At 34.6% G+C, this 144179-nt stretch overlaps 5 protein-coding genes, 1 long non-coding RNA gene and 1 other non-coding gene across 22 annotated transcripts; 3 read left to right on the top strand and 4 right to left on the bottom strand.

The window, feature by feature from the left end:
• The first annotated feature begins 69054 nt into the window (after nucleotides 1-69054).
• On the top strand, nucleotides 69055-73015 carry LOC112743917 (AT-hook motif nuclear-localized protein 7). 3 transcript variants are annotated; one of them, XM_025793346.3, is made up of 7 exons: nucleotides 69059-69448; nucleotides 69528-69610; nucleotides 70473-70892; nucleotides 71189-71244; nucleotides 71396-71527; nucleotides 71754-71915; nucleotides 72337-73015. In XM_025793346.3, exons 3-7 carry the CDS (start codon nucleotides 70523-70525, stop codon nucleotides 72640-72642), a joined length of 1026 nt encoding a protein of 341 aa, XP_025649131.1. In that variant the 5' UTR covers nucleotides 69059-69448; nucleotides 69528-69610; nucleotides 70473-70522; the 3' UTR covers nucleotides 72643-73015. The 3 variants fall into 3 exon arrangements, with proteins under 3 accessions (XP_025649133.1, XP_025649131.1, XP_025649132.1); XM_025793347.3 differs by having other exon boundaries at nucleotides 69260-69448; nucleotides 69518-69610; XM_025793348.3 differs by lacking the exon at nucleotides 69528-69610 and having other exon boundaries at nucleotides 69055-69472.
• A 7438-nt stretch (nucleotides 73016-80453) lies between these two features.
• On the bottom strand, nucleotides 80454-83396 carry LOC112743916 (protein cornichon homolog 4). The gene is made up of 5 exons (XM_072214796.1): nucleotides 83216-83396; nucleotides 82166-82347; nucleotides 81070-81192; nucleotides 80898-80961; nucleotides 80454-80676 (listed from the first exon to the last, which is right to left on the bottom strand). Exons 1-4 carry the CDS (start codon nucleotides 83285-83287, stop codon nucleotides 80934-80936), a joined length of 405 nt encoding a protein of 134 aa, XP_072070897.1. The 5' UTR covers nucleotides 83288-83396; the 3' UTR covers nucleotides 80454-80676; nucleotides 80898-80933.
• Nucleotides 83397-85126: 1730 nt separating this feature from the next.
• On the bottom strand, nucleotides 85127-87774 carry LOC140178703 (uncharacterized). The gene is made up of 5 exons (XM_072215932.1): nucleotides 87599-87774; nucleotides 87373-87481; nucleotides 86830-87315; nucleotides 86149-86742; nucleotides 85127-85588 (listed from the first exon to the last, which is right to left on the bottom strand). The coding sequence occupies exons 1-5, from the start codon at nucleotides 87772-87774 to the stop codon at nucleotides 85127-85129; spliced, it is 1827 nt and encodes a 608-aa protein (XP_072072033.1).
• An 18730-nt stretch (nucleotides 87775-106504) lies between these two features.
• TRNAK-CUU (transfer RNA lysine (anticodon CUU)) lies at nucleotides 106505-106577 on the top strand. The gene has a single exon. It is a non-coding gene; the product is annotated as a tRNA-Lys (tRNA).
• Nucleotides 106578-106758: 181 nt separating this feature from the next.
• Nucleotides 106759-113062, bottom strand: LOC112743915 (uncharacterized). The gene is made up of 10 exons (XM_025793343.3): nucleotides 112645-113062; nucleotides 112090-112195; nucleotides 111133-111193; nucleotides 110737-111029; nucleotides 110145-110284; nucleotides 108733-108807; nucleotides 108419-108509; nucleotides 107814-108017; nucleotides 107683-107727; nucleotides 106759-107251 (listed from the first exon to the last, which is right to left on the bottom strand). The coding sequence occupies exons 1-10, from the start codon at nucleotides 112858-112860 to the stop codon at nucleotides 107172-107174; spliced, it is 1311 nt and encodes a 436-aa protein (XP_025649128.1). The 5' UTR covers nucleotides 112861-113062; the 3' UTR covers nucleotides 106759-107171.
• A 3425-nt stretch (nucleotides 113063-116487) lies between these two features.
• Nucleotides 116488-123701, bottom strand: LOC112743914 (uncharacterized). 12 transcript variants are annotated; one of them, XM_072214792.1, is made up of 12 exons: nucleotides 123226-123701; nucleotides 122375-122490; nucleotides 118877-121501; nucleotides 118683-118731; nucleotides 118515-118591; nucleotides 118395-118434; nucleotides 118193-118287; nucleotides 117939-118089; nucleotides 117407-117842; nucleotides 117247-117322; nucleotides 116935-117171; nucleotides 116490-116825 (listed from the first exon to the last, which is right to left on the bottom strand). In XM_072214792.1, the coding sequence occupies exon 3, from the start codon at nucleotides 120535-120537 to the stop codon at nucleotides 119275-119277; it is 1263 nt and encodes a 420-aa protein (XP_072070893.1). In that variant the 5' UTR covers nucleotides 120538-121501; nucleotides 122375-122490; nucleotides 123226-123701; the 3' UTR covers nucleotides 116490-116825; nucleotides 116935-117171; nucleotides 117247-117322; nucleotides 117407-117842; nucleotides 117939-118089; nucleotides 118193-118287; nucleotides 118395-118434; nucleotides 118515-118591; nucleotides 118683-118731; nucleotides 118877-119274. The 12 variants fall into 12 exon arrangements, 8 of the variants coding, with proteins under 8 accessions (XP_072070896.1, XP_072070894.1, XP_025649126.1 ...); XM_025793342.3 differs by having other exon boundaries at nucleotides 118925-121501; XR_011871217.1 differs by having other exon boundaries at nucleotides 116495-116825; nucleotides 121296-121501; nucleotides 123226-123695.
• Nucleotides 123702-129336: 5635 nt separating this feature from the next.
• LOC112743913 (uncharacterized) lies at nucleotides 129337-133157 on the top strand. 3 transcript variants are annotated; one of them, XR_011871218.1, is made up of 3 exons: nucleotides 129337-131882; nucleotides 131973-132069; nucleotides 132403-133157. It is a non-coding gene; the product is annotated as an uncharacterized lncRNA (long non-coding RNA). The 3 variants fall into 3 exon arrangements; XR_011871219.1 differs by having other exon boundaries at nucleotides 129337-132069; nucleotides 132403-132487; nucleotides 132665-133157; XR_003172504.3 differs by having other exon boundaries at nucleotides 129337-132069.
• Nucleotides 133158-144179: the final 11022 nt, after the last annotated feature.

The following is a 144179-nucleotide window of genomic DNA, read 5'->3' as shown; positions in this document are numbered from 1 at the left end:
TAAATCAGTTGCTAATGAATGAATTAACATATTTATTATAAATTATTCAAGTAATAATCTAAATTTTAAAATAATAAATAAAATAATTAACTACAATAAATTATAAATTTTGTGGTAAGAAAAAAACGTTTTGTTTTTAGAAGTTGGGAAGTTTTTGTATTAAAAACAAATTAGTTGAATTTTTTTATATCAAATTTTGTTTTATTTCAAATTTTATACAATCCTTTCGGTTTTTTTTAGTAAATAAAATTTTAAATTCTGTGATAAAACAAAAGTTATTTGACAGTGTTTGGGTTTTTTTTAGGGGGGATATGGCCTTTGATTGTAGATAATCTGATTCGAAAATTGACTCTTGATCAAAGAGATATTTATTTATTCTATGTTTGATTTTCTTATAGTGTGAAATAATACAATGTTTACTATAGTGTGAATACTAGTGAATGACCTGTGCGATGCACGGAAATCGTACTATATATATATATATAAGAAATTTGTAACTAGGTCTAGGAGTCTTGAAGGAAAGTTTAAACAAAACCACCAAAGAAAAAGCACATCGCGCACGAAAACAGAAAACAGAACAAGAGAAAAAGGGGGTAAGGAGCATAAACATAAAGAGTTGAGTGCCAAAATATCCCGAAACATATGCCCAAAAACCTGTTTCTATGCGTCGATCTCTAAGAGGGACAAACACAAGTTATATATATACATAGGAGAGTCTATAAAAAAATACATAACCAACAGTCCAACATATAACATCCCAAAGCTAAACTTCGCTTGCTAAGAAACTCCAGACACTCAGTGAGATGCCTCTCGACCTGCATCTGAAAAACGATAACATATGTATAGAATGAGAACTGGAGGTTCTCAGCATGGTAATGGTGCCAACGTACATAATATATACGGTCTCAGAAAAGTCAAAGGCAATCCTAGAACTTTGACCCTCAGATTTAAAACTTAGAGTCATAAATTAAACTAGAAATCAGATAAACTGTAAAATTTGAGAAACTAGTAATTAACCAATAAATTAATTATTAATTAAGCAATTAGAAAATGGAATTTTACACTTTAATAAGATAGAGCTAATTAAAATAAGAATTTTGATATTAATTTCAAAGAATTTGGCCCAAAATTAGACCGAACGGGCCGAACCGGACAAACTGAGCCCGTATTGGGTCCAAAGCCCAACCCAATCCCACTTAATTAAAGAGCTTTAGTCCTTCTCTCCCTTCCACCATGCCTTTCACGCTGGAACTTGGCAAGAAGGGGAAGAATACTTCCAAGAAAAACACAAACCCTTGTTTCAATTTCTAATTGCCATAATTTTTTATCCGGAACTCCGATTGTCGCACTGTTTATGGCCACGTGACCAGCGAGACGAGCTCTACAAAGTACAAACCCAGTTCTTAATTAGGTATGAAACTCACTTCTCAATTTCAGTTTTCTTCTCCCCAATTCTAAAATTCAATGTGAATGCATGTTGAATTTTGTATGATTTTGGTGTTTAGGTTTGAATTAGCTTGTGGGTTTTGTCGGGTTTGATTTTAAACCTCTAAACCTCTATTTTTACTCTTTTAACCCCTAGCCCTTAGTGGTATGCCTAGTGATGAGGTGAAATTAGGAAGGGATGGTAACTTGAAGGTGAAAGAAGGTTTGTAAAAGGTGAATTATGATAAAAGAAAGGGGTACTTGAATTGTTGAGATGATGAAAGTAATGAATTATGATCTAGGAGCGCGAAGATGGTGATGGTGTTATGAATTACAGCAAAATGATAATCATTGATTAATAATGAATGAAGGTAAAGGAATGATAATAACGAATTTGAGAAGTAATGGACATAATGATGATATTGATGTGTTGGATGTGGGGAAGGCAGTGGGGTGCTAATCCCTTGATTTTTTCTCCTGCATTCCTTGTGATTGTGTTTGGTGCAATGTGAGGAAGGTGGTAGGGCACTAATTCCCCTACGTATTTCCCTCACATTCTCTTTCTCTCTCTTTCTGCAAGGTGGTAGGCACTAATCCCCCGACCGGTATGGCACAGCCTCACTAGGGGAAGGTGGTAGGGCACTAATCCCCCGATTTTATGCCTCCTGGAGATGCGCAGTCGAGAGACAGTATCCGGGTTAGCTACCGGGTGTGTCGAGTTCTAGCAGTAAATCGACATGTGAGCTCACAGCCAGTAGGATAGACATACATCATATGCATATTGCTTGAATTGCTTGTTTGTGAATTAATTTAGAATGCCTAAGTGAATTTACCATATTAATTGTTATATTTGATATTTGCAGTACTTGTATTCTACTTGTGTTTGCTTTTCCTGCTTTGTTTGTCTGTGTTGTTCTGCTGGTGATTTTGGAGGATGGTAGAGGAAGGGAATAGTTGAGGGTTTTAGTGAGAATTTGGTTAAGTTTAAGGACCTTAGAAAACCACCCCTGTTTATGGTTTCCTTTTCATTTTTTAAGTCTTATAATCTAAGTGTCGGAGTTCTAGGATTGCCTCTGACTTTTCCAAGACCGTATATCTTATGTATGTGATACCTTTACTATACTAAGAACTTTCTGTTCTCATTCCATACGGATTTTTATGTTTTTCAGATGCAGGTTGAAAGGCCCCTTGCTATAACACCCCAATTCTCCACAGAGTTATTCACAGAAATTCTGTGATGAAAAATTCGATAAATATCTGAGAATCACCTCATTATAAAATAATAAGGCAGATTTAGACATTGATAAGTGAAAAGAATAGATATACTGACGAATGGATTTTTGACGGTTTAGAATTTCACAATAAATTCTCGTTGCTAGTATAGTTTCTAAACCAACAAAGAATCCTTTCATACAAAAATTTGGTTGTCACAAGTAACAAACCCCAATAAAAATAATAACCAAAGTATTAGATCTTGGGTCGTCTCTCAAGGAATTGCAGGGAGGTGTAGTTATTATTGGTTATGGAAAAGTATCTTTTTGGGGTTTTGAATAAGGAACAAGAAAAGTAAATTGCAAGAATTAAACTAATAGCTAATAAAGCTCTTAGCAGGGTATGAGAATTAGAAGTCCTATCCTAGCTATCCTTATCAATTGTGACATCAATTGTCCATTGCTCCCACTTAGTTAACCTCTAACTATGAAGGAAAGTCAAGTGGATGAATCAATTTGATTCCTTAAGTCCTAATCAACTCCTAAGGAAATACTAGCTTTAGAGGGATCCAAATCAACTAGCAACTTTCAATTATCAATCAATAAAGGAGTTTGATAACTCAACCATAGCCAAGAGGAGAAAAATCTACTCTAAAACCTAACCAAGTATTTTGTCAAACACTTAGAAGGCATAACATAAAAGCATAGAAAAGCAATAAGAGATAATAAAATGTAAACAACCAATTGAAAGCATCAATAACATAAATTGAAGAAAGCAATCATAAATATGAAATACCTCAAATTGCATTAAATAGAAAATCAAATCTAACATGAGAATTCATAAACTAAAGTGGATAAATAAATAAATCACCAAGAGAAACTAAAGTGCTAGAATAAATAAGAGTAGAAGAGAAATTAAATTAAAGTAAAGTAGAAATCTAAAATTGAAAATAGCTAAACCTAAGAATCCTAAAACCTAGAGAGAGGAGAGAGCCTCCCTCTCTAGAAAACTACATATAAAACATAAAATTATATGAATGAAAGTTCTCTGAATGAAAAATGAATGATTCCCCCACTCTGCAGCCTCTAATCTGTGTTTTCGGGCCTGAAATTGGGCCAAAAAGAAGCCCAGAAATCGCCCCTAGCGTCTTCTGCAATTTCTGCACGTGGCACATGTCACGCGTACGCGTCAGTCACACGTACGCGTCGATGGTCTTCTTCGCGTGTCACGCGTACGCGTCAGGTACGCGCATGCGTCGCTATGGAATGCGCCAAGTCACGCGCACGCATCGCTGTGAAAATCTCCAGATCGCGCGCACGCGTGAGGTACGCGCACGCGTCGATGCTCGCTGGTCATTTCCTTTGTTTCTTGTGTTCTTTCCGTTTTTGCAAGCTTCCTCTCTATCCTTTAAGCCATTCCTGCCCTATATAGCCTGAAAACACTTAACACACAGATCACGGCATCGAATGGTATAAAGGGGAATTAAAATACACAATTTAAAGGCTTAGGAAGCAAGTTTTCAACCATAGAACAAAATTGGGAAGGAATTGTAAAATCATGCAATTTGTATGAATAAGTGTGCAAAGACTTGATAAAAACCACTCAAATTAGCACAAGATAAACCATAAAATAGTGGTTTATCAATCTCCCCACACTTAAACATTAGCATGTCCTCATGCTAAGTTCAAGGAGACAAAAGGAATGAATGGGGGAAAGTAAGACTCATGCAATGCAACCTATGTATATGAATGCAACTGTATGCTAAGATGTTTCTATCTACTTGGTCAAAAGTAAACAAGTTCTTCAAGACAAACATAAATCATATTCCACTAATTCAAATCATACAATAAAAGACAAGTAAACTTGTAAGAAGACAGCTCATGAAAGCAAGGAACATAGAATCAAGCATTGAACCCTCACTGGTAGTGTATATGTACTCTAATCGCTCAAGTGTCTAGGGTCAATCCACTCTACTCTTCTTTATTCATGCTTTCTAAAACTTTGTTCTTCATCTAACCAATCAACAAATATTTAGTGTACAAATACAAATATCATGAGGTCTTTCAAGGTTGTAATGGGGCTAAGGTAAGGGTGAGGATATATGTATGGCCAAGTGAGCTATAATATGAATCTTTGACTAACCTAAGTTCTCACCTAACATACACACACTCTATATATATGAAATTATTCCTAGCTACCCATAATCTCACTTTTGTATATTTCACATACTCATGTATCAAAATTTTCTTTAATTTCACCACATATGCATTGATCTTTTATTAAACTTAACATTGGGGCAATTTTGTCTCCTATTTATTTATTTATTTATTGTAAATTTTTTTTTTGTAAAATTTTATTTGATGAACATGAAAGCAAACATAACATATCAATGCATATGGTTTTTCTGGTCTCACATGAGTATGCACCCAAATTCCCAATATTTTACACAACACATTTTCATCAACCTAAGTTCCCACAATTCCCCACACTTAGTTGACACACAATATCTATCTTAAGCTAACCAAAGATTCAAATGGAATAATTAATTATTTTTCTGCTTAAGGCTAGTGATGTGGTAATATAAGGAACAAATGGGGATTAAAAGGCTCAAAGTGACAAACAAGGGTAAATAAAATGGTAGGCTATTTGGGATAAGTGAGCTAATAACAAATGATGGCCTCAATCATCTGTATGCATGCATTGCACTAAACAATGGACATATAGAATGGAACAAACTATAGATTGCAATCATAGAGAAGAAAACACACAAGAATAAAAATCATGGTTAAATAATGTAACCATATAATTAAGCTCAAAATCTCATAGGTTGTGTGTTCTTAGCTCAAAAACCGTGTTCCAAATTAAAATCTTCAAACAAGTTTAACAAAAAAATTTTTAATTTAAATTAGTGAAATGCTATAAAAAGGGGTCTTGAAAAAGAACTTATCACTCCAACCAAGTAGTGGTAGAAGAACATGCACAAAATCAAACAAACATGCAATCAAACATGCAAATGCAACAACTAATTTAACAAGGAAAATTAAACATTGGTGTTGAAATAGGAAATAACTAACCCACGGAAGTCGGTATCGACCTCCCCACACTTAAAGATTGCACCGTTCTCGGTGCATGCTAAGATGTGCAAGTGGACGGGTGGCTCCAACTGACACTTTTTCTCCAAAGAATGTGCAGATGGACTTGTCTGTCGCCCCATTGAGAAGCTTTTCTTTTTCCCTTCTCGGTGGCCATCCTGAAAGAAGAGGAGAAAGAAGAAAAGTAACCCAGAAATAAAGATAAGAAAACAAGTACAGTATGGGTGGGTTAATGCCAAATAATGAGGGCCTCAGCTACATGGTAGCTACAACATGTAAGTGAGAAAATAGTAGAAGCAAATGCCTTATCAATAGTGCAAAAATTGTAACAACGGGGGAGAGAGTGTGGGTAATGCAAGATAGTATAAGTGCATATCAATGCAAATGGTAGGGGTGTGCATGGGCCGGGTGAAACCGGGTTTGATGTGACCCAGACCCGATCCGAAATATATACCGGGCCTATTTGTTAGACCCCAACCCGACCCTAGACCCGATGAAACCTATACACTTTCGGGCCACGATTATACCGGATAAAAACCGGGTGAAAACTGGGCCGTTAACATTATATTACCTTGATACCTTCTTGTAAGTTAGCATGTAAAAATATCCAAATTTCCAAGACTCCAATCATTATTTGACATGGTAAAATTCACTTAGAAAAATATAATAAGAACCAACTCTTCTCTAAAATTAAAGCATAACCATAATCAATACTAATATTGTCTAATAACACCAAATATTTAAATCAATACAAATAATACAAGATTATGCATTAGTCTAAAGTCTTATGCATTTTAAACATAAAATATTAACTTATAGTCTTATATATAATGACTAATAACACAAAATATTAAGGTTTACAACACTTAAATTTTACATAATAATAGCCATCATCCATCACTAATAACACAAAATATTAATTATGTATGATGACTGGGCCACCGGGCCGATTTCGGGTGACCCGAGCTATGGCCCGGACCCGACCCGAAATAATGGTCGGGTCTATTTTTGAGACCCATACCCGACCCTAGACCCGATGAAATCACACCAAATTAGCCCCTAAAGTGTTCAGGACCGGGCCGGGTCTTCGGGCCGGGCCGGGCCATGCACACCCCTAGCAAATGGAATGAAAGTATCATAAAAAGATTAACATTGACTTATGAATAATAATACCCAATCAGAATAAAACAAGTTATGAAGCACCAGAATAATGTAAGAGATATTCAACAGTTGAGTAAGAAAATTCAACACCGAAGAAAAAGTATCAAATTTAGAAAAGAAAATGAAAATATGCACAAAACGAAAAAAAGGCACGACGCGCGCGCGTGAAAACAGGCACAGCCATGCGACGCGTAAGCGTCTGGCATGCGTACGCGTGGGTGGTCTGAAAGCGAAAGGACGCGCATGTGTCAGGGACGCGTACGCATGGGTGATTTTGTGCCTCTAGCACAGTGCCAGCCCCAGACCATTACAACTCTCTATTCAGCACGCTATTTACGCCGATTGCCATATCCACGCGTGCACGTACTTGACGCGTACGCTTGGATTTCCCAAGTTGCAAGTGACGCGCACGCGTCCTAGACACGTACGCGTGGGTCGAATTGTGCCTCTAGCACACTCGCCGCACGATTCCATCACAACTTTCTGTTCGTTGGATGAGATAGCAAAATTTGGAATCGACGCCCACGCGTGGCCTGCGCGCACGCGTGGGTTGCCTCTTTTTTTTTTTTACTTTTTTTTATAAATGAGCTACCAAAACAATACTAAACATGATTAAGCAAATAAAACCATAATTTAAACTAAATAACCATAACGAAAAAAATTCAATTTATTACCAACGTAAACAAAAGAGAAATTAGAAAGAATATACCATGGTAGGGGTGTCTCCCACCTAGCATTTTTAGTTAAAGTCCTTAAGTTGGACATTTGGTGAGCTCCTTGTCATGGTGGCTTGTGCTTGAACTCATTCTGAAACTTCCACCAACGCTTGGACTTCCAATAAGCCTCAACATCTCCAAATAAATTCACCAAGCCTTGATGAAGTTTTTCACAAGTTTTGAGCTCCCAAAGTTGATCCTCATGTATTCCCGGATCCAAACCTTGTTTCTACACCCGTCTTTAAGTTGATCATCATGATTCCATCCGGGTGGTTTAGCCTTGGAATTCTCATTTAAGCACCCAAACATCCTCCTGGACCCAATCAATTGAGAATTGTACCAACCCTTACAATTAGGCCTTGAGCTTCCAACCATAACGAGCCTAGGATGGTGTTGCCAACCGCTAACCATCTCCCTTTTACTCTTAAAATCGTAGATAGCTCTAAGTTGTCCATCCGTTTCAAGCAGACCATATTCAAGTGGGAAGGTACAGTTTAAGGATAAGAATTTTACCCACTTGAATGTTGTGTTGGATGGTAATGGCTTGGGGGGAAGTATCTCTAGTGGCGGCCTTGCCAATGTATGCTTCACTCTCTTGGGCTCCTCTTTGATGATCTCCACCTCTGACACGCTTTTGCAACATTAACCTCTTCCTCTTCAACCATGATATGCCTTGGAGGTTGTACACCCTCCTCAACATCAAATTCAAATGTTTTGGAAGGAGGCTCTATGACTTGAGTTTCCCATGGAGGTTCCGCATCTACTAAGTCCTCAACCACTTCCTCTTCCTTGATAAGTTCGGTTTCCTCCACTTTCTCTAGTACAAAATCCAACTCCTCCTTGATAACTTTCACCTCTTGACAACTTTCTTCAATTCCCCCTAATTCTTCAACTACTCTTTCATCTTCAAGGGTCTCTCCTACCTCCACCTTTTGGGCCTCCTCTTGCTTCTCTTGAAGTAGGTATGCATGAAGCCGATCCATTACGTCCCTAAGATGATCCTTTCTCTCTTGTTCCATGTCAATAGCGTAATTGGGATCATGTTGCTCTTGGATTGATGGATATGGGTTAAAAGCAAGTGCACCAGAGCTTGAGGGTTGAGTATTGGGGATAAAGGATGGATCCATACGGGATATGAGAGCTTGGAGAGTAGAAGTAAGACCGGTGAAAGTGGAGATGAGTGTGGTTTGAAGCTCCTGTTGCCCTTGACGAATAACACTAAAGTTGTCATCTATGGGAGCTTGGGGTGGATAGGAGGGTTCATCTGTTGGGAGAAAAGTCTCATAATACGGAGGTGGTTCTTCTTGATAAGGGTATGGAGATGGTGTATATTGAGGTGGTGGTTCTAGGTATGGTTCATATGGTTCGTATGGTGGTTGGTGTGGTGGATAAGGGTTAGGGTCATATGGAGGTTGGTGCACGAATTATGAATCACACTTTTCACAACTCGTACCACTAACCAGCAAGTGCACTGGGTCGTCCAAGTAATACCTTACGTGAGTAAGGGTCGAATCCCACGGAGATTGTTGGTTTGAAGCAATTTATGGTTATCTTGTAAATCTTAGTCAGGAAGTCAATTATGTTTATCAGTTGAATTGCGAATAACCAAGAGAGCATAAATTAAAGGTTACTTGTTATGCAGTAATGGAGAATATGTTGGAGTTTTGGAGATGCTTTGTCTTCTGAATCTCTGCTTTCCTCTGTCTTCTAATTCACGCACGCACGTCCTCCTATGGCAAGCTGTATGTAGGGGGTCACCGTCGTCAATGGCTACACCCCATCCTCTCAGTGAAGAATATGCTCACATGCTCTGTCACAACACGGCTAATCATCTGTCGGTTCTCGATCATGCTGGAATAGGATTCACCCTCCTTTTGCGTCTGTCACTACGCCCAGCACTTGCGAGTTTGAAGCTCGTCACAGTCATTCAATCCCTAAATCCTACTCGGAATACCACAAACAAGGTTTAGACTTTCCGGATTCTCATGAATGCCGCCATCAGTTCTAGCTTATACCACGGAGATTCTGATTAAGGAATCTGAGAGATACTCATTCAATCGGGTATAGAACGGAGGTGGTTGTCAGGCACACGTTCATGGGTTGAGGAAGGTGATGGATGTCACGGATCATCACCTTCATCACAGTTAAGCGCGAATGAACATCTTAGATAGGAACAAGCGTGTTTGCATGGAAAACAGAAATACTTGCATTAATTCATCGAGACACAGTAGAGCTCCTCACCCCCAACAATGGAGTTTAGAGACTCATGCCGTCAAAGAGTACAAGGTTTTGATCTAAAATGTCATAAGATGCAAAATAAGTCTCTAAAAGTTGTTTAAATACTAAACTAGTAGCCTAGGTTTACAACAAATGAGTAAACTATGATGGATGATGCAGAGATCCACTTCTGGGGCCCACTTGGTGTGTGCTGGGGCTGAGGTTTAAGCAATCCACGTGCAGAGGCCATTTGTGGAGTTGAACGCCAGTTTTTGTGCCAGTTTGGGCGTTCAACTCCAGCTTTTGATCCTTTTCTGGCGCTGGACGCCAGAATTGGGCAGAGAACTGGCGTTGAATGCCAGTTTACGTCGTCTATCCTTATGCAAAGTATGGACTATTATATATTGCTGGAAAGCCCTGGATGTCTAATTTCCAACGCAATTGGAAGCACGCCATTTCAAGTTCTGTAGCTCCAGAAAATCCACTTTGAATACAGGGAGGTCAGAATCCAACAGCATCAGCAGTCCTTTTTCAGCCTGAATCAGATTTTTGCTCAGCTCCTTCAATTTCAGCCAGAAAAATACCTGAAATTACAGAAAAACACACAACTCATAGTAAAGTCCAGAAATATGAATTTTTCCTAAAAACTAATGAAAATAGACTAAAAACTAACTAAAACATACTCAAAACTATATGAAATTAACCCCAAAAAGCGTATAAAATATCCGCTCATCACAACACCAAACTTAAACTGTTGCTTGTCCTCAAGCAACTAGACAAATAAAATAGAAGACTAATAGGTTATGAAGCAATAATATCTCAGAGTTTTTGATTGAAGCTCAGATTCTAATTAGATGAGCGGGACTAGTAGCTTTTTGCTTCTGAACAGTTTTGACATCTCACTTTATCCATTGAAGCTCAGAGTGATTGGCATCTATAGGAACTTAGAATTCAGATAGTGTTATTGATTCTCTTAGTTCAGTGTGATGATTCTTGAACACAGCTTCTTTATGAGTCTTGGCCGTGGCCCTAAGCACTTTGTTTTCCAGTATTACCACCGGATACATAAATGCCACAGACACATAATTGGGTGAACCTTTCAGATTGTGACTCAGCTTTGCTAAAGTCCCCAATTAGAGGTGTCCAGGGTTCTTAAGCACACTCTTCTTTTTGCCTTGGACCTTGACTTTAACCGCTCAGTCTCAAGTTTTCACTTGACACCTTCACGCCACAAGCACATGGTTAGGGACAGCTTGGTTTAGCCGCTTAGACCACGATTTTAGTCCTTTAGGCCCTCCTATCCACTGATGCTCAAAGCCTTGGGATCCTTTTCATTTGCCCTTGCCTTTTGGTTTTAAGGGTTATTGGCTTTTTCTGCTTGCTTTTTCTCTCTTTTTTTTTTCTGCAAGCTTTGTTCTTTGCTGCTTTTTCTTTCTTCAAGAATCATTTTTATGATTCTTCAGATTATCAATAACATGTCTCATGTTCATCATTCTTTCAAGAGCCAACATATTTAACAGTCTTAAACAACAAATTCAAAAGACATATGCACCGTTCAAGCATTCATTCAGAAGACAGAAAGCATTGCCACCACATTTAACTAATTAGAATTTCTCTTATTAAAACTAGAAATTTTATTGCCTCTTATTCAAAAGATCTACTACTTTATTCATGTTTGCTGATGATGAGAAAAATAAACTATAGCTTAATTGGAGATAAAATCAAAATAGATACTAATTACTATTATATGACTCCTAAGGTAAACTTCTATAAGGACACTGTCACAGAGTTAAGGCAGAAATTGGAAATTAACAACCTTTATTCTGGGGGAACGGGGGTTCCTCTAATCCTTGGGGTGCTTGGTCCTACAAGAGAAGACTTTTGGCGCTTCAATTCCCTTAAGTCACGCCTTTGCTCCTCTTGTTCTTTAAACATATAGGTCAGCATTTGACTGTGTTCCTTCTGTTCTTTTATTATTTGCTCCATAGCTTCCCGTATCTTGGTAACAGACGTCTCAAGATACTCCCAGTATTCAGATTGAGGGATCTCTGGGAGGAATTCCTGTGCTCTCTTCTTGATGGGATCATCCTGTGCTTGTTGTTTTTCCATTGATACTTTGGTGATTGGCTTCTCAATTGAGATATACTCAGTTATTCCCATCCTCACTCCAGCGTCCTTGCAGAGCAGAGAAATCACGCTTGGATAAGCCAACCTGGCCTCTTTAGAATTTTTGTTAGCAATTTTGTAGAGTTCAGCTGAAATCAACTGATGAACCTCCACTTCCTTTCCCATCATGATGCAATGGATCATCACTGCTCTTTTAACTGTGACTTCAGAACGGTTGCTAGTAGGCAACAGAGAATGCCCAATGAAGTCTAGCCATCCTCTGGCGACTGGTTTGAGATCCTCTCTCTTGAGTTGATTTGGGACACCCTTTGTGTTGGTGGTCCACCTGGCTCCAGGGATACATATGTCCTCTAGAATCTTATCCAGGTCAATGTCTGCTCTCATCATCCTCCTGTTGAAGGAGTTTGGATCGTCCTTTAGCTGGGGTAGCTTTAAGATCTCTCTGATCTTGTCAGGGGTGGTATGAACAATCTTTCCTCTGACCATGGTCCGAAATTCATAGAAGGCAGTTCCAGATAGTTTTTGCTTGTCAGTCTGTGGTGCACAAAATTGTGAATCACACTTTTCACAACTCGTACCACTAACCAGCAAGTGCACTGGGTCGTCCAAGTAATACCTTACGTGAGTAAGGGTCGAATCCCATGGAGATTGTTGGTTTGAAGCAATCTATGGTTATCTTGTAAATCTTAGTCAGGAAGTCAATTATGTTTATCAATTGAATTGTGAGTAACTAGTAGAGCATAAATTAAAAGTTACTTGTTGTGCAGTATGGAGAATATGTTGGAGTTTTGGAGATGCTTTGTCTTCTGAATCTCTGCTTTCCTCTGTCTTCTTGTTCACGCACGCACGTCCCCCTATGGCAAGCTGTGTGTTGGTGGATCACCGTTGTCAATGGCTACCTTCCATCCTTCCAGTGAAAACTACGCTCACGTGCTCTGTCACAGCACGGCTAATCACCGGTTGGTTCTCGATCCGGTTGGAATAGGATTTACTATCCTTTTGCATCTGTCACTAACGCCCAGCCTTCAGGAGTTTGAAGCTCGTCACAGTCATTCAATCCTTGAATCCTACTCGGAATACCACAGACAAGGTTTAGACTTTCCGGATTCTCATGAATGCTGCCATCAGTTCTAGCTTATACCACGGAGATTCTGATTAAAGAATCTAAGAGATACTCATTCAATCGGATATAGAACGGAGGTGGTTGTCAGGCACACGTTCATGGTTTGAGGAAGGTGATGAATGTCACTGATCATCACCTTCATCACAGTTAAGCGCGAATGAACATCTTAGATAGGAACAAGCGTGTTTGAATAGAAAATAGAAATACTTGCATTAATTCATCGAGACACAGCAGAGCTCCTCACCCCCAACAATGGGGTTTAGAGACTCATGCCGTCAGAGAATACAAAGTTTAGATCTGAAATGTCATGAGATCCAAAATAAGTCTCTAAAAGTTGTTTAAATACTAAACTAGTAGCCTAGGTTTACAAAAATTGGATAAACTATGATGGATGATGCAGAGATCCACTTCTGGGGCCCACTTGGTGTGTGCTAGGGCCCACTTGGTGTGTGCTGGGGCTGAGACTTAAGCAATTCACGTGCAGAGGCCATTTGTGGAGTTGAACGCCAGTTTTTATGCCAGTTTGGGCGTTCAACTCCAGCTTTTGATCCTTTTCTGGCGCTGGACGCCAGAATTGGGCAGAGGACTGGCGTTGAACGCCAATTTACGTCGTCTATTCTTGTGCAAAGTATAGACTATTATATATTTCTGGAAAGCCCTGGATGTCTACTTTCCAACGCAATTGGAAGCACGCCATTTCGAGTTCTTTAGCTCCAGAAAATCCACTTTGAGTGCAAGGAGGTCAGAATCCAACAGCATCAGCAGTCCTTTTTCAGCCTGAATCAGATTTTTGCTCAGCTCCTTCAATTTCAGCCAGAAAAATACCTGAAATTACAGAAAAACACACAACTCATAGTAAAGTCCAGAAATATGAATTTTTCCTAAAAACTACTAGAAATAGACTAAAAACTAACTAAAACATACTCAAAACTATATGAAATTATCCCCAAAAAGCGTATAAAATATCCGCTCCTCACAACACCAAACTTAAACTGTTGCTTGTCCTCAAGCAACTAGACAAATAAAATAGAAGACTAATAGGTTGAGAAGCAATAATATCTCAGAGTTTTTGATTGAAGCTCAGATTCTAATTAGATTAGCGGGACTAGTAGCTTTTTGCTTCTGAACAGTTTTGGCATCTCACTTTATCCATTGAAGCTCAGAGTGATTGGCATCTATAGGAACTCAGAATTCAGATAGTGTTATTGATTCTCTTAGTTCAGTGTGATGATTCTTGAACACAGCTTCTTTATGAGTCTTGGCCGTGGCCCTAAGCACTCTGTTTTCCAGTATTACTACCGGATACATAAATGCCACAGACACATAACTGGGTGAACCTTTCCAGATTGTGACTCAGCTTTGCTAAAGTCCCCAATTAGAGGTGTCCAGAGTTCTTAAGCACACTCTTCTTTTTGCTTTGGACCTTGACTTTAACCGCTCAGTCTCAAGTTTTCACTTGACACCTGCACGCCACAAGCACATGGTTAGGGACAGCTTGGTTTAGCCGCTTAGACCAGGATTTTAGTCCTTTAGGCCCTCCTATCCACTGATGCTCAAAGCCTTGGGATCCTTTTTATTTGCCCTTGCCTTTTGGTTTTAAGAGCTTTTGGCTTTTTCTGCTTGCTTTTTTATTTTTATTTTTTTTTCTGCAAGCTTTGTTCTTTGCTGCTTTTTCTTGCTTCAAGAATCATTTTTATGATTTTCAGATTATCAATAACATGTCTCATGTTCATCATTCTTTCAAGAGCCAACATATTTAACAGTCTTAAACAACAAATTCAAAAGACATATGCACTGTTCAAGCATTCTTTCAGAAGACAGAAAGCATTGCCACCACATTTAACCAATTAGAATTTCTTTTATTAAACTCGAAATTTTATTGCTTCTTATTCAAAAGATCTACTATTTTATTCATGTTAAATGATGATGAGAAAAATAGACTATAACTTAATTGGAGATAAAATCAAAATAGATACTAATTACTACTATATGACTCCTAAGGTAAAACTACAATAAGAACAATTATCACAGAGTTAAGGCTAAGATTAGAACTCAACAACCTTGAGGTTTGGAAGTGGATGTTCCTCTAGTCTGTGAGGTGCTTGGTCCTTGCCTCTTGGAGCGGGTTGTTTTCCTTTAGGGGCCATGATCTTAGTGATCACGGATAAGCACACCAAACTTAGAGCTTTGCTTGTCCTCAAGCAAAAGAAAAGAAAGGAGATGGGTAGAAGGAGAGCTCCTCCTCACCATCCTGGTGTTTGAACGCCCAAACACTGTCTGTTTTGGGCGTTCAACGCCCAAATGCTGCTCTCCTAGGCGTTCAACGCCCAGTTGTTGCCCTTTTCTGGTGTTGAACGCCAGATAGCTATCCTTACTGGCGTTCAGCGCCCACTGGATGCCCAATTTGGGCGCTGAACGCCCAAAAATGGCCTTCACTGGCGTTTTCTTGCCAGTGAGCTCCCTATCTCTGTTTTGTGTGCAGATTCCTTCTGTAACCCTGTAAACTTATGCAAATGATTCTTTTCCTTAGTGTCAGTGAACTTTATATAAACAAATAAAAATAGGGCAAAATGCTTAGAGGATTGTTGCCCCATGGCTGGGTTGCCTCCCAGCAAGCGCTTCTTTAATGTCCTTAGCTGGACCTTGCTGAGCTTTTTAATCTAGCTTCAGCCTTGAGCATTCTTGCTCAATGTTGCCTTCAAGATAATGCTTGATTCTCTATCCATTGACAATGAACTTCTTATCAGAATCAATATCTTGAAGCTCCACATAACCATATGGTGACACACTTGTAATCACGTATGGTCCCCTCCACCGGGATTTCAGTTTCCCGGGGAATAGCCTGAGTCTAGAGTTAAACAACAGGACCTTCTGTCCTGGTTCAAAGATTCTAGATGACAGCTTCTTGTCATGCCATTTTTTTTATTTTTCTTTATAAAGCTTGGCATTTTCGAAAGCTGTGAATCTGAATTCCTCTAGCTCATTTAGCTGGAGCAATCGTTTTTCTCCTGCTAATTTGGCATCAAAGTTTAGGAATCTGGTTGCCCAGTAGGCCTTATATTCCAGTTCCACGGGCAAGTGGCGTGCCTTACCATACACGAGTTTGTATGGAGAGGTCCCTATAGGGGTCTTGAATGCTGTTCTGTAAGCCCACAGAGCATCATCCAAGCTCCTTGCCCAATCCTTTCTACGGGTATTTACTGTCCGTTCTAGGATTCTCTTTAATTCTCTGTTAGAGACTTCAGCTTGTCCATTGGTTTGTGGATGATATGGCGTGGCCACTCTGTGGCGAATTCCATACCGAACCATGGCAGAGTAAAGCTGTTTATTGCAGAAGTGAGTGCCCCCATCACTGATTAACACTCTAGGGACACCGAACCTGCTAAAAATATATTTCTGGAGGAACTTCAGCACTGTTTTAGTATCATTGGTGGGTGTGGCAATAGCCTCAACACATTTTGATACATAGTCAACTGCCACCAGAATATAAGTGTTTGAGTATGATGGTGGGAAAGGTCCCATGAAGTCAATTCCCCATACATCAAACAACTCTATTTCCAAGATTCCTTGTTGAGGCATGGCGTAACCATGAGGCAGATTACCAGCTCTTTGGCAACTGTCACAATTACGTACAAACTCTCGGGAATCTTTATAGAGTGTGGGCCAATAGAAGCCACATTGGAGGACCTTGGTGGCTGTTCGCTCACCTCCGAAATGGCCTCCATATTGAGATCCATGGCAATGCCATAGGATTCTCTGTGCTTCCTCTCTGGGGACACACCTACGGATAATTCCGTCTGCACATCTCTTAAAGAGATAGGGCTCATCCCACAAGTAGTACTTTGCATCAGTAATTAGTTTCTTTTTTTGTATTCTATTGTACTCCTTGGGTATGAACCTTGCAGCTTTATAGTTTGCAATATCGGCAAACCATGGTGCTTCCTGAATGGCAAATAGATGCTCATCAGGGAACGTCTCAGAGATCTCAAGAAAGGGGAGGGACGTCCCTTCCACTGGCTCTATCCGGGACAGATGATCAGCCACTTGGTTCTCTGTCCCTTTTCTGTCTCTTATTTCTATATCAAACTCTTGCAGAAGCAATACCCATCTGACGAGCCTGGGTTTTGAATCCTGCTTTGTGAGAAGATATTTAAGAGCAGCATGGTCAGTATACACAATCACTTTTGATCCTACTAAGTATGATCTGAACTTGTCAATGGCGTAAACCACTGCAAGTAGTTCTTTTTCTGTGGTTGTGTAATTTCTCTGGGCATCATTTAGAACGCGACTGGCATAATAAATGACATGCAGAAGCTTGTCATGCCTCTGTCCCAATACTGCACCAATGGCATGATCACTGGCATCACACATTAACTCAAATGGCAATGTCCAGTCTGGTACAGAAATGACTGGTGCTGTGACCAGCTTAGCTTTCAGCGTTTCAAACGCCTGCAGGCATGCTGTGTCAAACACAAATGGCGTGTCAGCAGCTAGCAGATTGCTTAGAGGTTTTGCGATTTTTGAAAAATCCTTTATAAACCTCCTATAGAATCCTGCATGCCCCAGAAAGCTTCTGATTGCCTTAACATTGGCACGTGGTGGTAATTTTTCAATTACCTCTATTTTTGCTTGATCCACCTCTATTCCCTTGTTTGAGATTTTATGCCCAAGAACAATTCCTTCAGTCACCATGAAGTGACACTTTTCCCAGTTTAAAACTAGGTTAGTTTCTTGGCATCTTTTCAGAACAAGTTTCAGGTGATCAAGACAGGAGCTGAATGAGTCTCCATATACTGAGAAGTCATCCATGAAGACTTCCAGAAAATTTTCTACCATGTCAGAGAAAATAGAGAGCATGCATCTCTAGAAGGTTGCAGGCGCATTACATAGCCCAAATGGCATCCTTCTATAGGCAAACACTCCGGATGGACATGTGAATGCTGTTTTCTCTTGATCCTGGGGATCTACTGCAATCTGGTTATAGCCTGAGTATCCATCCAAAAAGCAGTAATAATCATGACCTGCTAGTCTTTCTAGCATCTGGTCTATGAATGGTAAAGGAAAATGATCCTTTCTGGTGGCTGTATTGAGTCTTCTGTAGTCAATACACATGCGCCACCCTGTAACTGTTCTTGTAGGAATCAGTTCATTTTTTTCATTATGAATCACTGTCATGCCTCCCTTTTTTGGGACGACTTGAACAGGGCTCACCCAGGGGCTATCAGAAATGGGATAAATAATCCCAGCCTCTAGTAATTTGGTGACCTCTTTCTGCACCACTTCCTTCATGGCTGGATTTAGCCGCTTCTGTGGTTGAACCACTGGTTTGGCATTATCCTCCAATAGGATTTTGTGCATGCATCTAGCTGGGCTTATGCCCTTAAGGTCACCTATGGACCACCCAAGAGCTGTCTTGTGTGTCCTTAGCACTTGAATAAGTGCCTCCTCTTCCTGTGAATTTAAAGCAGAGCTTATGATCACTGGAAAAGTGTCACCTTCTCCCAGAAACGCATATTTCAAGGAAGGTGGCAGTGGCTTGAGCTCTGGTTTAGGAGTTTTTTCCTCTTTCAGAAGAAAGTTCAGAGGCTCTTTCATGTCCCCTGAATCCTCCAAATCAGGCTGAACATCTTTAAAGATGTCTTCCAACTCTGATTCGAGACTCTCAGCCATGTTGATCTCTTCTACCAAAGAGTCAATGAGATCAACTTTCATGCAGTCTGTTGATGTGTCTGGATGCTGCATGGCTTTGACAGCGTTCAACTTGAACTCATCATCGTTGACTCTCAGGGTTATTTCCCCCTGTTGGACGTCAATGAGGGATCGTCCAGTTGCTAGGAAGGGTCTTCCTAGAATGAGAGTAGCACTCTTGTGCTCCTCCATTTCCAGCACAACAAAGTCAGTGGGAAAGGCGAATGGCCCAACTCTGACAATCATGTCCTCAATCACGCCTGATGGGTATTTAGTGGAACCATCAGCAAGTTGGAGACATATCCGGGTTGGTTTAACTTCTTCAGTTAAGCCAAGCTTCCTGATAGTGGATGCAGGTATTAGGTTGATGCTCGCCCCAAGATCGCATAAGGCTGTCTTGGTGCAATCACCTTCCAACATGCATGATATCAGAAAATTCCCAGGGTCTTTAAGCTTTTCAGGAAAGCTTTTCAGAATGACTGCACTGCATTCTTCAGTGAGGAGAACTCTTTCTGTTTCTCTCCACTCCTTTTTATGACTCAAGATCTCTTTCATGAACTTGGCATAAGAAGGTATTTGCTCAAGTGCCTCTGCAAAAGGAATCTTTATTTCAAGAGTCCTTAGATAATCTGCAAAGCGAGCAAATTGCTTATCCTGCTCCTCTTTCCGGAGTTTTTGAGGATAAGGTATCTTGGCTTTATATTCCTCAACCTTAGTGGTTAAAGAAGCCTTTTTAGAGGGGTTGTTATCAGCACTTGTGTGTGTCTGATCCCTCACTGGCAATTGAGTACCAGAGTCAGAAGCTGGAGTGACGTTAGACGCCAACTCACTGTCTGTTCCTGGCGCCTGAGCGCCAGAAATGTGCCCATTTTGGGCGTTCAACGCTGGATTATGCCCCCTTTGGGCGTTCAACGCCAGATTCTTGCCCATTTCTGGCGTTGAACGCCAATCCTGCCTTGTTTTTGGCGCTGAACGCCAGTTTTGGGCATGGTCTGGGCGTTCAGCGCCAGCCTTCCACCCATTTTTTGGCGTTTTAGTGCCAGAATTATTTTTCCCTGGGCTCTTACTGTCCTCAGGGGAATCTTTGGTGGGTCGCTCATTTCTTGAATTTTTGATGCCTTGAGGTGGGGTATTTAATGTTTTCCCACTTCTTAATTGAACTGCTTGGCATTCTTCTGCTATTTGCTTTGATAGCTGCTGCTTTGTTTGCTTAAACTGTTCGTCCATATGTATATTAGCTATCCTTGTCTCCTGTAACCTGTCTTTGAATTCAGCTAGCTGTTTTGTTAGAAAATCTAATTGCTGATTGAATTCAGCAGCTTGTTTTACAGTACTGAATTCAGCAGTTACTGTTTTAACCTCTTCATTCATGGAAGGGTTGCTGCTTAGATACAGATGCTGATTCCTGGCAACTGTATCAATGAGCTCTTGAGCTTCTTCAATTGTCTTTCTCATATGGATAGATCCACCAGCTGAGTAATCTAAAGACATCTGAGCTCCTTCTGCAAGCCCATAGTAGAAGATGTCTAACTGAACCCACTCTGAAAACATTTCAGAGGGGCATTTTCGTAGCATCTCTCTGTATCTTTCCCAGGCATCATAAAGAGATTCATTATCTCCTTGTTTAAAGCCTTGGATGTCCAGCCTTAGCTGTGTCATCCTTTTTGGAGGGAAATATTGATTCAGGAATTTTTCTGTCAGCTGTTTCCATGTTCTTATGCTGGCCTTAGGTTGGTTATTTAACCACCTATTGGCTTGATCTTTTACAGCAAATGGAAACAGTAATAGTCTGTAGACATCCTGATCTATTTCCTTATCATGTACTGTGTCAGCAATTTGTAAAAATTGTGCCAGAAACTCTGTAGGTTCTTCCTGTGGAAGACCGGAATACTGGCAACTTTGCTGCACCATGATAATGAGCTGAGGATTCAACTCAAAGCTACTAACTCCAATGGAGGGTATGCATATGCTACTTCCATATGAAGCAGTAGAGGGGTTAGAATATGACCCCAAAGTCCTCCTGGACTGTCCATCTCCACTTATGTCCATGATGGATATATGGATATAACTTGTACTGATTTATCTTTTTATTTATTTTATTTTATAAGAAGTAAATACTTAAATAAAATAAAATAACTAAAAAGAATTTGAATTTTGAAATAATTTTTTTTTTAAAAATAAAAATTATTTAGTTAAAAAAAACGAAATTTTTGAAAAAGAGGGAAGGTATTTTCGAAAATTAGAGAGGGAGAGAGTTAGTTAGGTAGTTTTGAAAAAGTTAAGAAACAAACAAAAAGTTAGTTGGTTAGGTGCAACAAATTTTGAAAAGATAAGAAGTTAGGAAGTTAGAAAAGATATTTTGAAAAGATATTTTTGAATTTAGTGAGGAGAGAGAAAAACAATAAGATAGTACAAGATTTAAAATTTTTAGATCTAATGCTCCTTGTTTTTGAAAATTTTGGAGGGAAAACACCAAGGAACACCAAACTTAAAAATTTTAAGATCAAGACACAAGGAAAACTCAAGAACACTTTGAAGACTCACAAGAACACAAGAACATGAAGGAAGAACACCAAACTTAAAATCTTTAGAAAACCAAACCAAAATTTTCGAAAATCAAAGGGAAATCAACAAGAAAACACCAAACTTAAAGTTTGGCACAAGATTTAATAGAAAAAATGTTTTTGAAAAAGAAGGTTTTGAAAAGAGTATAAAAGATTCTAACCCAATTACCAAGAACACAGATTAACGCTCTAACCAAATGAGTTATGGGACCTTCAAAAAAATTTTAAGAAAGATTATTTTTGAAAACACCAAACTTAAAGTTTGGTACAGGATTTAATAGAAAAATTATTTTTGAAAAAGGTTTTAAAAATATGATAGCCAATTATCATGAACATAAACACCACGTTCTAAATAACTGAGCTATAAGTTTAAAGTATTTTAACAAGAGATAAATAATAAAAGACTCTAAACCAAAAAAAGAAAGATTTTTCCTAATCTAAGCAACAAAATAATCCGTCAGTTGTTCAAACACGAACAATCCCCGGCAACGGCGCCAAAAACTTGGTGCACGAAATTGTGAATCACACTTTTCACAACTCGTACCACTAACCAGCAAGTGCACTGGGTCGTCCAAGTAATACCTTACGTGAGTAAGGGTCGAATCCCACGGAGATTGTTGGTTTGAAGCAATCTATGGTTATCTTGTAAATCTTAGTCAGGAAGTCAATTATGTTTATCAATTGAATTGTGAGTAACCAGTAGAGCATAAATTAAAAGTTACTTGTTGTGCAGTATGGAGAATATGTTGGAGTTTTGGAGATGCTTTGTCTTCTGAATCTCTGCTTTCCTCTGTCTTCTTGTTCACGCACGCACGTCCCCCTATGGCAAGCTGTGTGTTGGTGGATCACCGTTGTCAATGGCTACCTTCCATCCTTCCAGTGAAAACTACGCTCACGTGCTCTGTCACAGCACGGCTAATCACCGGTTGGTTCTCGATCCGGTTGGAATAGGATTTACTATCCTTTTGCATCTGTCACTAACGCCCAACCTTCAGGAGTTTGAAGCTCGTCACAGTCATTCAATCCTTGAATCCTACTCGGAATACCACAGACAAGGTTTAGACTTTCCGGATTCTCATGAATGCTGCCATCAGTTCTAGCTTATACCACGGAGATTCTGATTAAAGAATCTAAGAGATACTCATTCAATCGGATATAGAACGGAGGTGGTTGTCAGGCACACGTTCATGGTTTGAGGAAGGTGATGAATGTCACTGATCATCACCTTCATCACAGTTAAGCGCGAATGAACATCTTAGATAGGAACAAGCGTGTTTGAATAGAAAACAGAAATACTTGCATTAATTCATCGAGACACAGCAGAGCTCCTCACCCCCAACAATGGGGTTTAGAGACTCATGCCGTCAGAGAATACAAAGTTTAGATCTGAAATGTCATGAGATCCAAAATAAGTCTCTAAAAGTTGTTTAAATACTAAACTAGTAGCCTAGGTTTACAAAAATTGGATAAACTATGATGGATGATGCAGAGATCCACTTCTGGGGCCCACTTGGTGTGTGCTAGGGCCCACTTGGTGTGTGCTGGGGCTGAGACTTAAGCAATTCACGTGCAGAGGCCATTTGTGGAGTTGAACGCCAGTTTTTATGCCAGTTTGGGCGTTCAACTCCAGCTTTTGATCCTTTTCTGGCGCTGGACGCCAGAATTGGGCAGAGGACTGGCGTTGAACGCCAATTTACGTCGTCTATTCTTGTGCAAAGCATGGACTATTATATATTGCTGGAAAGCCCTGGATGTCTACTTTCCAACGCAATTGGAAGCACGCCATTTTGAGTTCTGTAGCTCCAGAAAATCCACTTTGAGTGCAGGGAGGTCAGAATCCAACAGCATCAGCAGTCCTTTTTCAGCCTGAATCAGATTTTTGCTCAGCTCCTTCAATTTCAGCCAGAAAAATACCTGAAATTACAGAAAAACACACAACTCATAGTAAAGTCCAGAAATATGAATTTTTCCTAAAAACTACTAGAAATAGACTAAAAACTAACTAAAACATACTCAAAACTATATGAAATTATCCCCAAAAAGCGTATAAAATATCCGCTCATCAGTCTGCCACATATTAGCATAGAACTCCTGGACCATGTTCCTTCCTACTTTCGTTTCAGGATTAGCTAGGACTTCCCAGTTTCTGATTCGAATTTGCTCCTGGATCTCCGGATATTCATCTTCTTTCAGATCGAATCTAACTTCCGGGATCACTGATCTCAGACCCATTATTTTAAGATAATGGTCTGAATGTTCTTTAGATAAGAACTTCCCTTGATTCCAAAGTGGTTTTAGAATGCTCTCTTTCTTGCCTCTTGGAGTGGGTTGTTTTCCTTTAGGAGCCATGATCTTAGTGATCTCGGATAAACACACCAAACTTAGAGGTTTGCTTGTCCTCAAGCAAAAGAAAAGAAAGGAGAGGGATAGAAGGAGAGCTAGGTGCAATTGTTGATGGAGGAGGAGGGAGGCCGAACCCAAATTTAAAGGGATGGGGGTGGGTTTTCGAAAAATTGGAAAAGATAAGATAAAAAGATTGAGTTGAAAAAGATAAGATAGAAGATATAGTTTAATTTTGAAGAGATATGATAGATTTTTGAAAAAGATAAATCTGAATTTTGAAAAAGATAATATGGAGATTTGAAAAAGATATGGATTAGTTGAAAAGATTTTAGAGTGAAAAAGATAGATTTGTTTTCAGAAAAGATTTGAAAAGAGTTGGATTGAATTTGGAAAGAGGGATTTTTAGAAATTAAGGATTTTAGAAATCAGGGTTCTTAACATGTTCATGTAAAAATCATGCATTGAAACATAAAATTTGAAATTAGAATGGAAATACGTGTGGAAAAAATGAATTTGGCTCCTCCCTGCCTTCCTGGCGTTTGAACGCCCAAACACTGCCTGTTTTGGGCGTTCAGCGCCCAAATGCTGCTCTCCTGGGCGTTCAACGCCCAGCTGCTGCCTTTACTGGCGTTCAACGCCCAGTGGGTGCCCATTTCTGGCGTTGAACGCCCAGATTGCTACCATTACTGGCGTTCAGCGCCCAGTGGATGCCTATTTTGGGTGTTGAACGCCCAAAATGCACTTTTACTGGCGTTTTCTTGCCAGTGAGCTCTTTTTCTCTGTTTTGTGTGCCGAGGTCTTCTGTAAATGATTCCTCACCTTAGTGTCAGTGAACTTTATATAAATAAATAAAAAATAAAAATAAAAATAGGGCAAAATGCTTAGAGGATTGTTGCCCCATGGCTGGGTTGCCTCCCAGCAAGCGCTTCTTTATTGTCTTTAGCTGGACCTTGCTGAGCTTTTTAATCTAGCTTCAGCCTTGAGCATTCTTGCTCAATGTTGCCTTCAAGATAATGCTTGATTCTCTGTCCATTGACAATGAACTTCTTATCAGAATCAATATCTTGAAGCTCCACATAACCATATGGTGATACACTTGTAATCACGTATGGTCCCTTCCACCGGGATTTCAGTTTCCCGGGGAATAGCCTGAGTCTAGAGTTAAACAACAGAACCTTCTGTCCTGGTTCAAAGATTCCAGATGACAGCTTTCTGTCATGCCACTTTTTTTATTTTTCTTTATAAAGCTTGGCATTTTTGAAAGCTGTGAATCTGAATTCCTCTAGCTCATTTAGCTGGAGCAATCGTTTTTCTCCTGCTAGTTTGGCATCAAAGTTTAGGAATCTGGTTGCCCAGTAGGCCTTATGTTCCAGTTCCACGGGCAGGTGACATGCCTTACCATACACAAGTTGGTATGGAGAGGTACCTATAGGGGTCTTGAATGCTGTCCTGTAAGCCCACAGAGCATCATCCAAGCTCCGTGCCCAATCCTTTCTACGGGTATTTACTGTCCGTTCCAGGATTCTCTTTAATTCTCTATTAGAGACTTCAGCTTGCCCATTGGTTTGTGGATGATATGGAGTGGCCACCTTGTGGCGAATTCCATACCGAACCATGGCAGAGTAAAGCTGTTTATTGCAGAAGTGAGTGCCCCCATCACTGATTAGTACTCTAGGGACACCAAACCTGCTAAAAATGTGTTTCTGGAGGAACTTCAGCACCATTTTAGTATCATTGGTGGGTGTGGCAATAGCCTCAACCCATTTTGATACATAGTCAACTGCCACCAGAATATAAGTGTTTGAGTATGATGGTGGGAAAGGTCCCATGAAGTCAATTCCCCATACGTCAAACAACTCAATTTCTAAGATTCCTTGTTGAGGCATGGCGTAACCATGGGGCAGATTACCAGCTCTTTGGTAACTGTCACAGTTACGTACAAACCCTCGGGAATCTTTATAGAGTGTGGGCCAATAGAAGCCACATTGGAGGACCTTGGTGGCTGTTCGCTCACCTCCGAAATGGCCTCCATATTGTGATCCATGACAATGCCATAGGATCCTCTGTGCCTCTTCTCTAGGCACACACCTACGAATTATTCCGTCTGCACATCTCTTAAAGAGATAAGGTTCATCCCACAAGTAGTACTTTGCATCAGTAATTAATTTCTTCTTTTGTATCCTGTTGTACTCCTTGGGTATGAACCTTGCAGCTTTATAGTTTGCAATATCGGCAAACCATGGTGCTTCCTGAATGGCAAATAAATGCTCATCAGGAAACGTCTCAGAGATCTCAAGAAAGGGGAGGGACGTCCCTTCCACTGGCTCTATCCGGGACAGATGATCAGCCACTTGGTTCTCTGTCCCTTTTCTGTCTCTTATTTCTATATCAAACTCTTGCAGAAGCAATACCCATCTGATGAGCCTGGGTTTTGAATCCTGCTTTGTGAGTAGATATTTAAGAGCAGCATGGTCAGTATACACAATCACTTTTGATCCTACTAAGTATGATCTGAACTTGTCAATGGCGTAAACCACTGCAAGTAATTCTTTTTCTGTGGTTGTGTAATTTTTCTGGGCATCATTTAGAATGCGACTGGCATAATAAATGACATGCAGAAGCTTGTCATGCCTCTGTCCCAATACTGCACCAATGGTATAATCACTGGCGTCACACATTAGCTCAAATGGTAACGTCCAGTCTGGTGCAGAAATGACTGGTGCTGTGACCAGCTTAGCTTTCAGCGTTTCAAACGCCTGCAGGCACTCTGTGTCAAACACAAATGGCGTGTCAGTAGCTAGCAGATTGCTTAGAGGTTTTGCGATTTTTGAAAAATCCTTTATAAACCTCCTATAGAATCCTGCATGCCCTAGAAAGCTTCTGATTGCCTTAACATTGGCAGGTGGTGGTAATTTTTCAATTACCTCTATTTTTGCTTGATCCACCTCTATTCCCTTGTTTGAGATTTTATGCCCAAGGACAATTCCTTCAGTCACCATGAAGTGACACTTTTCCCAGTTTAAAACTAGGTTGGTCTCTTGGCATCTTTTCAGAACAAGTTTCAGGTGATCAAGACAGGAGCTGAATGAGTCTCTATATACTGAGAAGTCATCCATGAAGACTTCCAGAAATTTTTCCACCATATCAGAGAAAATAGAGAGCATGCATCTCTGGAAGGTTGCAGGCGCATTACATAGCCCAAATGGCATCCTTCTATAAGCAAACACTCCGGATGGACATGTGAATGCTATTTTCTCTTGATCCTGGGGATCTACTGCAATCTGGTTATAGCCTGAGTAGCCATCCAAAAAGCAGTAATAATCGTGACTTGCTAATCTTTCTAGCATCTGGTCTATGAATGGTAAAGGAAAATGATCCTTTCTGGTGGCTGTATTGAGCCTTCTGTAGTCAATACACATGCGCCACCATGTAACTGTTCTTGTAGGAACCAGTTCATTTTTTCATTATGAATCACTGTCATGCCTCCCTTTTTTGGGACGACTTGAACAGGACTCACCCAGGGGCTATCAGAAATAGGATAAATAATCCCAGCCTCCAGTAATTTGGTGACCTCTTTCTGCACCACTTCTTTCATGGATGGATTTAGCCGCCTCTGTGGTTGCACCACTGGTTTGGCATTATCCTCCAATAAGATTTTGTGCATGCATCTAGCTGGGCTTATGCCCTTAAGGTCACCTATGGACCACCCAAGAGCTGTCTTGTGTGTCCTTAGCACTTGAATAAGTGCCTCCTCTTCCTGTGAATTTAAAGCAGAGCTTATGATCACTGGAAAAGTGTCACCTTCTCCCAGAAACGCATATTTCAAGGATGGTGGTAATGGCTTGAGCTCGGGTTTGGGAGGTTTTTCCTCTTTCAGAAGAAAGTTCAGAGGCTCTTTCATGTTCTTTGAATCCTCCAAATCAGGCTGAACATCTTTAAAGATGTCTTCTAACTCTGATTCGAGACTCTCAGCCATGTTGATCTCTTCTACCAAAGAGTCAATAAGATCAACTTTCATGCAGTCTGTTGATGTGTCTGGATGCTGCATGGCTTTGACAGCGTTCAACTTGAACTCATCATCATTGACTCTCAGGGTTATTTCCCCCTGTTGGACGTCAATGAGGGATCGTCCAGTTGCTAGGAAGGGTCTTCCTAGAATGAGAGTAGCACTCTTGTGCTCCTCCATTTCCAGCACAACAAAGTCAGTGGGAAAGGCGAATGGCCCAACTCTGACAATCATGTCCTCAATCACGCCTGATGGGTATTTAGTGGAACCATCAGCAAGTTGGAGACATATCCGGGTTGGTTTAACTTCTTCAGTTAAGCCAAGCTTCCTGATAGTGGATGCAGGTATTAGGTTGATGCTTGCCCCAAGATCGCATAAAGCTGTCTTGGTGCAATTACCTTCTAATATGCATGGTATCAGAAAACTCCCAGGGTCTTTAAGCTTTTCAGGAAAGCTCTTCAGAATGACTGCACTGCATTCTTCAGTGAGGAGAACTCTTTCTGTTTCTCTCCAATCCTTTTTATGACTCAAGATCTCTTTCATGAACTTGGCATAAGAAGGTATTTGCTCAAGTGCTTCTGCAAATGGAATCTTTATTTCAAGAGTCCTGAGATAATCTGCAAAGCGAGCAAATTGCTTATCCTGCTCCTCTTTCCGGAGTTTTTGAGGATAAGGTATCTTGGCTTTATATTCTTCAACCTTAGTTGCTGCAGGTTTATTGCCTACAGAAGTGGTTGAAGAAGCCTTTTTAGAGGGATTGTTATCAGCATTTGTGTGTGTCTGATCCCTCACTGGCAATTGAGTGTCAAAGTTAGAAGCTGGAGTGAAACTGGACGCCAGCTCCTTGTCTGCTCCTGGCGTCTGAACGCCAGAACTGTGCCCATTTTGGGCGCCAGATCTTGCCCATTTTGGGTGTTCAACGCCAGATCCTTGCCCATTTCTGGCGTTGAACGCCAGTCCTGCCTTGTTTCTGGCGTTGAACGCCAGTCCTGAGCATGGTCTGGGTGTTCAGCGCCAGCCTTCCACCAATTTTCTGGCGTTTCAGTTCTAGAATTACTTTTCCCTGGGCTCTTACTGTCCTCAGGTGAATTTTGGGTGGTTTGCTCATTTCTTAGCTTTTTGCTGCCTTGAGGTGGGGTATTTAATGTTTTCCCACTTCTTAGTTGAACTGCTTGGCATTCTTCTGCTATTTGCCTTGACAACTGCTGCTTTGTTTGCTTAAACTGTTCGTCCATATGTATATTAGCCATCCTTGTCTCTTGTAACCTGTCTTTAAATTCGGCTAGCTGCTTTGTTAGAAAGTTCAATTGCTGATTGAATTCAGCAGCTTGTTTTACAGGACTGAGTTCAGCAGTTACTGTTTTAACCTCTTCATTCATGGAAGGGTTGCTGCTTAGGTACAGATGCTGATTCCTGGCAACTGTATCAATGAGCTCTTGAGCCTCTTCAATTGTCTTTCTCATGTGGATAGATCCACCAGCTGAGTAATCTAGAGACATCTGAGCTACTTCTGCAAGCCCATAGTAGAAGATGTCTAACTGAACCCACTCTGAAAACATTTCAGAGGGACATTTTCATAGCATCTCTCTGTATCTCTCCCAGGCATCATAAAGAGATTCATTATCTCCTTGTTTAAAGCCTTGGATGTCCAGCCTTAGCTGTGTCATCCTTTTTGGAGGGAAATATTGATTCAGGAATTTTTCTGTCAGCTGTTTCCATGTCTTTCTGCTGGCCTTAGGTTGTTTATTTAACCACCTCTTAGCTTGATCTTTTACAGCAAATGGAAACAGTAATAGTCTGTAGACATCCTGATCTATTTCCTTATCATGTACTGTGTCAGCAATTTGTAAAAATTGTGCCAGAAACTCTGTAGGTTCTTCCTGTGGAAGACCGGAATACTGGCAGCTTTGCTGCACCATGATAATGAGCTGAGGATTCAACTCAAAGCTACTGACTCCAATGGAGGGTATGTAGATACTACTCCCATATGAAGCAGTAGAGGGGTTAGAATATGACCCCAGAGTCCTCCTGGACTGTTCATTTCCACTTAGGTCCATGATGGAGAAAGGGGAGATGATGTAAAATAGAGAAAATATTTTTATTTATTTATTTATTAATTTATTTCGAAAATAAAATAAATCAAAATAAAATAAATAAAAATGAGTAAAAGATTTTCGAAAAAGTGAGGAGAGAGAAAGTGGTTAGGAGATTTTGAAAAAGATATGATGATTTTTTAAAAAGGTTTTAAATTTTGAAATAAAAATATGAATTTTTAAAGGAGAGAGAAAAACGATAAGATAACACAGAATTTAAAATTTTTAGATCTGAGGTTTCTTATTTTTCGAAAATTTTTTGGGGGGGGGGGGAACACCAAGGAACACCAAACTTAAAATTTTTAAAAAACTAAAATAAATTTTCGAAAAACACAGAAAAATCAACAAGAAAACACCAAACTTAAAGTTTGGCACAGGATTTAATAGAAAAATTATTTTTTTGAAAAAGATTTTTTTTAAAAAGAAAATAAGGATTCTAAGATTCTAACACAACAATAAAAAGAGACTCTAAACAAAAAGAGAATTTTTTCATAATCTAAGCAACAAAATAAACCGTTAGTTGTCCAAACTCAAACAATCCCCGGCAACGGCGCCAAAAACTTGGTGCACGAATTATGAATCACACTTTTCACAACTCGTACCACTAACCAGCAAGTGCACTAGGTCGTCCAAGTAATACCTTACGTGAGTAAGGGTCGAATCCCACGGAGATTGTTGGTTTGAAGCAATTTATGGTTATCTTGTAAATCTTAGTCAGGAAGTCAATTATGTTTATCAGTTGAATTGCGAATAACCAAGAGAGCATAAATTAAAGGTTACTTGTTATGCAGTAATGGAGAATATGTTAGAGTTTTGGAGATGCTTTGTCTTCTGAATCTCTGCTTTCCTCTGTCTTCTAATTCACGCACGCACGTCCTCCTATGGCAAGCTGTATGTAGGGGGTCACCGTCGTCAATGGCTACACCCCATCCTCTCAGTGAAGAATATGCTCACATGCTCTGTCACAGCACGGCTAATCATCTGTCGGTTCTCGATCATGCTGGAATAGGATTCACCCTCCTTTTGCGTCTCTCACTACGCCCAGCACTTGCGAGTTTGAAGCTCGTCACAGTTATTCAATCCCTGAATCCTACTCGGAATACCACAGACAAGGTTTAGACTTTTCGGATTCTCATGAATGCCGCCATCAGTTCTAGCTTATACCACGGAGATTCTGATTAAGGAATCTGAGAGATACTCATTCAATCGGGTATAGAACGGAGGTGGTTGTCAGGCACACGTTCATGGGTTGAGGAAGGTGATGGATGTCACGGATCATCATCTTCATCACAGTTAAGCGCGAATGAACATCTTAGATAGGAACAAGCGTGTTTGCATGGAAAACAGAAATACTTGCATTAATTCATCGAGACACAGCAGAGCTCCTCACCCCCAACAATGGAGTTTAGAGACTCATGCCGTCAAAGAGTACAAGGTTTTGATCTAAAATGTCATGAGATGCAAAATAAGTCTCTAAAAGTTGTTTAAATACTAAACTAGTAGCCTAGGTTTACAACAAATAAGTAAACTATGATGGATGATGCAGAGATCCACTTCTGGGGCCCACTTGGTGTGTGCTGGGGCTGAGGTTTAAGCAATCCACGTGCAGAGGCCATTTGTGGAGTTGAACGCCAGTTTTTGTGCCAGTTTGGGCGTTCAACTCCAGCTTTTGATCCTTTTCTGGCGCTGGACGCCAGAATTGGGCAGAGAACTGGCGTTGAACGCCAGTTTACGTCATCTATCCTTGTGCAAAGTATGGACTATTATATATTGCTGGAAAGCCCTGGATGTCTACTTTCCAACGCAATTGGAAGCATGCCATTTCGAGTTCTGTAGCTCCAGAAAATCCACTTTGAGTGCAGGGAGGTCAGAATCCAACAGCATCAGCAGTCCTTTTTCAGCCTGAATCAGATTTTTGCTCAGCTCCTTCAATTTCAGCCAAAAAAATACCTAAAATTACAGAAAAACACACAACTCATAGTAAAGTCCAGAAATATGAATTTTTCCTAAAAACTAATGAAAATAGACTAAAAACTAACTAAAACATACTCAAAACTATATGAAATTAACCCCAAAAAGCGTATAAAATATCCGCTCATCAGAGGTGAATGGTGAAAAAAGGCTTGTGAGTATGGTGGTTCAAAGCTATGTTGAGAAGGGGGTTCATATGCATATGGTGGAGCTTGTTGGTAACTACAAGGGGGTCCACCATAACCATTGTCTTGGGATGCATCGTAGAATGGTTGTTGCTAATGGCACATTGGAGGAGGTTGTTGCCGAAAGGGTTGATCAAATTCTTGTGGCTCCTTCCATCTTTGATTGTCCCAACCTTGATGCATGTTCTCATTTTAGCTTCCATTCCCTACAACATAATTGTGACCGAACTCATAGCCAAAGGGGTGAGAATTCATAGTAACAAAAGAAAAAAAAAACAAAATCTAATAAGGAATAATGAAACTAAACTCCTAAAACTAGAAACACTAACAAAGAAATGAAAAAGAAAAATTATTCACAATATTCACAATAACCAATAATAAGGCACACGTTTGCAATTCCCCGGCAACGGCGCCATTTTGACGGATAGATTTTTGACGGTTTAGAATTTCACAATAAATCCTCGTTGCAAGTATAGTATCTAAACCAACAAAGAATCCTTTCATGCAAAAAATTGTTTGTCACAAGTAACAAACCCCTATAAAAATAATAACCGAAGTATTCAAACCTCGGGTCGTCTCTCAAGGAATTGCAGGGAAGTGTGTTACTATTGGTTATGGAAAAGTATATTTTTGGGGTTTTGAATAAGGAACAAGAAAAGTAAATTGCAAGAATTAAACTAATAGCTAATAAAGCTCTTGGCAAGGTATGAGAATTAGAAGTCCTATCCTAGCTATCCTTATCAATTGTGACATCAATTGTCCATTGCTCCCACTTAGTTAACCTCTAACTATGAAGGAAAGTCAAGTGGATAAATCAATTTGATTCCTCAAGTCCTAGTCAACTCCTAAGGAAAGACTAGCTTTAGAGGGATCAAAATCAACTAGCCACTTTCAGCTATCAATCAACAAAGGAGTTTGATAACTCAAGAGTCTCCAATTACTCAACCAAAGCCAAAAGGAGAGAAATCTACACTATAATCCAACCAAGCATTTTATCAAACACTTGGAAGGCATAACATAAAAACATAGAAAAACTAGCAAGGAATATTAAATCTAAATAACCAATTGCAAACATCAACAATAGCAAACGAAGAAAGGAGCAATAAATATGAAATACCTCAAATTGCATTAAATAGAAAATCAAATCTAACATGAGAATTCATAAACTAAAGTGGATAAATAAATAAATCACTAAGAGAAACTAAAGTGCTAGAATAAATAAGAGTAGAAGAGAAACTAAATTAAAGTAAAGTAGAAATCTAAAATTGAAAATAGCTAAACCTAAGAATCCTAAAACCTAAAATTATGTGAATGAAAGTTCTCTGAATGAAAAATGAATAATTCCCCCACTCTGCAGCCTCTAATCTGTGTTTTCGGGCCTGGAATTGGGCCAAAAAGGAGCCCAGAAATCATCCCCAGCGTCTTCTGCAATTTCTGCACGTGGTGCATGTCACGCGTATGCGCCAGGTACGCACACGCGTCGCTATGGAATGCGCCAAGTCACGCGCACGCGTCGCTGTGAAAATCTCCAGATTGCGCGCACGCGTGAGGTACGCGCACGCATCGATGCTCGCTGGTCATCTCCTTTGTTTCTTGTGTTCTTTCTATTTTTGCAAGCTTCCTCTCCATCTTTTAAGCCATTCCTACCCGATATAGCCTGAAAATACTTAACACACAGATTACGGCATCGAATGGTATAAAGGGGAATTAAAATACACAATTTAAAGGCTTAGGAAGCAAGTTTTCAACCATAGAACAAAATTAGGAAGGAATCGTAAACTCATGCAATTTGTATGAATAAGTGTGCAAAGACTTGATAAAAAACCACTCAAATTAGCACAAGATAAACCATAAAATAGTAGTTTATCATATACCCTAAGAGATAAAAGCATGTCCTAAGCAAAAAACCGTATCGATAATGATGAATTTGACCGTCGAGTTAAATTCATCTATTAAATCTTTACTACTAGCTTTTCTTGACTGAATTAGCTTAGTAGACTGTTCTACACTTGATCTAAAGTTGAGATACTCTCTGCGGCTAATATCTCAATTGCCGGTTGTTCAAACCGATACGGTTTGAAAATGGTAATCTTACAGTTTAGTTATTGAACCATTTCCTTTCCTCTCTTTGGCAATTTGGACAAACCTTCAAGGAAGCTACCTTTAATATAAATTCATGAAGCCACTAAAAAGATTATCTAGAGGAAAAATAAAGAACCAAAACACTTAACTTAATTAAAATCTAACCGAACTTAAACCGAACCTATATTTCCTTAACCAAATCACTCTCTCTAGACTAGCCACTTAACCACAATTAACCACACTCTCTCTTTTCTCTTCATGCTGGCTGAACCTCCTCCACATATTAGCCAAGGGTGATGAATCATAGGAAGTAATTAATGATGACACACATGCATTTAGAGAAGTGTGCATTCCCTTTATTATTGTCACCAAACCATACCTCTTTTTGATAACCCAATCCTTTATCATCAGGTCATTCTTCATATTAAGTCATGTTAGTATTAAGTCTGAACAAAGAAAAAGAAGAAGAGATGCGAAGGGAGTCAGAGAAAGAGAGGAGCCTGGGAGTTAGAGTGCACCGAGGAAGAGAAGGGAGTTCTTCCCATCTTCACCACTTTCACATGATTCCTCAAGCCTCTAGCTACACACCTTCATGGAGATAATCAAGCTAAGCAAGGAGAGCAAGAAAAAGTGAAGAAAGGGCTGGCCAAAGTTTGAAGTAAAGTTGACCAAAGGAGAAAGAGAAAGCTAGAACCGATTTCTTGAGCAAGGGTGAACTCCATTAAGATAGGGGTTAGGTTAGTGTAATTGTATATTTGTGTTTATGTGAATGATGCTTGTTGATGATGAAATGAGTAATTACTGCTAGCTATGATGTTAGTTTTTGTTTAATAATGATGAAGATTATTAAGAGATGATAAGAAGCTTAGAAACCAAAATGGTTAGTTTGAATCTAAGCCAAATTCTGTCGATATGGTTACTGAAAATTAGGCAGCGACTTGCACGAATTTCTGGACAAAATCTAGCCACTCAAAAATCGTGTAATAATTCTTTGGAAGTCCTTGATGAGTAGGTTGGAAGATAAAAATGTTTGAAAGTAAATGATTTATGCTGAAAAATCTGTTTTTGAATTAATCCAGTAGCAACTTTCAACCTATACAACTTTTGATTCTGATGAGTTTTTGGAGTTGCAACCAAAGAGAGTAAAAAGATTGGTATGTGAAGAACAGTGTGTCCAAATTTCAGGGTAATCCCATTTTTGTATAATTAAATACGTAATTTATAAAATAGAAGGTTTACTATTTTATTGATATGTAATTCTGAAACTCGTTTGGTAATTCCAGTGACTTGTTTGAGTTACTGGTATTGATCTTAAACTCCAAATTGAGTGCAACCAATTTTGATAAAACCCTCATGATGTATTTTTGTTCCCTCAAAAGTTAAGAATTTTAGAAGCTATGGATTAGAAGTTATAGGCTTTAACATTTTATTGCTCATTAAAGGCTAAACAGGATTTACAAACTTAGAGCAGTGAATTCCTTGATGGATATCTCCTAAGGCAGAAAAGATTTTGTGATGAAACCAAAACCAAATGAAATCCTATGGTGTCTAATTCATTCAATTCAAATTTCAGAGCCATGGCTATTCTAGAAAATTAGTTATGCACTTTGGAAGTTAACCGGTTCACCGGTTAACCAAATAGAAACCTCTCAAAACAGAATAGGCATAACTTTTGTTTTGGAAATGAGACTGCTCTTAAACTTAAACCAAGTGAAACTTGAGTTCGATACAAATGTGTGGGCATAAATTTTGTACAAATCTGAGTTCATTTGTTATATTAAGTTATGTGATGATACAGAGGTATGTGTATTTAAAAGGTGATGCGGAGGCATGATGAAAAGAAAGAAAATGAGAAGCCATGAATAGATAATGATTCATGAGAATTGTTTGTTTGAATGGGCCTTTGTGCCAAAGTGCTAATGCGGAAGCGTCTGCCTAACTGATAGTTTAAGATTGCTAATGCAGAAATGTCTGCCTAACTGATAGCATATTGTATTTTGAATGGGCCTTGTGCCAAATTGCTAATGCGAAAGGGCCCGCCTAACTGATAGCCTGAGATTGCTAATGCAGGAATGTTTGCCTAACTGATAGCACTGTTTTTTACTGTGATACACATTAAAATGTTATTATGATGAGGCCTAATTGAAAAAGGTAACCGTGATGCCAAAGTGTCTAACTGACACAGGAAAGGAACCATATTCGGGGTTCACCCCTAGTAACGTCGGGTTGCGGGTAGACAACCGACGCATGAGCTCATGGCCTGCACTAGGTACATGCATGCATCATAAATTGTTTGCACATTTGATTGTGATTGTTTATTTTTTCATTCTTTCTGCTATGTGCTATTTGCTTCTTGTTAAGTTTCTATTCTCTGTTTCTCGTTTGTATTTTTAAAATTATATGATTTAACTTTCTCCAAAGCTTAGAATAAGATAATAAAGTCAGGAATAATAGTCATAGAACGGCATTGATCCCAAAGAAAAATGCCAAGAAAGAGTTATGTCAGAGTCGTGATACGGAAGTAGCCGAGAGACTTAGTAAGCGAGTTATTATGATAAAGCTGGAACTCTAGGTTTCACGAGAGAGATGCATTTTCACGATGTTGCCTTACCGGGAACCATATAGGTTCTCACCCCTTCCTTTTCTCTTTTTCCCACAGATGGGAGATCCAAACTTGATCGCTGCCACTGGAGTTATATTCAGAAGGGTACCGGAGGAGCTTGTTTCCGAACCCTATAGGAGATGCCCGAGACTAGTCCTGAGATGATGCTCTGCAGACTTGCGCCTCAGCGGTGGTATAAAATATGGTAGATGGTCTTTGTTTCCTTAAACTTTGCTTTCCCTCACTTTTGGTAGCTTTTCAAGGGATATGGTTTGTTATTTTCTTCTGTTAGCCCGGATACCAATTTAGGGATTTTCTATATGAAACAGGTATTGGGGAAGTTGTCAGTTATATATATATATATCTAACATGTCAAGTTTGTAGGAACTAACCTAAGGTGTATATATGTATGAAAGTTTTTCTGTAATCTTGTTGCTATTTGGTTTTATTGTTAGCTTGGTAATTATTTTATTTTGTCTATCTCCGATGATGCTTTTGGTTGCTGCTAATGGGTTTACTAAAAAAAACATATAAAAAAATAAGCTAACATATGCAATTCCGTTAGCACAAAAGGCTCATATGTAGTAAATATTATTGAGTCTAGAGTTTTATAGGCTACTGGGACGTAACACCTGACAACTGGCAGTGATCCGGACCTGCCAGAAATTGGGTCATTACACTCACTAGGCTTCTGGAGTTCTCTGCAGCAAAGTGGATCTTTGGGGAATATTATATTTTTGTTTTGTTTAGATATATGATCCTGTATAGAACTCTCCTTATGTATATATATGTTTTACTTTTGCACCTCCTAGAGGTTGATGGAGAGCTAGGGTTACTTTTATGTATTTTGGGTTATGGTTCCTATATGTATATATATGACTATTTTCTGGCCAGCCTTACTTCGCAGGCTGAGTTCGGAGCTTGATATTTTGTATCTTGACTCTCTACTCTTGTTATTTACATATATATGTTAGTGTACCTTAGTTTTCTTCGTGCACAAGTTATCCTTATTCTTGAGCATTGCGCTTTTAATTTTGTGATTTTGTTTTACCTATCCTTCAAGGCTCCTCGTATATTATATTCTTTCAAGTATTATATATATATATATATATATATATATATATATATATTATTTTAGAGGTCGTAATACCACACCACCTCTGTTTTACTACTTAAGCGTAAAGCTCTGTGTGGTAGAGTGTTACATAAACTATCTAAGGTACTCAGGTTCTAATCTAAATCTAATTTAACACTTCAATTTCACTGTCCCCCAAAGTATTTTATTGTATTGCTAGATTAAAAGAATTAGACTAATAACTAAAAATAATGACAAAAAAATAAATTTTTCTGACTCTCTAACATTTTTTTATTTTAAAATTCTAAACTATCATACTTTTAATCTTTGTCAACTTCATTCACTTTCTCTTGTTTTCTCTGGGCACCTATTTTTTTCCTTAACTTGTTTTGATTTTACGCAAAATTCTTTCTTTTCAAGCATCCTTTATATCCCTCACTTCTAATTTCCATTAAAAAAAATTATTTTTTCTTGTTCTTGTTTAACTATCTAAGTTTTTTTCTCTAGTGGTTTCTTTTTTCTCTTTATTTTTGATCAACATGCATTTTTTCTTTTTTGTAGTTTCATAAAGAGTGATTGAATCGCAGTAAAATTTTTAAAGAAGACGTTGAATAATAGATAGATAATTGCTAAATTCTCTTTTTTTTAGATCGTTAGTTTGTTGCTCGACCCAGAAAGAAGAATAAAAATTTACACTGGCTCTCAGTCCGTCCTCTTCGGCATTGCCATCAAGGATGAACCAAAACATTGGTGCGGAATTTAAAGTCCACAAACTAACCGGCAAGTGCACCGGGTCGTACCAAGTAGTACCTCAAGTGAACGAGGATCGATCCCACGAGGATTGATGGATCAAGCAACAATAGTCAAGTGATTTGCTTAGTCAGACAAACAGAAAGTAGTGTTTGGGTCTCAATTGCATTAACAATAAATCAGAATCAGAAAGCAAACAGTAAACAAGTTGTGAAATATATATGGAGAAACAGTTAAGCCTTAAGAGTTATCTATCTTCGGGATTGACTTTTCTTACTAACTATTTTAATCATGCAAGATTCCATTCATGGCAAACTATATGTGACTAAACCCTAATTCCTTAGACCTTTTTAATCTCCTCTAACCCTCATCAACCGCCAATTCCTTGGTCACTTAATTCCAATTAGAGGGTGAAGTTCAATTCTAGTTTATATGCCATAAAAACCCTAATTACCCAAATATAAGAGGATTATATGTCACGTATCCCATTACGTCTAGATAATTAGTGATTTAGGAGAATATATTTTCAAGCTGTTGTTCAAGTAAAGAGCTTTTCCAAGTTATACAAGAACCCAATTAGAAAAAAGGTCATACTTCCGTTCCACCCAAATTCATAAGATAAAGAACGAAAACAATTCTTGAAATATAAATCAGTACATGAATTAAAATAGAAAAGTAATATTATCAATCCATACAATAGACAGAGCTCCTAACCTTAACAGTGGAGGTTTAGTTGCTCATGGTTCGGAGAGAAAACTAGGATTCAGAAAAACTGTAAAGTGCGGAATGAGGTAGAAGAAAAGAGAAGCCCGAAGGGCTGATTCTTTTCCCTTTTATATCTAATCCTAATTAATGTAAAATAAATTTCCTAAAAACTAAATAATATCTTTTTCTAATTTTAATAATAAAAATTAAATCAAAATTTGCAAAGCTTCACGTGTAATACATCCTGGGACGAGTGGGGACCATTGGGCTCATTAAGGTCCACGCTGAACTTGGAAATTCCCAAGTTCAGTGTGGAGGAGGCAGTGGCTACTCTTTTGCTTTTCTTGAGTTCACGCTGAACTTGAATTAACCCAAGTTCAGCATGGAGTGGTGCGCGTAACTTCCTTTGGAGTCTTCAGCTAGCGCTGAACTTGGAAAGAGCCAAGTTCAGCGTGGAGGAGGCAGAGCGAAGTCCTTCAAAGCTTTTCATGTTGGTGCTGAACTTGACCATTGTCAAGTTCAGCATGGAGGTCATGCGTATATTCCCTGGGAGGTGTTGATGCTGGCGCTGAACTTGAATAACTTCAAGTTCAGCGTGGAGGAGGCAGCATACATTATTCACTCTCTTCATTCTCTGGTCTTGACTTAAACTCCGTGAAATTCGTCCAAACTGCTACCTGAAATAAATAGAATTGCACACAACTCAAAGTAGCATTCATAGTGGCTAAAATATATTAAATCTTGATTAAACTTAGCAATTCAAGTGCAAATTCACTAGGAAAAGATAGAGAAGATGCTCACGCATCACAACACCAAACTTGAATTGTTGCTTGTCCTCAAGCAACCAAAATTAGTACATGATTAGGATGTGAATTTGCGTGAGAGGTGAGAGTTCAGTTATGTTCATGTCTCTTCTTGAAGTGGGGTTTATCTCTTGTAATTCTGAACAGTCTTGGCATCTCACTTTCCTTTGAATCAGAGGAATGTCACTGTCATTCAGAATCAGAATTCGGATTATATTATGAGTTCTCTGATCTTTACACTTCCGTTTAATCCTTGAACACAGCAGATATCCTTTACTCCTCAATGAATTAGTGCTTTGCACCTTGAGTCTAGTCGTGACTTTAAATGTTCTGTCTCAATGGTTAATTGACACAAGAACACCACAAGCACTTAATTGTGGAACTCTCTTTAAGTTCTGATTTGTCTTTCAGCTACTCCCAGATAGTGTTGCTCAAAGCCTTTGGCATATTCTACTAAATGCAATTGGTCTCGACTCTAAATGTTCTATCTCAAGGATTACTTGACACAAGAACACCACAAGCATGACTAGAAAAACAACTCTTTGAGCTTTTAATCATGTCTGACCTCCCTAGTCATTGATGCTCAGAGCCTTGGACCTTGCTTTTTATTTTTCTTTTGCTTCAAGGATTAAGCTTTCAATAACTTTAGAGGATTCATAATAGTTCTCTAAATTCTTGTTCCTTATACATCAACATCTTCTGATTCAAATTCAATTATGCACGGTTCATGTCATGCATTCAGAATCACAAAGAACACCACCACATTTAAGTAAATAAGACTACTCTTAAATATAAACTCAATTTCTCATGCAATACATCACTTCTTTTCTTTTCTTTTTAGATTCAAGCTCAGTGAGCGGTACATGAGACAAATTTTTTTTTAATAAAAGCAAATAACAGAATGAAACTAAATCTAAGAACTGAAAGTACTAAAGATTCTGCAGGCAATCAAAGCAACAGAAAACAGAAGACAACAAAATAAGAACGGAAGGAAAAATAGAATGAAAGGAACTCAACCACCTCAGTTATGCTGGTGGCTGTATCATTCTTCAGGCTGTGCTCCTCCGTGAAGATGATTTGCCTCCCTTTGGTGCCATTAAAATAAATAGAAAAACCACAAGTGAAGAGACAAACAGAAAATGGTGTTTGAAGGTTCAAAAACATTAACAGTAAATTCAGAGAATAAGAAAACAAGCAGTAAACAAGTTGTGGAGAAATAGTCAAGGCTTCAGAGATATCTATTTTCCGGATTGACTTTTCTCACTAACTATTTTAATCATGCAATATTTAATTCATGGCAAACTATATGTGAATAAACCCTAATTCCTTAGACCTTTTTAGTCTCCTCTAAAATTCATCAACCGCCAGTTCCTTGGTCATTTAATTCCAATTAGAGGGTGAAGTTCAATTCTAGTTTATATGCCACAAAAACCATAATTACCCAAATATAAGAGGATTATATGTCACGTATCCGGTTAAGTCCAGATAATTAGAAATTTAGGAGAAATTGTTTTCAAGCTGTTGTTCAAGTAAAGAGCTTTTCCAAGTTATACAAGAACTCAATTAGAACAAGGGTCATACTTCTGTTCCACCCAACTTCATAAAATAAAGAACAAAAATAATTCTTGAATTATAAATCAGTACATGAATCAAAATAGGAAAGTAATATTATCAATCCATACAATAGACAGAGCTCCTAACCTTAACAGTGGAGGTTTAGTTGCTCATGGTTCGGAGAGAAAACTAGGATTCAGAAAAACTGTAAAGTGCGGAATGAGGTAGAAGAAAAGAGAAGCCTGAAGGGCTGATTCTTTTCCCTTTTATATCTAATCCTAATTAATGTAAAATAAATTTCCTAAAAACTAAATAATATATTTTCCTAATTTTAATAATAAAAGTTAAATCAAAATTTGTAAAGCTTCACGTGTAATACATCCTAGGACGAGTGGGAACCATTGGGCTCATTAAGGTCCACGCTGAACCTGGAAATTCCCAAGTTCAGCGTGGAGGAGGCAGTGGCTACTCTTTTGCTTTTCTTGAGTTCACGATGAACTTGGACTAACCCAAGTTCAGTGTGGAGTGGTGCGCGTAACTTCCTTTGGAGTCTTCAGCTGGCGCTGAACTTGGAAGGAGCCAAGTTCAGTGTGGAGGAGGCAGAGCGAAGTCCTTTGGAGCTTTTCATGTTGGCACTGAACTTGACCATTGTCAAGTTCAGCATGGAGGTCATGCGTATATTCCCTGGGAGGTGTTGATGCTAGCATTGAACTTGAATAACTTCAAGTTCAGCGTGGAAGAGGCAGCATACATTCTTCACTCTCTCCATTCTCTGGTCTTGACTTAAACTCCGTGAAATTCATCCAAACTGCTACCTGAAATAAACAGAATTACACACAACTCAAAGTAGTATTCATAGTGGCTAAAATATATTAAATCTTGATTAAACTTAGCAATTCAAGTGCAAATTCACTAGGAAATGATAGAGAAGATGCTCACGCATCAAACATAACAAAAGTTTCACATAAATTACACAATAATAACAACAACAAACAACAATTTTAGACTCCATAATTCAGTGCTGATAATATGTTTCTCCTCATGCTCAAAATTAAATCATATTTGAACTCTATAATTGTTGTTACTACAAGATCCATTACACCGATTTGGCCGAATTGCTATCAGCCATAAGCTCCCATTGTCTTTTCATTTTGAATTCCTTCACGGTTTGATGTTCCAAAGTCAAGTTCTTGAACATCTCCCTATTAGATATCACTTTATTTCTCATGAATCTTTGCTCTCAATTAGTCTCATTCTTACCTTTAATAGACTCAACTACACATCTATTTTTTAATACTCTTTTTATCCCTCTTCTTTCAAATTCATTTCTTCCAAAAAAAATTGGATTGTCATAATTATTCCTTTCAAAATGACTTTTCCTTTTGTCTCTTCTTGTATGATATCCTCCATCAAACATATCAATTTTTCACTCTTTGTTGTTAAATATCTGCTTGCAAAGAAGCCATTTATATCTGGACTAAAAATTATACAATACCACCAAATCTATTCTTTTTCACATTCTTTACGCTCTATTTGTGTATTACCAATTATCATTTTCATATTCTCAACATACCATAGGCTTACAAGAATTTTTAATTGTTCCCAAGCACCCTCCCATGTGATAATATTATTCTCAAACACCCTCTGATTATTCCAAATAGACCACAAAATAGCAAAAAATAGAATAATCCATTTCTATTTTTTCATACATGCCATCTCCTAATTCAACTAATTTTCAAACCAAATTTTTAATTCAAACAAACCAACCCAACTAACACTATTCTAACTTAGAGCTATCCAGCATAAATAGAAACAAAATTTGCGGTATAAAAATAAATGGGCTACTGTCTCTGCTCCCTCCCCACAAGACACATACTTCTTCTCCATGTTATATAATGTTTCTCCTCATCAGTTTATCCATCGCATTAATTGCATCCATTATCACGAACCACACCAATAATTTCACCCTCGGTAGAACCAAGCGTTGCCATATGTTGTCAAACACATGCTTCATGTTCAGTATGCCACATTGCCGACTCGTTGCAATATTAATGAATGTCTTTACGGAATACCTCCCATCTGAGCTATGTACCCATGACAAATTGTCCTTGCTACCTTATTGCTTCCATCTTTCTTGTGGTCCTTATGTCGTGTTCTGCCTTCTCTATGTTTCTTCTTTTTATCTTCTGCCTCCTCAATTCTCAGATACTTCATAGCCTTCTTTTTTTGCTTTGTGTATAATCCTATTTTCTTTTTCAAATTTTACGTTTTGTCCGCTTCATCCATGGCATCCTCAACATCAACATCATTGTCTGAGCTATCATCATTGCTCACGGTTCCTTCACTCATATATTGTGGAGCCATCTTTTTCTTTTTATTTATTCTTATGATTTTTCTTGTTGATTTCTTTCCTACTTTCTTTCTCGCCTTTTTCCCTTTTTCTCTTATTCTTCTTGCGCTCATTGCCTCCTCCTCGTAGTCATCATTCTTATCTTCTACTACCACTTTCAAGTATGCATCTTCAAAGCCTGGTGGTTTTGAGGCCCCTGAACATGATGTATCGATGCTCTGACCTACCTCATATTCTCTATTATGCTTCACGTTCATTGCATAATTCGCTACCTTATTTGTTTCATCCCAACTCCTACTAGACCCATTTATTAAGCCCAAGTTTGACTCCTTGACTATTTACTTTGTTATTCTATAATCATTTTAAGTTTGGGTTTTTGATTCTTCAGCCCAGTTACTCTCACACCAATTCACCACACATTCTACATGGGCCCCTGTGATGTCATCATGCTTCATGCCCATCTCCTCCATGCATCGCACCATGTTGAGTCTCAACCCAGATATTTCAACTTCATTAGCTCCATTACTGTTAACTGTTTCATCTTCCACGCCGTTGACGTCATCGCAATTCACCTCATGATCACCGTTGCCCTTTCTTCCGTCCCTCTTCGACCACCCCTTCTTACGTCCCTCTTCCCTTATTTTGTTATACCCCTTCTATATTGCGTAGCCACCATCATCCCTCATCACCGCCCTATCCTCCGCATATGGTCCAAGTTGACAACTCTCCTTCACAAATACTCTATTTTCGTTATCATTCACCACAATATTGAGTTATGCTTGGATCGTTGAACTAAATCCTGTATCCACAAGAACTTTAAATGAATTGTAGTGATTATTTCATTGTCATCCACATAGATCACCGAGCCCCATATTTTACCGATTCTTTCCATGTTATCTTTACACCATGCAATTAAAGGCAACCCAAGAACTTCTAACTACACTCTTTTTGATTCATTGGCTTCTTTATTAGAGCATTTTTTTATTTCAACAAAATGATTCAATAAGTAGGATGATCTCGCTGCTTCTTCCATATTTTCCTTGCTATCAAAAGTTATCATAAGTTTCATTGATCTTGCCATCTTCACCTCCACTATATTGCACCAATCTCTCATCACTGCCATTTTTATCTCCTCAAACTTAATGGGGCTTATTACTTCACTGGTCGAGCTTCTCTCTATCTTCTCAACCATCATATCATCACATCTCAACTCAAGTTTTGAACTTCCAAATTATTGAACCACATTTCATCTCTCAAATTAGCCACTTCCATCGTGCTCTTACTGTACTTTAAAATATCCGTGTACGACTTTCTACCAACTTGCTCCAATCCTCTTTGGCCCCCTTCATACTCACATTCTCAGTCAATTCCATATTCTTGTTATCCGTGCCTTCCATAATTCGTGCTCTTCCATCGCTCCCTCGCCGGTGTTTTACTTCCGAAAGCCTGAGTTTACATCCCCTCACATTCCATCCGTCCATCCTTTGAATTGTGTTTAAAGCTTAGTTCTCGTTGCATACCGCACAAACACAAACATCAACAGGTTTTTTATCCTCTTCTTCTTTGACAGGAACACATCTCTTACTCTTCCTTCTCTTCCAAACACTTTCCATATCCAGCCAATCATTGTATTACTTGGGAGATTATCTACAAACACAGTCACGGTTCCATCTTTAATACGTTTCAGCCATCTCTGTTCCTTATAACTGCCATTGTGCATCGGTTGTAGTTGGTTAATGTAATGTGGTGTCGCTAGTAGGGATGGCTAAAACCTCCGGCGGAGCGGGTATCCGCGGCGATTTATCTGCTAGAGAGAGGATATAGGGATAGTTTTGTACCCGCGGGGACGAGAGACAGGTACCCGTATAATAAATGGGGTGAGGGCGGGGCGAGGATAGAGGTCCCCGCCCATGGGGAGCCATATAATTTCCATATGTGTGAAAGTACTGAAACACCCCTAATATATACATATGATAAGTTAGAGTTTTCCAGTCTCACAGAATCCTAGCCATACTTTCACTTGTTCTCTGCTTCTCTTCGCCTCTTTGTTGAATCCTCTCACCACTCACCACCGTTGTCTGCCACCTCCTACCCTTCAAGCTTCAACGACAAAATCCCCCCTCTCACGTTCGAGGTCACTGGTCACCGGCTGATAGTAGCAGAAATTAGTGAATTAAAAATTGTTAATATATATACGTTGCAAGTATAGTTCTTAATTCGCCAGAAATCCGCTTATCAATTTAAAAAGGTGTCACAGAAAATTAAAATTAAAATACTAGGAGTATGAATCCCAGGTCGTCTCCCAACGAGTTGCAGAAAAGTGTGCTATTTTATTAATCAGATGTTTTCGAAAATGTTAGAGTTGAGTGAACAGGGAATTAAATTGGAGAATTTGAATAATGTAAATAAAAACCTTGACTGGAAGTTGATTAGTTGGAATCCCTATTATTGTTGGAATACTCTCAGGATTAATTGACAATTAAAGGTTGTCCTGTTTAGTTATCCCTTACTAGGTAAGAGAAAGTCAAACAAGTTGGAATGCTACGTCTGTTCACAAGTTGCAATCCACTTAATTAAAAGAGATTGGTATTAGTGACTAGAAGGCAATCCAACCATAAACCCAATTACAATCTATCTTTTAAGCTTTCCAACTCAAGGGTTCCTTTCAATCAACTCCCCATCAAGTTAGGGAACTACTCGCTCATTGTGAATGTAAAATTCATAGCATATGAAAAGGAATTAAAGAAAGACATTGTAAATAAAAATCAAAATAGTCAATTAAAAATAAAAGTGATCCTTGTATTAAATAATCCTAAAAATATTCCAATGGTAAAATTAAACAAAGCAAAGGACATGGAAGAGTAAAGCCAAGTAAAGAAAACGAACTAGAATGACGAAGTCTTGATGAGGTAATAACTCTTCTCAATATCCCAATACAAAAGCAAGAGAAAATTAAAATCCTAAGAACTATGAATGTGTAGAGAGAAAACCTAGGGGAGGAGTAGAAAACTAGATCTAAAACTAAAACTGTGTAGAATGAATGTTGTCTTTGGTTTCTGCATGTTCTCTGGCTCTAGTCTGCTGTTCTGGGCCGAAAACTGGGTCAAAATAGGGTCTAAAATCGCCCCCAGCAAATTCTACAGATTATGCAGATCGCGCATGTCACGCGATCGCGTCATCCATGCGAACGCGTTATTCGCGTTTTTTCCTGCCACGCGCTCGCGTCGTTTACGCCTCCACGTCGCTTGTGCTGTTCCTTTCCGCGCGGTCGCATAAGCCATGCGGCCGCGTCACTGCAATTTCTCCTCTTCCGCGCGGTCGCGTGAGCCATGCGGCCGCGTCACTTCTCGCTGGTTATCTCCTCAATTTCTTGTGTTCCTTCCATTTTTGCTAGCTTCCTTTCCAATCTCCAACTCATTCATGCCCTATAAAGCCTGAAACGCTTAACACACAGATCACGACATCGAATGGAATAAAGGAGAATTAAAATGCATAATTAAAAGTCCCTAGGAAGCAGTTTTCAATCATGTAATAATTTCAGGAAGGAAATATAAATGCATGCTAAATTAATGAATAAGTGGGTAAGGGTCATGATAAAACCACACAATTAAACACAATATAAACCATAAAATAGTAGTTTATTAACCTCCCCACACTTAAACACTAGCATGTCCTCATGCTTAATTGAAGGAGATAAAATAAATAAGTATGAACATGTAGAAACTCCTGCAATGTAATGCAATCCTATATATATGAATACAACTATATGATTCTTGCCCACTTGATCAAAAGTAAATAAGCTCTTCAAAACAATTACAAATCAAATTCCACTAATTCTATCATTATACAGTAAGACAGATAAAAGTGCAAGAAGATAGCTCATGAAAGCAGGGAACATGAAAATTCAAGCATTGAACCCTCACTGATGATGTATGTACGCTCTAATCTCTCTAGTGTATAGCGTAATCACTCTATTCTTCTCTAACCATGCTCTCTAACTTTTGTTCTTCTCCTAGCCAATCAACAACAGTTAATATATCAATGCAAACATCATGAGGTCTTTTCAAGGTTGTAATGGGGCCAAGGTAGAGGTAGGGATACATATATGGTTAAGTGAGCTTATAAATTGAATATTTAATTAACCTAAGCTTTAACCCAACCTATATATATTTAGTGTAACCTTAGAATTCATACCTAGCTACCCAAAATTCCCTTTTACATTCCATACTCATGTATCAACTTTTTATTTTAATTTTTATCATATGTGCATTGATCTTTGAATTCTTAATTCAGCATTGGAGTAATTTTGTCCCCTTATTTATTTATTGAATTTTTTTTATATATAGACATAAAAATAAACATAGCTTATCAATGCACATAGATTTTTAATTCTTATAGTTTCACATGAGTAGGTATCCAAATTCCCATTGCATTATCATGATACATTCCCTTAATAACTTTTGTTCCCACAATTTCTCATATTTAACTAGCACACACAATTCTATCTTAAGCTAACCAAAGATTCAATTTGGGATATACAATTATTTTTCTGCTTAAGGCTAGTAATGTGGTGAAATATAGAACAAACGGGATTTAAAGGCTCAAAGTGGTTAACCAAGGTAATTGAAAAGGGTAGGCTTAATTTGGATAAGTGAGTTTAAACAAAAAATGGCCTCAATCATATGCAAGCATACAAATATAATAAATATTGGATATATAGGATGAAACAAAATATAGATTACAATCATAGAGAAGTAAACACACAAGAATAAAATATTTATGGTTAAATAATGTAACCATGCATAAAGGCTCAAATCTTCACGGGTTGTGTATTCTTTAGCTCAAAAATCATGTTCCAAATACAACTTCAAGCAGATTTATCATAAAAAATTTTTAAAAATTAGTGAAATTTTGTTCCAAAGATAGAGTCTTAGAAGAAACTTATTGTCTTTATAATCAAATAGAGCATGCATGCAACTAACCTATTACTTATGCAATTTATCCTATTCTATAAAAGAAAGAAAATCTAACTAAAATATACTAATTTATTGGTGCTAGGGAAGAGAAATTACCTCCGAAAGTCAGGTACTGACCGACCTCTCCACACTTAAGGCTTTGCACCGTCCTCGGTGCCATATGTCAGGAACAGGGGTGGGCTGGTAGCAGTATCTCCACAGTCGGGACCATCATGGCTCCCTGTGCTGGTAAAAAAAGTGGAGTCCAGGGTGTCTGAATCCTTGAAGTGTCTCTTGAGTAGCTCCTTGAGGTGTTTGAATCGGCACTCGTTACGGCGCTCTCTTAACTTCGCTTTCTATTCTTGCCGATCCAACCTCTCGATTATCTGCTGGAGCAGTTCGTCTGTTGTAGGTGCTTGTGGTGTTGAAGAAGGAATGTCTTCAACCGGTGCAGTAGGAAGGCTTGTAGTGGCTGTTGGAAGTCTGAGGTATTTCCCGTTAGGGACATACTGATCATCCCGTGGAAGCATGGCTTTGGTGTCTCCAGCTCTGCAGGAAACTCCGGCGGCTGAGACAAGATCTGAGACTAAGGCGGAAAAAGGTAGGTTGCCCGCAATTTGTACGTGTCCCATGGCATTTCGGATATGTCTTGGTAAATTCAGAGGCTGGTCTGTAAGGATGCACCATAGTAGAACGGCCATGTCTGCAGTGAAGGAGGACTCGTGAGTGCTCAGAAAGACATAGTGGGACATGATCTGTGCCCATACGCGAGCCTCCAAGGTAAGTGCTGAAGCCGAGATTCCCTTAGGGCGAGTACGATGGTATCCGTAGATCCAACGCCTGCCAGGTAGTGCGATAACTCTGAGAACAGCTTCTCAGTCGAATTGGTACATCTGGCGCTTGAGTGCGGCTTCCTGAAAGGCGTCCAATCCTTCTGGAATAGGAGGAAGACCTAAAGCTTTTTGAATGGCCTCTTCTGTAATGAGACTTACTTCTGACGAACAAAGACAGACTGCAGGGTAGGCAGGTAGAAGTTAGAGTAGAACTCGACTACCCAAGAAAGATTGACCTGCTTGGTTGTCTCTGTAGGAAACCCCATTGTCTTCGTTCAATTTGCGGCTCAACAAAAGTAGCAATATTGGGCGGGAGGATAAGAAGGTGTTCATTGTTGTAGCTCCTTTCAGCCAGGATGGGGAACATCTGCTCACAGTAGCGATTGGAAAATTGCGCAGTGTCCTTTGCTTGAAAGGCTTTCTCCTTTTCATCAACCTTTATGATCCTCTTAACTCTTTTTGTTGAGGGCTTGACAGCAGTTGAAGAAGGCTCTGCCACTAGTGCTCTTTTAGTTCCTCCTCTTGCTGGTGGTTTGGGAGTAGCTTTCTCTTTTCCTTTCTTGGTGGCCATCCTGAAAAGGGAAGAGAAAGTAAATTAAATTCAAAGAGATATATAGCAAGGAAGAGAATGGAAAAGGTGGTGATGGATGCACATTAGGAGGTAACTGACATTAACACATTCTCATGAGTATATGTGAAAAGTCATCAATGGAAAATAGCTAGTGCGTATAATGACAAGTGAATGCAAGGTGTTTATTGGCATGCCGGAAAAGGGCATGAGTAGCATAGATCAAGCATCACTCGTAACAAACCATCACGTTTGTATTGACAATTATTTTCGATTAATACAATAGTAAAGGGAGTTTATGAAAAGCAGCATTGAATAGTAGAATAACATAGAGAAGTGCATAATGCCATATGGGCTTTTTCACAAACACATAGCATTCATGGTAGATAAGGTATAGAAAGTATTAAAGTGAACATGCAAGCAATCCTTTAAAAATTAATATATAATTGTCAAACAAGTGCAATAATCCACAAGCATATAATGAGGAATAATGACTCAAATAAAATTCTAACACCATGTAAAAGGAAAGAAGAAGAAAGAAAAAATGGATAATGAAAAGAAAAAGAAAAGAAAAGAAAATAACATATAAAATAAGAAGAATGATAGAAAAGGAAAGAGGGAAGAAGAAAATAAAACCTTGTGAACGGAGGTGAAAGAGAGAGAGAGAAAGGGGAGATAGAAGGAAGAAGGGAGAAGGAAGAAATAAGGAGGGAAAAGAAAAATTAGGATTTGGAGAAGAAGAAGAAAATATATTTTGGCAATTAAGTTTGAGCTGTGCAGCGCAGGCGACGCGGCCGTGTGGGGCATGCGTTCGCGCGATTGCGCTTCAAGTAAGGTGACGCGATCGCGTCGGTCACGCGGTCGCGTGACCCATGTTGTGCTTCTGGCACGAGTGCAGCTTCGCGCCTGCACAACTCTCTGTTCGAATTGATATATTTGCCAAATTTGGGGTGACGCGATCGCGTGGGACGATTTGTGCCACTGGCACGCCTCCAGCCACGCTCCAGCGTGACTCTCTGTTCGTTTTTTTATTTTCTCCCCTCTCCTTGCGACGCGGACGCGTCGCTGATGCGGTCGCGTCGCGTGGCACCCTTTTTTTTTAAATAAAAGTATATGCAAATGCAGATGCACGAAATGTACTGATAAAGAGAAGAGTTATTGAATAGAAAAACTAAAAATAAAGAAAAGAACGATCATATCATGGTGGGTTATCTCCCACCTAGCACTTTGCTTTAACGTCCGTAAGTTGGACGCTCCACTAGCTCAATCTTCTGCTATGTGGGGATTTTCCAAGAGGAATATCTCAAGATCCTTGTTTTTCTGCGTCTTCTCGCCATGGTATAGCTTCAGGCATTGTCCATTGACTTTGATAAGTTCAGAGCTCGAAGGATGGCTTAGGTGATAAACTCCGTACGGTTCGGCCTTCTCTACTCTGTATGGACCTTCCCATCGTGATCTCAACTTACCTGGCATGAGCCTCAGTCGAGATTTGTAAAGGAGGACTAAATCCCCAGGTTGGAAATCTTTTTTCTTGATATGCTGATCATGTACAACCTTCATCCTCTCCTTGTATAGTCTTGAGTTCTCATAAGCTTCTAGGCGAAGGCTCTCCAGTTCTTGCAGTTGCAACTTCCTTTCAGCTTCGGCTTTCTCAATTCCCATATTGCACTCCTTGACTGCCCAAAAGGCTCTGTGCTCTACTTCAACTGAGAGATGACAAGCTTTTCCATAAACTAAGCGGAAAAGACTCATCCCAATGGGTGTTTTGTATGCTGTCATATATGCCCAGAGTGCATCTTGTAGCCTGGTGCTCCAGTCTTTTCTATGAGGTTTGACTATCTTCTGCAAGATACGCTTTATCTCTCTGTTTGACACCTCAGCTTGCCTATTGGTCTGAGGATGGTATGCTGTCGCAACCTTATGAATTATCCCATGCTTCTTCATTAATCCTGTTAGTCTCCTGTTACAAAAATGGGTGCCTTGATCGCTCACGATTGCTCGTGGTGATCCAAAACGACAAATAATATGGTTTCTCACAAAAGAAACAACAGTGTTAGCATCATCAGTGCGGGTAGGAATTGCTTCCACCCATTTGGAAACGTAATCCACTGCTAACAATATATAAAAATAACCATTAGAATTTAGAAATGGACCCATGAAGACAATGCCCCAAACATCAAAAATTTCACAGAAAAGCATAATTTGTTGAGGCATTTCGTCCCTCCTGGATATATTACCAAATTTTTGGCATGGGAGACAAGATTTACAAAACTCGGCAGCGTCTCTAAAAAGAGTAGGCCACCAGAATCCACAGTCTAAGATCTTTCTTGCTGTTCTTTGAGGGCCAAAATGTCCTCCACTCTCAGATGAGTGACAGGCCTCTAAAATAGACTGGAATTCTGATTGAGGCACACACCATCTAATTACATGATCAGCGCCACATCTCCATAAATATGGGTCATCCCATATATAATATTTAGACTCGCTTTTCAGCTTGTCTCTTTGATGCTTAGAAAAGTTTGGAGGAAATGTGCGGCTAACTAGATAATTAGCTACAGGTGCATACCAAGGGACTGCCTCAGATACTGCTTACAGGTTATCAAATGGAAAATTATCATCTATAGGAGTAAAATCATCCTTAATGTGCTCAAGGCAACTCAAGTGGTCTGCCACTAAATTCTGGTTACCACTCTTATCCTTTATTTCTAAATCAAATTCTTGTAATAGTAGTATCCAACGTATAAGTCTTGGTTTGGACTCCTTTTTAGCTAATAGATACTTTAAAGCTGCATGGTCTGAATACACTACTACTCTAGTACCAAGTAAATAAGCTCGGAATTTATCCAGAGCAAAAACAATAGCAAGAAGATCTTTCTCAGTAGTAGTATAATTGGACTGGGCAGCGTCTAAAGTCTTAGACGCATAAGCTATAACAAAAGGATCCTTACCTTCATGCTGAGCCAGCGCTGCTCCTACTGCATGGTTAGAAGCATCGCACATGATTTCAAACAGCTGGCTCCAGTCTGGTCCTCTCACAATTGGAGCTTGAGTCAGGGTGGTCTTCAGCTTATCAAATGCTTGTTTGCAATCCTCACTGAACTCGAACTCAATATCTTTCTGCAACAATCTGGACAAGGGGAGTGCTACCTTACTGAAGTCCTTTATGAATCTCCTGTAAAAACCTGCATGGCCAAGGAACGAACGGACCTCCCTCACAGAGGAGGGGTAAGGTAAACTAGAAATAACATTCACCTTTGCTGGGTCTACAAAAATTCCATTATTAGATACCACATGTCCTAGTACAATCCCTTGTTTTATCATAAAGTGACATTTTTCAAAATTTAATACAAGGTTTGTATTAACACATCTATCTAATACTCTAGATAATTCATCTAAGCAAAGGCTAAAAGAATCACCATAAACGCTAAAATCGTCCATAAAAACCTCCATACAGTCCTCAATAAGATCAGAGAAAAGACTCATCATGCACCTTTGGAAAGTAGCTGGTGCATTGCACAAGCCAAAAGGCATTCTCTTGTAAGCATAAGTCCCAAAAGGACATGTAAAAGTGGTCTTTTCCTGGTCCTCAGGAGCTATATGAATATGGAAATAACCTGTGTAACCATCTAAAAAGCAATAATGTGATTTACCTGACAGGCGATCCAGCATTTGATCAATGAATGGAAGTGGATAGTGATCCTTACGGGTGGCTTGGTTGAGACGCCTGTAATCAATGCAGACTCTCCAAGCGTTCTGAACTCTAGTTGCTATGAGCTCTCAATGCTCATTCTTTACTGTAGTGACTCCAGACTTCTTGGGCACCACTTGTACTGGGCTAACCCATTCACTGTCTGAAATAGGATAGATGATACCTGCTTCCAACAGTCTGGTCACTTTCTTTTTGACAACTTCCAAGATAGTGGGATTCAATCTTCTTTGGGGTTGACGGACTGGTCTTGCTCCCTCTTCTAAAAATATTCTGTGCTCACATACTTGAGGGTTGATGCTTACTATGTCTGCCAAACTCCACCCAATTGCCTTCTTATGCCTCCTCAGTACATCAAGTAACTGCTCTTCTTGTTGTGAAGTGAGTTCCCTTGCAATGATAACTGGAAACTTCTGCTCATCTTCAAGATAAGCATATTTGAGATGTGGAGGAAGAGGTTTTAATTCCAACTTCTGATCATGGGCAGGCTCTGGATTGTCTGGAGCTTGTGAAAATGCTGAGGTGCCCTCATTGTCAGTCAAGAGGGTCCCCACACTTGGACCTTGTCCAGTGTGCCTCTCTTCTAACTCTTCCTTGTGAACTTCAGCTACAGTTTCATCTATGACATCACACTGGAAGATAGAATGATCTTCTGGAGGGTTGTTTATGACTCCATTCAGATTGAAGATTACTATTTGGCCATCTATTTCAAAAGAGTATGTTCCTGAAAAAGCGTCCAATTTGAATTTTGATGTCTTCAGGAATGGTCTTCCAAGTAGGATTGATGATGGCTTATCTGAGTCATTATGGGGTATCTCCAAGATATAAAAATCAGTGGGAAATGTAAGCCCTTTAATGTTCACTAAAACATCTTCAGCAACTCCAGCCACTGTAATAATGCTTTTATCTGCTAACACAAAACGAGCTGCCGACCTTTTTAAGGGAGAGAGCCTCAAAATATCATATATAGACAAAGGCATTATACTAACACATGCTCCTAAATCACACATGCAATCATAAATTACTACACCACCAATAGTACAACTAACTATACAAGGACCTGGGTCACTACACTTTTCAGGTAGTCCTCCCATTAAAGCAGATATGGAACTACCTAGAGGAATAGTTTCTAATTTATTAATTTTGTCTTTATGTATACATAAATCTTTTAGAAACCTTGCATATTTAGGTACCTGTTGAATAACATCAAAAAGAGGAACAGTTACCTCAACCTTTTTGAATATTTCTACCATTTTGGGATCGGGTTCCAGTTGCTTCCTGGGCTTCCTTGCAAGTTGTGGAAATGGAATGGGAGTGGTGTTTTCTGCAGTGTCTGCGCCTTTTGGTGCTTCCTCCTGTGGTTGAGCTTCTTCTTTTTCAGCTATGTCCTGTATGTCCTCTTCCTCTTCAACATCTTCTATCTCTACTGCCTCTTCAGCTGAGGCGTGTTCTGGTGAGCTTGGCTCCTCCTGATTCCTCTCCTGCAGTGTGGTTCCGGACCTCAGGGTGATGGCATTAATGCCTCCCTTTGGATTGGGTAATGGTTGAGAGGGGATTCCAGTGGAGCTTGAAGGTTGGTTACTGAAATTTTGCATTGATCCAATCTGTGAGACAAGAGCTTGCAAAGTAGAGGTCAGACCATTCAGACTGGCATTAATGTTATTCATAATGTTATTTTCCATGGCCTGTTGTCTCCGCTCCAAAGATTATAGTAACTCTTCATTAGAAGATGAAGAAGGATGAGTAAATTGAGAGGTCTGCTGTTGGGTATTCTGTGGTCCTTGGGATTGCCTCAAGTGAGATGCTCTGTAAGGTTAATTCTGCTGCCTGTTGTTGTTATTATTCCACCTCTGATTTTTCTGATTATCTCTGCCTCCTCTGTTATTGTTGTCCCTCCAATTCTGGTTAGAATTATCCTACCATCCATGGTTATGATTTCCACCTTGATTGTACCCTTGGTTGGGGCGGTCATAGAAGTTATGAGTGGATGCCACCATGTTGTCTTCCTGCTGGAGCTGCGGGCATTCATCAGTATAATGGCTATAATCAGCACAAATTCCGTAGACTCTCTGTGGGACTAACTGTTGGCTTTGCTGTGCTGGAGAAGGTTGAGCTTGCTAAACTTGTTGTTGATTCAATTGCATCTGCTTCAGCAAGTTGGTCATTTCACAGATACTCTGAGCTAGAGCAGCAGTCTCTCTGCTAGAAGATACTTCTGCAACGGCTTTTGAACGGCCTTGTTTCTGCCTGTGGTTCCTAGTAGATTCAGCTAAGTCGCTGATCAACTGCCATGCCTCATCAGTGGTCTTGTACTTCTTCATAGACCCATTGCTAGCACTTTCCAATGTGGTCTTATCTTGGGGCCTCATGCCCTGTGTGATATAGCTGAGTAACACTATCTTGTCAATCATGTGGTGGGGCATGCTTCCAGAAGATTATTGAAGCGCTCCCAGTATTCAAAGAGAGTCTCGTTGTCATCTTGAACAATCGTGGAAATGTCTTTCCTCAGTTTATCAGTAACTTCAGATGGAAAGAATTTTTCCAAAAATTCTTTTCTGAGTGTATCCTAGTTGGATACATTTGCTAGGGGTTGAGTGTAGTACCACTCTCTTGCTTTTCCCTCAAGAGAAAACGGGAAAGCTTTCAGCAAAATTGAAGTTTCATCTGCACCATCACGCCTGACAGTAGAATAGGCTGCTTGGAAATCTCTCAGGTGCTTGATAGGCTCTTGAGCAGGTAAGCCATGAAACTTGGGTATCAAATTGAGCAGTGCGGTCTTTATTTCAAAATCTGTAGCCACCGCTGGGTGATGCGCTTGAAACGGTTGCATTGTAAAATCAGGGGCTCCTTCCTCCTGGATAGTAATTCTCCTAGGTTCTGCCATGTCGTCTGCACGTGAATCAACCGAATCAGTAGAACGGGGGCTGGTTTCTTCTTCAACTGACGTTTCAGATCCGCCCTCAGAGAGGACTAACCGACGTCGAGCTCGCCTTATTCGTGAAATAGTCCTTTCAATTTTAGGATCGAATATTGGCAAGCTTGGATCAGGAAGTGAACGCGTCATTTGACGAAAGAAACATGCAGCTCATAGTAGCAAAATAAAATAAAATGCGAATAAATAAATTCTAATTAATAACTTTAGCACTCTATTGCAACTCCCCAGCAACGGCGCCAAAAATTGATGGTAGCAGAAATTAGCGAATTAAAAATTGTTAAAATATATACGTTGCAAGTATAGTTCTTAATTCGCCAGAAATCCGCTTATCAATTTAAAAAGGTGTCACAGAAAATTAAAATTAAAATACTGGGAGTATGAATCCCAGGTCGTCTCCCAATAAGTTGCAGAAAAGTGTGCTATTTTATTAATCAGATGTTTTCAAAAAGGTTTGAGTTGAGTGAACAGGGAATTAAATTGGAGAATTTGAATAATGTAAATAAAAGCCTTGACTGGGAGTTGATTAGTTGGAATCCCTATTATTGTTGGAATACTCTCAGGATTAATTGACAATTAAAGGTTGTCCTGTTTAGTTATCCCTTACTAGGTAAGAGAAAGTCAAACAAGTTGGAATGCTACGTCTGTTCACAAGTTGCAATCCACTTAATAAAAAGAGATTGGTGTTAGTGACTAGAAGGCAATCCAACCATAAACCCAATTACAATCTATCTTTTAAGCTTTCCAACTCAAGGGTTCCTTTCAATCAACTCCCCATCAAGTTAGGGAACTACTCGCTCATTGTGAATGTAAAATTCATAGCATATGAAAAGGAATTAAAGAAAGACATTGTAAATAAAAATCAAAATAGTCAATTAAAAATAAAAGTGATCCTTGTATTAAATAATCCTAAAAATATTCCAATGGTAAAATTAAACAAAGCAAAGGACATGGAAGAGTAAAGCCAAGTAAAGAAAACGAACTAGAATGACAAAGTCTTGATGAGGTAATAACTCTTCTCAATATCCCAATGCAAAAGCAAGAAAAAATTAAAATCCTAAGAACTATGAATGTGTAGAGAGAAAACCTAGGGGAGGAGTAGAAAACTAGATCTAAAACTAAAACTATGTAGAATGAATATTGTCTTTGGTTTCTGCATGTTCTCTGGCTCTAGTCTGCTGTTCTGGGCCGAAAACTGGGTCAAAATAGGGTCCAAAATCGCCCCCAGCGAATTCTACAGATTATGCAGATCGCGCATGTCACGCGATCGTGTCAGCCATGCGGACGCGTCATTCGCGTTTTTTCCTGCCACGCGCTCGCGTCGTCCACGCCTTTGCGTCGCTTGTGCTGTTCCTTTCCGCGCGGTCGCGTAAGCCATGCGGCCGCGTCATTGCGATTTCTCCTCTTCCGCGCGGTCGCATGAGCCATGCGGCCGCGTCACTTCTCGCTGGTTATCTCCTCAATTTCTTGTGTTCCTTCCATTTTTGCCAGCTTCCTTTCCAATCTCCAACTCATTCATGCCCTATAAAGCCTGAAACGCTTAACACACAGATCACGGCATCGAATGGAATAAAGGAGAATTAAAATGCATAATTAAAAGTCCCTAGGAAGCAGTTTTCAATCATGTAATAATTTCAGGAAGGAAATATAAATGCATGCTAAATTAATGAATAAGTGGGTAAGGATCATGATAAAACCACACAATTAAACACAATATAAACCATAAAATAGTGGTTTATCACCGGCTCACCACAGCAATGCGTCATCGCGCGCCTAAGTCTTATCCCGTGGAGAACATCATTGTCGCTGAGGAGAACGTCGTCGTCACTGCCTGACCCAGCGGAGGAGAATGTTGTCGTTGCCTCCTGACCCAACCAAGGTAGCAAAGTCGTGTTAGAGCCTCTTTGCCATCTTCGCGTTTTGCCGTCTTCGCGTCAGGGCCTCCTAGCCGTCAGAGCCTGTTTGTCGTCCAGCAAGATCATCATCCTTTTCGCTGTCTTTGCGTCTGAGTCTCTTTAAAGTGATTTTAATTCTGTTAGCTCTAATTTATATTTCTAATTGCTGTGGTTTTGATTATGTTCTGATTGTTGTGGTACTGATTATGTTAATTATTTACTGTGATTTTGATTCTGTTAACTCTAATTTATATTTTTAATTCTGATTGTTGTGATACTGATTATGTTAATTATTTGTTGTAATTTTGATTCTATTAACCCTAATTTATATTTCTGAGTCTGATGCTATGATTTTGATTATATTTCTCAAATTTTTTCTAATTTTTAATTTCTTTTAAATTCGTGTATCCGTGAATATCCAGGTTCCCGGCGGATACGGGATCCCTATTACCCGTCGTGGGGATGGGGTGGGACGGGGATAAGTAATGGAGGTGGGGGCAGGACGGGAATGTCCCAGCTCCATGGAGACCCGTTGGCATCCCTAAACAAAATTTCTTTCTTCTGTGAAGAAAAATAACTTCAAAGAGAGACTGCTCTCCTCTATTCCTCTCCTCTGCTCTTTTCTCTTTAATCTCTTTCTCTTCTCTTTTTCTTTTCTTTTCTCGTTCTTTATTATCAATATCTTTTCTGTTTTACAATCTCACTCGCACTTTTCGCCAATACATCTTCCACCACTGCCACTCTATTAGCGTCCACACCTTTTCGCCGTCCCTTTTTTTCTTTCACTAGTCTTTCTCCTTTCTTCCTTCTCCCTTTTCTCTAGTTGTTGCTCTTATTCTTGTTTTTTTTTTTTCTGTTTTTCTTTCAAAAATTTAGATCTAAGATCTATATCTAAAATAACTTTTGTGGTTTTTTCTCTCTTTTATGGTGTATTTGTCCTCTTCATGAGTGTTTTGGATATGGTATTATAGGTCTAGGATGAAGATACAACAAGAAAAATTTCTTATTCATGGAAATATTTTCAGATTCGAAAAGCTTTCAGATCTATTCGAAGAAGAAGAGAGGATACTTTTTTGTGATGCAATATTTTCTGTGTAGTATTAGAAACAAAAGAGATTATGATTTGTCTCTATTTCTATTTTATAAGATTCTTTGTAATCAAATTCTATGTCTCCTCTAAAACCATAATTCAACATAAAAGTTATCTATTTTTTTTCTTAGGTTTATATCTAATATGCTTTATGTAATTTATAAGTGCGTTTGATTATTTTCTTGAATAAAAGTTTTTCTTCTATAATAATAATAATAATAATAATAATAATAATAATAATAATAATAATAATAATAATAATCGGTGTATATCTCGTCCGTCAGTGAATACTTGAAAGCTTTCCGTCAGGATGAGGTATACGTCGGCAATGAGAGAACAAGGGGGTGGGTACCTGCAAAAGGCACTTCGACACTCAAGTCAGTAAGTGAGTAATAATCTTTGCAGAATGCAATATGTCAAATAAACGTTTTACCTCCCTTTTATATTTTGGGATAAAGCATCGGCTGTTATATTCTCAATAATTCGCATTAATGGAGAGTAATAGCATATTAGGGCATTACAATATTTCTTTTGGTGCCCATTATTGATAACTGATCTATAACTTATACCGACAAGTTATAGCATTAAGGACGAGTTATAACGGCCATATCACATAACTAGTCTATAACATATACTGCTGAGTTATAGCATTAAGGACGAGTTATAGCGGCCATATCACTACTTATACATTTTATTGACATTTTTTAAAACATAAATGTCAATAAGGACATACCCCCATTTGGATTCAAATAAAATATAAAAAAAAATCAAAACGAATAAGAATAGAAATCCAACTTTTGTATTTTAGTTCAAATTTCAAAAAATATACATTTTTATAAACTTGTGAATTTAAAATAGAACAATAAACTATTTCTAAAAATTCATTAAAAATCATTCTTTGATTCATTAGTATCTAAAAAATCATTATTGGAACTTTTGATGTTGAAAACATTAATATAAAGTATAGCCCTCTAAGGTAACATAGGACTTAAAACTTGAATTTTTTTAAGTTAGAAGTAACGGATAGTTATACAATATAAAATAATTAACCAACTATATTTATACAATATGAAATTTAATTTAAAAAATAATTAAAATACTATATCAATTAAATTAGCATTTAATTTGTGAAATTAAATATAAAACTTATGCTTTGATGACTTATGCTCTGAAAAATTTAAATTTGAGTTAGAAGTAGCGTCATTAAAACAATAAGTACTATACCTAATTTCACAAATTAAATGATGATTTAATTGATATAGTATTTTAATTATTTTTTAAATTAAATTACATATTGTATAAATATAGTTGGTTAATTATTTTATATTGTATAACTATCCGTTACTTCTTATTCTAAAAAAAAATTCAAGTTTTAACTCATGGTACCTTGGAGGATTATACTTTATATTAATTTTTTTAACATCGAAAATTTCGGTAATGATTTTTTAAATACTAATAAATCAAAGAAGGACTTTTAATGAATTTTTAGAAATAGTTTATTGTTCCCTTTTAAATTTACAAGTTTATAAAAATGTAGATTTTCTAAAATTTGAATTAAAATACAAAAGTTGGATTTTTATTCTTATTCGTTTTGATTTTTTTTATATTTTATTTGAATCCAAATTGTGGGTATTTTCTTATTGACATTTATGTTTTAAAATTAATATTAATATAAAAGTAAGAAATGTCAATAAGCTGTATAAGTAGTAAATCGAATTAAATTGATTCGATTAACTATATATATGCTACAGAAGTAGTAAATCGAAGGGTTAAGTACGATTTTGGTCCCTAAGGTATATGCCAAAAATTTTTTTCATTCCCAACCATATTTTACATACAAAATCGTCCCTAAAGTTTAACTTAGTTTTAAAATCGTCTTTACCTCAAGGACCAAAATCGTACGGAGGTGGTGGCGGAAGCGGAAGCAGAGGTGGCTCATGCATGGACAACTTCTTCTTCTTCTTCCCTTTTCCTTTCTTCTTCTTCCCTTTTCTCTTCACAGGAGTAGAAACACTCTCTTTCTCTTTTTTTTTTTATTTTATAACTTTTTGTTATGGGTAATTTGATCCAAAATTTTAATATTTAAATAAAAAAGACGATTTTAAAACTTAGTTAGAACCTTAGTGACGATTTGTATGTAAAAAAAGGTTGAAGGATGAAAAATTTTTTCAGTCTATACCTTAAGAACTAAAATTGTACTTTATCCTAAATCAAATCTAGTATTATAGCTAAATTGAATTTAATTGATTTGATTTATGTAGAAATATTCTAAAACAAATATATAATCAAAATTGATTCAAGACATTAGTATAATTTTAAATCCCAATTTAATTTTTTAGTATAAATTATTCTAATTGTGTTTTAAGTTTTACATATGATACGAATAGAGAGACGAAAATAGATATTTTTTATCTGTTTATTTTTCAAAGAATATCTAAAAGTATATTATGATATATGTGAGGTGGGCTCCACTACTTACAAGTAAAAGGCAAAGGAACCTAGGATAGTAGGACAAGTGTATGTGTGTAACTGCTTACTATGAATGAATCCCACACAATCTCATTGCTGTCTTACACGTGGACAGTAGGATATGTACACAACACAAAAGGACAAAGACCACTCCTTCTTGGAAACTAGTTCTACTTCAACTTGAATCAATGTGCACACGTAGCCCTACTTCTTTGAATTTGAGCACATTTTTTTTTTAACACAAAAAGGTTCATTTCTCTTGATAAAATCTTATCCTATATGATTGTGTTTGGATTGAATTTTGAAAATTAATAGATTTTGTAATCTATCCTCATTTACTAAAATACCAACATCGTCAAACATTATTTTGGGTTTGGTTAACAAGGGAAAAAAGTCTTTTACATTAAAATATTTGAGAGTACTTGTTGGATCATTTCTATATTTTTTGTACAAAAAGTTGCAATTGTCCACATAAATTTAATTTTCCTTAAACTTCTTGAGGTTATTGCAGAAATATTTGATATTTTTATAAAATACAAGAAACACTAAATTTATTTTTTTATTAGAGCGAGATCCCATTAAAAAATTACAGTAGATATATAATTTTAAAAATTAAATTAAAGAAATTGAGTTAAATTTTACCAAATACAGGTAAATGTTACCTACATACGCAAATAATAATAATAAGATTGTTGGTGCATTTTGTTTTTTGGATTAAGTTATCATTAAGAAAAATGTTATTTATTTAAAATTAAGTTAATCTTTAACATAATGCTTTATACAAAATATACATATTCATTATACACGATAAAATCAAACATATTTTTTATATTTATTATTGCAATAATAATTAATCACTTACTAACGTTGATGGATGATTATTAGTAGTAACTATAGTTTTAAAAACTGAATTGGATTGACCGATTTAATCGAGTTAATTGAAAATCAGTTATTTAATTGGTCCATCTTAGAATTGTCTTGTAAAAAATTGGTTGAATAGATCGAATTTTTTAAAATTTCAGTTTTTTAATATGCACCAAAACAGCATTGTTTTGACGTCGAAAAAAAAAAATCACTGCCCACTAACCTAATCCACCCCTCGAAGTCACTCACCACACTGGTCACCACGCCTCCCTCAACCCTAATTTCTTCTTCCTCCAACGGGTAGAAGGAACTCCACCATCCCTACCACAATTGACGTCGGCAATAACCACTAGCGATTGCCACCGTCGCGGATCGAAAGTTCTGTCGGCGTCGACATCGTCTAGTCGTCTAAACTCTGAAGTTTATGTCCAAAACAGCACCTAGAGTCCTAAGCCCAGCCACCATCCTAGTTGCTCATCATCGTCGGATAAAGGGTCCTGTCGCCGCCGGTCTACGTTGAGCTCGTGGAAGGTTTTCCTGACCCTTTTCTCTCTCTCTCTCTCTCCCTCTCTCTCTCCCTCTCTCCCTCCCTTCTTTCCGATTAGAGCGTCCCTCATCAAGCTCTCTTTCACTCTCTCTGTACGAGAAGAATTTTCCTTCCTTTGTCGTCGTCACTCCCTTCCTCCCTCGCTACCAATAAGTATTGCTATCATAATTTATTTTTTCTTATGTGATTAATCATGCCGATTCTGAGTTGTTGGATTTAGGATTTGTCATTCTGAGTTAGTGATTTTGTTAATTTTTGCTTATTTTGTTAAATTTTTTAGAAAGAATTTGTTATTACTGAGTTGCTGATATTTATGAAATTGGAGTTGATTATAATGATTCTCATATTCTGAATTGCTATTTTTGTTGAATTTGGAGACTGCTTGCCGGATAAAACTTTTGTTGCTATTGCATTCTTTTTTTTTATTTTGTTGATTGTAATGATTGGGAGTTGTTGTTTTTTTTTTTATTTTATTTTTGTTGATTATAATGATTATGATTTGTGATGAGTTGCGCTTTTGATTAGTTGAAAACTTGTTTGATAATGTTTCTTTTGATAGTAGAATATTTTGTGTTTGTCACTATATGTGTTTTGATTGTTTTTAGTTATGAACTTTGATGTTTAAAGTTGTTTGTAAACTTCTAGTATTAAATTATGGATAATTTATTATGTGAAATTATAAAATTTTAAATTTTATTAAGTTAAAAATGATTGAATTTATATATTTAAAATTATATATAAATTTTTTAGAAAAGGACAAATCGATTCCTAATTTTTTAGTCTGGAAATATTTAAATTCCTGACTTTTTCAAAATCTTTGGGTCTAATTTGTCCCATCACGTGTGCATTCGTATCAACCAGGTCAGTACAATGAGAGTCACGTTTGATTTTTTTATTGAGTCTGACAAACCCAAGTGAACATGAGAGATTGATATGTCCAGATTTTAAAAAAGTCAGAAACTTAAATATATTTTCAAATCTGTGAGAACTTAAATATCCGCGAATAAAAAGTCAATGACCTATTTATCTTTTTTTTTAATTTTTTAATAATTTTATTTAATATTTAATTAAATCGATTAAATCACGATTAAATTTCGATCGAATAAATAAATCAATGATTTTATGAATTTATTGACCGATTCGATTCTCAAAACCATAATAGTAACAGTTTGAGTAGTAATATTTTTAGTTGGCTTGGTAAACTTACAATTTTAATCACATATTACATGTCTAATAAATACTCAGAAATATAAATATTTATTCATTTTTTAATGAGACGTATAAATTACTATCTATATATCATTAACAATTTTTTATCCGATACTTAGGTAATTAACGATTCACGTGGTGTTATTTCGTTAAAAGATTACAAAATATTTACAAAATAGTTTGAATATCCAACAAAATAAATTGGTAGGAGTTGAAATGTTATTTTTGTTATTGTTAAAGAGCGGATTTTTATCTTTTATTTAAGCAACTGGATAGAGATCGGATCCGAGTGCCATTTTACTCGTCGAATTTAATTATTTTGTAGACATTTTGTCATCATTTTTATATTTATGAATAAAAATAATAATATATATAATATTGAGTTTCACGGGTATGGAAAAGGAAAGTGTTTTTGCAACACTAAAACAGAGGGAGCCAGTCAGCCAGGGTACTTGGTTCCGCTGTCACGTGCCACGAAATCCATTCAGATTTTCTACTAAGGAGAGTAACGAAGATGGCGAAGCTTAACGTGACACTCAAAGTTTTGGGGTCCGTGGTGAACCTCAACTCATTTTACTTGCTGCAGCAAGTTTTAACCGGTTTATGCAAAAATTAATTATTGACCCTTATCTTTTACATATTTCTGCTGTAAACAATGGTATATATATATATATATTGAATTAGTTTTTGTATAAAATATAGAATAAAATATCATGAGTAAAGTATCGTTTTTGTCCCCAACATTTGGGGTAAGTCCTATTTATGTCCCTAACATTTAAATCGTCCTATTTGTATCTCTCACGTTTATAAAAGTGATTCAATGTTATCCTATTATCAATTATACTAACAAATCAGATTATATTTTTCAATTATTTTTACTTGGATGCATTCATTCTCAATTAAGTCTCACTTGGATGTGTTCGATTTTAATATTATACCCACTATTTGTATTTAGATTCAATTATGTCCCTAGAAAAGTGAATTATGTAAATGTTGTAGGAATTAGTTTCAACTTTTGATGAGCTATTTTTCGGAGAACTAAAGCGTTCATGATGTGTAATTGACGGCAGGATAACATTGAATCACTTTTACAAACGTTAGGGATACAAATAGGACGATTTAAACATTAGGGACACAAATAGGATTTACCCCAAACGTTGGGGACAAAAACGATACTTTACTCAAATATCATTTTAGTTCCTAACATTTAGTTTATATTCTGATTTTATTCTTAATGTTTAAAATATTTTATTTTTTTTCTAAATATTTTATTTCGTTATATTTTAATTTTTGGTCAAAATTAATATTTTTTAAAAAATTATCATTTTTTACTTTATTATTATTATTATCTTTTTTCTATTATTATTATTATTATGTGACTTTCACTCTCAAATTAATACAACAATCATTGTGACCACTAAAATTGCAATTTTTGTTGATATCTAGCAGAAAATTATAATAAAAGAAAGCATATTTTTGGAAGAAAATCTTTTAATTTTGATAAGAGAATTAACACAAGACGAAACAAAATATTTAGATATAAAAATAAAAAATATCAAATATTAGGAATGAAATTAGAACTTAGCATAAATATTAGGTACTAAAATAATATTTTATTCTAAAATATATGATGAAACATAAAATATGTATTAAAAATAAGTTAAATAATACATATTTTAAATATAAATACATAATAATTAAATTAATAATAATTTTTAATATACAAATAATATTTTTATCTACTATCACTTTTATAAATCATAAAATAACCAAAACACCTTCCCAAGTACAAATAATTTCACATTAGTAAAGGAGGGATTACTTTTTATGATAAATATTCATTATAACTTTAATTTTTAATGTGCTGTGAATTGTTTTTTATTTTTTTAAATTGTTATAGTGCTCTATAATTATTTTGACATATGTAACCATGTAACATAGATACATCAAGTATTAAAAATGTTGTTTTGTCTTGTTTTTGTTTTTAAATTCAAAACCAAAAAAAAATTATGATAATTCAAACCCCATTCATTATTATTCGATATTTGGGGTCACATATAAAGTTTAATGATTCAATTCATTAAGATTTATATAATATTTTTCTATATAAAACTCATTAAATCTAATCTGTTATCTATAGATTAATATTGATTTATTTATTTATTTTGATATACAGAATATTTTTGGATTGTATATGATTTTGAGAACAAAATAAAATATAATATTAAAAATAACACACAAAAGATAATGACAAAAAAAAATTAGTGTTTATATATTTTATTTATAAACAAATACTAATTTACCAAACTTCCTAACATCTTTTTAAAATGACATTATATACCCCAAGTTGGGGAGTATAAAGAAATATAGGAAAAATAGGTAGACAAAGATATGAGCCCATCCAGTGGTTGAGAAACAGAAGTTCATGATGAGCAATGTATCTTCAGCCTCATCTTAACCTTAATCTTCACCAATAAAAGATATCATTTTTGTCTGTTCTATTTTTCTTTATTAGATCACACAGATATGGTATAAACCATAAATAAGCACTTAACTACTACTCTCTAACCCCACCTACAACTACAAGCAAGAAGCAATGCTACTTTTTATTTTTATTTTTTATTCTTTAAGGGAAAAACTATTTTTATTTGTATTTATTGACTCTTATATTAAACTGTCACATTTTTCTAATCAATATTAGGGTTTGTTTTATTTGTATTTTTTAATTTTCAGTTTCTTATATTTAAAAAAAATGTGGAACAAATGAAAATAAAAATGAAATTGTATTATTTTTCTGTTTTTCTTCATAAAATAATAAAAAATAATAACAAATAAAAATGGAAAACATTTTTTTGAACCAAACATATCCTAATATTTCATTTAATGATAAAAAGTATATCTTATCTTGTATATAATATAAATTGATAATGCATTATATTTCTTTTACAACAACAACAATAATAATAATGTTAAAAAAAGTAAATAATTCATTAAAAACTTTTACAAAACAAGATTTAAATAAATAATTCGTGGTGTAAATAACTAAACTTATTAATTTATTATGAAAGAAGTGAATACTCTATATTCTTCTATTAACATTTAAAAAAAAAGGTTTATTTTTGTCATAAACGGATAAACCACTTGTTTTAAAATTTTAAATTAATCAATATAAATATATGAGTAATACTAATTATATATTTATATCTCTAACATATTTGCACTTTTATATAAAAAATTTGGATTTGAAGTGTGAACTTTCGCATATATATTTTTTTCATTTTGTTTTATCTTATACTAAAAATTCTTTAATTTAAAATAACAAGCATAAAATTCTAAATCTTCAACTATAAAAAAATTTATACTACATGAATTTATTCCGAAAGTTCTAGAGTTTAATTATATCTTTAAAAAACTTTTTATGTTCTCAAAACGTATAAATATGGTATTAAATATAATCAATCTTCAAGATAACGTTATTATAATTTATAATTGCACCATAATTATCTTCGCCTAAATAAAAAGTTTTGAAAATTAAATAGTTAACACAACTAATTAAAATATTATGGTAAATAATTATATAAAGAGAAATACTAGAAAGATAACAGAATTTATTATTTTTGTTATAGGTTAAAAATAAGTTGTTAGATTACTTGATTAAAAAAATTGAATTGAAAATTAAAAATAATAAATTATTTAATAAATAATTTAATACATATATTTTAGAGAGAGAAAAAACAACAATATGATATGAAAATAAAATATTAGCTATTATATATTTACATAAATTTATACGATTTTTAAATAGTTTTGAGAACAATAATTAACTATTAAAATAATTAGCCTTTATATAAATAGATAATTAATTTGTTCGTATAATAAAATAATTAAAATTTTTACAAATTGAAAATTAACTATCAATTAATTATTATTGTAGTATTTGTATTTTTATTTATATTTTAATTTAATTATGAATATAAATCTTGTAATTATATTATTTAAAAAATTTAAATATAAAATTATTTTGTATTTTTTTAATATCCGTATCGGAGAATAAAATGACAAAAAGCAGGTCAGCGGCCACAGAAAGGTTGGCCACCCAACACTGACTTTGTATCCTTAAATATCAAAATTAGTTTCGAGAAAAAAGAAAAAGCATTACTTTGATTTTCCATCTAACTTGATTTTTCACATACAAATTTACTATATTAACCATTGAAAACAGATTTTATTTCAAAAGAATAGAAAATAAAAAATTAATTGCCCTTCACGGACCTGAAATTGCTCTTAACTAAATTGCATTTATGGGGTTTAGCAATTTATTCAAAATTCAAAATAAAATCTTAAATATTCACTACCTACTTTATCGCCCTTATTTGCTTTTATTTCTTTTTTCACTTTAATATTTATTTTTATCTCTTTTTCAAGTTTGCTGTTCTAGTATTTGTTTATTTTCAGCTCTACCAATTTTCTCATTAAAAATTTTTCAATTCAAGAAATCAGGAGACTTAGGGAAGGGAAAAAAAAAACAGCCAACAGGTTTTCCGAACTCCTGAGAATTTTGTAAGTTATTTTTTAATATCTGGAGTTATTCACTATTTGTTTTAGCTTGTTTCAGTAGTGAAAGTTCTTGAAGGTGCTGGAAAAAGAAATCTTAATACAAAGGTTACATCTTTAGAAGAACCTCTACTGAAGTAACAGGTGTATGATCTTTGCATTCTGAATAATATTCCGTGATTGAAGTTTTTTCATAATAGTAAACGTATAAAGAGATTTTTTTAAATTATTTCCTTTTTTTATTTTATTTACTAATTTTTTTTTTCTTAGTTCCAGCTTTTTTGTGTTTCAAAAGTTCAGGCAAATGCTGGATAGGAAGCAGATTTATGCAAAATGGTGTAGTTTGTTTTTTCTATTTTTGGAAAAGCCTTGGGTTGTTTTAGTCTTTTACATTCATTTTTTTTGTGCTGGGGGATAGAGAAATATTTGTTGTGTATCAATGTGTGTTTTTATAAAAAAAATTGTATGAATGATTAGTCGAAAATTTGTTATTTTTGAAAATTATAATATAAATTTTTCAAAAAATTTTCCTCCATTTTATAGCTGATACGTTTTTTTCCTGTCCTTTGTTAACAGGTCAGTTTCTGATTTCAGTGCTTGAAAACTTCAGAGATAATAAAAGCTGAAAAAAAAATTAAACCTAGAAATAAAATAACTTAAAAAAAAATTGGTTGGTGATTTTCTACTCTACTTGCTGCACTTTTTTTTTCTAATATGTTTTAAAACAAAAATAATTCAATGCACTGATTAGTTAGAACTGGATCTCTTGTTGATTCAGCTCATCTTCTTGTTAGCCAAAAGTTTGTTTCTTTTTGTTCTTATTTCTCCTCATCTTTGAGAATCATTTGATGGATTTGCGCTTTGGTTTTGTTGCATGCTTAATGAGGTTCAATAATCAATACATTAATGTGTTTGCTACAAAACACTCAACTTTATTTTGTAATGACATGAGTTCTGATAAGCCTTTTGATTTCTAAGTGTTTCTTTGTTCGTTGCTTGCGTGCAGATGTTGGTTTGATTGTATAGACTTAGGAAGGAATAGATTGATTGATAGGAATGGAGGCAAGAGAAGCTATTAGCTCTGGGGTTACAGTGATAGGGGCAGAAGCTCCCTCGGCATACCATGTGGCACCAAGGAGTGAAGCTCCGAGCCAAGTTCCTGGCCCGGATGCAGCTGCTAATGCTGCTCTTGGTATTTCGCCGGTGAGTGTAGGATTGGATGGAACAACAATTAAGAAAAAACGTGGTAGGCCAAGGAAGTATGGACCGGATGGATCGGTTAATATGGCATTGTCACCATTGCCAATTTCTTCTTCGGCTCCGTCTTCTAACGAATTTTCGAGCTTCCATTCAAGTGGCAAGCGAGGGAAATCGCGGGGTATGGAGTACAAGCACTCAAAGAAATTCGGAGGAGGGGATATTCTAGGTGGGAATGAAATTTGATGCCTTCAATGCTATTGTTTTTTAACATTTTACATGTTGGGTGGGTTTTGGTTTATTTATAATTATATGTTATAAATACCTGAAAGAAGAAGTCTTTTTCATTTTAGAATTTTCTTTTGAAGTATGCAAAATCAGTTAATGCTCAACTTTGCCTTTTATGATGTTTCCATGCATAGAAAGTTGATTTCTGTGTTAGCAAGTGAAAAATAAGCATTTTATGTTCATTATATATTTATCTATTGTGTTTTGCTGATATCTATTGATGTTTATTTTCTGTAGGAGATTCCATGGGTACAAGCTTTATGCCCCATATCATTACTGTCAATGCTGGCGAGGTATACTCGACGGATAGGGAAAAATATTGACTATGTTTCACTTTGTTCTACACCCATTTTTCATTTTGCTTGGTTATAGACGTTTCGTTTCATGTAGTTGGACTTATGCTGCATTTGACAAGAAAATGCATAATTATTCTCATTGTTTCAGGACATCACAATGAAGGTTATATCGTTTTCTCAACAAGGACCACGAGCTATATGCATACTATCTGCTACTGGTGTAATTTCAAATGTTACGCTTCGCCAGCCTGATTCTTCAGGAGGAACTTTGACCTATGAGGTGCTAATCTGAATCAGCTTATTATTATGTTTATGAATATATGTATATTATTCTCCATTCTTTTTGTGTTTTGAGTCCACGTTGAATCCTTGATTTGAAGATTTTGCTTGTTTTTTATGTCTGATTAAGGTTTTCAAACATTGTGGATTTTCATTTTATTATTGAAGTAGCTTTCTTTGGTGGTGCTAAAAATCTTATGTTTCGTATTTTGGATTGTTTTGTCCAGGGTCGTTTCGAGATACTTTCCTTGACTGGATCATTTATGCCTACTGACAACGAAGGAACGAGAAGCCGGTCAGGTGGGATGAGTGTCACCTTGTCCAGCCCTGATGGCCGTGTCTTAGGCGGTGGCGTTGCTGGTCTTCTTGTAGCTGCCAGTCCTGTGCAGGTAAGCATCCCTTACCATATTCCATGTCAACTATGATATTGGAAGACATTTTTTAGTGAAATTAGCCCTTTTGGTTTTAGAAAACATCTTTGATTTGTTATTTATTGTTCCCAAAATTAAAGATTATACCAAAAGATCCTTAAAACTGAAGGAGGTTTGAAACCAAGGTTGCATGTTTTGCATCTTTTTTAAAAAAAAGGGTGGTAAGGAAAGAGAGAAGAAAAGGGAATAAGGAAAATGTTTAATAGAGTGTGGCATGTGATATAATTTACATAACATGCAATTGCTATTTGATCTATGCAAGTGAGATTTTAAGTTGGGAAGATCCATCATTTATCTTCTGAAATCAAACAGATTCTTACTTTGGAGTTTGGACAAGTTATATGTTTACTTAGTCGACTCATGTTGCCGATTATATCAGGTGGTTGTTGGAAGTTTTCTGCCAAGCAACCAGCAAGATCCGAAACCAAAGAAGCAGAAGCATGATTACGCACCACCAGCAGCAGTTAACCCGGCCATTGCAGTGTCCTCTGCGCTGCCACCCTCAACTAACGGCGATAAAGAGGATGTCATGGGTGGGCACGTGATGCAACACAATCCCGGAACCTTCAACTCTAGCCTCACTCCTCCCTCTGCCTTCCGAAGGGACAGCTGGGTTAACATGCATTCCATGCCAGACTCGATTAAATCCACCACGGATATTAACATCTCTTTGCCTGATGATTGATTCCATGATGATTGATTCGCGGCCACATGGCATGTCGTCGTTTATTCTTGCTGACAACATTCATGGCTGAGCTATTTCACTTGATGTTTCTCTAAGGTTGCTCTATGTTAATTATGTTAGCATTGTTTCAAACCTTTGTTGTCTTTTATGACTAATAGGGTGATGATGATGATATAGTTGGCAGTGTTGTAAGTTGCAGTTTAGGGTTTCATTTTTCTTTGGTAGAGTTTAATCTCTGATTTATTTTTTCGGCTGATTAGGTGAATGCTGCATTGTGCAGTGTTTTTTTTATGATTAGGCTAATTAATTCGGATGTAATGATAGTTTGAATGCTTATTAATGACTTAAATTTGTTGAAGCTTTTGTGCCCTAACCTTAGCTTGTTGATATTTGCATTTGGGTCCTAATATGCTTTGTGAGTATAGGTTTAAGAGTATGCTTAAATAATAAATACATTGCAAATAGGTCCAATTTTATGGGAGAAACTTTTGTATACTCTTGAATATGCACAATCATTCCTCTCAAGGAACCAGATTTTATTTATCTAACAACATTCCTCTCAAATATGGATTCCCCTTCCATCTTATTGCCATCAAGATGAACTTCACTGTACAATTTAACACCATACCTTCCTTTTCTTTTTTTCCCGCAATTACCTAATTACCTTAGTCCTTTTGGGATAATCCATTCTTTATATTTCTTTATTTGGTAGAACTAGAGCTGTTAATAAGTGGATTTGAGACAACTCGTCATTGAAATATTGGGTTCACTATTTCTTTGCCTAGTCAATGACATGCTAGTTTGACTTGATTCATTTTAGTTGATGAGTTAAATGGGTTGACTCGTTTGATTAAAAAAATTAAATTAAAAAGTATTAAATAATGTCTTTTTTTAGCTAATATTTAGACAAATCAAAATTTTATTATACATTTATATATTTTCATACCAAAATATAGTCTAAATTTAGATTTTATCGTGATAAGAATGGGATGTGAATGTCTATTTACTATGTGTGGTTCATATTCTCAAGGATGAAGTACATTAAAGAAGCATTAAAAAAATTTGAAAATGTAAACATATTATACGTATATAAATAGGAGGCTAAGGTCTCAGAGGATACGCGCAGCAATAAAACATTCATCTCTCTTTCTTTTATTATAATACTCTTCTCTTTATACACTGTTAATACTCCTCTCTCTCTTTACGTTATATTAAATAAATATATAAATCATTTCTATTATATTGAGATTATTATATTGGCTAATATTAATACTAAAATCTTCTATTTATATTTCTTTATTTTATATTTGTTTTCTTTCTTCATTTATTTATTTTACAATATGTTATCAGCACGAGACTCAAATCAAATTTTAGGAAGACTCAGGTAACAAATTTTTATTATATCGAAACTCTCTCATTTTGAATTTAATTCTCTTGATATATCTGGAAACAACTACTTATCATGGATACTAGATACTGAAATCCATCTTGATTCAATGGATCTTGGAGATACCATTAAGGTTGAAAATAATGCATCCCAAAAGAATAGAGCCAAAGCCATGACCTTTCTTCGTCGTTATCTTGACGAAAGATTGAAAAATGAATATCCCACATTAAAAGATCCTAAAGAAAGATATAATCATCAAAAGACAATGATACTTTCTCAAGCCCGATATGAATGAACGCACTTGCGACTACATGATTTTAAATTCATAAATGAATATAATTCAGTAATGTTTCGAATCACCTCACGAATGAAATTATGTGGGGAAAAGATAACCGATAATGACATGTTAGAGAAAACTTTATCGACCTTCCATGCCTTGAATGTACTCCTGCAAGAGCAGTATCGAGAAAAAGGATTTAAAAAATATTTTGAGTTAATTTTTTGCCTTCTTGTTGCTGAACGCATCAATGAGTTGCTTTTAAAAAATCATGAAGCGCGCTCAGCTGGACCACCCCATTTCCTGAAACAAATGCGGCAAATTATAATTTCAGAAGAGGTAATGGAAAGGTTTTGGCAACAAGAAAAATTATGGAAGGAAGAAAAATTATGTTTACAAGAAAATATCTCACCGGAAGTGGGATAAAGAAAGAAACAATGGAAAAATAAATCAACAGAGGATAAATGTTTCCGTTGGTGGAAAAGGCCATCGGATCAATGATGGAAATAATGCACTATTGTCTACCAAGTCTCTAAGAAATTTATTGAGTTTTAAAGATATTCGCCGAAATGGATATCATATTGAAACAATGAATGAGAGAAATTATGAGTACTTGTATATCATAACTCATGATTCAAATAAAAATGTTATATTAGAAAAGTTACCCTCACTTTCATCTATGTTATATTATACTAAAATTAGTGCAATTGAATTACATGCCATTGTAAACCAAAAGTTTACTAACCCAAATAAATTCATAACTTGGCATGATCGATTGGATCATTCGGGAACAACCATAAAGCGAAGAATTATTGAAAACTCACATGGACATTCACTAAAGAACTAGAAGATTCTTAAATTTAATGAATTTTACTGTGTTGCATGTTCTTAGGGAAAGTTAATTTTAAGGCCATCACCAGTAAAGATTGGATTTGAGTCTCCTGAATTCCTAGAAAAGATTCAAGACGATATATTTGGATCTATTCATCCACCGTGTGGATGTTTTAGATATTTTATGGTTCTAATAGATGCATCTTCGAGATGGTCACATGTGTGCTTGTTGTCTTCTCGCAACCTAACATTTGCGAGATTACTTGCTCAAATTATTCGATTAAAAGCACAGTTTCCAGAAAATCTGATCAAAGCAATTCGTCTTGATAATGCTGGTGAATTTACTTCCCAAGCCTTTGATGCTTATTGTATGGCTAATGAAATAAGCATTGAATATCCAGTAACTCATGTTCACACACAAAACAAGTTAGCAAAATCACTTATTAAACGCCTCCAGTTAATTGCTAGACCCTTACTTATGAGAACAAATCTCCCAACCTCGGCTTGGGAGCATGCTATTTTACATGCCGCAACACTCATTCGTTTGAGGCCAACAAGTTACTATCGGTTCTCTCCTATGTAATTAGTTTTTGGCCAACAGGCAAATGTTTCTCATTTAAGAATATTTGGGTGTGTGATATATGTTCCCATTGCACCACCTTCTCGCTCCAAAATGGGACCCCAAAGAAAATTGGGGATATATGTTGGATATGATTCTCCCTCCATAGTAAGGTATCTTGAGATACAAACTGGAGATGTATTTAAAACCCGATTTGCGGATTGTCATTTTGATAAATCAAAATTTCCAATATTAAGGGGAGAGAACAAGATTCCTAAAAAGGAACTTAATTGGAATGCATCATTCTTGATGCATTTAGATCCTCGATCAGGGCAATGTGAACTAGAAGTTCAAAAGATTATACATTTGCAAAGAATAGCAAATGAATTGCTTGATACATTTTCTGATACAAAGAGGATAATCAAATCTTATATACCAGCTGAAAATGTCCCGATTCGAATTGATGTCCAGTTGGACAAGTGGCCACGGAAACAAATTCATGCCAGAAACGTGGTAGGCCTGTCGGTTCCAAGGACAAAAACCCTCGAAAAAGAAAAGAGGTAAATATTATTTTTGTTGAAAACGACATAGTAAAGATACCTGCAATTGTCCAAAATTATGATATAGTTTTAACGCCAAAAGACGTTCAGGTACCTGAAAATTCTGAAAATAATGAGATCTCGATAAATTATGTCTTTACAGGAGAAAAATGGGACCAAAATAAGATAATTGTCAATAAAATATTTGCATATAATGTGGTATTAAATATCATGCATGAAAGTAAGGATCTTGAGCCAAGAACAGTCGAAGAATGTCGACAAAGGAATGATTGGCCAAAATAGGAAGAAGCTATGAAGGCTGAGTTAGACTCACTTGTAAAACGTGAAGTCTTTGGACTTGTAGTCCGTACACCAGAAAATGTAAAACCTCTTGGATACAGATGAGTATTTGTGAGAAAACGAAATGAGAAAAATGAAATTGTATGCTACAAAGCTCGACTTATGGCACAAGATTTTTCACAAAGGCCCAGTATAGATTATGAAGAAACATATTCCCCTATAGTGGATGTAATAACATTGCGTTATTTGGTCAGTTTATCCGCATACCATAAACTACATATGCATTTAATGGATGTGGTAACTGCCTACTTATACGGATCATTAGATTGTGATATCTATATGAAAGTCCCTGAAGGATTAAAGATATCTAAATCTTCTAATGAATATTCACAGGGGTTATACTCAGTCAAATTGCAAAGATCCTTATATGGTCTAAAGCAATCTGGACGAATGTGGTATAATCATCTTACTGAGTATCTGGCCAAAAATAGATTTAAGAATGATGATATCTGCCCATATATTTCATAAAGAAATCTTCACTAGATTTATTATAATTGTTGTGTACGTTGATGATTTAAATACCATTGGAACTCCTGAAGAGATTCCAATAATTATAAAAACTCTAAAAGAAGAGTTTAAGATGAAAGATTTTGGAAAGACTAAATTTTGTCTCGGCATGAAGATTGAGCATACAAAAAAATGGGATCTTTATTCATCAAACAACATACACAGAAAAGATTTTGAAGAGATTTTATATGGATAAGTCACATCCCTTGAGTACCCCAATGATCGTAAGGTCTTTGGATGTGAAAAATGATAAATTCCGTCCTAAAGAAGAAAATGAAGATATCCTTGGTTCTAAAGTACCATATCTTAGTGCCATTGGGGCACTAATATATCTTGCTAATAATACACGACCTGATATATCATTTGCTGTGAATTTATTAGCAAGGTATAGTTCCTCTCAAATCAGAAGACATTGGAATGAAATCAAACAAATCTTTTGATATTTTCATGGAACAGTTGATATGGGATTGTTTTATCCATATGGATCCAAATCACAACTAGTTGGCTATGCAGATGTAGGATACTTGTCTGATCCACACAAAAGGAGATCTCAAATAGGATACTTATTCATATATGGTGGTACAGCTATATCATGGAAGTCCACGAAACAGACGATTGTAGCAACATCTTCTAATCATGCTGAAATACTAGCAATACATGAAGCTAGTCGCGAGTGTTTTTGGCTCAAGAGTTTGATCTAATATATTCTGTCATCATGTGAACTAATTGACTATAAGATAGCTTCAACTGTCCTGTTTGAAGATAATACAGTATGCATAGCTCAATTTAAAGGAGGATACATCAAAAGTGATAGGACAAAGTATATTTCTTCCAAATCTTTCACTCATGATCTTCAAAATCAAGGAACAATTGATTTCCAACAGATCCGCTCAAGTGATAATCTGGCAGATCTATTTACAAAGTCACTTCCAAAATCCTCATTTGAAAGATTGGTACATCAGATTGGAATACGCCTATTTCGAAATATTAAATAATGTTGACAAGAGGGGGAGATTGTACTCTTTTTTTCTTGATCAGATCTTTTTCTATTGGATTTTTCTTGACAAGGTTTTTAATAAGGCAGTCCCTATCACAAAGGATATTATACTCTTTTTCCTTCACTAAAGTTTTTTCTCATTGAGTTTTTCTTTGGTAAGATTTTATTGAGACATAATCCTAAATAGACATTTAAGAGGAAGTATTGTGATAAGAATGGAATATGGATACCTATTTACTATGGACGACTCATATTCTCAAGGATGAAATACATTAAAGAAGCATTAAAGAAATTTGAAAATGTAAACATGTTATACGTATATAAATAGGAGGCTAATGCCTCAGTGGATACACACAACAATAAAATATTTCTCTCTCTTTCTTTTATTATAATATTCTTCTTTTTATACACTGCCAATACTTCCTCTCTCTCTTTATGTTATATTAAATAAATATATAAATTATTTTTATTATATTAATATTATTATATTGACTAATATTAATACTAGAGTCTTCTATTTATATTTTTTTATTTCATATTTATTTTCTTTTTTCATTTATTTATTTTACAACAGATTTAAGAAATTATTAGTACAATAACAAGATAGTTTCTATATATAAACATGACAAACGAGCCAACTCGTGCTTTCGACTCGATTCCTCTTATAAACGAATCATATTTTACTTGCTTGATGAGTCTAAATTGACTCGCAAATCACAATTCATTTTGACTAACCCGAGGTAGAACCATAGATGTTCTCTCAAGCAAAATTATTCAAGTATTTGAGATCTCAACATAATTTTCTCAATATCCAGTAATAGTTGGTTAGACTATACATTTTTATTGCTTCTAGATTTGACATTTAAGAGTGCACAAATGTGGGAGAAAATAAGTGGTCCTCTTTCTGTTTTTCTATGTTTTTTGTTTGAGCCGCATAACTACATAAGTAAGATCATCTATAAAAAAAGTTTCTTATAAGTTATATTTCGTCTAGTAATAATTTATTAGTTTGTTTAACCAAGTGGCTAAACCTAAAACTTGTCCTAATGGCAAATACATTTGCATCCTAAAAGTACTATATGGGTTCGAACCTCTCTTAGAGAGTATGTAATGTGTGTGTGAGCAGGGTGTGTGTTTATTGGCCAAAACAAAAAAAAAACAAAAACAAGTGTTAGGATCCTACTTTTTGCATCCAGCTTTGATGATAAAAGAAAAAAGTTATCTATACCTACCTACCATCTCACATATTTCCTTTCTTAGATTTGACTCCTACCAACTTATAGGAAAATGCTAATTTGACAACTACAAATTAAGCAACAATTAATAACTAGGAGAGGAAAAACCATGATTGTTCTTACCATTGTCCCTTAAAATTCAATGAGGTCCTCTTTTATGACTTTGAAATAAGCTTTTGCAAGATAACGTTGAAATTCACGTCTTTTACTTACTTTTACAACTCACCCATTTCCCTTCTCGAATGTGAGAACGTGTATAAAGCTCAAACTTGACAATATTATTGTAAGAGATGTTGCCTACTGTAGCCTTGCATTTAAGAGCCACATCAGACAGTACAATTTGACTAGAAAATTGAACTAAAGAACAAGGAGCTTTGAATGCTACAAGTACTGTTTATGCTACCTAGTATCTAAGTAATAATTAATCTTGTCCTGGTTGTTGCCTGCAAATATTTGGGAGTGGTGGACAAAGGTTGACTGAGAAGGGTCGAATGCCCTTTTTCTATTCTTCACTTCATTTATCACTTTACTTAACAGGATCATATAAATTTAATCACATTATTTAAAATTAACTGGTAATTTTTTTTTTTTTACTTCTACATGTAATTATGTGAACCCTTGTGTTGAGAGACGACACACTTTCTTTTTTTTTTGGACGCTAGGACACACTTTCTTCATTCAAACCTTTTTTGACTGAACAAATTAAACAAATTCTAATCTGATTCCTCAAGGGTCCGTTTGGTTTGTAATTTTTTTTTCAAAATTTTGTTAAAAAAACTAAAAATAAAAACAGACATGTATTTTTTTTTTTTTATAAAATCCTTAAACAAGAAATTCTAAAAATGAAAACAAAAAATAAAAATTCAAACCACACGAAGCACTTCAATTAATAAAAAAATAAAAAAGTTAGCATAAACAATAAACTTCTTGAAAAAGTTAGTTTAGAAAGCTTCATAGAAACAAAAACAAATCGAGATTAATAATTTATAAGCCTTTAAGGCCTTGACATTACTCCCAATTTACATTTTTGGATAGTGGCATAGGCAGCATTCACATATTTTGATCCTGTAGTGTACCCTCACTACTCACTAGTTGTCAAACTTTTTTCGTGCATCTATAAAACATAGAAATTTAAATATTGATTATGAGAGACCGCAACCAATAAAATATTTGACAAATCATTTGCTAGCAACCTTGAACAAAAATTCCTCTGAACCAAACAGAAACTATTGTTATAGTTTGCAACTGGTGGTGTTGTTGCTACTAGCATTGTTGTATGCATGTCCATGGAATTCAGCTCAAAAGATGGATTGCGCTCACAAAAGCATAGAATGTTTTCATCCTGAAAATTGTTTACAATCCCTAGTGTTTAATTAGGTGATATGTAGAAGATAAATATTTATTGTACTCGTTCTTCCTCGTGTATTGAGCTGATTTACTTCCTTCTTCCACACCCCATTTAATGGTGAACGGGAGTAAGTCGGCTCCATGGATGAAGGGAAGTGCATGACTCTTTGTAGAGAGAATAACATGACTTTCAAACACGAAGTATCGAAAACTTACAGCAGCAGGCATGGAGATAAACTACTTCAGTTCATGCTATTCCTCAGAAAGGCTCCATACCAAGCTGAAAACACATAAAGATCAGGGAGCTGTCAACAAAACTTTATCTTCGAAATAGTACACAACATAATTCTCAAAATGGAGAGAGCGAGAGAGATTCCAGTCACGATACCTTAGCACAGAAAGGACAAATAGCAAGACGGAATGTCCGACTTTAAATAACCGCATCTTTTTTTCCCAATTCAGTTTATTGTAGATTTCAGTAACATCAGCTAAATGCTCTTTTTTAATGTACCTGAGATATTAACTTTCAGGTCATAATTAACAATATAATGTAATGGAAAGAATGTGGACAGGTAATAGCTTATGCATATATCTCACTGAAATAGATACTGTGTTTTAGATTAGATAATCTCATAAAGGAATTAGAAATCTGCAGCACTGCAAATACCCATCTTTTAGGCCAAGATGTTCGAAACTGTGAATTTAACATTGCCAGTCGAAGTCAATTACAAGCTTAATATTCTTTTTATGGCAATATAGACTGTGTTAGTTATGCAGAAAGAAGGGAAAAAGTTCATGGAGGAACGGTTGAATTTCCATTTCCAAAAACCTAAGCTAAACTGTGGCTTAATCACAACGTTTCAAGTCATCAAATCACCCCTCAAGTAGAAGTCCTAGAGTCTAGATAATCCTTAAAACAATGTTTTCACACCACACAATTTCATCCTCATATTTCTTCAATTCTATTGAGTTTTGCTTTAATCAATTAACCACCCAACCATTAACTAAGGTAAAAAGACACTTTACCCTTGTGAACAATAGGTCATAGTCATATGCACATGATGTATAGTTCAAGGGAGTAAACTAACTCTCTCTCAGTCTCCCTCCCTCCCTCTCCCTCTCTCCCACCCCCCCAAAAAAAAAAGAAAAAAAAACAATGCTCACAATAAGGATAATGAGAAATTGAGAAGCATAATGAAACAACATTCATATATTTATATGTATCATATTCTCAATTAAATAAAAGAGTGTTGTATTGATTCAATTACAATATAAGTGATGTCTTCCTACACTGCTCCGTTTGAAGTTTCATGTCAAAATAAAAAGGCTATTTTTACCAAGCTTATAAATAATCGAATACAGGGAATAAGATATGCTTCTTTGGTTTTATTCAGCCTTGTATAGATATACCAAGTTCAAGTAGTTTAAGTTTACTTGCGAAAATTAAACAAGTCTTGCCGAGGAGGTAAGAAAGACAAACTTACAATCTCGCATTGTAATACATGCAAGGGAGTCCTATCAAGAATATAATCCAGTGTCCTGCTAATAGATTGGTGACGCAGAAGATCCCTTGGATGATGAATTCAGGCAAGATAACCTGGTTAATCCGAGACGTCGAATCATATGGGTTGATATAGTCAAACTCCAGGTCTACCAACATTATTAGCTACAATGAATGATTAGAGCAGAGTCAAATTATTTGTCAAACTCTAGCAGCAAAATTTGCTATCTCGCACTTGTAGATGACACATAATATTTGAGGTAAGAGTTCATATATAGCAGTGGAATTCAAGGAAGCTCCATTTAAAATGAAAAACTAAGCCATTAATCTTCACATAGAGACAAGAAGTTTTCTAAGTGATCATTTTCTCTCAGAGGTATGCTAACGATTAGCTGAAATAAAAGAAGAAAACCAAAAGCAAAAAAGGTAAATGAAGCATAAAAGCTGTGATATGCAGATCAATGATGCATTCAACCATATAATAATTGTTCAATAACCATATACAATATATAATAATAACACAGTTAGTACTTAGTACTCACAACCAAATTCAGAAACGTTCTTTCAGTGTGATTTTTTTTTAAGTCATCATTTACACTTAAATATTCTTTAAAAAAAAAAGAAAGAAAAAAAAATATCAACACAAAATTCAACATCTAAATTCTAATGAACTAGAAGACTTAAGTTAATCCTTTTGGAATTGAGGCCTTGTATGCTCAATAAATAATTTTATCCGTCCAAAAATTTGAATTTTTAAAATTTTTATCTATTGTTGTTCCTAATAGGAAGCACGCAACTCTAACAACTAGAATTAAAATGAAGAAACTGAAATTGCCACATTCGATTCAACCACAATCAAAAATAGTAATGCTGTCACACGGTTAAGCATGGCAGCACGTAAAAAGTGATCCAGTAATCTCAAGAGAGGGTATGAACATGACGAATGAATGGAATGGAATATTTTGAAAAACCTAAGAGAAAGTTGGGAAAATTGAATGGAAAATAGAGAAAGAAAGTGAGTAGCGTAAGGTACCTGATAACCGAGAAGACCGAGAAGGGCCAAAATTAGAAGAAACGTGAAGATCCAATAAAACACTTCCCCCATAACAGCCACCACTGCATGCCTCTCTCTTTCTCTCTCTCTCTTTATCTCTCTTCTCTCTTCTCTCTTCTCTCTTTCTATCTTTTTTTTGTTGTCCCAAAAAACGAGAGTAGAAAGGCTTTTTGTTTAAATAAACTATGGCTTGAAAGATTTTTTTTTTGAATATTGTAATTAGAAAAAATTCCAGAACAATTATTTTTTATCATTTTTTTAGTTATTAATTTAATTTTTTAATTTAATAATTTAATAATTACAAAAATATGTAAAATATCCATACAGTAGGATAAATCACGTTACACGAGCATCCCAGGTACATTGTATTTTAGATATGAACAATAAAAGAAAAAGTGTACGATACACTCTGATCATTAGAAACAGTGATGGTTAGGCATATTCATGGATCGGATCATATTCATATTCTCAGATTTATGGTATATATTCGCATTCGATTCGAAAATTGCGGATACAATTCGATCTGTACATTGATGGGATCGGATAGAATCCGATCTGCACTTTTACGGATCAGATTGCGGATATCTGCTTTACATTCGCATATCCGATCTGCGGATTCGCAGATCCGCACAATAATAATTAAAAATAAATAAATATATATATGTTTGGTAATATATTTACTTGTTTGTATGTTTTAGTTAGTAATTTTTTTTTCAAAGATAAATATTATTTTATTAATATAAAATAAAAGTGTTTCCATAAGGAAGTACCAAAGAATTGGGTATTCCCATTTATCACCAACTGTGACGGAAAGACTAAGAGCTTAAAGAAGAGTAAAGTAAGAGTAAAGAAAATTAGCAGCATCTATCAGATATGGCTCACGAGTTCACACACTAAATTGCTGGCTTCTTTCACTATCTCTGGTGCCGGGCTTATTACCTTCTCAAAAACACACCGATTCCTCGCTTTCCAAGTGCTCCAACACAGCGCCGCTATGAGGAGGGTCTTTTGTCTACCGTCGAATTGAGCCGCTGCCCAGGATAAGACTCGTTGCCACCAATTAAAAAAGGTCTCTTCTTCTCTCATCCATAGGTCAGGGGTTATTAAGCTTAGACTCTATATTATTGAAGACAGGGGGTATTGGAACAAAGCACGAGGAATTGATTCAGCTTTCAACATGCATCTTGGACAAGTAGCAGGAGTGGATGCGAATCGGCGGCACCGGAAGCTTTTCATGAAGACTTTTCCATAAAAAAATCTTAATTTTATATGGTAATTTCAACTCCCAAATGCTATTCCAGACTCTGTTGTGTATGTTCTGGGGCCTCAATGAAGTAGGAGAATGAAAGAATCCATAAGCAATTTTGTATCCTGACCCAACTTCATATATACCAGATTTTGTCCAGCACCAATTAACTTCATCCTCCTCCTCTGTTGGTTTGATTGAAAAAATTTTATTGCATATATCAACTGAAAAAATCGACTCAATCAGATTTCTATTCCAACTTCTATCAGGATTTAGTAACGCACTAACGTAATATACTTGCAGATTTGGCGGGATTGTGAGTGCATTTTGAGAGACATTAAGGGGCACTGGTGGTGGGAGCCAGGGGTCATGGAAGATGCGAACATTAGTGCCAGAGCCTATTTTCCATAACAAGCCTTTCTCGATCACCTTGCGCCCTTCAAGAACACTTCTCCAGCCCCACGACGGTACGCTTCCTATCTCTTCATGTAGGAAATCTGTATATCTGAAATATTTAGCTTTGAGCATTCTTGATAGAGTAGAATTAGGGTATTTCATTAGACGCCAACATTTCTTGCCTAATAAAGCCAAATTTTGCGTCCTTAGGTTCTTGATCCCCAGCCCTCCATCTTTCTTCGGTCTTGTCATTGTGTCCCATTTAATCCAAACCATTCTTCATTCTGCGCCTTTTTGACCCACCAAAATTGCGAGAGCATGCTATGAATCTCAGTCAACAGCGTGTCCGGGAGCTTGAAACAAGAGAGTGTATAAATAGGAATCGCCTCCCCCACCGCTCTCAATAGCGTGTGCCTGCCACCTGATGACAATAGACTTCTTTTCCAACCCATAATCCTCTTCTGAACTTTATCCTTGATAGCTCCAAAGGTTGCTTTCTTTGATTTTTGAACTATAGAGGGCAGTCCCAGGTATTTGTCTTGTGCTCCGATATGTTCAATATTTAGTGTCTGAGCAACTGCTAGTCTTGTGTTCTGAGGTGTGTTGTGACTGAAAAAGATAGCCGCCTTATTCAAATTGACTTTTTGCCCACTGAAACCCTCATAGATCTCTAGTAATTCTAGAATACTTTGGCTTGTATTAGGTGCGCTCTTGCAAAAAAGGATTGAATCATCAGCAAAAAAAGGTGATTAACTGTTTGGCATCTTCGATTAACTTGAACTCCTTGAATTAATCTGTTTTGCTCTGCCTTGTGCAGCAAGAAGGAAAGCCCTTCTGCACAAAAAAGAAAGAGATATGGAGATAGGGGGTCACCCTGTCGGATGCCCTTATTTGGCCTAAAATAGCCAAAAGGTTGACCTTCCACGACGACAGAGTAAGAAACAGTCGTTACCAATTCCTTAGTCCAGTTAATCCATTTAGCATCAAAGCCCAGCTTATCCATAATATACCATAAAAAATTCCATTCAACCATATCATAAGCCTTGCTCATGTCTAGTTTAATAGCCATCTCATGCTCTGCCCCACTTCTCTTATTTTTCAAATAGTGCATACATTCGTGGGCAATTAGAATATTATCTGAAATGAGTCTACCTTTGAGAAACGCACTCTGATTTGGGCTTATAATTTTATTCATAATACCTTGTAATCGGTGCACCATAACTTTAGAAATAATTTTATACATAACTGAAGACAAACTGATCGGTCGTACCTGAGTCATGTCACTGGCATCTAGCACCTTTGAAATCAAACAAATTTGAGTATGATTGAAACTTTTTAGAATTCTGCCACTGTGAAAGAAACTTCTCACTGCCTTAAAAACGTCACCTCCAACTATATCCCAGAAAAAGTGAAAAAACTTAGCTGTAAACCCGTCATCACCAGGAGCACTCTGAGCATGAACACTAAATGTAGCTCTTTTGACATCGTCCATAGTTACTGGCCTTTGGAGCCTACGGTTCACGGAAGCTGTAACCTTAGGCTCCAAATCCTCTAAGTATGGATTCGGATCAGCCGAACAAGAAGAAGTAAAAATATCGCAAAAGTAGTCTTCAGCTACCTTTGCAATATCCTCCGGTTTCGATGCAATCTCATTGTCCCTCCCCACTAATCTCCAAATTCTGTTCCTTCGCATCCTTGATTGAAATTTCTGGTGAAAGAATCTAGTGTTCTGATCTCCTTCTTTTAGCCACTTGACTCTAGATTTTTCTCGCCAATAGCTCTCTTCTTTCAAATATGCCAGCTCCAACTTCTCCTCCAAACTGGTAACCTCCTCTCCCCCATTGATTTCAGCCACCCGCAGCTCCTATAGTTTAGCTTGAAGGTCCTCAATTTCTTTTTAGGAGTTTGCTTTGTGAGTTTTCTGCCATGGAACTAGTCTATGTCTACAAACTTTCAACTTTTGGGCCAAGGAGAACATAGCCGAGCCTACAACTTCCATTCTCCACACTTCACTGACAATTCTCTTGACATCCTCTTCTCCACACCTACGTTCCTGGTATTTAAACCGCCTTTTACTATGCCAGGATTGAGGTTCGGTTTCCATCAAAATTGGAGCATGATCCGAGCCTGACTCTGTGAGCCTGTGCACCACTGCATTCGGAAACTTCAACTTCCATTCTATCCCAACTAAATAGCGGTCAAGCCTCTCCTTCACCAAATCCTCTCCTTGTCTTCGATTTGTCCACGTGAAAGGGCGCCCCACCATTCCAATATCCACTAATTTGTTACTGTCAATAAAATTAGTGAATGTTGCAATGGTGGTTGCTGATTTTTGGCCTCCACCCTCCTTTTTCGCTTGACTTGTTATAGCGTTAAAATCGCCTGCTATTACCACTTTTCCTTCCAAGTGTTGGCTCATTGTTGTAAGCTCCTCAAACTATAAGGATCGAATTTGTTCCGAACAACTCAAATGGACACCAATGAACGCCCATACCTCACTGCTTCCGACTTCCTGAATTTCGGCTGCTACAAAGAATTCTCCACTGCTAATAATTTGAACACTGATGCTGTCCTTCCAAGCTAGCACAAGTCCTCTGTCACTCCTGCCGGGTTAACAATATGCCAGTTTTCGTAGCCGCATACCTAAAGTTTTGCTTCCACCTGTCGAGATTGGTTCTTTGTTTCACTTATAAACACAATCTCGGGGGAGTGGGATTTACAGATCCCTTTTAAGGTGTGAATTGTCAGGGGTCTCCCCAAACCCCGACAATTCCAAACTATAGTTCTCATGGCCCTTGGGTGCCATTTGTAGGCTGGCACCCTCCACCATCTGTTCAACTATATTTTCATCATCTGTTCTTGCTTTCTTTGTAGATCCTTCAGCTATACCACTCATCAACCTTTTTTGGGTTCACTTTTAGTATCTGACTCTGCAGCACCTTGTCTTGCTAACCTTTTTCACTTCCTACCTTTCTCTGTGGTGAGACACTGTCCAATAGCGAATTGCATAAGCTGCCCTTCATCCTCCTTGGTATTGGACTGACCAGCTATGATTACCTCCATGCATTCTGTTCTAGAATTGGCTGATTGAGGTGACTTAGGTGCTGCCATGTTACCAGTGTCTTGTGGTTTCAAACTGTGTTTCCTTTCTTGCATTGACATCCCTGCAAATTCTTCCAATAAGCAGTTTAAGACCGGTTTTTTGTTACGTTGAGTGGCCTTATTCTGGTTTTGGGTTGAGTTGTTAAATGTTTTTTCTCCTTCAGAGTAGATTCGTGTTCCTACTTGGCTGGCTTTAACCCATTCGCCCATATCATCCTCTTTTACCATATCACTCTCTGTGTCCTTCAGCAGATCATGGCAGTTTTTCACCTCGTGCCCCAATTTTGCGCAATAGGTACAGAACTTTCCAAGTCTCTCATAGCGCAGTGCCACTTCTACCTCCTTTTTATTAGGTCCTACCACTATTAACTGATCTCTCACTTGCCTGGCAGCATCAATATTGATTTTGGTCTTCACAATTCTAGTTTCTCTGCCTCGCATCTGAAATTTACCTACCTCCAACACTGTGCCCAGTTTCTCTCCCAATTTACGTCCAACTTCGAGGGTTTTAAACGATTCTGGCAAACCCCAAAATTGAACCCAAACTGAAAAATTGGAAATAATCTCTTCATCACAGTTCTGATCTTCCTTCCATCTCTTGACATGGAGCACATAATCTTTGAATAGCCATGGAGAACCACGTTTAACACGCAAGACATCCACTTCTTTATTAAAAAAGAATTGGAAGAAATTATCCCCTTTGTCACTCACGCTAAATCCTTCCGGGTTTCCCCATATAGCATTTAAAGCATTCCCCATGGTTCCAATTGAGAAGGTTTTGGAAGCAAAGAGTCTGCCATAGAGACTATTGGAGCAAGCGTTAATACGTTCTGATATGTCTGCCTCTTCCAGTAGAATCACATTCCTACCTCCTTTCCGGTTGTCTTCCTCAGTCCGATCTTCATCCTTCGTTGTCTCAGCCATGCAGATTACGTAGACTTGTATTGAAATTTAATTGACGTTGACAATGTAGCCTTGACAGCAGTAGAAACTTCGTTAAGAAACCCTAACAGAGCACTAAAAAACCCTAACAGAGCACTCTAGTATCCCTAATTTCTGTTTTAGTTAATAATTATTATTCATATATTGTATTATTTTATTTTTGTTATTTAGAAAAAGTTTGATTAAAAATATTTTAGGAATAAATAAATTAAAAAATGTGAAAAAAATATTTTTATTGAATTTTTTACTTAGAAATATGATTAAAAAGAGAAGGTTCAATTATGCGGATATATCCGATATTCGATCCGACACTAAAAATCACGGATATTATATCCAATCCGATCCGATCCGATCGGCGTACACCCCTAGTGATGAGAGAACAATATTTGAGTGTAATTCACCTGTAATAAGGATGGACCTACATAGTGTAATGCGGGCACTTGGCTGCCCCACTCTCATTTCAATTTTATATATATATAATATGCTTCCATTTTAAATTTTAAATGACACAATTACTAATAAATTTAGTCCAATTATTTAAAATTTCAAACCCACTTTATCTTCTTCTATTCTCAAATTTCAACCATCATCACTCCTTTATTTTCTTAAACTCTCTTCTTAGTTTCATATTTTTAACATTCTTTTTCTATTCCTTGTCTAGTGGTCATCTTCTCTTTATCAAAAGGTAAATTTAAAATTTTATATTTTTTATATAACTCTTTATAACTCTATGTATCTTTCAATTTTATTGTTTCTCTTTTTGATATTTTCAATTGCAAATTTTAATTCAAGCAATTATAATTTAGGTATTAATCTAACTTTTTATTCTCTTCATGAATTTATATATTTTATTTTATTCTCAATTTAGTGATTCTTATTATTTATTTATTTATCTTTTGTTCTATTTTATTATATGTAATTATGTTGCATATAAATTTCTAAAGTTAATTGATCAATTTACTAATTTAAAATATTTTTTTATTTTTAAAAGTAGTAATAGAAAAATATTTTAAAAGAAAGCTACCACTAGAAGTCACTCCATATCTCCATTAGTCACTCCATCAGTTGAAAGAACATTTTCTGTTATAAATATCATAAAGAGTCGACTTCGTAATCGAATGGGAGACGAGTGGTTGAAATTGTTTGGTTACATATATAAAAAGAGAGACATTCAATCAACTTGATAATCAAACAATTATTTAACATTTTTAAAATATGAAAACAAGAAGAAAAGTACCTTCAAGATTTGAAGAGAAGAAAGTTAGTGGCTAATGTAATTTTTGGTTTTTTTTTTGTATTCGAATAATTAATGTGCACTTTTATTTTTTTAAATTTGAATTAATATATCTTTTGATAGTAATATGTATTATTTTTGTCCCCATAACATAAATTTTCTGGATCCGTCACTGACTATTGTCAATTATATCAACATCCTATAAAAAAAAACTCATTTCTCTATTTCACTTTTACTATTCTTTCTCTCTTCTCCTCCTCTTTTTTCATTATTTTCTCTTTTTTCTTTTTCTTTAATTTGTCTCTATTGATCTACTTTTCTTTAATATTGTCCACCGTCATCTCTCACTTCCACATCTGTCTCTCCTTGATCCTTTCTAGCACACATTTTCTCTACGTTAATTATTTTCACGACTTTGAACTCTTCGTTCATAATGGTTGTGATATACTTAAACAAATATATCATTATTCTCAGACATGTTTCACTGAAATGTGACTTGCTACTTGAGATAAGACAAAAAAAATTACCAAAGTTTCTTCGTATTTTTCTCGATAATAACAAATGCAATATGTAATATATTTGAATTGTCATTTTGGACGATAATCGTAAATAGAGTGCCTCCGAAGATAAGTTGTTTGCAATGCATGAAAGTCTGTACACAAGAAAAAAACATCTAGAACACTCCATAAAACATGGTGCTGTCATCATCACCACACTAAGATTATATTACAAGTTACACCTAAATACCTAAATCACCATATATTTGTTAGAATATATCAATATTTAATTAATCAGTTTTTTTCTATTATAAAATATAAAAAAATTTAATTCTTAAAAAAATCATGTTATTTTTTAGGATTTAATTTTTTTATTATTTTTTCATAAAGTTTGCACAAAATTCACCTATCACATTGACTAAACTTATTTATTTACGTAAAGTTTGTTTATGGACTCAGCAATAATACGTAAATAATAAAAAAAAAGTTTGTTGAGTCCATAAACAAACTTTACGTAAATAAATAAGTTTAGTCAATGTGATAGGTGAATTTTGTGCAAACTTTATGAAAACACAATAAAAAAATTAAATCCTAAACAATAACATGATTTTTTTTTAGAATTAAATTTTTTTATATTTTATAATAGAAATAAAAAATCTGATTAACATTGAGCGGATCCAATATATTAGATAATTTTATTTTTTTAATAATTTTTAATTATAATTTTGGTTAAAAAATTATATAGTAAATAATTAACTACAATGTCTCCATTTAAATTAGTCAATTTGTTTTTAAAATAAAATACGGTGAAAAATCTAACATTATAACTATATCAATTAGTTTTTTAATTAAATTATTTGTATAAAATAAATCGATTTTTTTAAACTAAATGGTAACGCGTGTCATCCATCCAAAAACAACTTCACGTGAAGTCGACTGCAAGTGAGTTTCCATCAACTTTTATCGTTTAGAACATTTAAAATATAAAATTTAAGATAAAAAATATTTAGCTAAAAGTTATTTTCTTAGTTAAACTTTATTTATATATTTATTTTAAAATTAACTAACTAATTTTGATATTAAAAATTTTATAGAATTATCTAATCAGAGTGTTACAGTACACAATTTTAAAAATAAAATTACTTTTAATAATATTTCAATACACAATTATATATATATTTACATACATAAAAAATAAATTCAATAATTTACACATTCAATACACAATTATTCTTATCATATCCAACAAAAAAATATCAGTCCACCAAAAAAATTCAATTGAGAACTGTTATTAGTGAAAAATTTTAAATTTTTTAATAAATATATTAAATATTTGAATTATGTATATTTTTTATAAAAAATTTTCAATTGAGAATTTTAACATGTGTTTTTAGAATATATATTCTCTAAATTTTATAAACAAATTGAATTAGTTTTCAATAATTTTTTAAGGGCATGGAATAAACATCTAAAATTCCTACTAGTGAACAATAACAAATAAGTGCAATTTTTGTTACGACATTTAAATTAAGTTTTATTATGTTGACAAAAGTAGTTAAAATGAGAATATCTTATACAAGGAAAAGAAGAATAAAGACATGTTGAAAATACAATTTCATTAATCAATCCAATCCCTCTTAATATTTTTTTTTTGAAACAAAGAAAGCTCAACACATTAGAGTGGAGCAGGAAAGAAATATAACATAAATAAAATAGAACACACATGAATGAACCCCGGTCATCTCCGGCAGAGCCATCAACAACCAAAAGAATCAGTACCAGACCACTCCTTGTAGCTCAAAAACGTCCTTTCTTGGATGTCCTCAACACCTGTTGCTCTGTTGTTAAATATCCTGTCATTTCTCTCCATCCAGATATTCCAAATCACTGCAAAGAAACTAATCAATAACACATGCTCCTCCTGCTTTCTGTTACATATGCCTATCCAACTCTCAAACGGTCCTTTCATGGTTCCTGGGATCGCCCAGGGTCTATCAAAGTATCTGAGCCAAGCGCACCATACTTGCCACGTCAACTCGCATACAAGAAACAAATGATGAACAGATTCCGTTTCTTTTTTACACAGGGCACACAAACTATCATTTTGATGAAGCACGCCTAGTCTGCTCAACCTTTCTTTAGTGTTTACCCTGCCAATCAGAACGAACCAGCCAAAAAACTCAATTCTCGAAGGTACCAACCCTCCCCAAATTGATTTAGTGAAACTGTAGCTCGTAATCTCTCCCGAGAGAGTCTCCGATTGCAACACCTGCAGAAAAGAGTTAGTAGAAAAAATTCTTTTATTATCCAATATTATCCTCTCTGCCAGTTGAAAGTTTCACTGGCCGTAACCTCTCATGAAGCTGATTAACTAATTGCAGCTCCCATTGGAACAACTCTCTCCTCCAATGGAAGTTCAAGATCTACTCTACCCCATCCCAGAACCCACAGTCTCCTATCACTGATTCTTGCTGGTTTGAAATGGAGAAGAGCCTTGGAAAACTCACTTTAAGAGGACCACCTTGCACCCAATTATCTTCCCAAAACTGCGTCCGTCTTCCATTCCCTACTTCCATCGCCAGACCACTAATAAGTTTTTCTTTCACCTGTTGTGTTGATATATTCAACTGACAGATGTCTTTCCATGGACCCCCTTCACTGGAAGAGACCGACTAGATAGCATATCATTAGGGGTCAAATTATTACATGAACACACAACCTTCTTCCACAGCGGGCAATTCTCCTTAGAAAAATGCCACCACCATTTGAATAACAGTGTTGAGTTCCTGAGTACTGCATCTCCTACCCCCAATCCTCCGGCCTTTTTTGGGGTCTGGACCACTTCCCACTTTACTAGAGACATACTATAGTTACCATCCTCCTTACACCACAAAAAATTTCTCTGAAGTGCAATGAACTTGTTAACCACCGCCTTCGACATCTTGTACAGACTGCACTCATTTATTCTACTTGGAGGAACATTCAGAGTTTCACAAGTGACATAAGTTTTATCGATTCATGATGTTGCTGTCAGATCGAATTCTAGTCAAGACAACATCATCACATAGTGATAATAATTTAGCGCATGTTTTTGTCATTTTGTTAAAACCAGTTAAGCTTAGGCCTTAATTAAAGTAATAATTTTAAACAGAGACATGATAATTAACAGAGTGTATCAATATTGAAAGCAAGAATTTATATGCAGGTCTATCAATTTATTTATGTATAATAAATTATCATTTCATTAAATCATTACAAGTAAAAGTGATGCGGCTGATTTTATTCTACGGTAAATAAGAAATTAGCCACAAAACATTAGATTTTCATAATTTATTTCTCAATGTCATAATAAGTATGCATATTAGAATTCTTTAGATTTTCATTAGATTTGCACAAGATGTTTCCAAACCCTTAGATTTGATGAAAAACAGACAAGTAATAAGTATGCATCTGAAATCAAATACTAATTATTTTTTGTTTGTGTAGTTTGTAGGTACTCACTGCCTAAACTTCAATTTTTGAACTTTGAAGCTGCTCCAATGATGGACAGAGGAAGATTGCTTGGTTGAGCTGCTCCAATGGCTTTTGTGAATTGACCAAATTTTTTTTATATTTGCTGTTAAGAGTTTTCTACTGATAAACTGATCTGTCTTCTAAGAAAATGAAAAGATATTTTATGTGACCTTTCTTTTTTGATTCATGCTTTTATTGCTATGATTTGCAGCACTTATGGTAAATCATATGACATCAGGAGGTGCTAATGCTGAATCATTTTTAGAAGTTGATGTTGTTGGGAATAAGACACCATTCCCCCTTGAGAAAACACCTTTGACAGAGAAATAAAATAGACACAATCACAACACAAGAATTTAACGTGGAAACTCCAATTACCGGAGAAAAAACCACAGCCATTGTCAAATGACAACCAGAGAATATCACTATGTGAAAATTATTACAACACATAGACTTCTTTCTCTCTAACACCGGCACCCCAGTACACCCACACTCTCTCAAAGCAAATATCTAACTACACCTCACAACACTCTCTAATCAAAGAGTACAGAAGAAAAGAAAAATCAGATACAAGCTTAAAGTGTTTCTGACTGGTGCAAAAACAAATGGAGAACTTAGCCTCATATTTATAGCCTAGGCCACCCACTCCATTTGCTATCCTAAGCAATGTGGGACTAATTCAACCAAATCCTAACAATCTCCACTTTGATTGAAATAGTCACACATCTTCAGCTTCCATTGTCAACACCGACAATTCTTTGCTGCCATTGTCTATACCGACAATCATAGTTCAGAGAACTATCATACTCCACCATGAAAGTATATTCACTTGGAATTAGACCACTCCAAGCATTTCGCCTTGGTACAGATCGAAACCTTGCTGAAAATTCATGGTGCAACTTCTAAATTGGCTTTTCCTGGAAGTTCTTCAGCCATCGACCTAACTCCGCCACACACCTTGCATCTCAACGCCAACCAATGCCCGTGTGCAATTGTGGACCCGATTGCCACAACTTATCCTTATCCATGGCAGTGCGGCAATACCATGAGGATACTTCTTGTCTTCAATGCCTTGTGCAAACCTGATTGTATCTACACATCCTTGACTTGTATTTGCCAAAGCCAAAATTGATTCTTTCATCAAATTTCTCTATTTCAAGCTTCACAGCACTTGAATATCCTGACATTGTTGCAACCGTATACTGGAATAGTATAACTCAACTGTAGACCGTGCACTAGGAAGGGTCCCCAGGAAAGAGAGGTGGGTCACAATGGACACACTTAAATACCAAGTCTTTCCTTAGCCAGAACCTTTCCAAACTGCACTTTCACAGTGTCACACTGCCTTCCAGCAACAACAACAGCAACCAAAGATCAACCTCAAGCCACAGGACAAAATTATTTTCTGATGTGGAAGGTCAGACTAGGCTGCAACCACAGAGCATACTAAGAATAAATCCCACCGAACCGAAGCTCTGATACCACTTGTTGGGAATAAGACACCATTCCCCCTTGAGAAAACACCTTTGACAGAGAAATAAAATAGACACAATAACAACACAAGAATTTAACGTGAAAACTCCAATTACCGGAGAAGAAACCACGGCCGTTGTCAAATGACAACCAGAGAATATCACTATGTGAAAATTGTTACAACACATAGACTTCTTTCTCTCTAACACCGGCACCCTAGTATACCCACACTCTCTCAAAGCAAATATCTAACTACACCTCACAACACTCTCTAATCAAAGAGTACAGAAGAAAAGAAAAATCAGATACAAGCTTAAAGTGTTTCTGACTGGTGCAAAAACAAATGGAGAACTTAGCCTCATATTTATAGCCTAGGCCACTCACTCCATTTGCTATCCTAAGCAATGTGGGACTAATTCAACCAAATCCTAACAGATGTTAAATTGAATCTCCCACTTGAGGTTGTTCTTAATTTCTTAATTTAAATTTTCGATATACTATTGTATCCATATTCATTTCAGTTTCTTCTGTTCTTGTGGATAAGCTATGGTTTTTGTTCAAAAATGATAAACTTCCTTGGTTTGATGCAAACTATGAGTAATTTATGTAATAGCCTAATTTATTTGATATTTACCAATGTGGAGTCTCTCTGATTTTTACTTGTTCAGCTTGTGTAGCTGCATGTTTGTATACTATAATGTCAACATTCTGCAATCAAAATTAGTACAATATTAATTATATTTTGATACCTTTTCTTGTGTTCATTTGCATTTAACAGATTTATACAAAATCATTCACCATTTGTGAGTGTTTTTAGTAAATAATCTTGGTTTAATCCTTTTAGGTTATTTTCTATATGTTACTCTCCTCTCATGCTTTCGGATGGTCCCAAAAATCAATTCCAACCAAATTAACTTGATTTCTATTTTTGTCAATCACAGAATGGTAGAGATTGCTGGTTTCTTCCAACAAAATTTGCTCATTTCTTTCTGACCTTGATTCATTTTGCTTTCAAGAATTTGTTTTTATCATTTATTGATTGTAGATTAATGCTTGTTGAAAGAGCTAGCTTCACATATCAAGGTCAAACAGAAGTTACTTCTGTAGTTTCGACTTTCGACTGAACTTGTGAATTAATAATTCTCAAGATTATATATCTCCCTGAAAATTATACTTGCTTATGATAGTGGTTTAATTTCGCAATGTTGCTACTAATTCAATGCAAAACTCATCAATTTTTTTTGCAGATTAAGTGAATAGTTTCTCTGAAAACCAACAACAAGATTTATTTATATATATTATTCTACCAGTTTCAATCAACAACTTTTATTCATGAATTATGATACATTAGTGTGGTTGAATGCAGAATGATGCAAGCTTTGGTGGACAAACTCGTGCCACTGCTACTTCAGCAGATGCTTCAAGATTCTACTTAACTTTCTTCCTTTAGAATAGAACAGACATCCAGATCTTAGTAGATTCTACTTCTGAAACAGGCTTACTTTTTATGAATACATAATATCATCCCAACAAAAGAGCGAAGAGATAACAAGAAAAAATTTTCATGGTTGAGAAAATTAATACCGAATTGGTGCAATTAGTAAGAAATTTAACCAGCAAAGATCAAAGGGGAAAATGCAGGATCAAGGTATGTTAATTGATCGAAGCTCAGAGAGAATTGAGGAAAAGAATCACGATTCCCAAAGATCAAATTGAATACAAGATTAAAAACTTGATCAAAATATAATTAAATTGATATCATAAAATTTAGATATCAATGAAAGTAGAAAATCGATACTTCAATAACACAACTTCAATCCAAAAACAAAATGTTCTGCACTCACTTATTCCTCTTGGAGGAACACTCAGAGTTCAACAAGTTTTACCGATTGATGATGTTGCTCAGAATTGATGTTACTCAGAGTTCAATAAATTGATGGTTTACTACTCCTAAAAGAATAACAACACAGGTTGACATTTTTCTATCTAATTAAGTTATTTGATCATATACTAAAAGTAGGATTATAAAAGGAAGAAAGAAAAAGAAAATTGAAACATAAAAAGGAACTGATAACAGCCGAAGCATAAATAGCAAACAAAACTACTTTTATTAACATAATTTATTAAATCTTACAAACCATAAATGTTAAGAAACAGACTCATTATTAATCAATACTTTGTACAACTTTTCTATTTTCTAACACCGCGCAACTCCAACTCCTTTTCGGCAAAGCCATCAAGGAGAAGAAGACGGACTGACCCAAGAAACCCTACGGCATAGACATAAGGCCCTTGGACAGGGGACACAATAAACAAAATCATTCAATCTTAGAATGTCATCATAATGGCTCTAACTACATAAACCATAAATAAGGTTGCAATGAAACTAATTAAGAAAAATAATCATAACAAGATAATATGAATGAAACAGTGTGATATAAAGGAAAGGATGATCAAGAAGCATGTCAGCAGTCCACCTCTTGCAAGGATCCTTCGTAAAGCACTTTTCCAGAAAATCATGATAGAAAAAACTGATTCCCTGTGGCTTCTTGGGTGATAGTTCATGATGCTCAATTAAGTACCTCAACTCCTCAGTAAGCAAAGAGCTCTCACCCCAGGCAGGCAATCCAGTGAGCATTTCAATACCTATGCAACCAAGTGCCCATATATCCATCGGAGCATCAATATGACCGGAAAACGCTTCCGGTGACAAGTATGCCGGCATACCTCTAGGCTTGGACTTCCACAACTCAACATCTGCTTCCTCCTTTTTGGTTTTCGATAATCCAAAATCTGCAATCTTCAATTGATAGTTTGCAATCTCTTTATCCAATGAAGGAAACACAAGAATGTTCTCCGGCTTGAGGTCACAGTAGACTATTCCTTTGCGATGAATATGTGAAAGCCCCTTAACAATCATGCGTGCATAGACACTCATGTCAGTCTAGGGGAGAGGTTTCTTATGGATCAAGTCAGCCAAAGAACCGTAAAGAGCATACTCCAGGAAAAGATTGTAGAAGTGACGTCTGTGTTCTACTGTGGTCTCAGTTCCGAAGCATCGAATGATTTCTTGGCAACCACTGCTGTCACCTTTTGTTGGGAAAACTTCAACAAAGGTTCAAACAAGAACCTATCTAACAGTGGAAGCACCAAAAATAATTTTTTTCACAACCTATGTGATTAAATAGGCAATACCAAAGATACTCCAAGCAATAAATATAATGACAGAAATTAAATAATTAGACACCAGAATTTTAACGTGGGAAAACCCCCAAAAGAGGGACAAAAAACCTACGGGACCTAGCCCAGAAAAATCTTCCACTATCAGAATAATGGGTACACAAACAGTCTTCCTAGTGACACTAGGGCATCTCAACAATCAACAAAATACATCATCAAAACTGATGGAATCAATATGAATCCTCCACAAAAGTGGGTATCTCAAATCAGACAAAAGAGAAAACAATACAACTACCAAGTTATATCCTAATGTTCATCTCTATACTAGGAATAACATACTAAAATTTCATAAGAAATGGAGCGAATTTACCAGTTTAATCGGATCAAATAGTAACTGCCCTTTTCCCCCAAATTCTTCTCCTCTTTCTCGACGACGAAGCAGGCTTCGTTTGCTTTCTTTTGAAAAATTGAAAGAAAGCCCTTTCTCTCTCTCACTCCTATTAGCCACTTTCTTTTTATTTTCATTTGTTTTTTTAATATGTGTGGGTCCCACTTGAGGTTGGGGACCCACCAATAAATATCCCCCTCACCAACTCAAGTGGGGATAGGCTGCTCCACCAAGCCCGCCTTCTCTTTGCAGGAATCAAACTTCACTGCAGGTAAACTCTTAGTCATCATATCTGAACCATTATCATCAGTATGGATCTTCTCAAGTGCATATGACTTCATCTCAAGCGCTTGACGTATCTAATGATACCTCACCTCTATGTGCTTCGATCTGGAATGAAACATCGGATTCTTGCTGAGATGGATAGCACTCTGACTGTCACAAAATGACACAAACTTCTCTTGATTGATGCCTAACTCTTGTAGAAATTTCTTCATCCACAAGAGTTCCTTAGAAGTTTCAACAACAGCAATGTATTCTGCCTCTGTAGTAGACAAAGCAACACATTTCTGAAGTCGAGATTGCCACGACACAACTCCCCCTGCAAAAGTCATCATATAACCAGAAGTAGACTTCCTTGAATCAAGATCCCCAGCCATATCCGCATCTGTATAACCATCCAACATAGGTTGGCCACTCCCAAAGCATAAACAAACTTTGGAAGTACCATTAAGATATCTACGAATCTACTTCGCTGCTTGCCAGTGTTCCTTGCCAGGATTAGAGAGAAACCAACTAACAACTCCAACTGCATGAGCAATATCCGGCCTGGTGCAAATCATAGCATACATCAAACTGCCAACTGCAGATGCATATGGAATCTTTTTCATTTTTGCTTTCTCTTTCTCACTTGTAGGACATTGCTGCGAACTCAGCTTGAAATGACTAGCAAGTGGAGTACTAACAGGTTTGGAATTACTCATGCTAAACCTCTCTAAAACCTTCTCAATGTACTTCTACTGTGACAACCACAGTTTTCCATTCTTCCTATCACGAGTGATACTCATGCCAAGGATTTTCTTTGCAGGACCCAAATCCTTCATAGCAAAGGATCTGTTCAAGTCTTTCTTAAGACTTTCAATCTTCTTAGTGTCATGACCAACAATCAACATGTCATCAACATAAAGCAAGAGAATTATAAAATCACCATCAGAGAATTTCTTAACATATACACAATGATCAGAAGAAGTTTTACTATACCCATGACCTTCCATGAAGGAATCAAACTTCGTGTACCACTGCCTTGGTGCTTGCTTCAGCCCATATAAGCTCTTCTTCAACTTGCATACAAGATGCTCCTTTCCTTTAATCTCGAAACCCTCTGGTTGCTCCATGTAAATTTTTTTATCTATGTCACTGTGAAGGAATGCAGTCTTCACATCAAGCTGCTCAACCTCTAAATTCAAGCTAGCCGCTAATCCAAGCACAACTCGAATAGAGGACATCTTCACAACTGGAGAGAAAATCTCCTCAAAATTAATACCTTTCTTTTGCTCAAAACCTTTCACAACGAATCGAGCTTTGTACCTTGGCCGTGAGACATTTTCATCTGCTTTCAACTTGAACACCCATTTATTCTTGAATGTTCTCTTACCCTTCGGCAACTTCACCAATTCAAAAGTATGATTCTCATGCAAGGATTTCATTTCCTCTTGCATGGCCTTCAACCAATCTTCCTTATGCTCATCAGACATAGCTTCTTGGTAGCTCTCTGGCTCTCCAGTCTCAGTGTTCATCACATACTCATGAGGAGAGTATTTCTGAGAAGGATGACGCTCTCTAATAGATCTTCTCAATTCAGGCTCAACTGGTGGTTCAGATGGAATTTCAACATCTGGCACCTCAAGTTGAGGTGTAGGTTCATCATGCAAATCATCTCCATCATTATCAACTTGTACATCTCTCCCATCAACAGGAGGTCTAGTGGAAGGACCAGGTTCATCATCAGCAGAACGTCTAACAGTTACTGTTAGCTTATCTGTCTTCTCAAGATCTTCAATAGTTTGGTCTTCAAGAAAAATCACATCTCGGCTTCTAATTATCTTCTTGATCACCGGATCCTATAATCTATAACCAAAGTCTTCGTGACCATAACCCATGAAGATACACTGCTTTGACTTTCCATCAAGTTTGGACCTTTCATCTCTTAGAATGTGAACAAAAGCCCTGCAGCCAAACACTCGCAAGTGACTATAGGAGACATCTTTCCCTCTCCAAACTTTCTCTGGAACATCACCATTTAGTGGAACTGAAGGAGAAAGGTTGATCAGATCTACTGCAGTCCTCATCGCTTCACCCCAAAAAGATTTAGGCAACTTTGCATGAGAGAGCATATACCTGACTCTATCATTGATAGTACGATTCATTCTCTCAGCAACTCCATTATGTTGAGGAGTCTTAGGAACCGTCTTCTCAAGCTTGATCCCATGTCCTTTATAATACTCTTCAAATAGACCCCTGTATTCACCACCATTTTCTGCTCAAACACATTTCAATTTCCTTCCTGTTTCTCTTTCAACACTTGCATGAAAGTGTTTGAAGATTTCGAGCATCTGGTCTTTAGATTTCAAAACAAAAGCCCACACTTTTCGAGAATAATCATCAATAAAAGTAACAAAATATGATGCACCACCTAGTGTCTTAGCATCCATAGTGCAAACATCAGTGTGAACTAAATCTAGATCATGTGATCTCCTATGAGGTCCAGAATTATGAAATGATACTCTAGTATGCTTTCCAACAAAACAATGAGTGCAAGTATTTAAAGTTGTACCTTTCACTGAAAGTGAGTGCTTCTTGGCCAAGACGCTTAGTCCTTTCTCGCTCAAGTGACCAAGACGTATGTGCCACAAATCAGAAGAGGAATCATCAGCTACATTCACATCTTTTTTGCACAACTTTGCTTGCAACCGGTAGAGAGTAGTGAGACTATTGTCTTCTCTAGCAACAATGAGAGCCCATTTGGTAATCTTGCATTTTCCCCTACCAAAGGAAGTGCAATACCCCTCTTGATCCAATGCTTTCACTGAAATGAGATTGAACCGCATATCTGGCGCATGCCTAACATTCTTCAACTGCAACTTGCATCCCATGTTGGTTTCAAGCCACAAATCACCCATACCAATGATATCACACACTCCTTTATCTCCCAATTTGATCTTGCCAAAATTTCCAACAGTATAAGAAGTGAAAAATTCACACCTCAGAGTGACATGACATGAGGCACCAGAGTCCATAATCCAAGTGGAATCATCACAAACAAGATTCACATAATTTTCATCATATGTGATAAGAACATCTTCATAAACAATAGCAGTAGTTTCTTTATCACTATCTTTACCTTTGTCTTCGTTTCTTTCTCTTGATTGTTCTCTTTTCAAGAACCTACAATACCTCTTGATATGCCCCGGCTTGCCACAATGGTGACAAATGAACTTCTTTCTTGGCTTGTACTTTCCTCTTGACTTGCTTCGACTCTCTGATCTGTCAGAACTATGAGGTTTTCTATTTTGACTTCTCCCCCACGACTCTGAAACAAGTTCTTCTAATTGAGAGGAGGCATTAGTCAAACCTCGCTCTTTTCTTCTGGCTTCTTCATTCAACATGCTCTCTTTAACCATTGCTAACGTCAACTTCCCATTTGGAGCTGAGTTAGTCAGTGTCACAACCAGAACTTCCCAACTATCAGGCAAAGAGCTCAACAACAACAAGACTTGTAACTCATCATTCAAAGTGATTTCATTATTTATCAGTTGGTTCACAGTCTCCTGAAAAATGCTCAAGTACTCCGGCATTGATTTACTTTCAATGTACTTCATATTGACAAGCTTTCTAATCAAGAATGCTTTGTTTTGCACATTCTTTCTCTCATATAACTCCTTCAATTTGTTCCACATCTTCTCGGCATTCGTTTTGGTGTCAACATGTGGATACACGCTAAGATCAAGCCATTGCCTAATCAAAGCAACTGCCTTCTGATTCAACTTCTTCCATTTAACATCGGATTTAGTATCTTTGGATTTATCCCCCTCCACAGGATCATACAAGTCCTTGCTATACAGCATATCTTCCATGAAGGTCTTCTAAATCGAATAATTTTGGGAATTCAATTTGACCATATTCGGTCCATGAGTATTTTCCTCCATTTAATCATCACAGAGACAAACAACCAAAGCTCTAGATACCACTTTGTTGGAAAAACTTCAACAAAGGTTCAAACAAGAACCTATCTAACACCGGAAGCACCAAAAATAATTTTTTCCACAACCTGTACGATTAAATAGGCAATACCAAAGATACTCCAAGCAACAAATATAATGGCAGAAATTAAATAATCAGACACCAGAATTTTAACGTGGAAAAACCCCCAAAAGAGGGACAAAAAACCCACGGGACCTAGTCCAGAAAAATCTTCCACTATCAGAATAATGGGTACACAAACAGTCTTCCTAGTGACACTAGGGCATCTCAACAATCAACAAAATATATCATTAAAACTGATGGAATCAACATAAACCCTCCACAAAAGTGGGTATCTCAAATTAGACAAAAGAGAAGGCAATACAACTACCAAGTTATATCATAATGTTCATCTCTACACCAAAAATAACATACTAAAATTTCATAAGAAATGGAATGAATTTACCAGTTTAATCGGATCAAATAGTAACTGCCATTTTCCCCCAAATTCTTATCCTCTTTCTCGATGACGAAGCAGGCTTCGTTTGCTTTCTTTTGAAAAATGGAAAGAAAGCCCTTTCTCTCTCTCACTCCCGTGGCTATTAGCCACTTTCTTTTTATTTTCATTTTTTTTTGTTTTAATATGTGTGGGTTCCACTTGAGGTTGGAGACCCACCAACACCTTTTCAAACTGATTTAAAAATCTGTTCTTCTTTCTCCAGTGAGAATGCCAACCTGAAAATGGAGCTCTTCACAGCAATGAAGCTCTGATACGGTGTTTGTGTAGCAACAACAATGGCAAGATAAATAGTGCCATAAGAACCCGCTCCCAAGACCTTCAGCTTCTTCCATTGTAAATCACTCATTTTGGATTGATTTTTCTTACTCCTGAATCAACATCAAAGGTTACATGCTTACAGTGATAAAAAAATATTATTTATGAATGTACAAATTTTTTGCATACCTGCAGTTGGTAGTTCTTTTGGCTCTTTTTTAGGATTCTCAACTCAGCTTTGTGTTCGATTAATTATTACTAGGTTTGTTATAACTTATGCTATTTCCATTAATTATTTGTATCACTTGAATGAGTTACGAGTTGATTTTATTTACGGAAAGATAATATTTGATTTGCATATATAATAGAAAATATAAAGACAGTGTCAGTAGGATTAATTTAAAACAAAAAACAAATTCAAAAATCTTGAAATATCTCTATCTTAATGACAATTTTGAACCAACTTTAATTTTCAAACCCAAATAAAAAGTGAAATAGGGGTGCACATGGGGCCGGGTGAAGCTGGGTTCGCCGTGACCCGAACCCGACCCTAAATAATGACCGGATCTATTTATGAGACCCTTATCCGACCCTAGACCCGATGAAATCGTGTTACTTTCGGGCCACATTTAAGCCGGGTCTAGACCGGGTGAAGCCCGGATCTTGATCAACTTTATCACGACGTCACCAAAAATTAGATTCTACATCTTTTGAACCTCTAAATTTTAGAAAATAATTATTCCATAACATTGCAACATTCACATAATAATAATTTAGAATATAATAATAATAATTTAAAGTTTTATAATAATAATTATATCAATTACACATTAAACATTCAAAGTTCAAAAGACAATTAAAACAAAGTTAACAACCAACACAAGATTAACATAATAATAATAATTTATAGTGTCATACCAACCAATAACAACAAAATATTAAGTAGTAAACAACTACACGGGTCCAACGGGCCGGGGCCGGGTGACCCGAAGCTTGACCCGAACTCGATTTAATAAATAACCGGGGCCATCTATTGAAACCTCGGGTCTGACCGGGCCATAACAAAACCGGGCCAAATTAGCTCCGAAGTCATCGGGCCCGGTCCGGGTCTTCGGGCCGGTCCGGGTCTTGTGCACTCCTAAAGTGAAATATATCTTATGACAGTTTTGAACCCAGATTTTGTTAGTAAAAATAGTTATGAAATAGAGATAATTTAATTTTAGAATCTTTACCTCTGTTTCATGGTATTTATGTCTACTATGACCTCCATAATTTCTTTTAAATTTTAAAAGTCAACCAAATATTTAGTCTAGTTTGATTATCCAAAAATTCAAATAGATATAATTTAAATTAACGTTATTTTTTTAAATCAAATAAATATAATTAATCATATGAGTATAATAATACGAATATATATAATTTTATAAATCATTAATTTAAATTATATTTATTTAAATTTTAAATTACAAACTAATACAAATTTTATAATTTAAAATTCTAATTATTTAAATAAAATTAAATTGATTAAAAAATAAAATATATCAAATCGTATTAAAACGTAAAAAAGTTTGCTGAGTCTAGGGGTGTCGGGTGAAACCGGGTTTGATGTGACCCTTACCCGACCTGAAATATTTGAGACCCTTACCAGACTCTAAACTCGGTGAAATCACACCAAAATAGCCCCTAAAGTGTTCGGGGCCAGGCCGGGTCTTCGGACTAGAGCGGGCCATGCACACCCCTAGCTGAGTCTATAAACAAACTTTACGTAAATAAATAAGTTTAGTCAATGTGATAGGTGAATTTTGTGCACTTTATGAAAACACAATAAAAAAATTAAATCCTAAAAAATAACATGATTTTTTTAGAGTTAATTTTTTTTATATTTTATAATAGAAAAAAAAAACCTAATTAACATTGAGCTGGTCCAATATATTAGATAATTTTATTTTTTTAATAATTTTTAATTATAATTTTGGTTAAAAAAATTATATAATAAATAATTAATTACAATTTCTCAATTTAATTTAGTTAAATTATTTTTAAAATAAAATACGGTAAAAAATCTAACATTCATAGTTATATCAATTGATTTTTTAATTAAATCATTTATATAAAATAAATCAATTTTTTTTAAACCAAATAATAACACTGTCATCCATCCAAAAATAACTTTATGTGAAGTTGACTGTAAGTGAGTTAACATTTTCCTATCTTTGTCGGTTGGGTTGTTGTATACAGAAATAATCAGACAAATAAGAAAAAGAGATTTTAGATATCACACTTGCCCGTCTAGCTCAGTTGGTAGAGCGCAAGGCTCTTAACCTTGTGGTCGTGGGTTCGAGCCCCACGGTGGGCGTAAATTTTATTATTCTTTTAAGGCTCTCTGAAGCCTCCCAACGTCTTCGCCAAATTGCACCAAGCTTTCCAAACGGACCTAACATTAGTCGACTACATATTTCGACTTATATCCCAAATAAGCAATTCGAATGATTTAATAAAAAATAATAATAAAAGAACTACTAAAATTGCTATAATCATTATGGTGCCAAATGAAGTTTGAAACCGGTTTCTTTACGTGTTTTAGTGTTTACTCTTACAATATTCCCGCATTTATATTATCACATAAGCCTCATTAGCAACCAACATTGTCTATGTATTCTCATTTGAAACAAAACCAGCAACATTGTCTATAAGTACTATGAAATTGTGAGGTTCAAAGTCTAAGCATCAACAGAACTCTGCTTATGTATTTCTGGCTCATCCTTTAATTTTTCTTCCAATTTTCCGTGGTACAAACCATGCAGCTTTAACCATTTTGTAAAGTGACAGAACCAAAGAGGAAGAGATCAAAGCTGAGAACTTTTGAAGCATTCACTAATATAAATCAGTCGTCAGTGGGTGCTTGGGCATCCAAAATATTGCGATTAGCACACTAGAAAAGCGGTCAGGTTCAGGAGAGCGATGGAGATGCCCACAACTTGACTTTCTTGTCGGTGCTGGCTGTCGCCAACACCAAGACTTGTTCTTTTCCTGGAAAAGGAGCAACAAAATTTTCAGATAACAAAGAAAATTCATGCTCGTTAAGCACACCATACAAGCTAGGTATGCAGACACACTTCTGTTTTTTCAAGACAAAACAAGAATATCATTAGAATGAAGAAATGAATGCTACAGGGTGAGAGGATAAGAGATCCTCCTAACAATATAAAAAAAATAAGAATAAATAAAATGATCAAAGTACAGCTTTTCAAATGCAGACAGACAATAACAATAAGCAAGCAAACACAAAATGTATTGTGGTACACTTCAAAAAAATATTCATTGTAAAGATACCAATGAAATTTTGTGTAGTCAACTAAACTGCTTGGACAATAAACTACCAAGACATAGATCTAGCTGAAATTTTGTCAAATAAACTATGTTAAAAAATCAGACATGAAGAGTTAGATCAGCAGCTTTACCCATTGGAATACTTTTTGGTGCCCAGGACATGCACGTAATATCACCTGGAAGTGAAAAAATTAAAATAAAAAATTACTAGATTTTTCAATTGCAAGTATAGAAAATCCCAAAATTTGATACACGTGCATACCATCATGGGCTTTATCAGCTGTATCCAAAACCTTTCCAGTCTCAACACATAGCCACTGCAGTGTAGAACCATGGGTTGCAGCCAAAATTTTTCCATCTGGCGAAATACTAAGGCGGTCATAGTGCAAAGTAGTACCAGCAGAATCATGAAGAGGAATTGGAAACACCTTCAGTGTCTTTGGATCCTCAGAGAGATGATAGCGAACTTCAAGTTACAGGGAAAAATATTAGGTGAGAATAATTCAATTAAACATCAAAGAATGCACAATTTCCAAAAGAATGCTACTCACAGTAGAGGGAAGGACACCAGTAGCCAACCAAACAATATACACTCTTTTCAAACAATAGCCAAAGCAAATAGTAACATAGAGAAAAGAAAACATGCCTACGATCAGCCATAGAATATTATTATCCAAGTATTACTTTGAATTTTTCATTTAATAAAAGCATGACATATTTTTGTCTTGAACATTTAAACTATTTGCAAAGGTTACTGAGTTGAGGTTTTTTTTTTTTTTTTTTTTTTTTTTTTTTTTTTTTTTTTTTATAGGAAAACTAAAGCAAATTTGACAAGTGGAAAATAATCAACTCTCAAATTTTGCTTACCATTGATATTCCATATTCTCATTGATCCATCCTTTGATGCTGTGATTATTTGCTCGGAGTTTGGGGAAAAGCATAACCAAGTTACTGCACTCTGACACAAAAGGAATAAACAAAATCATTGAGAATACCAAATCCAAAATAAAAGTAATCCATCAAAATATATGAAAATTAACATATAATATACCTCTTTGATAATGGAAAAATGAATCACCTAATGATATATATAATCTAAAAATTTTTTGGCCAGCAGATATAAATGGGAGCTTGATATAAATGTGAAATCAGTAAATCACCCGAAACTATATATATTATACCTTATGCCCCTTGAGCTGCATAACATTTGCAACTTCTTTGGCAGATCCATCCTTTGCATACACAATCTCCCAGACCTACCACACGTCATAAAAAAACATCAAGTAAAGAAGATATCAAGGATTCCAATGATAAGGAAGCAGTCCAATTCTGATCTTTTTCAATCAGAAAATATAGCAAAAGGGTATGCATTATTATGCTAATGGTTCATTAAAAGGCTCCTTGGTACATCTAACAAATTGGTAGATGACTTTACATCAAGTATGAACTAAATTGTAAGTGATAATCTCACTTGGATAAATTTCAGAATATTAAACCTCCATCTATGTCAATTCCAAAGAACAAACAGAATTAAGAAGTGGAACAGCAATGCATCGCATATTTAACTGATTTTGGCTTGCCAGTATTGTTCTTCAAAAGAAAAATTTATAGAAAGATATCAGATAAAAATGGTAGATCATAGAAAATATGTTGATCATTATACACTTAAAAGCTTCACTTGGCAAACTAGTACTACACTACTACAATACTTTGCATTACTTAAGCTTCATATTCTAAAGTGATATTAAAGTTCCTATTAAACTTCAATCTTTTATTTTGTCCCAAAACTTGCCCAAGCACAGCCTAAGGCATGATGTCTTGTGTCACAAGGATCAGCACTGGCTTCAAAATCCAGTTTCTGTTTTCTCCATCCTGCTCCCACTCATCCACCAACTGACTCGCTATATGTCACCAAGTAATTTCCTACTTTTTGTTCATTCTCTTGCTTCAAAATATCTCCATACTCCCATCTTTTTCACTCCTTTATCTATGTCAAGTTTCTCTATAAATTCCATTCTCACTCACTGGCCACAACAGAGAATTGTTAGGTCCCAAAATTGAAACATTAACAAACATAAACACTAATAAATAATTAGACGAAGAGAGAATAATAGGAGGGAAAGATAAAGTTAACGTGGTTGGATGTAGTTTAATACAAAAGTAGGGAAAGAAGGAGCATTACAAGCTACTTTCAACTTAAAATGCTAGAAGATATATAATAATCAGTTTACCAACTGCTCCACAGAACAAGGTTTATCACGTATCTTACCATAAACTTTGTACAAATATATATATATAAAAATGAAAGTAGCAACTTTTCCATGTTGCTTATTATCAATTGTTTCAATTGAATTGAAATAAATACAACAGGATACTTTTCAAGGAAAGCACAAAATATATTAAATACTACTGGGTGCAGCCTCATTGCATGGGCTAGGATAAGGGACTAAAACTGGAATTCAACCCTAGTTAGTGCAGGAATAGGAGAGGAAACTTAAAAGGCTACCTCCTACCTCCTATAGCATAACGCTGGTTAAGTGCATGTGAGACACAAAAAAAAAAGATTAGAAACTCTGTAACTCACAGAATTTACCTTAACATCTGCAGTAAAGGCCGCAGCCGCAATAAAACGCCCATTGGGTGATATAGCAGCCATGTTATTTTTCAATTGATTAGTATCGACATGACCCACATTCTTCCCAGTTCTTCCATGCCAAAGCATGATATCAGTCCCTGCATCAGAAATTAAAATTTTGGACAGACTGTAGAAAGCAACCATCAAGCAGTATATATTGGTGTAAAGATAGGGTTGATATTTTCATTCAGCTAGATAAAGGCATAATAAAACAACATACATTTGAATAATAAATAAAAGCATAAAACATGGTCTGTTTGAATCATAGAAACGTAAGATCGTTTGTGGTACTGGTAGCTGAAAGCTGTACAGCAGTTTGCAGTCATATACAAAGGTCCAGCCGTTCAGACAAGCAAAGGCAAGACATATAGGAGCCCGTATTCTATTCTAAATCCTTTTACCATAAAACCCAATTCTTTCTCAACAAGATATATTTAATTAACATTGACATTCCCTTTATAGTTGCTGAATACTATTAAATGAGAGCAATATATAAAGTGTGACATAACATTTTGTCTATAATTCCAACATGGCATTATGCTAAAAATACCTTCTGAACATGAGGCAATAATTGTACTTCCATCGGCACTTCCATAACTTGCCTTGGCTCCAAACAAAGTTATTATAGCTCTTCTGTCATGAACTTTGTGATGTTCCCACTTAATTTCGGGGAGAGGAAGCTTTGTTTGTGTGTTGTTTTCAGAAGCTTTAGGTTTCTCTTCCCCATACATGTATAATGAACTACCAGAGAGTGTATGAGATGCCACAACAATGGAGGATGTATCACCAGAAAATGCAACAGCCATTGGATGACCTCCAGCAGGCAAATTGATTCTCATAAACCTGCACAAGAGTTAAAAGGGGAAGATAAAGATTAGGCAAATAGAGCATCAATAATATCAAGATGACGTGTAAACATACGAAGAGATTTTTGAAATTCACATACTTGAAACTTTTACTTGAAGCATCCTCCAACTTAAATATCCTTATTATTCCATCCGCACAAGCTGTTTGCAACAATAAAACATTGTAAGAACATAAGAAAAAGGTTCATATATTATGCTTAATAGCTCAAACAAGTAGAAAAATAAAACAAAATTGATCATTAGAAAAATTGGAACAGTTAGGAATCCTAGGTTATATTAAGGCAGTCCAATGCACAAGCATCCTGCATTAATACAAGGTCTGGGAAATGGTCGTACACAAAGGGTGTAATGTACGCAGCCTAGCCATTACATTAGTAGTTGTTTCCACGGATTGAACCCGTGACCTTGAGGTCACACGGAAACAACTCAATCATTGCTCTAGGGCTCCCTTTCAATCCTAGGTTATATTAACTAGAAAGAAAATAGCCTACAACAGTGACGCATTATTTATAACTACATGTCAGCAAATGTGAAGTGACAACTAGGTATGTGAATATTGAGGCAAAAATATGTGTTGCAATATGTAATTTTAGGAGATACTTTGCGTCATGGGCAGTTTGTCCGCAACTTCAAAGGCCTTATGGGATAAAAGCAGGTGGGTTTATGGCTACCCAGCTCATAATTTCGTTACACTTGACAAAATAAATAAATAAGTCCACAATGAGGTTTGGATGTGCATTTATTTGTCAACTTCTGTAGAGAAAGTGTTGAACTGGATTTTTTAATCAATCATTTCATAATCATAAATCATATCCACGAAAGCTGTGAGATTTATCTTCACGACTCTTCACTTGAACAACGTACATATATAAACAGAACTATGGAAACATATTTTTTTTGCTACAGAAATTTTAAATCTAAAATTAAACTTGAACAAGGATCATGTATGAGCATCCATGAGGGTTGAGAAAATCTCCTTTAACTAGGTAGTAAACTACTGGCACAACTAAACAGATGTAAACAGAATATCCGAATACCTGTTGCCAGATTTTGCCCATCAGGAGAGAAGCATAACCCATTAACAGCATCACCATGGCCTTTCAGGGTGTTCAAATCCAATGGATGATGTCGCTTGGTTTGATCCTAATGTGACACAAACAGAAAAACTTAAATCCAGACCCCATAATTTCTAAACAAGTAAATTACTCAACTATCTCAATCACTACCCCCAAATGACCAAAACAGTAAATACAACCACTAACATAACCCATTTTTTCTCGAACATATTAAACATTATTTTGGTTGATAATTTAGTTAGTTAAAACTTACAACTAACAACTACTTAACCGTACAAGTTGAAACTAGCTCAATAACTTCAACCATAATTAAACATTCAAACATCATTGCAAAAAAATAAGTGTAAGACATAATAATACATCATTGCAGACACATCCATGAGAGGGAAATGGATAATTTTTTTCACATCACTAAAGAAATGCATGCAATGCCAGAGGAACTAGAAAAGAGTGAAAGAATACATACTACATAAAATAAATCATTTTTAATCGATAAAAAAAAGGGGGAAAAGGGACCTTATCGGAGTGGGAGTGGGATTTGGAGTGGGTTTTCTTGGAAGGAGGTGGGTGGGAGGGTTTGGAATGGGAGGAGGGGGGTTTGAGATTGATATTGGGATCGGCGAGGGATCGAATCTCCGATTGGCGGTTACGGAAGTAAGTGTTGAAGAAGAGGAATGCAATGATTGCTCCCAGGATCACTGACAGTGCTACAATCGGCATAATTGGATCCATTTCTTCAGATTCTTTATTTGTGATGCGATGCGATGAAGAAGAAGAAGAAGCAGTGGAACTTGGGGATGGGAAGAGGAAGAACTGAAGCAGGGGTTGGGGATTAACCCGATAACCCGTCACACCATATGTGCCGTCAGGGGAATTGGCGGTGCGGTTTAGACCGATTTTGAGCCAAAATTTATTTTATTCCAAGATTAATTTTATTTGTAGTGTGATTTAGATTTGATGATTTTTTAAAAAAATTTTGATTTGATCTAAACTAATTTTAAGCGGTTCAAGTTGAATTAGATTTACGATTTTATTATTTATAAATTAAAAAAATTAAATATATATAACAAATTTTAATATTAAATTTTAAATAACTATCAATAATATAACAAATTTTAATAATATCTTACAAAATTAATAATAACATAACAATAGAAATAAAATTATAAATTAGTTAAAATAAATAAATAAATAAATTATATTTTAAATATAAAATATTTATTAAATAATAATAATATATGAATAATATAAAAATGTATAACAAATTAAATATGTTGTGAGTATAATTATAAATATAATAATAAAATAATAATATTATAGTACATTGTACGGTTTGAATTGAATTAGATCAATTATGAGAAGTAGATCCAAAATCTGATTCGATCCAACAGTTTATAAAAAATAAAATCCAATCAAATTTAAATTAGTGCAATTTTAATCCATTTTCAATTTAGATAAAATTGGATAAACAATTTAATTTAAATCAATTTAGATTTAAACATCCCTACATACAGTATTAACTTTTTCAAGAAAAATACCAACCAAAAAATAATTTAATTCTAATAACTATCGGCTCATCCACAAAAATAACTATTTTTAAACGGTTGGAATGAATAGTTATTAAAAAAATTTAATTATTCAATCAAGTTGAGTTGGTCTAGTGGTTAGCTCACTAGTTCGCTTAAATAAGTGTTGGGGTTTGAATCCCACCTTGTGCATGTAGCAATCCATTGGCCAGCAACAAACCCTTAAATGGATCTCGGTACCGCGATAGATTAATCATTGACCTGTTGGACTAGGGGATACTATGGGAAACTAAAAAAAAATTAATTATTCTCTTCATTTTTATAGATTTACTAAATTTTTAATTAAGTTCTATATTTTTTAGTTAAATTTTTATATTATATTAAATTTTATAAATAAGTTTTTATCATAAAAAAAATATTAATTACAATAGAATATTCAATCAAATGTTAGACATATTTATTTTATTTAATAAAATATTCTGTTAATTTTAATATTTTTGTCACGGTAGAGACTTAATTAAAAAAATTAATATAATATAGGGACCAACTTAAAAAAAAACTATAGAGATCTATTTAAAAATTTGATAAAACTATAAAACCAACAAAATAATTAAACCTTAAAAATAAATATAATTAAATGATTTTATAAAACATTTTATATTGTGGAGTGTATTAAAATTTAAAATTAAGAGAAAATTTCACTTCTTTCTCCAGAAAGATGTTAAAATGACACTTTTTTCTTTACCATTTGTAAAATATACATTCATCTTCCTTATAACTTTTAAAAAATCTTCTCTTTAATCCATTTTAAATTTTTTATATTAACTAACGTTAACTTTACTTATTTTCCAAAAAAAAAAAATTAAATATTTTTTATCAAAAAATTTATTTTTTGATTAAATTTTGTTTATTAAAATACTTTATAACAAATGATTTTTTACCAATTAAATTGTATTTTTACTAAAATTTTTTTAAAAAAATTTTAATATTAAATTATTTTTTTTGAGATAACAAATTATTTTTTTAATATCAAATTAATTTAAAAAAAAAAAACACAAATGACAGATTGACAGTCACCCTTGTTTCTAAAAGTTGTCCTTAGAGGATCAATACTTCTCCTTCTCTAGATGACTTTTTTTTTTTTTAAGTTTTTTAAAAAATATTTCGGTATAAATATAATTTAATCAATAAAAAAATTTGTTAAAAAGTATTTTGATAAACAAAATTTAATAAAAAAAATTTTTGTTAAAGGATATGTTTTAATTTATTTTTTCTTAAAAATGGATAAAATTAATGTTAATTAATACAAAAAATTTAAAATAGATTAAAAATAATTTTTTTTAAAAATTATAAAAAATGAGAGTGTATATTTTATAAATAGAGGGGAGAAAAGTGTCATTTTAGCATCTCTAAAAAAAGATTAAAATTTTTTCTAAAATGAAACTAAAAAAATATAAAAAATTTAATGCTCAATTTGAGTTAAATCAGTACTGAAAGATCGTACTAACTTAATTTATTTTTGAAAAATTTATCAATTTAATTTTTAAAAAAAATGTTAATGAGTTATAGTTCAAATGACATAATCTTTTTATTTTTGTTAAAAAAATTTAAAAAAATCTAAAAAAAAATACTTATACGAGTTAAATAGGTTTTTCGATTAATTCTTATTAAATCATTTTGATAACTTATAATGTATATGATATTATGTCTCATATTTTTAACCGAGGGTTGCTACACATCCAAATCTTTTTTATCCAAATTCATTCAAGTAGGTCTAACACCAACAAAAAACACTCTCATTAAAAGAATGTAATTACACGGGCATCTTCTTCTTCTTCTTACGCTCATTTACGCATGGAGCTTCTTTCGTTATTGTCATCACCAACAACACCAATATTTTACTAACAAAAATCAACATTTTGAATTTGAATTTATACAATGGACAATGTTCGGTTCATTTAGTATTATATAGTGGTTTCGCTTTGATAATATTTTTGGTTCATTCTAGACGCAAGTGTTTATGAATTCAAATTTATATAATGGATAAATGTTCGGTTTATTTGGTATTATACAATGGTTTCGGTTTGATAATATTTTCAGTTCATTTTAGACACAGGTGTTTCTGAATTCGAATTTATATAATGGACAAATGTTCGGTTCATTTGGTATTATACAATAGTTTCGCTTTAATAATATTTTCGGTTAATTTGCAGTCCAGATGTGTTGTCGATGAATAATTTGTCCCAATGGTTAGAATGGCTTTTAAGACAAATTGAATGGAATGTAATGAACACTACAACAAAACAGCATTTTGGCGACGGTTTTTTTTAATGCATGGTGACGGTTTTAACTGTCACTAAATGGTTTTGCGACGGTTAAAAAAAGCGTCACAGATTTGAGCGTCGCCAGCTGACATAGTGACGGTTTTGGACCACCGTTGGTAAGGAGTGTCGCTAAATTGTTTGTAACGGTTTTTAAAATATAAAACCGTCACTAATTTTTAACACTTGTAAAGGTGTTTTTTGTACTATATTTCGCGATGTTTTAAAATTGTCGTTAAATTACTAAATTCTGTGACAGTTTTTTCTTATAGTTCATGACTATTTTAAACTGTCAGAATATTTAGTGACGATTTAAAACCGTCATTAAATTACTAATTTTTATGACAGTTTTTAGACATATTTAGTGACAGTTTTTCGATTTAAAGCCGTTACTAAATTACTCATTCCTGTGACAGTTTTTTCCTGTATTTAGTGACTGTTTTAAACTGTCATAATCTCTCCAACATCAAAAATTTCTATTATCAAAAGTTGAATTCTCCAAAAATGACATTGTATTTCAACAAATTCAAAATCAATCCCACAAGTTTTACAAAAATAACAACAATGTGAGGCTAATTTTTCCCCAGCCATTTTATGGAGTGGAGGGGCTCAAAAAAAAGAGAAGAAAAAAGCTCATATATACTACTAAAAATTAAATGCATATAGCATAGCGAAGGGGTATGAAGGAAGCATATTGTTAAATGCTATTAATTTCTTTCTTAACCAAGGTGCCATCTGGAAATTCTCCATGTAGCAGTTGGTTTAGTGGTTCTTCTTCGATGTTATCTTGTAACACTTGTTGCCCAAAAAGCTGGGTTGATTCGTCGAAGATAATAGCCTAGCCCACATTCTATTTTAATAGGAAAAGAAGATAAACAGATTAAATTCGTCAAAGATAAAAGAAAAAGAAGACTAATCAGATCAAATTTGAATAAGATGAAGCAAAAATTCATTCATACCAAGTTCAAGTGATGGACGTGTGTTAGAACCTTGAGTTCAGCAAGGAATTCTTTTGATGCTTGCATATCCATTCTCTTAGTTGCCGCTTTCTGCAAAATAAATGAGTATAGAATTGCATCTCAATCTAGGAAACATTCTTATGATTTAATAGAGATTTTAAACAGCATGTGACATAAATAAATAGAAGTAGCGCCGGATAATAGAAGCCGAACTCTTCCACCTAAGCCTTGTTTTATCTGTCATAAAAGAAAACATCAATCCAATTTATAGGTCAAATTTCACCAACAAAAATCACAGTAAAGTGCAGTTACCTTATCAAATACAAGCCTATCAAAAAATGGTGCTGCTTTGTCTTGTGGAAGACCCTTCTCTAAGTATTCTAACTTGCTGTCATCAGAATCTAGACTAATTACTTTGCATGATATTGGAAATTAAAGGTCTAAAATAGAATTGTTTAGTGGTGAAACGTACTAATTATATGCATACTGAAACAATGCACTTCCGAATGCTCCTCCGGATGAAATTTGGCTATTGATACCTTCAGGAACAAGTCATTAGTTATAACTAAGACATTTATGAGTTAAGGTAGCAGTAGGACAAAAGTAATGTCTCTCTACTAGCATAAACACGCTCGAAAACTCTAGGAACACCACAAAATATAGTTAGCTTCAACACCTGAACATCCTCTATTAAGTACCTTACATTCTGAAACAATTAACATGGAACGAAGCATCAAAATGAGACATATACAAGAAAGAGCAAAATACTAATGATGAAAACTGAATCCGAATCTTACGCCTTGCCAGAATCCAATTAAGGCTCCCCTCTAAATGGAATAGGTCTCCATTCTCTGGTCATAGACATGAGCAAGAGGAAGAAAAGAGAAGTACACATCATCTTTGCTTGCCTGCAGCAAGTAGTATATATTATGAGTAGAGAAAATTCGAAACAGGACAAAGTGTGGTATGAAACTTGTGAACATTCAAGAAGATTGTTATCTTACTGCTTTGTCTGTTAAATGAAGTATCTGATCAATAGACAAAACTTCGCTATGAAAGCCTCATTCTTAATTATGACACCTTTCAGTTCGCCTGTGGTTCCACTTGTGTACATGAATGTGCAAATGTCAGTCTTCTTTTTTGGTGGTAGGTCCCCTGCATGCAGAGTAGAATATACAGGATTAAACAAATCAAAGTGGTTCAAAGTTTTTGCTTTTAAACATGAATATGAAATTAAAAATCAAGCTTTGTTTCCTACCAACTGGAAAAACTCTTCCCAAGAGAAGCAGGATGTACCATATTCCTCAGCTTCCTTCTTTTGCACGGTCGAAACATTACCAAAACTCACAATAGCTATATTATTAGATTGTAGAAGTTGGTTAGCATTGAGAAGAAGGAAAGATTAGCCTTAATATAACAGAAGCTCAGAAACTGAAAGAAAGTAGAATCATTTGACATACTTATAAGATTTGAAGAACACTGACCAAAATAAGACAAAATCTGTGAAATATAGAAACAGTTAATCATCTCCAACAAATTGAAGAACTAACTCAAATCCAAACTCAGGAAGTAAAACTCACAGAAGGAATCTTGTTTTCCTGTACAAATGCTATTGAAACTTGAGCATGGTTTATGATAAACTCCACTGCATTTGGACCTGTTCTTAGGTACCTCAAGAATCATTAGGGAAATGCTTGGAATAATAAAAAGCATCTAAAAATCAATGAGAAAAGGAGTGAAAAACATACCAAGTGTGTCATATAATGGGACATATGTTACTGAATGGCTATTACAAGCCTGCAGCCACCAAATTTAAATCAAGTTTAGTACTAAACAGTTTCTTGCTGATCAAGTATCATTTTAATCTGAACAAAATTTGAAACCTTGTTGAAATTAAATAAAACTTTTCTAGAGCAGTAAAAGCATGGAGTTACTGTGCAACCCTTTTAATCTTGTGTAAGACTTAAAACCAGTATTCTTCAAGCATTACTTGCACAAGTAACAAGAAGATAAAACTTCAAGCTTCACCGCGTTGACTAATGATTGCATCAATTTCATCAAGAAATATGGTTGAGGGGGCATGGTGTCTTGTAAGCTCAAATAACACCTTTATCAACTTTTCGGAATCACCTGCAACCTAGAATAAATTCTGTAAAAGTGTAGGCCCAGTTGCCCACTATATTATAAACTAAACAGAGAAGAACAAGGAGCACTTTGAAAGCTCTTTCTCTTCCTTACAAGATAAAGGCAATTTAATCCAAACAAAGGAGGAATCTAGGCATTCAAATGAAGCAATGTCATCTAAAATACAAGAATAATTCTAAAATACAAAGGAGGAATCTAGGCATTCTCATCTGGCCAAAGATCTTGCTTACAGCCTAAAGCTTTAAGATCTTTTCGAGCATTGAGGTGGTCTTTTGACTTGGTGCTGTCATTTAGCAACGTGTATATCACATTATCACATACATTTTTTTCTATATGCATCACATCAAGATTGTGACGCAATAGGTTATACTTCCAATAGGGAAGTTCAAAAAAAATGCTTTTCTTCCTCCACTGCTTAGCACCTTCTGTAGCACGCTCACCACGTCTTCTTTTCCCCTTAACTTTTGCCTCTTCTTTTCTACCAAATGTGACATTGATGTCCTTGACATGCTCAAGTATATCAAGACCAGATAACCTCTTCGGTGGATTGCGAAATTCTTGCTCTCCATTAAATCGAACCCTATTCAATCTAAACTGATGCCTTTGATTAAGAAAATGACGATGTCCTATGAAACATGATTTTCTACTATGAGGAAGTTGAAAAGGAACAGAGTCGAAGTTACAAGATAGACAAGCAAGTCCAGTATACGTGTTCCACCCGGAGAGAATTCCTAACCCAGGAAAGTCACTTATAGTCCACATCAACGCCGCATGCAATTTGAACGCCTTTTTCTCAAAAGAATCATATGCATCCACACCCTCATTCCATAACTCTTTTAGCTCTTTGATCAACGGTTGTAAGTAGACATCTATATTGTTTCCTGGCATCTTTTTTCCAGGAATTATCATTGAAAGAATAAAAGACGTCCGCTTCATACAAATCCAAGGAGGAGTGTTGTAAGGAATGAGAATAACTGGCCAGGTACTAGAATTTGCATTCATACTACGATAGGGATTAATACCATCAGTAGCTAATGCCAAACGTATATTTCGTGGATCCTCTGCGAATGAAGTGTTTTTTAAATCAAACATCTTCCAAGCTTCTGAATCTCTAGGATGCGTCATTACACCATCTTCCTTAGGAGCAACATCATGCCATCTCATGGCCTCGGCTGTCTTTGAAGACAAAAATAACCTTTGCAAATGAGGTTTTAGTGGAAAGTAACGAAGAACTTTAGCAGGCACCTTCTTCCTAATATTCCCATCATTTGATTCTTGAATCTCACCACCCTTTGTATCTAGTTTCCATCTAAACCTATTGCAAACTTTACACATTTCTTTCTCCTTGTCTTCACCCCAATATAGCATGCAATTGTTTGGGCATGCATGTATCTTCTCATAATTTATACCAAGCTTCATAAAATGAACTCGGAATCTCTGCATGTTCAAATACATCATGTAAGAGTTCAAATATCATCGACATTGCCTTGTCAGTCATCCCACATATACACTTAATATGATACATCTTCACCAAAAAGGACAATCTTGAATATCTTGTACACCCTTCATACAAAGGTAGTTCTGCATAACTTGCTAATTCTTCAAACTCCGCTGCATCAGCTACATCTGGCATCACTCTTTCAACTCCATCAATGTCTTCATCTGACTCTAATGAGACTTCATTTGCCCAGTGCATATCAGTCCCAAAAGCATCTCCAAGCATGTCATGAATAGAATCTTGATTAAACAAAACATCAAAAGCATTTGAAGCATCACTATTTGAGACGTTACTACTGGGATCCCCTACCTCAGTCTCTCCGTGATAAAATCAAAGTGTATATTCTTTCGGGAATTGGGTACATATCAAGTGATCATACATCTCACCCTTTGTCACTTTTTTTCTAAAACCGCACTTCAAACAAGGGCATACAGTTGCTTCAGCTAAACTATTTTCGAAGGAAAAATCAATAAACCTCCTAACCCCTCGCTCATACTCTATTGAGTTTCGTGGCTTTGTGATCCATGACTTATCCATTGAACCAATATAAGAATATTCCTTCAAATTTCAAACAAGAGTATATCCTTAATTCTATCTACAATGCAATAAATACTAAACTATGAAAAGTACCATGCAAAAAAAATATAGTTTGTGCAGTAGTAAAAATGAATATAAACTAAGAAAGGCACTCCCAAACACAGTTCATAACAACACTTACAGATGAGAGGCTAAAATTTCTTAAGAGCAGATGCAGGTTCAAGGCTTGAGGGTAAACTTGCCAGGCTCGGTGTATTTTGCTTCTAGCTGATCAACTTTGTTAAATTTAAAACCCCTGATTCTCAATACCTCAGGCTCCTTGGAATCCTTATGGTCGACAGTTTCAAGGGTCCAACATTTGTTCTGAACTGAACCACTTGCATTAACCTATTAAAAAAGAAGAGAAAAAAAAAACTCGCATTAATCTAAACGTTAAATAAAAAACAAGGTCTTCCATGCATGTGTATTAATATTGAACAAGACAAATTTCAAGATTTGATTAATTTGGGATATGTAAAAATAAAAATGAAATAGAAACAATGCAATTATAAGGCAAATGACAATATAAAGTATTTAGGATATTCATAAAAAAATTCAAAACTTTTATTTTTTAAAACTGGGATATCTTCACTAGTTATTTGGATAAGTTGGAGTCCAGTAGATTGTAGGATTGACTTGATTTTATTTTAGTCTATATCTGTTATGGTGTTAAAAATTTAAATTATTATCTTCTCTCACCAAGCTCTAATTATTTTATCTGCGCTACATCTAGTAACTATTCCTTCTAAGCTGTAATTGGTGGAAAATCTGCTAGACTCTTGTGGAATAATAATAAGGTTTGAAAAGTAATTTTAATAGTTAGAAAAGTTTTGATTCTTAAAAATAAATCCTTATCATAAAAAAGTCAAAGTATATATATATATATATATGGGAAATGCTTTAATTAAATTTGACGGTCCAGGATCCCAATAGTAGATGTCTTAGTTCTATCCTTCCTGATCCTGGTCCAACATTGAAAAACACTAATTCTGGTCCAAAACTGGTATTAAAGAGAAAGAAAGCACTACTAAAAATAGCAGCAGCAGTAGTCTCGCGATGTGAAATATATTAGCAATGGAGAATTGGAAATCTCATATATATATTAGCAATTTTATTTCTGTCTCATGACACATATGCTACATTAATTTATTTCCTATAATATAGAAGGAGAAAAATATGCCACATTATTTATATGCAATTGAATAAATACATGATTATTACCTTCAAAGGAAGTTTCCTTTCTCTTCCTGTTGGATTAATCACACCCTTCTCCTTTAGATTCTTCAAGGCCTTGGTCCATGCAAATATCTATCCATCCCTCTTCAGAATTCAGATGCCTAACGTAGTGCAAAGCAAAAGTAGTGCAATCACAAATCATATAAAATGACCAAAGATATATTAGACACATGGAAAAAGCTGTGCCTTTGTTCTTGAAACAAGAAACACACACAAAAGCTAACTCAAAGAAGAACATCATATATTATGATAAATTTTGCATTGCACAAACCAGAGCTGCAACTCTGAAGTTGGTTACAAGATTAGATTGAAACCACAAATTCTACCTATGACTAATCCACAATATAAACTCTGAGCCAACTAAAAGCATTGTTAAATACTCAATTGAAGAGCTAATTCACAATATAATATGAACAAAAGTAAAACATCAAAGCGGAGACTATAATAAAACTTAATGATAAGAGCATTTTTAATGTCAAACTTGTACTACAATAGCAATAGAAATAAGAGAAGGCAAAGAAAAAAAATCAAACAACTTCGGTTGAAGCATTTCATCGAACATGTTGAATATTATGGTTGAAAGAGAAGAAATGGTTACCGAAAAGAGCCCAGAGGTTAAAGAGCTCCTGCTGAATTTAATCACACATTGAATTTACATCTCATAAAGAGGCAATATCAAAGATAATCTAGTAAAATAGATCGATGAACAAAGAAATTTAAAAAGTTGAATCCATATATGTTAACACATCAAGTCATCAATAATCGATTAATCAGAAAACAAGATCTTGAGAGAGGCACAGAAACTAGACGAGAGCATATCAGTGGAGAGAACTGACCGAAGGCGGGAGAGTTCAGAGGCAGTGACGGAGATTTGAAGCAAATTGTGATGACTCCTTCTAGTGGGGGATCAGAGCAGAGAGCAGAGCAGCGGCGGCGAGAGCAGATTTGAAGCAAAAACAGAGCAATGGCGGAGAGAGGCACAAAAGAGAAAAAGAGAGCAGATCGGAGATTAGCTCAGAGGTGGCGAACGATAAATGCTAACTTCCTAGAGATTCAGATTCAAATCTGCGAATGCCATCTTTCATCTCATATCTGCAGTAGTAGGACTGAACGACGAAGAAAGCTGAACCACGAAGAACGCGAACCGCGAAGAGCACGAACACCATTGTTACCTTCTCATCTCTTCTCGTATAATCTCAACTCCAATTGCTACATGACCAATTGAATCAGTTAGGGTTTTGGAAAATAGAAAATAAGAAGAAAAAGAAGCAAAAGAATAAATTGCTATGTTTCTTATTACTAGGACACCTAAATTTTTAGTAACTCTAAAAAAATTATATAAATAAGTGTCACCATTTTATTTAATAACAACTGTTTAAGTAAGGGTCATAAAATAAGTGTAGTTATTTATCTAATTTGGTGTAGTGAAAATCTAATGCAATTGAATAAAGTGATAATAAATAATTTCATTCTTTTTTGCTAAAAAAAGACTCAATCATTAATAAAAATACATCGAATTCATTTCTAAATCCAAATGAATCTTAATTAAACTAAGAAATAAATCAAAATTACTTAGGAAATAAAAAGTTTGGTCAATACTTATTAGTAGTGTCAAGTGAATCTCAATTAACACACAAATGAACCAAAACAAATTAAGAAATGAACCAAAATTATTTAATGATGGCAGCAGAGAAAATCATAACTAATAAAGATGTTCGCAAAATGTTGGTATTGTTGGTGATGATGACAATAATAAAAGACGCAATATTGAAGAAGAAGAAGAAGAATCTGCGTGTGTGAATTTATTTGGAAGAAAAAGAAAAAGAAAGAAGAGGAGAAGAAGAAGGAAAGAAGAAAAACATGCGTTACGCGAATTTAGAAGAAGAAGAAAACGGAGAAAGAAAAGAAGAAAGAAGAAAACGTGAAAGGAGAAGGAGAAGGAAAAAAGCGTCTAATTTAAAAAATTGTTATAACAACTTGATTAGATTTAGTTAAATATTTTGGTTAAATGTATAGTTTTATTGATTCTTAATATATTAATGGAGCTCTTAACAATCGTTTATTAAAGAAGAATTTATAGAATAACTTATTTGATTCATATCAGCAATTTTTATGGGATAAATTGAAGTATTAGATATTTAAAAATATTATGTCTATATAAAAAATATCTATCAAATTAATTAATAGTCGTATATTTGAATATATTTATACATATTAATTCACATCAATTTTAATTTTTTAACAATCAGTTACTGGAATAATTAAATTTGTAATAGATGAATAATTAAATATGTTTACAATACTATAATAAATTTTTTTATAAAATGCCTCGTACTTATATTTAATTATTTATACACATTAATTGATTAGTGACCGATATTTTTTTTACATCTAATCTAATATAATTATTAAATCTTTAAGAAAATAAATTGACTCGTGTGTTATTGGACATCGCTAATCCATGTAAATTAAATTAAACTGGTTTTCAATAAAAATCTTGAGTTATTGACCAAGATGGATGTTAGTTAATTTAAGAAACCAATTAGATTCAATTAATACTTTCTTTGGAGAAAATAGTTTAATTATATTTCATTAATCAAAAGAAATGAACTCAACACTATAACAATAATGCACAACAAAATTATTCATAAAACTCAAACCTAGTAGTATGCATGCAAGAGTATCAATACTCTAATTAGCAAGGTAAATAAAATTAAGACCCATCTAATTTGGTAATCAACAGGAGTATTGACTCCTAATTAATTTCGAAAATTTCGAAATTTCATGTGAGAGGATTTAATAATACTGCACCTATTGATCTAGTGATTGACTAGTAATACACTAATACTTTCATATTATAAATTTGGATTCAAATCTCATTTTTTACTTTTAACATAAATATGATAAATTAACTTACATCTAGAGTCAAATATCTGGGCGTGATGGGAAGAAGGATTATCTAAATGTTAAAATTTGCAAAACAGACAAATTTATTAAAGAAAAGCAAACGTTTTAATGTAAATTTGAAGAGACTTTGGAGAGTTTTCGACCACTGTAGAGACTCAAATGAGAGAACATAAAATGAGAAGACACTATATCCAACTCAAAACTTTAAGGTAATAAGTTAATGAGTTTCTCATCTTATAAACTCCTCACTCTTCCTTACTTTTTTTGATGTGAGACTAATTTCATACACTCTCACTCTTACAACATTAACAATCCAAAGGATTATCTTGTTGTTGCAATATGCAAAACAGAAAATTTTATTAAATAAAAGCAGAAAAAAATTCAATAGAGTATATAATTTAGTTATTAAATAATTAACTTACATATTAGTTGCATCATCTTGGTGTTGTCTGTTTTTCTTTCTTTACAACTTGATCATCTTTCTTTTGTCATCTACAAAGCACATAAATTATTTCCTATAGCACAATAAATTTTGAAGAATAGTACTAGAATTTGGAGACTTATTATTTTCCTAGCTCTTCTTGTGTCTTTCTTTTCCTTATAAAAATGTTTCTAATAAAACTATAGAATAAATTTGACATTAGAACTAAAAATATATTATAATGGTAAATATAATTTAACAAAAGAAATAAATATAGGTTAGTATTTAAAACTCACGCTACTGGAGCAACAACAAGATCATTTTCTCCGCGATGAGTACTCGTTTGTGTTGGGTTGGTGGGTTATTTTTGCTTGATGGATTAATTTGTATTTTGTGGTGATCTAAGGAGTAAATGACAAATAAAATTAGAATTTAAAATAAAATAAACTTATTCATTTGAAGCCTCCATACTTCTTTGTTTTTCTTTCACAATTGTCTTTTTTTTTTTTTGTGTATTGTTCTTTTTATAGTCTCTGCAAGCTTTGTTGCTTTTGTCTTATAAAAATTAAAAAAAAAAAGTTTTAGAAAACTCAACAACTATATTGAAGACATAGGAAACTTATTAACAAATGGACATCATAAAAAATTTGTTGTACAACACCTAAATTTATTATCATAGTACAAAAATATGGAAAATTGTATGGTATATAAAATTTATTGTCTTTGTTGTCCTTCAACATTTTTTTGTTTGCTTTGTATTTTCCTTTTTTTGTTGGTATTCTTCTTCACTACTAATACTACTTAAAAAATTGTTGAATAAGAAAGACAAAAGAATATTAGGAATTAATGTGAATTTTACTCAAATTTCGATTCAATTTTAGATGAAGAAAAAACTTCTATTGTTTTCTTTTTTTTTTTTCACTTTTTTCAGTCTCTAGACGAGCCCTTTTTCTCCTCCTGAAACACATGGTTATTAATCATTGATTTATACCATAATATTTAGATTTGTGAATATGTTAAAACTTACCTCATCTAATTTGGGTTCTTGCTCAATCTTCTTTATTATCCTTTTCCTGTTCTAATGTATTACCCATGCTCTTTGAGGGGCATCTGGACCTGACTCAATACCCCTCTTTGAGCTATGGAAGTATATTATGATCAGGGTATATAAACAATCATTAATAATTTTTTTTTTCGCAATACAGATAATTGGAAAAAATATAAGACAGCTAAAAAAGAGACAAAAGTGGCTGTAAGTAAAGCAAGAACAAAGTCCAATCTTTAGGCACAAAGAAAAGAGAAAAATGTATATATAGAATCGTAAAGAGCTGTGAAAGAAGAACGAGAGACTTGAATCAGGTTAAGTGCATAAAGGATAAAGACGGAGATTTTGGCTCAAGATGAGAAGATCAATGAAGGGTAGAAGAGCTACTTCTACAAGCTATCTAATGAAGGACAGAAGACTCTTCTGAGCCTTGGTCGGTTATGCACGAGGAAAGAAGATCAAAACTTTGACTATTATCATAAGATTCAAGACTTCGAGGTAAAAGAAGCTCTAAAATGGATAAAAAATGGCAGGGCAGTAGGACCTGATAATATTCCGATTGAAGTTTGGAAGGGCCTTGGAGAGAAAAGTATCAGTTGGTTAACCAAGCTTTTTAATGAAATTTTAAGGTCAAAGAAAATGCCAGATGAGTGGAGAAAGAGCATCGTGGTACCTATCTACAAGAATAAGAGGGATATTCAGAGTTACAAAAATTATAGAGGGATCAAACTCATGAGTCATACCATGAAGTTATGGGAAATGGTGACAGAACGGAGACTGAGACAAGAGACACAAGTAACAAAAAACCAATTTAGTTTTATGTCAGACAGATCCACCACTAAAGCTACATACCTGTTAAGAAGGATGATGGAGAGGTATCATAGTAATAAAAGTGATCTATATATGGAGTTCATTGATTTGGAAAAAATGTATGATAGGGTACCAAAGGGAGGTCTTATGGAAGGTTTTGGAAAGGAAGAGAGTAAGGATCGCATATATTCGTGCAATTAAAGACATGAATGATGAGGCTACAACTAGTGTGAAGAATCAAGGTGGTGTGAAAGAGGAATTTTCTATTGGTATAGGATCACACTAGGGATCATCCTTAAGTCCATACCTTTTCACATTAGTTTTGGAAATACTCACATAGCATATCCAAGAGCCTGTGTCATGATGCATGCTTTTTGCTAATAAAATATCGTCCTTATGGGAGAGTCAAGGGAAGACTTAAATAAGAAGTTGAATTTATGGAGATAAGCTCTAGAAGTGTATGGTCTGTGCATAAGCCGTAGCAAGACGAAATATATGGAATGTAAGTTCGGCCGCCGAAGGGAAAATCCTAATACGGATGTTAAGATTAGAGAAACATCCTACGAAAAGTTAAAAGTTTTAAATATTTTGGATGCATCATTCAGGATAATGGAAAGATTGAATAGGATGTAAATCATAGGATCCAAGCAAGTTGGTCCAAATGGCGGAGTGCGTCTGGTTTTATATGTGACAAAAAAATGCCTTTAAAACTTAAAGGTAAATTCTATCGCACTGTTATCAGACTGGCTATGCTTTATGGTACAGAGTGTTGTGCAGCTAAAGGAGAGTACGAACATAAGTTAAGTGTGGCAGAGATGAAAATGTTAAGATGGATGAGTGGTCATACGTAATTGGATAGAATAAGGAACGAAGATATAAGAGAGAGAGAGAGAGAGAGAGAGAGAAAGAGAGAGAGAGAGAGAGAGAGAGAGAGTTGGAGTAGCACCTATTGTGGAAAAGATGGTAGAATTGCGTCTCAAGTGGTTTGGACATGTGAGAAGAAGATTGACAGAGCACCCAGTCAGGAGGGTGGATGAGATGGAAGATGGACAAGGGGTAAAAGCCAGAGGAAGACCTAGGAAGACTATCCATGAGGTGGTCAAACAAGATCTACATGTAAATGGTCTCTCTGTAGACATGATACATAATAGAGCTCAATGACGTCGTATAATCTATGTAGCTGACCCCGCCTAGTGGAACGAGGTTTCGTTGTTGTTGTTGTTGTTGTTGTTGTTGTTTTTTCTGAAGCTTTCAATTCTTTTCAAGAGAAAGTTATGGACATGGCTTACTAGTTCATCTATCTTATATTTGCCATGTTCAAGATGGCTAGGAGATGTGAGTTGGTGAAATTATTTTTGGTGCTGTTGTTGGGCACAAAAATCTCTTCTGAATAAATAGCACAAAAACTCTTTTAAATTTTGTTCTGTTATCTTTAGTATCAATAGCTGTTTGTAGAATCATTTGTTTCAGTTCTTCATTAGTGAGTTAGCCTCTTTTAACTTTGTAGCATGAGAGTCACTTACAAAAAGAAATTAAAAAATTTGTAGATAATAGTAAAAAATATTAAACAAATTGAAGTATTTTAAAAAAAATATGAATTATGCATTAAAACTACTTAGTACAAAAATTTTATTTCACAACACTATTTTTTACCAAAACACACAAATTCTTGAAAAAAAAATATCTTTTGCTAATACTTTAAGAGTCTGCACAATCTTTATTGTTATGATTGAGGTTATACTATAGAAAATACGTATACTATTGTCATCCTTATTTAAGCGTTTAATTAGCTCCATTTGAAGCTTATGGTTCAGGTTCAACGTTGAAATTATATAACACAGGATAGCGGTGAGTTGATCGCCTATGTGAAAATATCTCAGATTTTAGAGTTTTCTTCAAAAAAAAAAGTACTACTTCAATGTGGTGGTTGGAGACTGATGTATGTTTCTCATTTTCATAGCATCTATATAGTTGGTACAACTTAGTTCTCTTCCCTCTTTGCAAATTCGTAGTTAGTGGTGGTTGTGACGATGACAGATACTTCTGGTTTGCACAATTGTGATTCTCGGTACACACTATAATTTACTTCTCTGCGTGCTATTCTGCATCATTGGTAAGGTGGCTTTGCTCCTCTAAAATTTTATCTCATAATCCTATGTTTTTGGCTTGCCATGGTATTTAATTCTTCTGATTTTCGTTCAACTTTGTGTTTCAAGGTAAATAAAAAATTTAGGGTTCTTGTTCAGCAAATTCTTTGCCTCGTTTCTTGCGAAAAATACAAATCCTTTGTATTTATGCTCGATTAATTACTATGATTACTTATTATGGTAGGTTGTTTCTGTGATGATTAGTTCTTTGATCTCATAATCCTGTATTTATGGCTTGCCATGGTATTTACTATTTCTTATTTTTGTTCAATTGTGTTTCAAGGAAAATCAATTAGGTATTTAGGGTTCTTGTTCAACAGATTTTTTGCCCCATTTCTTGGGGAAAATAAAAATCCTTTGTATTTGTTCTCAAATAATTACTATGATTACTTATTATGGTAAGTTGTCTTTGTGATGTTTAGTTCTTTGATTTTCATGTCATTTGTATTTTCTTTTTGTTTTCTTGAATATGGTGCACCATGTGGTCAGTATGCTCACTGCTGGTTTCGGTTATCATGAGGTGATTCTTCCTTCTTTATGTTTTAAAAGCAAGGGGTTTCTACCTACTACTTGAATAGACATGATTTCTATTCAATTTAGTTTCTGAATTGTGAATGAATTGCTTTCTCATTTCTTATAGAATGTTTATTTTTATATTCTCTTTGATAAGATAGTTTCCTAGAAGTTTTATATATCAGTCAGCCTTTCTTTCTTGTTTGTATGCTTTTTTTGTGCATTGTTTTTTATCAACTCTTAGGATATTCTTTTACATAGTTAACTTTTATTTACCGAGATCTTTTGTAGGGTATGTTGTAGCTTACTTTTATTGGATAAAATATTAGTAAAATTATTGCTGGGTATTGTTATACAGGGATTTCCATGTATATAATTTTTTTATCTTTTCTAAAAAATCTTGGATAGTTATTCTTATTATTATACATTTTTCAGTTTTCTTTCTCCTTAATGTTTTAGTCTTCTGTTTCCTATTTGTTGTTTAGCTCATTTTTTAGTTATTATTGTTCTATAATTTTCATATAGATTAATTATGTGTTTTTTCTTGTTTCATTCTTTTTCTTTCAATTTCTGAATTCAACCAAATCAACTCATTCATAATTTAAATCATACTATTCTGTGTAGTACGTCAACAGTTATTATCAAATCAATAGACTCTAAATTTGGTGGTAGTTGGTGACTGGTGAACGTCAACTTCATGATTTAACCCTAGAGATGGTCTTTCTTTTCTCTTCCCATATGTGTTCTGATTTTGTAGATTGTATTTCTTCTTATTTGAAGACTTCTTTTAAGGGCTATGTATAGCCTATATGTTTACAGCGATATGTCTTGTTTTTCCTCTATCATCTTTTTTTTTTAATTCAAATTTCAACTTCTTCTGACAATTTGTCTATAAAAGGAGAGTGCAGTTGAGTATGTTGTGTATAAGTTCCTTTTCGTTATACATTATCTGCTGTGTTTATCTTTTTTAGCCTATTCTTATCATCTTTCTTGCTACTTTCTATTTGCTTTGCATCCTCCTTTTGATATGATTTCTAAGCTTCTATGGAGGCATGAAGACTGAGAGTAAGGGTGTTAAGGCTATGGGTTGTTCACTTATTTGGAAATCACGATGTACCTAATTCAATGGAAATGATTTTGGTTGATGAGAATGTGAGGATTTGTTCGAATTATTTTTTTTATGCATGATTTTCTTCCTTTGCTTTGTTCATGTTTCTTTTGCTTCAGTCATATCCTTTGTGTTATTTTTTACAATGTAATTTTTGTTCTTTGTAATTTAATTTGTTGTGTTTTGAGTTTTATTTTTCAACATAGATGGAAATAAAAAGATTGTATGCTTTTTAGACTAATATATTTTCGCATGTGTTAAATTTTCAAGGTACAAAAGTTCAGGCCACAGTGAAAAAATATTTAATCAATAGGTTTAAGGAGCATATTATTGAGGGTCATGTTTATCGAATGTCATACTTTAGTGTTGTGGAAAATGTAGGTAGTTATTACAGGGTTACCAATAATGAATACAAGCTAGTTTTTCTTAATCATGCTGTTGTTATCAATGTTTCTGATGATAACATAATAGCTAAGGCTTGTTTTAGCTTTTTTCCTTTGTTGAGCTTTTGAAAATGACTGAAGGCTATAACTACTTAATTGGTATGTTCTTCTTTTCTTTACTATTCTTTCATCTGATGTGTTTGTATATTTTTTGTGGTACTTAAATATTTTTTTTGCACTTTTTGTTAGATATTATTGGTCTTCTAATTTCTGTGGGTGAAGAGAAATAGTATTCCAAAGATGGCAAAATTGTAAAGATGATTGTTATTGAATTGGCTTCAAAAGAGTATGTCTATATTAGATTGCTCTCTTTCTAATAGTTACTTCCAATAAATCACATATTCTGTTATTCTTTTAATGCATTCAACTTATTTTGTTCAGTCTTAATAATATTAAGTTTCTATATTGTTCAAGTTTGAAAATGCGTTGTGCCTTATTTGGCGAGTATGTTGATGAAGTTAACCGTTTTTTAGCTTCTGGTTATGTTGAGCAACCTATTGTGGTCTTGCATCTTGCTAAAGTCAATTTTTAGGAGAAAATAATTTGTGGTTGTTGTTATGTGGTTTTAAATTCGAATTTTGTTAAATTTATCTCTTTAACTTTTAATTATTTTGTTTAGGACAAGTTGGTTTTCGAAATGTGATGCATGCTACTCAAATCTTATTTAATCCTGACATATCTGAAGCAGTTGAGTTTAAGAAGAGGTAAGTGTTGTTTCAACAATTGAACTGCGTTTACATTTTTTCTGAATGATTAATGAAAACCTCATTAATTATATATATCTTTGTTATTTATGATGAGAATGTTGATATTGATTAAATTTCTAAACATGGTAGAAAATTGTTTAACCTCCTATTTTTTATGTCTTCCAAAATTGTCAGCCTTGTGATTGTGTCACTTTTTTTTATCAACAAGGATTTCAATTAGTCCTCAACATATGCAAGACATTGAATTTGATATGGATGCTTTAAGTGCTGCACATGATATTGTGAAACTAGTGCGCTCTTACTTATCATTCTTTTTTTTCTTTTTTATTTGTTCATTTTGTATAAATTCATTTGCAACCTCAGTTTCTTATTCTTCTTTATTTTTTATTATTTAATACAAATTTGGTTTAAACTTAGTATTCATATGTATAAAAGGTTGGAACAATCTCAAGTATTGCTCATGATACTCCATGGTGGTATTCAATTTATTTATGTGGCGAAAAGATTAATGTTGGGCATTCTTTCTCATTTTGTGGACTTTGCTTAACTCATGCTTCTGATGATATACCAACGTCAATTTATGTTTTATGCTATTTTTTCTTTGTCATTGTTTTTTATTCAGGATTATTATCTATATTGAATGAAATAATTAATAATACTTCAATTATATTCATTAATTTACTATTGATTCTATAGATATGAAGTGAAGGTGTTTGTTACACATTCTCAGAATTGTAATATTTTCATTCTACATGAACAAGATGTCAGTTTTCTTATGAAAAGAAAATGTGCAGATATGCTTAACGATGAATCTTCATTTGATATGGTTCGTCAGATATAAATTATGTCTGGGTTATTCAATATGTTAATTCATATTTTGTGTATATAATTATTTTTTGTTCATCAATGTATTTATGTATTTGCTTTTAAATCCAAATTGTTTTATTTTGGTAATTATTTATTTCTTTGAAAATCAATCTGAAATTAATATATCTTCCTGTTATAGTAGAGTTATCAATCATCACAACATGAAATTACTGGAATAGCGACCGATTCTGGAAATTAGAAAATAGCGACCAACTTCGGTCACCAACCATTAGTGACCAATTTTTGAACAAGGCCACCAAGCCCCTCACCAAAGAGTATCGGTCACTAAATCGGTCGCTAACATAATCGGTCGCTAAATGGTGACCAAATTTTCCGTCACTAAATTGGTCGCTGAGTAAATCGGTTGCTAAATAGCGACCCACTTTTCGGTCGCTGATAAAATCGGTTGCTAAATTGGTCGCCGATGCCTAATTTGAAAATAAAAAATGGTCGCTAATTTCTTAACTAAAAACTAAATTGGTCGCTAAAGCGATCACTGTTCCTAATCTTATAATTATAAATTTTTACTAATTTCACATTTACCACTATTAAAACTTAATTTCATAAATAATTATATTTCCACAAAATATAAAAAGAATCAAACATAGATCAAATTTTCAAATAAATACCAAAAACATTCACAATCTACATAGAAATATAGAATTTAAAATATTGAAAATTTTTAAATACATAAAATTTATAATCCACAATCTAGATTAAAGGTAAAAATAATTCATGAATAACAACTCTCTATTCATGAACAATCAGTAAGGTTCAACAATTTTTGCACTAGTTTTGTCTCTTTGATTTTTCCACTACTCTTGGAGCTGCAACCAATACAAACCACAACAGGCACAACTTTGTTCTTCACCAAGGTTGCTAAAACACTGTCACAAGAAAGAAAATGAAAAATGAATGAAACTCACTTAAACCAATTTAATTCAAGTCTCAAATCATGTTCAAAACTCAAAAGTTTCACAAGGAAGCAAAAGTTTCACAAGGTTGGATACCTGCTGATAGGAGATGTGTACTTCCCATCCCTTATCTCTCGTTTATTCATGACAGTCCATCCGAAAAATGCAAAATTTCACAGTATACTCATTTATTCATTTATTCATCACTGATTTAATGGATTATTCATCAACGGAGAAAATTAAAGAGACTACTTAACAAGAGGTACACATATAACACAGAACTTCAATTTTGCCTGACATCTATAATGTAGTTTAATTTTAACAATTTTTACAGGAATATATCAAAAGTATTATCAGCTATAATGTTAGTGTCTCTTTACAACTTTGTATTGGTCAACTTCTATATATTCTTCTCTCTCAATGCAAAAAGGGAACACAAAAAAAAAACTCTATCTATAGCTTAGCCAATGAAGAAAAGAGAGTGAAAACCAGATTGATGCCAACGACATGAAAATAACTGGAGCTTATGGTATTTGCACAGAGAATGTCAAGCACCATTAGCTTGTGAATCATTCTGCATGTTGAAGTTGAAATCAGGCCAACGGAATGACATATGTACCAAATACTACAAGCTGAAGTTATGTTTTAATTTTTATATAAGGAATATGATTTACATCAACTTGTTGTAAAAGATTCTCAAGTTCAATCGTTATCTCCTGGAAACTCGGCCGGTTGCTTGGATCTGCTTCCCAACATCGTTGCCTCAAATATAATAGTTTAGGGTGACCATGCTTTGGAAGTTCTGGGCACAATCCCTAGAAAAGGATAATCTATTTAGTGCATGTATGCTCCCATAAGCATGCATTCTTTGAACTTAGCATACTTATTTATGTAAAGCCAGCTCCTTTGGTAAAGTTTTATTTCTTGTAAGACGCTGTAATTAATGGTTTATATACATGAGGAAAAATAAGACTTGAAATGATTGCAAAACAACATTTATCTCTAAAAAAATTGCTAAATAGTTATTTCTCAATAAAAAAAAGGGTCAAAATTTCTATCACACAATTAATTTGAGGGCATAAATATAATATCAATTACTGATTAACATTTTGGTTGATTTGATTTTGAATGAGAAAATCCCAGTTCAAGATTTTTGAACAAGAAAAAAAATGCTATGTTGCAAAGAAATGGTGTAGAACGGTAGATGCACACTGCTAAGTTGACATGTACCTTATGGTTCTAATTTATGAGGTTTTCAATTTTAGAGTATAATAATTTTGCTTAAACAATATAGTCTCCCTTCGAGGAAAGCAAACCTGTCTGACACCGAAGGCAGCTTGTAACGGAGTCATTGTATCATAAGGCACCTGAAATACCAGATGAACGTGACAAATAATTGATTTTATAACAATCTATTTTTATATGTCAATCATACTATTCAGAAAAAAAGAATAATTGAATAAACTAGTATCATTTCAATTTATTAGGCCATACCTTTGCCGTCACTAGTTCCCAGAGTATTATAGAAAAACTGAACACATCTGCTTTCTGATCATAAGGCTGATGGTTTATAACCTTGAAAAAATCCAACAACATTAAGATACTGAAAGTAAAGCAAGAATGAGACAAACAATTGCTATATCCATTTATATAACGAGTATAAACTACACTAGTATAAACTGCATTAAACTACATTATAGACTTCAATCACAAACAATTCCTGTATACATTTATATATATTTAGATAATGAGAATACTATATACATTTATATATATTTAATAAGTAAATGTGAAAAAAAAGTCTTCCTATCTAGAAAAGAAACTTATACAAGACTTATTATACTGATCACCACCTATAAAATTGTGTAACAAATGTCAATTGTTGAGTTTTCTGTATTACTGTATTACCAACATGATTACAACTTCAGAAAGATGAGATGATTGTCGCATAACCAAACCAACATCAACAGATTCAGAGGAGTTGGAAGGTCTGCAATCTGTACAGAACCATAATGGTAAATTTTTCTACCTTTCTACAAGGAACTGTCGAATGCTTGGCTTCAAGGATATCCAAAGCTTCAACTTCATCACTTCTTCCCCTATTTTACATTACAAGAAACGAACCAAAAATTCAAGTAGTTAGATCATAGACTCGTGCTTTCTAGGAAATCGACAACAAAAAATAACAATCAAAGATTATTCACTCAACTAGGACAAGGAAATTTCAGAGGATGAATTATCAAAACCAAATTTTGCTATAGAAGCTTCACTCGTACCTAATCAAAACCAGCAACAGCATAATTTACAAACCTTCTTTCATGCGTTCCACTGCATAAGTTATGGTTATTCCTCCTTTCATGTGTTCCACTGCACAAGGCTAAAATAGTAATAATAGTAATGGTAATTAGTAGAGATGCATGCTGTAAAGATGGTGTTAGGATTCAGCAGTTCAACAAGTAATAATGAGAAGGGGAAAAGTACCGGGAGGAGTAGGTTGAGGAGGAAGAAGAAGAAGAAGAGAGTTGCATTTGGTGACAGATTTGTTGAAGTTGTTGGAAGAAGATGAGTTAGTGCGATCGGAGAGAGGGTATCGTCGTCTTCTCGGCTTCGCACCTTTCATTTCCATTTTCACTTTGTCGAGTAATTAGGGGAAAAAACCAAGCCTAATAGAATGGATCAGAATCGACGATTAGGAGGTTACCTGCTTGAAGACGACGAAGACGGTGCCGAGATCTCAACGACGAAGGCGACGACACCGATAGTGCAGAAGAAGACGGTGACGAGATCTCAGAAGATGACGCCGAGACCACAGAAGACGATGCCGACGGGACCTCAGGAGACGGTGGCGAGACGCAGAACACGGCGGCGAAGAGGACGACAATGGTGCTGGGAGACGACAATGGTATCTGATTGGAGAAGATGAGAATGGTGTGGGTGAGTTAAGGTTAATAAGGGTAATTCAGATAATATCATTTTTTTAATTAGTGACTGTTTTCGTAACTGATTAGTTTATAAAATCGGTCACTAACTTAAAAATTAGCAACCGATTTAGTGACCACAACTTTAGCGACCGAATTAGTAACTAACCACGTTTCATTCTATTTACCTATATATAGGTTGCAAAATCGGTCGCTAAATTAAAAAATAGCGACCGATTTTGTGACCAAGAGTCCCAAGGACATTCATTCTTTTGTTTTGGTTGCTAATTCGGTCGCTAAATTAAAAAAAGGCGATCAATTTTAGTGACCAAAATTATTTTGGTTTTATAAAACTTATTGGTCACTAATTCGATTGCTATTAGTGACCGATTCAATTAGTTGCTAAAATCAGTCGCTATCTTAACAATTAGCAACTGATTTAGCGACTAGTATCTTAGCGACCAAACAGTTGTTCACTCTTTTTACTATCAGTTGCAAAATCAATCACTAAAGTAAAATATAGCGACCGATTTTGTGACCAACTGTCCCAAATACGTTACTTTTGTTTTGGTTACTAATTCGGTCGCTAAATTAAAAAATAGCTAGCGATTTTAGCGACCGGTTTTATTTTGGTTGTATTTAAAACTTATCGATTGCTAATTTGGTTGCTATTAGCGACTAACATTTTTTTGGTCCTGAAAATTCTATACCGATCACTAAATCGATCGCTATTAACAACTAATTTTTTTGGTTGCTATTCCGATACTTTCTTGTAGTGCATGCTTGGAAGGAGTATTATCCATAGAAAGCTTACTGGGTAAAGAGTTAGTTTACATGGTTGATACTCAACCTATAAAAAATGAAGACTGTGCTGCATTCAATGTATATCGAATTTGTGGTAAACCTTCGTTTATTAGGTTTATGAAAACCGCTGAGAATCGTGCACGTGTTGCTGTGGTAAATTTTATGCTATCAATTTTCTTATATTTTTTTCCATTAAAATAGTTTTCATCGATTTTTTTATTTCTTTTTTTCCTATGATCATTTGTTTCGTTATTATGTAATCGTGTTTTTTCTGTTAGCGATGCTTCTGTTTCATTTTTCAATTTGTATGTTCTTTTATCTACTTTTCAATATGATTTATATCTTTTATATGCAATGCAAATCCTTATTTTTTAAAACAGTTGTGTCAGAATTTTTATTCGTGTCATCCCTCATAATAGGTATTCTTTTTTAAATTAAACATTCTTATCAAAATGTTTTCAATCTTGAAAGTAACATGTCTTAATTATTGAATAATACAAAATTGAATATTATTCTATTGTTTATTATAAAATATATTTAATATATATATATATTTCAGTTGTTATTAATGTAAAACAGAATACTGCTGTATCTTCTGAACAAGATCTTGTTCCAAATAAAACTTTGATTATGATATATTACCTTATGCCAATATCTACGACATGAAAATTAGAAGCAGCTTTTATTCGTTGCACTGAATCAAGTTATATTATTGTTAAACTTGACATAAATAAAGACAACGATGATGACAAATGAAATTGAATTAATAATGTTCGGTTTATGTTATATTTTGTTATTTAGATACTCTTGAGGTTTTCTCATCTACTTATTTTCTATTATATACGGATTATTAATATTGTTCTATTCAAAATTATAATATTATGACTGTTATAACTTATATATTTTATTCACTATAAAAAGTATTATCGTATGTATATATTTTATTAATATAAACTAAGTCTTCAGTACGAATTAGTATATTAAAGTTTCATTAATATTATTCTATTCCTTTTTTTTTTTGTATTATATTAAAGTTTCATTCTGTGTAAATGATTCACAATTATTAAACTCAAAAATAACCATTATAATGATTATTCAATTTATTACGTATTATTCATAAAAAGAATCAATTAGTATCTAAAGACAAATTGAAAAATAATATATTTAGTTACATATTAAAGGATCATTTTATAAAACAAAATCATTATAATGTAGATAAATATATGAAAATTTTAAAAAGTTAAATAATAAAAATTTACTGTCAATATAATTTAACTTGTGATCTTTATTTAAAATATACGTTATCTTTAACTTAATATTCTGATTATTCTATATTTTGTTATCTTTAACTTGAAAATTTTGTTACAATTATTTTTTTATTTTAATAATTTGTTGAGCATTTATTAAAATAAAAAAATTTAAATTTTTTTAAATAACAATCTTAACTTGTATTCTTAGATATAAGAATTAATAATAACTAAATTTAAAATTAATTAATATTTTATCAAAATTAAATACTAAATAGAATAAAAATATTTTTATATGAAAATCAATCAATCATCTGCATATTATCGTGGTTAATAGATTCAATAATGCTAACTGACCAACAAAATATAATGTTTTTGGCAAATATTTCACTAATTTTAAATATTAAAGACTAAATTCTAAATCTTAATAAATATTTTTAGAAAATATTTTATTTTTAATAATTTATAAAAAATATTTATAATTATTATTTTTTTTATTTATGATTGAATGTACTCTTTATTGAATTCATTATGGATATTATTAAATGTACTCTTTATTGTACTCTTTATATACGCTTGGATCATATATAAATAGATGTAAATTAATTCGATCTACTATGGTAAAAAATTAATTCGAAGCTGACCCATTCGAATTACTAGGGACGTCCTAACGTGCATAATTTGAATCACCCTAATTCGAACTACCCTAAGACTACATGCAAGTATAATTCAAATTGGACAAATTCAAATTACAAGCATTACTACTAATTCGAATAGGACTAATTCGAATTAGTGTTGGTTTGTCTAATTCGAATGAGACTGATTCGAATTATATAGGAATGTGCTTTTGGGAGATCCTGGTAATGTTTTTCAATTTGGTAGAATTGTGTAATTTGGTCATCTATTTGATTTAATTGTGCATTTTACCCAATATATAAGGTGCCTATAATAACTATGATTAGATATAAAGTATACAACAAAAAATTGTGTGGCAATCAAATGTGTTCATATGATATATATAATTATTAGCGCTATATACATCGAAGAGACATTTCGGTTGGTGGTAACATGACATTGTTAAAACTTTTCCTTCTTCCAGGTTCCAGGTTCCAGGTTCGAAGCGGTTTAACGATTGAGTCGGTTAGACCAACGGACGGTCCGATCTTATTCTAATAACTATGAATGGAAATACTAAAATTTGGCGGCGGTTGCAAAACAAATGCTATTGTCGTTTATTTGCTATTTAGCGGCGATTGCAAATCACCGCAAAATTGATAGACATTTAGCGGCAGTTATTCCAACGGTTAGTTAAAACTGTTGCTAACCGTTTACTCGCGGCTTATTTTCCAGCATTTGGTTTAACCGCCGTAATATGTTTGGCGACAGTTAAAAACCGTCGCAATATGGCCCCCATAACCGCCTCTATCTGCCGGAATTATTGTAGTGATCAATTGTAGTTTATGACAATCTTTTATAGAACAAAAATAATATAGAAAAATTTTCAAATATACCAATACATTGGTATTTTAATAAATTTTAACCATCAATCTTAATTATAGATATTATATATTTTTTTATAATTAAAATCAAAAATTAAAAATATTAAAATACTAATGTACCGACATATTTGAAAATTTTTCAACAATATAATAAATAGGGGAATGTTAGGGAGGCAATGACTTTATTGAACAATATGAACAACCACCAATCAAATAAAAACACACTACACCTCCAAATTAACTCTTTAAATTTTAATATTAAAATAACCATCCGTACACTAGTAAAATGAACATTCAATATATCTATTATTTACATTGTTTAATATTTTCATTGTTTACCTATACTTTTCCTAATAAAAAATACTATCAGATGTTGTGCAACTACTGCACGGACTATCAGCTAGTGTGTCTTAATTAGCTGAAGCCCATTTTATCTACAATGTCTATCATTGCTGGAGTGATTGCCTTGAAGATTTTCACAAACATCTTATATCATGAGTTTTTTTTGCAAAGATTTACATAATCATGTTAGATCATATTTCACATATTTAATGAAATAGAATATATATATCATATTTTCTCTTTGCAACTCTTTTTCTTGCTATTTTATCTAAAAATATCAAAATTATTAGATCAGAGAAATTAATAATTTGTTGAAATATAAAAATAATTGTTCATAGCACTGAAATAACTCATGATATATAGCACAAAAATTAAAAGGCATTGGACTGCTAGAAAAATAATAAACCACGACACAAAAATATATAAATGTTTGGAAGCCAATAACAAAATAGCCAAAACAGCCTAAAATTACTATTTTTATGTTCTTTAATTAAAATATAAACATTAAATTAACATTTATTATCTAACACACGTTGAATATAAACTACTACTCATTCGCACCTAATCCTTTCTTTTAAATGTTTTCCTTCCTTTCTTATATTATTCATAACAAGTAATCAATTTTAAATTAATTTGTCCAATTAATTTGAAATTAATTCAGATTTTTTCTTATTCTAAATTATGTATTTCCTTTATTATTTTATATCAATTTTACTTTAGTTGTTCTTATCTTTGATCGGCCAAGATTTTATTATATATAGCTAATTTTTATATAAATATTTTAGATTGACGTCTTATTATAATTCAAATAGGTTATAAATCATCAATTTTTTGAATTTGAAAATAATAATTTTATTTCTAAAACATACTACATAATCATTTACTGTCTTTTTCCGTTTTCTTTAACATCCATTTTTTATTATATAATGTGTATTTTATTTCATTTTTAAATCTTCTTTACATTAAAAGATGTTATATTAACACAATATATTAAAAGATATTAACATCTATATTTTTTCAAAAAATAATAAAAAAATTTACCATTCATATTTTAAGTACATAACTTTACTTGAGTAAAATAACATTCAAATATTATAATTCCATCATTTTTATATCACACAAAAATTTTATGTGATAATATAATATCCGAAAATTCAAGATTTAATATCTAAAAGGACATCAATAATAACATCCAACACAACCAAATCCTATCACCTCAACTTTCCTAAAATTTGGCTAGGCCTTGCTTATATGTCATATATTATCTCCTTCATAACCTCTATTATATAGAATAGAATGCATTAGCCACCAATTTTTTTTTTTTGTAAGATTAAGCAATTATATTAATTAATGGCATAAGTTTTAAAGAAAAAATATCTATAACACTAAGGTAATTAATATCCAATATTATGGGATGGGTATGTCTAAAATAAACACAACAAACATGCGTAATACATGTGCCACATTTATATACAATATTAGATTTCATTAAATAAAAATCAAAGTTCGTTTAACATAAAAGAAGAGTATTAATAGACTCTAATAAATACAGAATATCCTAGTACATAAATAAATATATTTTAATATACAATACTTTAAATGGTAATATAATTTTTTATTTTTAAATAGATAAATATAAAATATATAAATACAAAAAAATTAAATATTTTTTATTCATTAAAATTAATTATTATGCAAGAACATTTTTATAATATAAAAAATTATATTTAAAAAATATTTTAAACTTTAATAACATAAAAATATAAAATAATTAAATTTTATTTTATATTACTTGATGAATAATTAGATTATTATATTCAAAATTTATTAACTAACTATTTTTATTAAAAATATTATTATATAATATAATTTTTATCAAAATATTTTTAAAAATATAATTTATTTAAAAGTTATATATAATACATGGAAATAAATAATATGTATCAACTACGTATATGTATTATATGTGTGTATGTAATAATGACTGATATATATTTTTTTATTTTTCAAACTTTCTAATAATATATATTATTTCATGGCTCTCTCTTCTAGTTTTTATTATTCTTATTTATTTTGTGGTAATATTAAATAAATAATAATTTAAAATTATTTTTAAAATTTAATATTTATAATTTTATATATATTTATTATATTTAATATCATCTAATTATTTCAGTAATACTTAAAAATTATAAAATAAGAATATATTTTATTTTCTATTATTTCTAAATATTTTTTTATTTTAATTTACTAGTTAAATTTGTTATTCTTTAATTTGACCAGACTTATATATATATATATATATATATATATATATATATATATATATATATATATATATATATATATATATATATTAAAAACTTAATGTACAAATGTCTTTTGAAAATATTTTTTGTCATATATAATTTATTAAAAATATATTTTATTAAATCTAAGAGTAAAACATAATATGTTACCTTATTTCAATATTATCATATTATTATTATAATTATTTAATATATAAAAAATTAATAAATAGTATACAGATTAGAAAAGTAATTACTTATTTCATTATACGAAGGTGGAAGTTTTTTGTTCCAAAAAAATATAAAATATATAAATATAAAAAATATAAATATTTTTATTTCTTAGAATTAATTATTATGTAAAAAAAATTTTATAATATTAAAAAATATATTAAAATAATATTTTAAATTGCAATATAAAAATATAAAATAATTAAATTTTATTTTATATTACTTGACAAATAATTAAATTATTATATTTAAAAAAATTATTAACTAACTATTTTGTTAAATATATTATTATATAATATAATTCTTTAACAAAATATTTGTAAAAATATAATTTATTTAAAAATTATATATAATACATAAAAATATTAACTTTATTTGTTTTTTCAATATTTTTTAAAAAAATTAAATAAATAATATAATTTATTTTTTTAATTTTTTTAGACAAATTCATATATATGGGTATAATTATTTTTTTCAATTGTATAATGAGTGTATGATTATATTTTTGTAATAGTCTGACTTTGTATACAATTTTTAATATTTTTAATTACATAAGTCTCATTAATTTAAGTCTTACTA

The sequence above is a fragment of the Arachis hypogaea genome, chromosome 14 (genome assembly GCF_003086295.3).
Source record: "Arachis hypogaea cultivar Tifrunner chromosome 14, arahy.Tifrunner.gnm2.J5K5, whole genome shotgun sequence".
NCBI lineage: Eukaryota > Viridiplantae > Streptophyta > Magnoliopsida > Fabales > Fabaceae > Arachis > Arachis hypogaea.
The sequence above is the reverse complement of the archived record's forward strand: the minus strand, read 5'-3'. Positions and strand labels throughout refer to the sequence as shown.

What these genes read in the sequence shown, in the direction of transcription:
- LOC112743914 (XM_072214795.1), bottom strand. Translation starts at nt 120,537, where the DNA reads ATGATGTATTTGAACATGCAGAGATTCCGAGTTCATTTTATGAAGCTT.
- LOC112743917 (XM_025793348.3), top strand. Translation starts at nt 70,523, where the DNA reads ATGGAGGCAAGAGAAGCTATTAGCTCTGGGGTTACAGTGATAGGGGCA. An exon ending in CGGAGGAGGGGATATTCTAG is followed by an intron (nt 70,893 to 71,188) that starts GTGGGAATGAAA and finishes TATTTTCTGTAG; the next exon opens with GAGATTCCATGGGTACAAGC. An exon ending in TTACTGTCAATGCTGGCGAG is followed by an intron (nt 71,245 to 71,395) that starts GTATACTCGACG and finishes TCATTGTTTCAG; the next exon opens with GACATCACAATGAAGGTTAT.
- LOC112743916 (XM_072214796.1), bottom strand. Translation starts at nt 83,287, where the DNA reads ATGGGGGAAGTGTTTTATTGGATCTTCACGTTTCTTCTAATTTTGGCC. An exon ending in TCGGTCTTCTCGGTTATCAG is followed by an intron (nt 82,348 to 83,215) that starts GTACCTTACGCT and finishes CATTCATTGTAG; the next exon opens with CTAATAATGTTGGTAGACCT. An exon ending in ATGTATTACAATGCGAGATT is followed by an intron (nt 81,193 to 82,165) that starts GTAAGTTTGTCT and finishes TTAATATCTCAG; the next exon opens with GTACATTAAAAAAGAGCATT.
- LOC112743915 (XM_025793343.3), bottom strand. Translation starts at nt 112,860, where the DNA reads ATGGATCCAATTATGCCGATTGTAGCACTGTCAGTGATCCTGGGAGCA. An exon ending in GCTTCAAGTAAAAGTTTCAA is followed by an intron (nt 111,030 to 111,132) that starts GTATGTGAATTT and finishes ACTCTTGTGCAG; the next exon opens with GTTTATGAGAATCAATTTGC. An exon ending in TGCAGCTCAAGGGGCATAAG is followed by an intron (nt 108,510 to 108,732) that starts GTATAATATATA and finishes CTTTTGTGTCAG; the next exon opens with AGTGCAGTAACTTGGTTATG.
- LOC140178703 (XM_072215932.1), bottom strand. Translation starts at nt 87,774, where the DNA reads ATGAGTGGTATAGCTGAAGGATCTACAAAGAAAGCAAGAACAGATGAT. An exon ending in TCACACCTTAAAAGGGATCT is followed by an intron (nt 87,482 to 87,598) that starts GTAAATCCCACT and finishes TTAACCCGGCAG; the next exon opens with GAGTGACAGAGGACTTGTGC. An exon ending in ATGCCAGTGACATGACTCAG is followed by an intron (nt 85,589 to 86,148) that starts GTACGACCGATC and finishes CTTTTTTGCAAG; the next exon opens with AGCGCACCTAATACAAGCCA.